This window comes from Cervus canadensis, chromosome 1 (genome assembly GCF_019320065.1).
Source record: "Cervus canadensis isolate Bull #8, Minnesota chromosome 1, ASM1932006v1, whole genome shotgun sequence".
NCBI lineage: Eukaryota > Metazoa > Chordata > Mammalia > Artiodactyla > Cervidae > Cervus > Cervus canadensis.
Window position 1 is genome coordinate 32140346 of NC_057386.1, and position 142532 is coordinate 32282877.

General features: G+C 48.6%; 2 protein-coding genes and 1 non-coding gene across 8 annotated transcripts in view; all 3 read left to right on the forward strand.

Annotated features, from left to right (window-relative positions):
- Positions 1–6069: 6069 nt before the first annotated feature.
- Positions 6070–6177, forward strand: LOC122425116. Its single transcript, XR_006264704.1, has one exon. It is a non-coding gene; the product is annotated as a U6 spliceosomal RNA (small nuclear RNA).
- Positions 6178–11373: 5196 nt separating this feature from the next.
- On the forward strand, positions 11374–86277 carry PIK3R5 (phosphoinositide-3-kinase regulatory subunit 5). Of its 4 annotated transcripts, none has more exons than XM_043474376.1 (19): positions 11374–11519; positions 58600–58715; positions 60836–60936; positions 64025–64093; positions 64879–65017; positions 75382–75451; positions 78027–78201; positions 78941–79094; positions 79728–79811; positions 80075–80816; positions 80943–81105; positions 81429–81554; positions 82026–82154; positions 82291–82384; positions 82556–82632; positions 83153–83246; positions 83578–83660; positions 84199–84311; positions 84423–86277. In XM_043474376.1, the coding sequence occupies exons 2-19, from the start codon at positions 58613–58615 to the stop codon at positions 84574–84576; spliced, it is 2670 nt and encodes an 889-aa protein (XP_043330311.1). In that variant the 5' UTR covers positions 11374–11519; positions 58600–58612; the 3' UTR covers positions 84577–86277. The 4 variants fall into 4 exon arrangements, with proteins under 4 accessions (XP_043330311.1, XP_043330305.1, XP_043330327.1 ...); XM_043474370.1 differs by lacking the exon at positions 11374–11519 and adding an exon at positions 12151–12285; XM_043474392.1 differs by lacking the exon at positions 11374–11519 and adding an exon at positions 12151–12285 and having other exon boundaries at positions 82029–82154.
- An 11389-nt stretch (positions 86278–97666) lies between these two features.
- PIK3R6 (phosphoinositide-3-kinase regulatory subunit 6) overlaps positions 97667–142532 on the forward strand; it is a 47285-nt gene continuing 2419 nt past the window's right edge. Inside the window, exons 1-18 of one of the 3 annotated variants that reach the window (XM_043474404.1) lie at positions 97667–97797; positions 107557–107660; positions 116776–116859; positions 117433–117524; positions 118223–118291; positions 118966–119098; positions 119241–119310; positions 120359–120542; positions 127781–127946; positions 129897–129983; positions 131640–132063; positions 132397–132475; positions 133177–133299; positions 135125–135235; positions 136851–136941; positions 137233–137303; positions 137791–137881; positions 138251–138366. In XM_043474404.1, the coding sequence (XP_043330339.1) occupies positions 107648–107660; positions 116776–116859; positions 117433–117524; positions 118223–118291; positions 118966–119098; positions 119241–119310; positions 120359–120542; positions 127781–127946; positions 129897–129983; positions 131640–132063; positions 132397–132475; positions 133177–133299; positions 135125–135235; positions 136851–136941; positions 137233–137303; positions 137791–137881; positions 138251–138366 (2004 nt within the window). In that variant the 5' untranslated portion in view covers positions 97667–97797; positions 107557–107647. The other 2 variants (XM_043474414.1, XM_043474424.1) reach the window with 2 other exon arrangements.

Here is a 142532-nt window from a genome sequence, read left to right on the forward strand (position 1 = left end):
TTAGCACATTAATAAAGAAGCACATTAATAAAGAAGCACATATGTTAGCAGATTTCCAATTTGTTTTTATTTGTATTAAAGCTGTAATACAATGTAATTATTTCCTTTTGAGTCTTATGTTTTTTATTTTATTTTTTTTTATTTTTTATTTTTTAAAAATATTTATTATTTGGCTGCTTGTGGAGGTGGACACACAGAATCTTTGTTCTTCGTTGTGGCATGTGGGAAATTTTAGTTGTGGCACACGGGATCTAGTTCCCTGAACAGGGATCGAACCCTGGCCCCTGCACTGGGAGTGCAGGGTCCTAGCCACTGGACCACCAGGGAAGTCCCTGTTTTTTATTTTAGGCATTGAAAGCACTATCTTGAAATGGGGTCCATAGGCTTCACTGGGCGGCAAAAAGGGTCCACTTTTTTGCAGATTATATTCCATTATAGGTTATTACAAGATATTGGTTACAATTCCCTGTGCTGTACATTATATCCTTGTAGCTCATCTATACCTGATCCTTTTTGTGAATCCAGATGTTTTTATTCCAAATTTATTGCTCTTGGTAACGTCCCACAACTCATTAACTACTCTTTCAAAAGCAGCATTATTAAGATAAAGTTCACATGCTAGACAACTCACCTATGTAAAGTATACAATTAAATGGTTTTCTGTATATTCAGAGTGGGGCAACCGTGACTAAAATAGACATTTTCACCACTCCCATCAGCAATCACTCCCCATTTTCCCTTCCCCTTTTCCTTCTCAGCATCCAATCAAATAAATTACACATCTCACCCTTAAGTAACCCACCAATTTACTATTTTCTGTCTCTGTGAATTTGCCTGTTCTGACCCTTTTTCATATAAATAGGATTACACAATACAGGGTCCTCTGTAAATGGTTTCTTTCACTTAGAACAAAGTTTTCAAGGTTCATCTATGTTGTCGCTTGTGCCTGATTTCAAAGAGGATGCCAGGGACTTCCCTGTTGGTCCAGTGGCTAAGAAAGACGTGGCACTCTCAATGCAAGGGGTCCAGGTTCGATCCCTGGTCAGGGAACTATATCCAATGTGCTGCAACCAACAGCTGGCACAGCCAAATAAATAAATAAAATGATAAAGAGGATACCTTCAATAATTCCTTATTAAAACTATTTGTGCACTCCAGTATTTTTGCCTGGAAAATTCCATGGACAGAGGAGCCTGGTGGGCTACAGTCCATGGGGTTGCAGAGTCAGACACGACTGAACACACACACACCATGCCCCCACCCCCGTCTACTTTTATTCCTGATCAGACTCTTAGCCTCTGCAGGGACTACTTTTGGAACCTCATCCTCAGGTTCCTCAGGTCTGCCTTGGAGGTGTTGCTGGTGCCCGCTTGGGAACCCGGATGCCGCTGCTTCGCTGCGCTCTCCTGGCAGGGCACAGGGAAGCAGCAGGTGGCCACGCACTTGGTTTCCTCCTTGACTGGCTCCCATCTGATTACTACGTCCTCTCCATGTCACCTTCAGTGTGGAAGCCTCCTCAGCCCTTCCTCTAAGCTGAGGTTCACCTCTCTGAAAGAGGAGCTTGGGCATTGCTGAGCTATGTTGATCTCTGCAAAAGCAAGATGCATTTTCTCCTGAGGTCTGTGGCAGTCAGCTCCCAAATGAAGCTTATTTAATAAAGGAATTAGTTCCAATTGAATTCTCAAAAAAAAAAAAAAAAACTATTTGTGTATTATAGGTATTTGATAGAGATCCTATTTCAGGTTAAGGAAGTTTCTATTCCTAGTTTTCTGAGAGGTTTTTTAATCTGTTCAAAAATTTGAGAATTTAACCAAATGTCTTCTCAGCATCCAATCAGATAATTGTACAATGTTTCTCCTTTTACACTGCTTATATGATGAAGGACACCACAGAATTTCTAGTGTCAAATTACCCTTACATTCCTGGGATAAACCCAAGTGGTCGTAATACTTATTTTCACCCTCTTAATACTTCTGCGTCTAGAGTCACAAACAAGTTTGACCTGTAGTTTTCCTTTTTTCTACTATCTTTATTAAGTTTGGATATCAGGGTCATGGTGGCCTCATAAAATGACTTGGGGACTCTTTTTTTCTTCTTTTTCAGTCATCTGAAACAGTTAGTACATGATTGGAATGAACTGTTCCTTGGAAGTTTGCTAGAATTCATCTGTAAAATGGCCTGCATTTGGGATTGCCTTTGTGAAAAGATTTTAAATTACTGCTTCAATGTTTTAATAAGTTTTGGAATCATAGGCATTCTATTTCTTCTTGAGTTAGTTTTATTGTTATTTTTTCTGGGAAAAAAATTCCTATTTCATCTAAGTTTTAAAATGCATTCACATGAAGGTACAGAACAATTGTATTATAATATCATAACCTTCACTGTATCTACAGCTACATCTCCTTTTACATTCCTATTATTATTTATTTGTGCTTTCTATTTCTCTTCTATCTTGCCAGATATGTGTTTGCCTTTCCAAAGAACCATCTTTCGGTTTATTTGGTTCTCTCTGATTTGTATTTGAATTTGGCTTTTATTTATAAAAGCCCTTTTGCGGGGCAGGGTGGGAACTTACTCTATTATCCTTTGTCTAACTTCTTAGAAACTCAGCTAATTAATTTCAGCCTTTCTTGTTTTCAGATTAGCATTTAAGAGGCCATATATTTCCTTCTATTTGCCACTTTTATTGTATCTCACAAGTTTTGAAATGTAATATTATTATAATTCAGTTCTAAATATTAAAAAAAACTTCCCATTGTGATTTTTTTTTTTCTGACCAAGAGTCTATTCAGAAACATCAAGGTTTATGGTAATTTTAAACTATTTGTTGACATCTAATTTAATGGCAGTGCGGTCTGGGAAAGTGGTCTGCATGACATCAGTTCTTTGAAATTTGTGAAGACTTGCTTTGTGGTCTTGCAAGTGATGACTCCGGTCATGGCTGCATGTGTGCTTGAGAAGAATGTGAATTTTAAATTATTGAGTGCAAGGTTCCGTGTTCATCAAATCCAGCTTGGTTTTGATCAAATCTTCTACAGTTATTACATTTTATCTTTTGAAGTAGTACTAACTCTGGGAGGCTTGTTGGAATTTCTCACAATGATGGTGCCTTTCTCAATTTCTCCATGTCCTCCAATTCATTACTGCTTTATACATATTTTAGATTTTTAAGATTAGTTTTATACAGGCTTATATGTATATTTTTTATCAATGTATCCCTCTAATAATGCCTATTTTAATCTGAATTTAAGACAACTAACCACCTTTATTTTAGTTACGATTTGCTTTTTTTTTTCATCCTTTTACTTTCAACTTTGGTGTCTTAATACCTCAGATATTATTATAGGCTACAAGTAACTGGATTTCATTTTCTCTAATCCAACAGTCTCTATTAATAATCACATTATTTCACTTACCTTCATTATGATTATTGGTATCTTTTGGCTTGTTTCTACCACTTTATCTTGGTTTCTATTTGTCTCACTTTTTCCATGTTGTTCCCCCTTTCTTGCTGTTTCTTGTTTGTTTTTTTTGTAGTGTGTGTTTTATATTTTATATGCTTGTTCATTTGGGAGATTTCACTTCATTGGTCTTTAGTCTGGCTTTGTATTTAAATTGTTTGCTGTTAGATTTTATCCAGTATTTCTGCACTATTAAAAAAGGGAGGGACAACTTCCTTTATCAGTACTGTCTGCCATTTGTATGTATGCACACACACACACTTTCTCTTTCTCTCATAAACAAAAATTTTTGTGAAGCCAATTCCCAGAAATGTAATCTCTAGCTCAAAAGGTTATGCACTATTTTGAAACTATTCAACTTTTAATAGTATTATATAAAGATATTCCATGACGTGAAAGTGTCCTTGAAATATTATTTAATTGTTCACAATATTTCACTATTGTAAAATTAACCATATTTGAAAATGAATTCTCTATTTTTAAACACTAGTTTTGCTTATAATTTATCACTGCTTATACTTATAAGCAAACTGATGACTGATATTCTTGGGCATATTTAATTACTGAATTAATTCAGAATTACTGCATACTCTTTAGAGTACATGTACTTTTGCAACCCCATAACTGTAGCCCACCAGGCTCCTCTGTTTATGGAATTTTCCAAGCAAGAATACTGGAGTAGGTAGCCATTCCCTTCTCCAGGGGATCTTCCCGACCCAGGGAATGAACCTGGATCTGCATTGCAGGCAGATACTTTACCATCTGAAACACCAGGAAGCCCATATGTTTCCATACACAATACCAAACATATACTTACAGTCAGAGTTTATGAGAATTTGGGGTCTCCAAATGTTTGAAAATTCTGGGTAATATAATTTCTCTTATCTTTGCCTGGCTGTCAGATGGACGTTTATATCTCACTGTTTAAATTTACATTTTTTCCTTATAAAGTTAAACATTTCTCACGTGCTTATGGCTACTTGTATATCTTTGGTGAACTGTCTAATCTGCTAAGACCACTTTTATTTGGGATATGTACTTTCTTATGTAAAAAATGTATTTTACATTAAGGATGGCATGCTTAATACTCACTGCAAACATTTTGCCTTATATACCATTTCCCTTCTCATTTAATGTTTATGTGATTTTTCATGGACAGAAGTTATTTTACTTTTCTATACACAAATCAGTCTTTTCCTTCATAATTTCTGATTTTGGCCTCACACTTTAAAAGGCCAGCTACAATTCCAATGTTATATACACATTTCCTTTTTTGCTTCTGCACTTCCCTTATTTTAACTTGTATGTATGAATCTATAATTAGTCAGGATTAGGGGTGGGATATAAGATTTGAGGTAGAAACCACACTTGGTTTCTTTCTCCTAGTGGCTGTCCTAGCCTATGTGTTGGATGATCGATCCTATCTTCTTCATCATATATTAAATTCCTTCAGATACTTGTGTTTCTTTCTGACTAATCAACTTAACCCCATTGATCTTTTTATAAGCTGCAAGCAACTGGATTTCATTTTTTCCAATCCAACAGTCTCTATTAATAGTCACATTGTTTTCACTTACATTCATTATGATTGTTGATATCTTTTGGCTTGTTTCTACCATTTTAGCTTGGTTTCTAGTTGTCTCATTTTTTCTGTTTCTTTTCTCCTCTTTCTTGCTGTTTTTGTTTTTTGTAGTGTGTGTTTTATTTATTTTCTTTGCATGTTTATCAGTCTGGGAGATTTCATTTTATTGGTTTTTAGTTTGGCTTTGTATTTAAATTGTTTGCTGTTATATTTTATCCAATATTTCCACATTATTAAAAAGAAAGGGACTATTTCCTTTATCAGTACCATCTGCCATTTTTATCTGGAAGGCTATGTATGTATGTATACTCTCTCTCTCACACATACTGTACAAGAATTTTTGTGAAAACCCTAACCAATATTTTGTGACAACCTATGTGAGAAAAGAATCTGAAAAAGAATGAATATATGAGTATGTATAACTGAATCACTTTGCTGCACACCTGAAACTAACATTATAAATCAACTCTATCCAATAAAATTGAAATTAAAAAAATAATTTTTATGAGACAAAGTCCCAGAAATGTAATGTTTTCACTCTGTGGTACATGGAACATTTTCATATGTCAGATGGAAACTTCTACCTCATCACTAAACTTTTTTTTTTTTTAATGGCTAAACTTTTGAGGGAGTTTCTTGGCTATTCTCACATAATTATTTTTCATGATGAAATGTGAAGTCATTTTGTCAATCTCCTTCTCCTCTTCCTACCAGAAGCCTTCTTTGGCTTTTGATTGAAACTATATCACATTTACATACTCCACTGCTAAGAATGGATATTTTTTATAATATCACTTTTCAATCCCAGAACATAAAGTGTTTTTCTATTAATCAAGGCTTCCTTTGTATCCCATAATAAAGTTTATCATTTAAAAAAATAACAGCTTTTGTTCACTTGAAACTATCACAACATTGTTAATTGGCTATACCTCAATACAAAATAAAAAGTTAAAAAAAAATAGAGATGACCAAAAAAATAAAAAATGACCACTTTATTGAGACATGGTTCACATTCACCATTTTAAACTGCTCACTTCGGCAGCACATATACTAAAATTGGAACGATAACAGAGAAGATTAGCATGGCCCCTGCGCAAGGATGACACGCAAATTCGTGAAGCGTTCCATATTTAAAAAAAAAAAATAAAGTGAATGGCGGGACTTCCCTGGTGGTCCAATGGTTAAGAATCCACCTCGCAATGCAAAGAAGGTGGGTCCGATTCCTGGTCAGGAAACTAAGATCCCACATGCCATGGAGCAACTACGCTCGAGTGCCACAACAAAAATCCAGTATCCTCAATTAAGACCTGACAGAGCCAAAAAAAAAAAAAAAAATAGTTAAAATAAATAAATAAATAAAGTGAATGGCTTTTAGTATATGCAGAATTGTGCAATCATCATTACAGTCAATTTTTTTAGAATTTAAAAAATATTTATTTACTTATTTATTTAGGCTGTGCCAGGTCGTAGTTGCAGCATGTGGGCTCTAGTTCCCTGACCAGGGATTGAACCTCGGGCCCCCTGCATTCAGACTGGAGTCTTAGCCACTGGACCACCAGGGGACTCCCTGCAGTCAATTTTTAAACATTTTTTTCCCCACCACAACAAAGAAATCCCATGCCCATTAGCATTCACTCCCCATTTTCCTCCAATATCCCAGTGCTGGGCAACCACCAATTTGCTTTGTCTGTATGGATTTGCTTATTCCGAACATTTCACATAAAAGGAATTATACAGTATGAAGACTTTGTAACTGGTTTCTTCCACCTAGCATCATGTTTTCAAGGTTCATTCATCCTGTAACATGTCAGTCCCTCATTTCTCTTTATGGTCAAATAATATTACATGGTGTGAATATACAATATGTTATTTATCCATTCATCAGTTGATAAGACATTTGTGTTGTTTCTACCTTTTGGCTAATAAATAATGCTGCTATAGATATTTGTATATAAGTTTTTGTGTGCACATGTTTTAACTCCTCTTTGGTATACACCCAGGAGTAGAATTGTTGGATCATATGGTAACTTGGACAGAGGAGCCTAGCAGGCTACAGTCCATAGAGTTGCAAAAGGTTGGACACAACTGAAGCAACTTAGCACACACAACACACATGGTAACTCTATGTTTACCTTTTGAGGAACTGACAAACTGTTTTCCAAAGCATCAGCACCATTTTACATTCCCATCAGCAGTGTATGTATGTATGTTGCTCAGTCCCTCAGTCGTGTCCAGCTCTTTGTGACCCCATGGACTGCAGCACGCCAGGCTTCCCTGTCCTTCACCATCTCCCAGAGTTTGCTCAAACTCCTGTCTATTGAGTCGGTGATGCCATCCAACCATCTCATCCTGGGTCGTCAGGTTCTCCTCTTACCTTCAATCTTTCCCACTGAGTCAGCTCTTCACATCAGGTGGCCAAAGTACTGGAGCTTCAGCTTCAGCATCAGTCCTTCCAATAAATATTCAGGATTGATTTCCTTTAGGATTGACTGCTTTGATCTCCTTGCTGTCCAAGGGACTCTCAAATGTTTTCTCTAACACCACAGTTTGAAAGCATCAATTCTTTGGCGCTCAGCCTTCTTTACAGTCCAACTCTCAGATCCATTCATGTATGTACGAGGTCTCCAAATTCTCCACATTCCTGTCGACACTTGTTATAATCTTTTTATTCAGTGGATGTGGTGTTTCCACTGTGGTTTTGAGTTGCCTTTCTCTGATAACTAATGATGTTGAGCATTTTTTTCATATGCTTGTTGGTCATTTATAGATCTTTTTGAAGAAATACCTGTTCATATCCTTTGCTTATTTTTCAATTGGCTTTTATTATTCATTTATAGTAATTCTTTATATATTCTAGATTAAAGTCTGTATCATATATATATGATTTGCAAAAATTTTCTCCCATTCTGTGGGTTGTCTTTTATTTCTTGATGGGGTCCTTGAAGCACAAAAGTTTAAAATTTTGACGATGTTCGCCTTATCTGTTTTTTCCTTTGGTCATTTGTCCTTTTGATGTTATATCTTAAAAACCATTGCCAGGTCCAAGGTCATGAAAAATTACACCTATATTTTCTCCTAGTGGTTTTATAGCTTTAACACTTATATTTAGGGTTTTTATTCCTTTTTGAGTTAATTTCCATGTGTAACGAGAAGTAGGGATTCAGTTTCTTTCTTTTTTTTTTGGATATGGTTATCCAACTGTCTTAGGATCATTTTTGAAAATAGTTCTTTCCCCCTTTGAATTGTTTTGGCAGCCTCATCAAAAACAGTGCATGCATGTATTCTCAGTCGCTAAGGCACATCTGTGACCCCATGGACTGTAGCCAGCCAGGTTCCTCTGCCCGTGGGATCTCCCAGGCAAGAATACTGGATTAGGTTGCCATTTCCTTCTCCAAGGGATCTTCCTTGGAGGATCGAAACCATGTCTCCTGCATCGGTAGGTGGGTTCTTTACCACTGAGGGCCCAAGGAGGGTGTTGCCTCCCCCCTGGGGAATTGAATCCTAGTCTCCCATGTGACAGGCAGGGATACTCACCACTATATTAACAAGAATCAATTGATTGTAAATGTGAGAGTTTATTTCTGGATTCTCAACTTTATTCCATTGATCTATAAATCTATCTATAGCTCTGTGGCAAGTTTTGAAATCAGGGAGCTTGAATCCGCCAACTTTATTCTTCTTTTTCACAGTAGTTTTAGCTATTCTGGGGCCCTTGAATTTCCTTTTCTTAGGCTTTTTTGTTGCTAGGATGAATGAGCTCTCTTTTCTATTTCGTCACTGCTCTGTATAGAAAACTATTGAAAGTCATATATTTATTTTTGTGTCCAGTTACTTTACTTTGCTTGCACATAAGTTCTAAATATTCCCCAATCCATTAGACAGGCATTCTTAGCTAGACAATCTTATCTCTTGCAAATCATAAGCTTGTCTCTTCCTTCCCAAATTCACATCTATTTTTTCTTCTCATTGTTTTTCCTTGAATTTCACACTCTTCACAGTGTGACATCCTTGTTTTGCTCCTTGTTTTCATAGGATTGTCTTTGTTATCAAGGACTATATTATCCATACCGGGTCATCACTGAGGTGTCACATTGTCTGTTGCATTGAAATAAATACATTTATCATCTTGACAAAGTCTTTTTTATTCCCAGTCACTAAGAGTTTTCATCAGGGTTCATCTTATTAGGATAATTATGTGGTTTTTCTCCTGTGTCCTATTCATGTGATGAACAATATTAATAAACTCTTAACATTCACACCCCTCCCCCAGCCCCGTGCATAAACTGTCTCTCCTGAGTCAGTGGGAACAAATTAGCTCACATTAACAGGAATACCTGAGGTCTCATGGTGCAGCTCCCACCTGTATAATATAGAACAGATGTCACAAACTGAAAATTGGCAGGTCACGTCTGGTTTGGCTTGCAAGGTGGGGTGGGGGGGTGGGTAAAATACTGTGTTGAATTAGTTTCCAGCATTTAAAAATCAGGAGATTTCAGACTAAGAGCTCCAATTTTTTGTTTCTCTTTACAAATGATAAAATCTGACCACGTGAGTCCTGCATTTTCACAGGGTGACAGAGAGCTAAAGTTGCCCCCTGGGTGAGGGGGACTACTGTAAAAGACTCCTCATTTACATCTTTTTCACGTCCTATTGTCTCCATACCATATTGTTCCCAGACATCAAGGTCAAGGGCCAGCTGTCAGACTTTATAATTGTGTAGTTATTTTTCTTATAATGGAATTAGGTGAAAGTGTGTAATCACGTCCCTAGCAAATTCGGAAAAACAAAAGAGACCAAGAGAGATATGAGCTTCGGGGGAAATGGAAGCACACATAATTCTCAGGGGAAGTGAAGAATATTCCTATAATGCTTAATACACAAAGTGTGCCTGTTGAAAAGATACAATGTGAGATGCCACCGGCTAAAAAACTAGTAAGAAGAATATGAAAAAGATATGTAGGGGAAAGAAAACCTTATTGAACTGGAAAAAAAAGGGGGGAACCTCTGACACGTTCATTGGGCTTGTTTCAGGAGGCACAGAGTATCCACAATGCTATCGTGAAATGCCATACTCTAGCAAACCAACACCATCTCGCCAGTTCTGTCCTTGAATCTGAGCTGTTTAGCTCTTGAACCTGCTCCGGTCCTGGGTGGCTGTAGTTGGAAGTCCTGGCCAATAGGTGTCAAGTGCTGATCAGATCTCCTGGCTGTTCTGCCCTCTTGGTATGGGGAGACACAGACAGAGCTGAGGGGGAGAGTGGGGATGGTTAACAGGCAAGCTGGATCCACTGCTGCTTTTTTCAGTTTATTTGGCTGCACCCAGTCTTAGCTGTGGCATGGGAATTCTTAGTTGTGGTATGCAGGATATAGTTCCCCAACCTAGGCACCCTGTATTGGGAGTGAGAAGTCTTAACCACTGGACCACTACAGAAGTCCCCCTGATGTGGGATGGGGCCAAGTGGGCTTCATGAGATGCTCAGCTCCCTGACAGTGAACCCTAGTGGACAATTCTGTTTCAGCTTTCCTCCACCTCCGGTTCCAGGGACATCAAGGACATGGAAAAAGTCAAGGACGCCATAACTTCTCCTGTAGCTTTCAAAGCGTTCTCAGGATCCACCATGTCAATCCCGCTCATGCTGTATCATTCTTGCTACTCACTTCCCACTTCCAGAGCCCTTCCACCCCTTCCTCCCGACCTGGCCACCTCTGGGCTGCCTCCCTCTTCCCCCTTCTTTTTTTTTTTTTTTTTGTGGTGGAAAAAGTAAGGACTGGGGAGACCAGAGTCCTTGTTTACCCTTCTCAAGATGAAAGACCTCCAGGATGTCTTCTCGAAGACTTCATGGCTCTGGTTCCTTGTTTGTAAAACGGTGGGGGTCCATGCAAGAGTAGAAGTGCTGGACGGTTCTGAGCGCCTTCCCATCTCTAATAGAGGCTGGGACCAGTTCTCTGTGCCCATCCACGAGTACTTTCTGTTTCTGTGTTTTTGGGGAAGTTGCTTTTTCTTGGTATTGAGTGAGTCAGGAGAAGAAAAACCATTGGCAGTCCCATCTCTCAAAGCCTCAGGTAGGGCTGTGGCTTCTGACAACACTAACGGCTGATCTTGTGGCCGATTTCGAATGCCTCTAACAGATATTGTGACACAAGTCCCATTCAAGAGTGAAAATGGAAATTCCAGCCTCGTCCTTTGTGACCTCTGAAATAAATTGCTATCCTTTCGTCGCCAGAGCTGCTCGCACAACACAGCAGCCAACTTTCTCATTCCTAATTTGTAACGAGGAAACGGAGGCATGGGGAAGAGTAGTGATTTCCGGGATCCCTAAGAGTTCTTCCAGCTCCGGGTAAAAAAACACATCTGCCCGCGTGGCCTGTGGGGAGAACGGGCGGGGGAGGGAGCCAGAAGAGGGCCTGGACCCTGGAGACGACCCCTCCCCGCTTTCAGGAGAAACGGCTGCAGTCACAGCCACTGGTGATGGAAGGTGAGGAAGTCAGACCAGAGGCTGGGGCAACCGGGCCGAAAGTCTGGATGGGCTGGTATTTCTGGAAAGATTTCTGCCCAAGGACGAAGGGCGAGGGTCGCGGGGCCCGTGTGCACAGCAGGGGTGCGGGCATTTTAAAGGTTAAGAGCACCCGTAGAAAATAGAAGTAGGAGGAGGAAGTGGAGCGCTGGGGCGCAGTGCGAGAAGGAAGCAGCTCGTCGGAGCTTCCCCTTTTTCCTCCTTCCCCGAAGCCCCCACCCCAGGCCCCTCGCCCGCTCCGCCCACCCATCCCGCCCTGCCAAGCCGCGCTTCCGCTCCCCCGGGTCCAGCCTCACCTTACTCCTGGGAACGGCCCGGGGCGGGGGAGGGTCGCCGGTACTAGGCACTGGCGTCCCTCCGGCCTTGGCCAGCCTCCGGCCAGGACCTATTCCTCCCGAGGGCAGACGAGCTCGGAGATGGGCGGCTCCTTAAACACGCGGCGGGCTCGGGCCGGACTCCGAGGATGCTTGGGGTCAGGCTGGCGCCCGGCCGACGCCGCCCGGCCACCAGGTGGCGCGAGAGTCCGGCTGGGCGGCCTGCCCCGCCCGGCCCCGAGCAGGCCCCGCCCCGGCATGGCCCCGCCCCCAGTCCGCCGTCGGAGCAGAGCCCTGATAGATGCTGGGACTCGCCGCGCGGGTCCCCAGCTCCCGCGCGGTGGTCGCGACGGTACCCAGAGTCGCAGGGAGTCGCCTCTGGAGGGGGACTCGGCGCCCAGCGGGGACTGCAGGTGTGTGGCCGGGGCTCGGGGGCGCGGAGTGCACGCGTAGGGGCTTGAGGCCGAGCCAGAGCTGCCCGCGGACATTGGAGAGCGGTGCGCTGGACAGATCCTGCTGTCTTCTGTCTCTAAGAATAGGGCCCCACTGCCGGGGACACGACCCGCACACACGCGTACCCAGTAATCTCACAGACAGAAAGGTATGCCGGCGACTGTCCATCCTTACCTAAGTAGCCACTGATGGAGGCGTCTGTGCGGTCCGAGTGTGACCGCAGCCTCCTGCTGCCTCTTTCGAGGCTGCCTTGTGTCTTCGGGTCAAGGAGTCTGCTCTCCCGTCTGGGAGCGCTCTCTCTCTCTTTGGGAGCCTTGGCATCAGGGGTCCTTAGCCACCAGGACCTCCAGCGAGCGTGGGCCCCCAGACAGTGGCTGCTTTTCTTCAGAAGCGCCCTCTTGGCACTGTCTGCTTATCCGTGTTTACACCCCTCGGTGTCCCTGCGTGACTCTTGTGTGCGCGTGTGCATGGGTGTGCGCGTGCGCGCTGGCCCATCCCAGGCCTTGGGTAAATAAAGTTCTTTAGGTCAGTAGGAGGAAGGAGATTGTTCAGAGGGAAAAGGAAGGCGAGATGAAAGCAGCAGGATGTGGTATCAAGTGAGTTACAAGCCTCTTGCAGAGAGGAGTGGGTTTGGGCGAAATGAGGGCCGGAACTGGGCCAGGTCTAGTGCGTCCAGGGTTCTGTCTGGGTCCCCCGTCCTTCCCTCCCTGCAGCGGTCACTCTGCCTTCCCTCCTCCTGGCCTGGGACCACCCAGAAAGGCACTGGTTCCCAGAACTTGTTAAAACACACCTTCTCCAGGCACCCTCTACAGCACAGCTTTCCAAGGGTGGGGACTGGAATCTGTATTTTTCTAAAATTTGAATAAGATCCGTTAAGTGATGAGGCTGGCGCCATTGCTTGGGAACCCTGGATGCTGTGGAAAGGAGGCCAAGGCTCCAGCTGTGCCCAGCAGTGTGACCTTGAGCCTCATGAACATCACACTGCCCCCTCCCAGCCTGCTTCCCCATCTGCAAAATGGGCCCTAACATGCAACCTCAGGGAGCAAATCAAATGAGAAAAGTGTGAGCAGGGCGCCTGCACAGGGAGCTGCCCTGGGTATTTGCAGAACAAGGGAGTGGGCGTCTCGGGCTTACCTGCTTCCTCAGCGGGGACACTGCGGTGTGGCTCCAGGAAGACAGTTTTGAATGATCTACTCTCTCTTCCTGCTCAGAAGACCCTCCCCTGCTTCTTGGAGAATAACTAGCCAGGATGGTAATTCTGGGGACAGCGCAGAGGCTTTGTGTGCCCGGGCCTCATTGTTTTTTTGTTTGTTGTTTTTAAATTTTGGTTTCGAGGGCTCTTTGTGGCTGCAGCTCCGTTGCCATTGCCGGGGACCTGTGGGATCTTAGTTCCCTGACCGGGGATTGAATGTGCATCCCCTGCATTAAGAGGGGGATTCTTAACCTCTGGACCACCAGGGGAGGCCCCTCATCAGGGTTTTAAGACCGTTGCCAGTCTCTTAGGTGAGGGATAACTAACTGTCTTCTCTTTACAAGCTGTAGTGGACAGAGAGACCTCTGTCTTCTTTGCCTGCCTCTCCCCAGCATGCGCCCCCCCCCCCTTTTTTTTTTTCTTTCAAGAAGAATCAAGTGGAAGCTAACCTGGTAACCAGTGTGTTTGTGGTTACTGCAGGGGTCATAATGTGGAGGAGGAGGCTGGCTGTTGGAGGCTGCTCCATGGCCCCAGGTTAGTCATTGATCACCGGCCTTCTGGCAGAGAAGTGGAAAAAGGAGAGGCAATCACCTTTGCCTGGGCAGCCCAGTGTCAGAGGCTCCAGCTTGGGTTCAGAGGAACCCTCAAAGAGAGCTGACTTGGTCTTTGTTCAGAGAGCCTCACCCCCAAAGGACTGAGCTGGCCAGACTACTGTGGGACCTCTGGGAACTAGAAGACTTGTTTGCCTCAGCTGTGGGTGGACTGAAAGCCTGGATCAGCTTCTTAAGCAAGGAAGTATCTAGAGGGGCAAGATGGAGTGATTGTCATCAGCTCAAGGAAGAGGTTTGAGGTTCTAGCATAGATGGGGTGGGGGGTGGACAAAGAAAGACTATGTCTGACTTCTGCCCGGAGGCAAGCTGAGACACTTGCACAGCAAACATATATTACTTATTAGGGTATTCCGTTGATGTGAAGATGTATGCATTTTCACATTTTAACAACTCTGAAATCATCTTACCATCCATGGTATCTTACCATTATAATAGGCGGCAATATTTCTTTCTTTCTTACTGGCACACAAAATAATGATGTGGTGGTGGTGGTGGTGGTGTAGTCGTGAGGTCATTTGCCACCTCTTGTAGCCCGCCAGGCTCCTCTGTCCATAGGGTTTTCCCAGGCAAGAATATTGGAGCGGGTTGTCATTTCCTTGTCCAGAGGATCTTTCTGACCCAGGGATCAAACCCGTATCTCCTACATTGCAGGAGGATTCTTTACCACTGAGTGACTAAGGAAGCCCAAAATAATGGCGCATCTTACAATTGATGGCATCTTTTTCAATTCTGTGAAATATGATGTGTATTTTACAAATATGGGGGGTGTTTTCGATGTACAGGGGTACACACAGAACTACATCATTCTCGTAAGTGAAATTGCACGTATCACTTTTTCTACCAGCTCTACCTTGTAAACACCAAAACTTTTCTTGGTATCCAGTTTTTAAAAGAAATCCTTATAAAATATGTTGCTTGCCTTTATAAATCTAGCACATGGTGTGTGATTTAATAATTTCTTGAAAATGTTAAACGGTTCTACCTGCCATTTTGTGCATACCTTGGGTCTGCTCAGGACAAAATTTTTGTCATCTTTCTTTTTGTCCTTTTCCCCTTTAGCTATCATTTCATGGTCCTCGGCAGTGGGCTAAGTATTTCTCCACTTCCTTTTCATCTTCACTGCCATACAAGGGTTGCTACCACTATTATCCACATTTCATGCAGGAAGAAACTAAGGACCAGGACGATACTGCTAGGAAGCGCCAGGGCTGGGTGGATGACCAGAGATGACCCAGCCCAAGAGGCATTCTGCCTGTGCCTGTGGGCTTGGAGAGTATGGCTTGTGGAACTGACTTTGGGAGCCTGAATGTGGCCGTATATAGGTCTTTTCTGTTTGCTTCCAGGCTAGTGGCTGGAAGGTTCTGGATAGTTGGGTTATCAGCCAAGTGGCTTCCGGATAAGTGAGGTATAACTGTAGCCAAGTGCACAAGATTGGAGGGGAGGGCTAATGAATGGGAAGAAGTGGGTGACCAGTGGCACCAAGCAGATATTGGGTCCTTCTTGAGTCTACCGCACCTAGCACTCGGGGTGCGTGGCTTTGAGCTTTAGGGTTTGTCCTTAGTGGGAGACACCTGCCTCCAGCTTTCCCCAACTCCCAGTCCAGCTTCTCTCATGTTGCCATGGGGATATAAGACAACAAAGCTGAACAGGTCACTTTCCAGCTGTAAATCCTCCCGAGCTGCCCTGGCCCTCTGGGGAAGGTCCATACCCTTTAGCATGCCTAGCAAGGCCTCTGCCACCCAGGTCAGGTCACCCTGCCTTCTTCATCTCCTGAAACTGGGGCACACCTCTGCCTTTGCACGTGCTGCTCCTTCCCGCCACATTGCCCTTCGCGTCCACTGCCTGCCCGGCAGACCATGAATTCATCCTTGGATGCACAGCTCCAACCTCATCATCTTTGAAGTCTTCCCCAACCCCCTCCTCACTCCACAGCACTGGCCACGCCATCCTTCCGTCCTCGTGCCTTTCGTATCCTACCGGAGCACTGGCCCCTCTGACCTGCAGAGTCTGACCAGTGACATGGTGGCTGGGTCATCAGGGCCTTCTGATGCTCAGCACAGCCGTTCAGCTGTCACCATCAAACTCCCCAGGATTTCTTAGAAAGCCACGAACAGCAATAGTGGGGGCTGCCAAGGGGGCTGCCAAGTGCAGGGTGTTGTGGGGGGCAGAAGGGTGGGGTCCAGAGGGAGCGGTATGCTTTTCATTTTCATGTCCTCAAGAGTCTTGCTGCTGTTGTTGTTGACCTAGGCAAATGAGTCTGTGGTTTCCTTGTGGGGGGCAGGGCTGGGGTGTGACAGCTGAAGGCAGCTTCTGCCTCCTGTGGAGTCAGGGGGGCTGTGTTTCTGCCTGACTCCCCTACTCCCAGCCCTGTGACCCTGGGTGAGTCCACATACATCAGAAGTGTCAGTTTCCCCATCTCCCTGGAAGAGTGCATGGATGCTTTCTACGGCCCCTTCCTCATCTCCAACAGTCCATTCCTTGGCTCAGCACCTCTGCACAGAGCACCTTCCATGTGCTAGGTATGTGCTGGGGCTCTGAGGCCCCTGTGGGAGACATAACATTCCTGGAAATTTTTCATTTTGGCTGCATTGGGTCTTCATTGCGGGCTTTTCTCTGGTTGCAGTACTTGGGCTTAGTTACCCTGTGGAATATGGGATCTTAGCTCCCCGACCAGGGATAAAACCTACATCCCCTACATGGGAAGGCACATTCTTAACCACTGGACCACCAGGGAAGCCCCCCTCTCCTGGTGGAAATTAGTCTAGTGGGCAGGACACTAGACACCTATCGTGTAATTTCCATCGTGAGAACGATGAGGTCCCGGGGGACTATGGAAAGGGAGCCCCATATAGTTTGAGGATTAAGGAGAGGCTTCCCTGAAGAAGTCACGTTTGAGTTGAGAATTGAGAGATACAAAATAGAAGAAAATACCAGTGGTAATAAAAATGATCCCAACACTGAGCAGACATGTGCTAAGCCCTCTCTGGGTGCACCCTCTCAGGAATTCCTTTCAGTATCTCTGTGGGGTGGGGGCCTCCTCTCCTGCAAAAACCAAGTGAGATAACTCTGGCATAAACCAGAGACCCATCCCCTGTGCCCCGTCTCCCCCCCGTCCTTGCCTCTCCCCCTCCTCCGAGGTCGCATGAAGGTCATAAACACTATTAGGGGGCGCCTCCCTTTTCTTCTGTTCTGATCATCACCAGAGAGTAGTTCCTTTGCTGCTGAGGGGCTCCTTGCAGGAGTCCCTTGCATTTGCTCTCACATTGGCCATCCACAGTGAAAGGAGCCTCCATCCACAGAAAACCACCGTGTCGCCCGTTGGCCTTTCGTTCCATCCCTCTCGGAGTTGCTGTCCTTACAGCCCAGATTTTGTGTATTTCTTAGAAGTCATCCTCTCAGCACCCACATCCTTCTTCTTCCTTCCAAGTTTTCTTCCCAGGACCCCAAGGTCTCTGTGGATGTACCTCTGGCTTTTGGGTCTGAGCGTTTGTTCCTGAGTGACTTGGTGGTTTTGACTCTCATCAGGCAAATCTCCCCACAGCCACTTACATGCAGCCTGGCTGAGGCTACCCTCCTCCTCAGTGCATTTTCTGGGTGAGATTACATCTACACCTGCTGCTCTTACAGGAGACTTTCGAACTCAGTCTCAATAATGGGCCTCTTTGAGAAGCTGATAAAGCCATAGATCATCCCCTCCACCTCCCCACAAAAGGCACACGTGTGCATGCACACACATGCTCTTTCAAAGTTTTGCAGAAAACCTCTGGGTCTTCTCAGACCTCTGCTGTCCACCAGGGAACCCACGTGAGTAACCTCTGATCTGGAAAACAGACTTTCTATACACCGATTTCTTTGGCTCCATGCAGGAGTCAGCTGTTGTCAGAGAGATGGATCTCTCCCTGGGGAGATCTCAGGGCTCGGCGTAGGGACCACTCCCAAGCCGTGCGCACACTTCCTGGGTTTATTATCAAGTCTTGAATTCAATCCATTTCCAAGATGATTGAAGAACATTACTTTAGCTAGTTGTTGTTGTTGTTTAGTCACTAAGTCGTGTCCAACTCTCCGACCCCACGGACTGCAGCCCATCCCCATGGACTGTAGCCTGACCCCACGGACTGTAGCCCATCGGGCTCCTCTTTCCATGGGATTTCCTAGGCAAGAATACTAGACTAGATCTTCCCAACCCAGGGATCGAACCCATGTCTCCTGCATTGACAGGTGGGTTCTTTACCGCTGATCCACCAGGGAAACCCTTACTTTGGCTAGTGGTATCCTTAAAAGAAGCCCTCTGCTCTGGTTCCCCTACCCCCAGCCAGGGAGCAAGACTTAAGGCTAGAAATGAGACCAGAGAAGGTGCGTGTTGGTGGCTATTCTCATGAATAGAGACGATCCAGGAAGCAGAGAGGCAGCCACTGCTGGTGTTTTTGCTGCAAATATTCTCACGGCCCCCCTTGTTCTCAGGGACTGGCGTGAGTGTGGGGCTTTATTTCTCTGATGTGGTTGTAGTTCTTTAGAGCTGATGCCTTGAAGTCGAGTGCCACGTGTGAAGGAAGTTTTCTTCAATTCCTCATTTCTAAGGATTTGTTAAAGCATGGATGGAAGTTAGGTTTGTCGGTTACAACTGGAAGCATCCACTAGGAAAGCCTTGTATTCTTTCACCTTGAGGTAGGTTTGTGTGATGTGTTATATCATTAACTTCCTTCTCTTCAGCCCTGCTTGCCCTTCTGGAGTAAACTCTGCTTAGTCAAGGAGTTTTGTCCTTTCAGAACAGTGCTAGGTTTGATTTGTTGCGATGCCTTTGAGAATTCTTGCAGCCGTGCTCACAGATGAGGTCGGCCCATATTTTCTCCTCTTTTGTACTGCTGTTGTCATGTTTTGATGTGCTGCTTATGCAAAGTGATTTTGGAGGCATTTCATCTCCTCCTGGGGCTTCCCTGGTGGCTTGGTGGTAAAGAACCCGCTTGCCAAGGCAGATGAGGGTTCGATCCCTGGGTCGGGAAGATCCCCTGGAGGAGGAAATGGCAACCCACTCCAATATTCTTGCCTGGAGAATCCCATGGACAGAGGAGCCTGGCAGGCTATAGTCCAGAGGGTCTCAGAGTTGGACACAACTGAGTGAGTGAGCATGAGCATCTGCTCCTGCACCCTGGGGACAGCTGGCAGAGCAGGACATGATCTGTGTCTCCAAAGTTGGAAGAACAGCTTGATCTTAGGTTTCCCACTACTGGATTCTTGCTTTCCCATTTCCCAAGCCTTCCTCTCCTCTTCTCTCTTCCTTAGTCCTCCCAGGTATACACCTAACACCTCAGTGCTCCCAAGCTGGAACCTCAGAGTCATCTTTGATTCTTGAGCCTTCAACAGTTCTCCACTGATTCCCATGAGTATTTCCTTTCCCTGCCCTTCAGCTAAGGGAAGGCTCATTTCCACTCTTGGATGCTTCCATCCATCTGGAGAGTGGTGCAAGGCCAGGTGCCGTGTTTAGTGGGGATGCAGATAAACCATCTTATACCCAGAGAAAGGTAACCACGGTAGTGATGGCACAATATTGCATGTTTACAGAAGGGGAGGTGTTTTTCTATATGAAGAGGACATAAAGGAGAAGTCATATCCACTTTTAGATATTTGAAGGGCAGCAGCCTTTCCCAATGGCTCAGTGGGTAAAGAATCCACCTGCAATGCAGGAGACATGGGATTAATCCCTGGGTCAGGAAGAACCGCTGGAGAAGGAAATGGCAACCCAGTATTCTTATCTGAAAAATCCCATGGACAGAAGAGCCTGGCAGGCTGCAGTCTGTGGGGTCACAAAGAGTTGGACACGACTAAGCGACTAACACTCTACTTCGGGACTAAGCACAATTCTTTGGAAAAGGTGAAGACCTGCCCTGTAGAGGTCGTTCTCCTAGGAGGAGAGGGACCCATGAAGGGAATTGTGAGGAAATAGATCTCAGCTCACCACAGGGAAGATCTTAGAGAAGTTCAGAGCAGAATAACAATGGAATGGTCAGACTTGTGGTAGTGAGTTCCCCATTGGGAAAAACATTCAAGGAAAACACATGTCAGATGTAGAAACGAAAGCTGTGAGAATGGAGACAGATCACTTCATTTCTAAGCATCTCTAATTCTCCAAATCTTGGTGACTGTGTCCTACTGGCTGTAGGAAAGTTGGTTGTTCTGATAACATAATTTGAATTTAAGAAATTCAGTGGCCTTGAATAAACAAATCCCAAAGCTGGGCAGTTCCCTCACAAATCCTGCAGCCCGTCTTCAGAGCCCATCCTCCCAGAGCAGGAGCTCGGTGGTAGTTAGAAAACCAGAGCCATGCATGGTAAGACCCTGGAGCCACAGTTGGACATGGGGATGCTTGCCCATCTCCTGTGCTGGAGATGGACTTTTTTTGTGTGGGGGGCAGGGGGGAGTCTCTTGTTCTTGGCTCCTTCTGAAGCAATCTGATAAAATGGACTACTTCAGAAACACCTTCCTCTGTGGCTGTCCCAGAGAAACTCTCAGTACCAACCTGATCCACCTCCAGGTCACGTGAGGGAATTAATGGCCTCTTGTTCTTGGGGTTTTTGAGCCAACGTTTAATGGGCCTTTGCTTTTCGCATTCACTTCTGTACTGACATCTTGAGAGTTTCATTTTGAGAAAACCCACAACTCAGAGCTCTCCTTCGCCTGTTATTGTGCTTAAGTGAACACAGGGGGGTTGTGGTGTGATGTTCAGACTACTGAATGGGAGTAGGAGCTGAGATCTCTAGTCCTAGCTGTTCCCCACTCAGCTGCTCATCTCCCTAAGCCTGTTCCCTCTTGGCTCAAGGGGCTCTTTAGTCTGACATCCTATGAGTTTTACAAAAAGTCTTCTTTCCAAGAGTAGACTGATAAGAGCTGCTCTGATGGGCTGAGCAGAGAGGGGACCCACTCCTTCCCTCATGGTACCCATGTCACGGCAGGACTCCCAGAGGCTAAAGTCCTTCTGACCACAGTGGTGCCCTGCCTCCCTCCACCCAGGCTTCTCTACTGGAAGTCTTCCTTTGAAGTCATTGGTGGCCTTATAATGGCAGATTCCAATGGCTTTCTGCTAGTTTGCATCTCTTTGCAGTTTCTGTAGCATTTGATGCCCAGCACCCCTTGCTAGAGAGCTTCCCAGGTGGCTCAGTGGTAAAGAATCCATCTGCCAATGCAGGAGATGCAGGAGACGCAGTTTCGATCTTTGGATCAGGAAGATCCCCTGGAGAAGGAAATGGCAACCCACTCCAGTGTTCCTGCCTGGGAAATCCCATGGGCAGAGGAGACTGGAGGGCTACAGTCCATGGGGTCGCAGAGTCAGACACAACTGAGCGACTGAGCACACACACACACCCTGACCTAGAGCCTCTTCCTCACCATATGCACCTCCTGGCATTCCTCTTCACGGTCCTCTTCTTGCTGTCCCAGATCATGCTTAGCTCCTTCACCCAGACCCTCATCTCCAAGTCCATGCTGGTCGATTTTACCATTTCGATGTCAACACAAGTCTGGAGCCCAGCTCTTCATCCACTTCGCAGGCTTCCTCTCCAGACTTCCCCATTTGGGGATCTCTAGTGAAACCAGACTCCTGGTCTGGAGTGGAGACATTGCAGTCACCTCTGAGTGCTCCCTCCCTCTTCCTGTCCCCCACTCTCCAGCCAGCTTTGATGGCGCTTCCTTTGGTTCTTGCTTCTTTTCACTTCCCCATAGTCCTCCCTGTCACCCAACTCAGCTTTCGTCACCAGCATCCTAGGCTTGCTCATGGGCCTTCTGGACCCTGCTCTCTTCCTCGCTTCCCCCAGGAGATTCTTCTAATGAAACTTTTTGTCACCACGCTCAGAAGCCTTTGGTGCCACCTGCCTCCTAGAGAAAGTCCAAAGTCCAAGGTCTTGTGTTTGGAGTTTCAAAGCCGAGTCTTGTTCTTCGAATCTTTTCCGTGAATCCACACTCTCTCCTCCAGCCAGATGGCCTGACTCAGTTTCCTCTCCAAGACCTGATGGGTATTCTTATTTCTCCCTTCTCCTCCCGGTGAGGAAAACTTTCCAACCATCTTGTACAGCGCCAACTCCCTGCTGAGGGGCCAGAGTCTGGCGGTGCTCAGTTCATGTTCGGTGAACGAATGTTTGCCTGGTGGAGCACCCAGCACACAGGAAGTCTGGGTCAGCCCCGGTGGCTGATGATCAGGCATCTGAGTGCCTTGTGGGATTCAGTCAACCTCTGAGAATGCATTCTCAGGCATCTCCCTGGATTCTATGGGTCCCACCTGAGGTAAGGGTACCCTTTTGGTTTTCCTTGGTGGCTCACATGATAAAGAATCTGCCTGCAATCCAGGAGACCTGGGTTGGAAAAATCCCCTGGAGAAGAGAATGGCAACTCACTCTGGTATTCTTGCCTGGAGAATTCCATGGACGGAGGAGCCTGGTGGCCTGCAGTACATGGATTCACAAAGAGTCAGACATGACTGAGTAACTAACACTTTTCGCTTTCAAAGGGGCAAAGTCCTGGGCCTCTGCACTCCAGTATGGGCAAGACAGGCTGGTGGAGGGGACGGGTGGGCAGGTGGGGTTCAGACGGGTTAAGCCCCTGGTAAACTCCAGCTGCTAAGCCCCTCATCCTTGGGAAACTGTTCCACCCTCCAAGTTATGCAGATTCAAGACAGCAGCTGGGCACCCCTGGTAAGCCCAAACAAGCCACTCCCAGCTGGTGACCCCACCTTAGAGGAGCCTGGGGAAGTGTCTGTTTGCAACACTGGTGTTTACAAGGCAGAGGGGCTTCCTGTCCCGCCTACCAGGCTGACTGTGGGGCAATCAGGAGCTGTGTCTTCAGGGGCACTGGGGCAAAGAAATGCTTGGAGGATTTCTTGGGATTCTTCAGACATACCAAGGTGGGGTGTCTGGCTATGCTGACCCTCGAGGAAGCCAAGGGCAAAACATGGAACGAGCTCAGGTTTTTGAACCGGGAGAAAATTAAATGTGACTGATAATTAATTTGCACATCGCCCTTTACAACTTCTAAGGCATTGTTCGTAAGTGCAGCCCAGCTAGTCTAAGGTAGAACCTTTTAGAGGGAAAAGAAATTCCCTTGGTCACTCCCAAGCAGGGTAAACAAGGACAAGGTTCTCTTTTTCTTTACTGCTTTGGTGAGGAAAGAAGGCTTTCTGGGACTTCTCTGGTGATCCAGTGGTTAAGAATCTGCCTGTCAATGCAGGGGACACAGGTTGGATCCCTGGTCCAGGAAGATTCCACATGCCGTGGAGCAACTCAGCCCGTGTGCCACAACTACTGAGCCTGTGCGCCTAGAGCCTGTGTGTGCTCTGCGAGAAGCCACTGCAATGAAGAGTAGCCCCTGTTCTCCCCAGCTAGAGAAAGACCCTGCCCAGAAACGAAGACCCAGCACAGCCAAAAAAAGTAAATATTTTTTAAAAAGAAGAAGGCGGCGGCTTTCTGGGGTAAGGAGAGAGTAGTGGAAAGGCCTCCCCAGGAGAGAGAAGCTTCCAGTTGTGCTTCCGAGTTCATTCAACATGGCAAGTGACGCCCCTCTCCTCACCCACCAGAGAAATGGGCCGAGGGGGCCGAAGCTGCTCCCTCCCCCCACCGCCATGGCACCCACAAGAACAGGGGCTTGTGTCCAGGGCCCCCGTCTCTGGGTTCCGACATAGGCGCCTGGAAAGGTCTGGGAACGTGCCTTGCGCTCTTTTGGGCCTGGGGACAGGGGGACCCTGTGTCCTCTCTCTAGTGAGCAGGCGATCCAAAGATGGTGTTCACCCCACCACGTGACTTCTGATGCCCTGAGGCTGTCCTCTCTGGTGACTGCTTTGTCCGAACCCAGTAGAGAGAAGATGCGAAACAGAAGCTGCACCCCAGCAGGGCAGAGGTGCTAGGGCCGCCCGCGCCGTCAACACGTGGGCCTGCGCATCACGGTGCGATAATTCTGGTCTGTGTAGGGAGGTTTACGTAAAGCGCGAAGCAAGAAAAACAAGCGCACACAGCCCTCGAAGAATCTGATACTCAAACCTCCTACTTGAAAGTGGCAGAGGTCGGCCTGAGGGGTGGGGCTGAGAAGGGAGGTGAGAGGTTGTGTTGAGCGAGGACGAGGTTTATGTGGCATCAAGAAAAACAACGTATTTCTGAACGAGTGAGGCTGCCGACCTCAGGTCCAAGGCATGGGAGGTAACGTTTGGGGGTTGGGAGAGGAGGTCGTTCTAGGAGGCACCCTAGTGGGCCAGAAAAACAAGATGGTGGAGCTCTGCGGAAACTGCCAGAAGGAAGCCCTCAATACTGGGCCGAGTACTGGGTGCAATGGAGACAGAAGGAGATGCCACCAATTTCCCATTCCCTTTAGGTGCTCTCATGGTCTTGCGTCCCCCCTGAGATGGATGTAGTGGCTGAGAATGCCCCTTCTTGCACCAAGCCTCAACTCTACTAGTTTCCCTTCAAGGCTCCTGTGGAGGGACTGTGGAAGGATTGGGCTGGCACCATGGCTGAGTCCAGGACGCAGTCCTCTCAGAGACTCCGGTTTTCCTCCTCCCCCTACCCACCCATCATTTTCCGAGATGAGATTACTTCTCATTGACTGCTTGCTCCTAAGACCTATTCAGTAGTTGGAGGTGGGAACGTTATTATTATTGTTAATTAAAGGCTTAATTTTTTAGATCGTTTAAGGTTACAACAAAACTGAGAGGAAGGTACAGAGATTTGTCATATTACCCCCACCCCCTGCCCCGCACATCATCAACATCACTCATCAGATGGGCACATGTTGGTTTACACCAAGGATGAATGTACATTTAAAAAAATTTATTTATTTATTTGGTTGGCCAGAAGATTCATTTGGGTTTTTTCATAACACATTATGAAATATTGGAACATTATGGAATATACTCAAGACATTATGGAATATACTCAATATTCTATATTGGAGTATAGTTTTTTTCTTTTTCTTTTTTTTCCATCCTATCATTTTGGAGTATAGTTGATTAACAATGATGTGTTAGTTACAAGTATACAGCAAGGTGATTTAGTAACACCCATGCAATTATCCATTCTTTTTCAAATTGTTTTCCCATTCCAGTTATTACAGAATATAGAGCCAAGCTCCCCATGCTATACAATAGATCTTGGTTGGCTATCTGTTTTAAATATAGTAGTGTGTACATGTCGATCTCAAGCTCCTATCCCCACTCCCACCCTTGCCCCCATCCCAGCCATAATGGATACACCTACATTGACACATCATAATCACCCAAAGTCCATAGTTTACCTTTGGTTTCACTCGATGTTTTTACACTCTATGAATTTTATGAATGTAATGACATATATCTATTATTATAATATTATACAGAGTATTGCATGCGTGCATGTGTGCTCAGTCATGTGTGACTGTGACCTCAAGGACTGTAGCCCACCAGGCTCCTCTGTCCATGGGATTTCCCAGGCAAGAATACTGGAACAGGTTGCCATTTTCTTCTCCAGGGGATCTTCCCGACCCTGGGATCGAACCCGCATCGCTTGCATCTCCTACATGCTAGCAAGTTGGTTCTTTACCAGCTGAGCAACCAGGGACACCCCATACAGAGTATTGTCAATGCCCTAAAATTTCTCTGTGCCTTGTCTAGTCTTCTCCCCCTACTCCCGGGAAATCAATGATCTTTGTGTTATCTCCATAGTTTTGTTTGGAGGACATAATTTTTCACTAAACTGTTTGATCTTGTCTAGGGAGGAAGAGTTTTGTGACACCTATACTTTATTCTCGGGATACCTTCTTATCACCAGGAAGAGATTATCTCTAATCATTTACCAAAACAATACCCTCTCAACTTGAGTTGCTTTAGTACTAGCTAGTTAAGCCAATTTGCTCTGAAGAATGTCTGACCTTTAAATAACTCAATTACTGCTGCTCCCCCTAGAGTGGGATACACAGAGGTGGGCACACTGTATGGGAAATCAGTGCTATTTCTCAGGAGGATGACTTCAGCTTTTATGATATGTCCTTTTATAAGGGAATTTTGGGTACATCGTGTGGTCTCTATTTAAGGTCAGACCTTAAAACATGGCCTACAAATTTGGGGAAAATCCCACCAGCTGTATCTAAATGACACAGTAATGGACAAACAAATACAATTGTGCTTCTTAGATAACTGTGTGGTGACTGAACTATTAGTTAGTATATTGGTTTCTTTGTTATTTCAGAGAGACGTAAGATGATAGTGGCTTAAACATGATAGAGCTTTGTTTCTCCTTCATGTAAAAGTCTGAGCGTAAGTGGTCCAGTCTTTACACAACAACTTCATAGATCACCTACATTCCTTCTATCTTGTTGCTTTTTGTCTTCCTCAACATGTAGCTTTCATCTCATGGCGCATGATGGCTGCTCTAGCAATTGCCATTGGGTTTGCATTCCAGCTAGCAAGAGGAAGAAAGAGGAAGAAGGAGACACGCCTGTCCCTTTTAAAAGCATGATTTGGAAATTGTACTTATCAACATCTATTTATATTCCGTTGGCCAGAATGTAAGCAAATGGCCACAATTAGCTACAAGAGAATCTGGGAAATATAATCTAAATTTTCTAAAAGTTACATTACTATAGAAGAAGGGAGAATGGATATGGAAAGACAGTTATGAGTCTCAATCCACATCTGAACTTTACTAGTTTGAGATCTTTCTGACTCTTCAATGTTATATAAAAGTTCTTTATCCCTTCCATTGTACAAAAGCCTACCTTCAAAGCCTTGTTGAAAACCATTAATAATAAAATGGCATACTATTCTAAAAGATGGAGTAAACAAAATGACATCTCTACGTACAATGGAATAGTACTTAGCCTCAAAAAGGAATGAAATTCTGATGTATGTTATAATATGGATGAACCTTGAGGACTTTATGCTAAGTGAAAGAAACCCATCAGAAAAAGACAATATTGTCTGATTCGACCTTTGTGATGTTCGTAGTGCAGTCAAACTCATAGAGACAGAAAGTAGAATGGTGATTATCAGGGGCTAGGAAAGAGTGGAGTGGGGAACTAGTGTTCAGTGGGAAAGAATTTAAGTTTGTGAAGATGGAAAAGTTCTGGAGGTGATGGTGTTGATGGTCTCACAGTAATGTGAATGTACCAAATGCCATTCAGCTGTATAGTTTAAAATGGTTAAAATGGTAACTTTTATGTTGTTTATATTTACCACAGTTTTTACCATGACATGCTATAAAGCAGGGGTCTCCAACCTCCGGGATCTAATGCCTGATAATCTGAGGTGGAGCTGATGTAATAATAATAGAAATAAAGCACACAATAAATGTAACGCACTTGAATCATCCTGAAACCATCCCCACCTCACACACTCCTGGTCCATGGAAAAATTGTCCCTGGAGCCGAAAAGGCTGGGGACCACTGCTATAAAGGACCAAAAGCAGAGTTCTCTGGCATTTTAGGAGAGGTGACCCCACAAATGAAGACCCTTGGCTCTCTTGGGTGAGGTTCTTAAGCCAGAGGTGAGTCCATTTATCTTGTGATTATTGTACTTGCTTTTTTTTTACACAGTCATGAGCCTATAGCAGAACTTGCTGAAATTCAGATAGGCTGTTTTTGTGCATCTTCTTGCGTCACCCCCTTTTAGTGAATCCATTTCCTGGTGGTCCCTGGATCCTTCCCTGAATGTTGTTCACAAACTACCTCTTAACAACACATAACACCTCTTAACACATAGAGAATGATGTCATGGGGGCTGGCAGACTCTGAGACTGTAGTTTCCAAGATTCTACTTCTGTTAAGTTCTCCAAAACTGTGACAGCCTTTTCTTGTGTCTGTCCTGTCTTTCTCTATCTCATCCTGTCCTTCTCTCGTACATCTTTCATTTTCTCTGATCCTTCAAAGAGTATCAGTAGCAGTTCCCTTTCACAACCTCAAGTTTCTTTATGACTCTGAGAGGTATTTATACTCATCTGCCATCCTCAACTCATTTTAAGCAGTGGCTTTTGACTTTAGAGCCCTTTGTGTCAGCGGACCCGTCTCCCCACAGGCTCCCCTTTATCCCCTTGCTGGTGTGATCATTTAAATTCCAAGGTCAGTGAGACATTCACCCATTGAAAATTTGGCCATAGTTCCACGTGGCACTGGACTAAACCCTTAAGCACTTTCCCTGACATTTAAGGCCATTCACAGGCTGCCACCCAGCCTGGGCATCTTTATCTCCCCATACCTGTGTCACCCTTTACTCTCCAGTAGTTCTGAATGCCTGGGCATTCCCTGCAGAAACCAAGCTGTCTATACTTCTTGATTCTGTCCATTTCCTCACCCTGTGCCTGAATCCCAAGGCAGCTTCTTCCGTAGACTTATCTCGGAAGTTACCTTCTCTTTTAAAATTTTTATTTTTTGGCCATGCTGTGCGGCATGCAGGATCTTAGTTCCCCAACCGGGGATTGAACCTGAGCCCCCCTGCAGTGGAAACTTGGAGTCTTAGCCACTGGGAGTTACCTTCTTGGAGAAGCTTTGCTAATTGACCTTGTCCCTCCTCCACCGTACCTGTGTCTTATAAACCTACACGGAGATGCCCTACCTCCAAGGGTCTACTTGGAGGTTCTTTTGAATGGTGCCTCTCTGAACTTTCTGGTGTGTATCTTCTGAGCATGTACCCGAAGGGTGGAATTGCCATGTTATACGGCAGGTGCAGGTCATATGTGGCAGGTGCAGGTCGTGCCGTGGTAGGTAGTGCTTTCCATTTGGAAAGTGGCTGGACCAGTTCACACCCCACCTGCAGTTGTGAGGGGTCAGGTGCTTCACCTCCTGAAGCGCTCGCCCATCTTATTTGTTTCAGCCATTCAGGTGGGTCTGGTGGCATCACATCATGGTCTGAATTTGCATTTCTCTGGTGACTGATGAAATTGAGCACCTTGGCATATTTACTAACTACTTGGTGATCCTCTTTGGGGGAAGGGTCTATTCAAGTCTTTTGCCCATTTTTCTATCAAGTTATCCTGTCTTTTTAATAATTTTTTTTTCTTGGTGGTGGTCCTACCACGTTGCCTGGTGACCTTTGGACCTCATCTTCTCCTCTGATCGTGAACGCCTTGAGATTTCTGGAACCCCTCCCCTCCTCAGTGCCTAGTAAGACCCTCAAATAGTAGACAATACATACTTGCTGTTGACTGAACAAGCCATCTTTGATCCATCCTTTCTGGTAGGATACTATTCTCCTTGAGAAAAAAAATGGAGGAACTAGCCATGGAGCAGTTCTGTTTTCTCTCCAGCATCTGTAACTATGCCCCAATCTGTCCTGAATGGCCAGGCTAATCTCTTTGGATTTAGGTTCTAAACACAACTCTCCAGGCCATTCTTGATGTCTTCTGTGTTTTTCTCCAGCCTCCCTTTTGTGACATGCTCACTCTCGATCTTCAGTGTTCCATCTTACTTGGGGTCCTCACTTCCCCGTTTTATGTATGCCCCAAGAGGTCACACTGGCCCCTGACATCCCCCTCTTTGTTTTCGTGAGACTCTGTGACTTGCCTCCAATTTAATTTTCAGAATTTTCTTCCTGCTAAGCCATTCTCTTGGGTTCCTGACCTCTTAGGAGCCTGCTTCCTTAAAGTCTAAGATGTGGGTCTGACTCTCCAGCATTTTCTGCTAGGATTAGTCCACACTTTGAGATGATGTGGTCATTTCCCCCCGTGTTCCCTGCTGTCTTCTATTTTACAAACCTCCCGTTATTCTTGGTCAGAATTAAAGACACAAGACACACTATTATTTTTCCTCATTGCTTCCTTGCCCTTCTAAGAGATGAGATGATCAGAGGAGCAAGGCTTTCTCAGATGGCCTGGTTTTAACCCAAGGAAGTTTGGGTTAAAGTTGATGTTAAAGTTGGGTTAAAGTTGGGTTAAAGTCCAGTTGATGCCCTTGGCTGTCCTTGGCCTTGTGATGACCCAGTTCTGTTATTCATACAAGGAAAGCAGCATCCTTGTCTCAGTCAGGCTAGATGTGTGTGATCCCACATGCTTCTCTCTTCTGTTACCTTTCTTGAAACCTCTTGGTCATTCACTTATTCATTTGTTATTTGTTCATTGACTCAGCAAATATGTGCCGGGCACTCTTCCTAGTCCTCATGGAGTGACATTCTAATGGGGCTGGAGGAGAGACACAAACAATAAGCCCATTATGGTTTATTATTTATATACTAAGTAACATGAATAGTGTGTCAGGTGGTGATAAGAGAGGTGGAGAAATGAAGCACCAGGTGCCAGAGGTGGGGTTTACCAGAAGTCCAAATTAAGACCGTACCATAAAGACCAGGAGGAGTGAGAATTAGCCAAGTAGACATCTGGGAGCAGAGCACTCCAGGCAGAGGGAATAGCAGGTGTCAAGGTCCTGAAGCTGCTGTGTGCCTGGCAAGTTGCCCTGGTCATTCTGGTTCACAGAATGTGGCCACCTCCATGCTGGCCTCAACAAGAGTCCGTATCTAAAAGGGCAATGTATCAGTGATGTTTGTATCTACCATAGCATCCAGCAAAGCATTGGGTTGACAAAAAAGTTTGTTTGGGTTTTCTGTAAGATATGATGGAAAAACCTGAACGAACTTTTTGGTCAGCCCAACATCCTGTGGTCATCTGCACTCCATAAGAGGAGTTTATTTGAGTAAGTGAATTTAGGTTGAACACCACTATGGGCCTTGCACCTCTGAATTGCTGTGATTGTCTGAGCTGCCTGGCAGATGGCACCCATGTCTGAGTAATGTTCTTTCCAGTTGTTCCAGCTGGACTCTTCTGAACACATAGTCCAGTGCCTTCTGGTCATGTGGCATGGTCTCTACCAGGGTGTGGGGCCTATGCCAGATATATATGTTCCAGATACTATTGCTTGTAATGTGCAAACATGCTCAGTCACTAAGTCATGTCCAAGTCTTTTGTGACCCCATGCCCACATGCCACCAGGCTCCTCTGTCCATGGGATTTCCCAGGCAAGAATACTGGAGTGGGTTGCCATTTCCTCCTACAGGGGATCTTCCTGACCCAGGGATTGAACCACATCTTTTATGTCTCCTGCATTGGCAGGTGGGTTCTTTACCACTAGCACCACCTGGGAAGCCCTCTTCCTTGGTGGTCCAGTGGCTAATACTCTGTCCTCCCAATGCAGGTGGCTTAGGTTTGATCCCTGGTCAGGAAACTATAGATCCCACATGCTGCAACTAAGAGTTCACATGCTGCAACTAAAGATCCTGAAACTTTAGTGTGCTAAAACTAAGATCCAGCATAGCCAAATAAATACATATTAAAAAATAAAAAACCAACACCTGGATGGGCTTGTGGCCACTTCAACTGATAGATGACAGTGGAGGTGAAGGGAAGCAATGAAGCTGATGCAGCTACTGCCTCATTTCCTAGAAGACTTGCATCTAGAGCTCTGAGTCGTGGAGTAAGAAATCTGACTACCCATTTGGAAGTCGCCATTTTGTGAGGAAGCCCAAGCCACATGGGGAGGCCACTTGCAGGCACTTCTGACTTGTAATTCTAGTCCCCAGCTGTTCAGGTCTTACCAGCTGAAGCCTCAGACATCACTGAACACAGACAAGCCATCCCCAGTAGCCCAGCCCAAACTCCTGGTCCACAGAATCCATGAGCATATTAAAATGGTTAGCCTCAGGCTTCCCTGGTGGTCCAGTGGCTAAGAATCTGCCTTGCATGCAGGGGACACCAGTTCGATTGCTGGTCTGGTAAGATCCCACATGCCACAGGCTAAGCCTGTATACCACAATTACTTAAGCCATGCACCTAGAGCCTGTGCTCCACAACAAGAAAAGCCACCGCAATGAGAAGCCCACACACGGCAACTAGAGAAAGTCCATGTGCAGTAACAAAGACCCAGGGCAGACATAAATAAATGTTTCTTTTAAAAAATGGTTAACATCTTCCACCACTACTTTTGGGGTAGTTTGTTACCCAAAAGCAATAGGGTGAGCCCCAGTGGCTCAGCAGTAAAGAATCTGCCTGCAATGCAGGAGACTTGCAGGAGACATGGGTTCTCTCTTGCCTGGAGAATCCAATGGACAGAGGAACCTGGCAGGCTACGGTCCATGGGGTCACAAAGAGTCAGACACGACTGAAGTGACTCAGCACGCACGCACACAGCAGGGAAGTCCCCCACCCAGGTTTAAGGAGAGGGAATTAGACTCCATCTCTTGTTTGGGGAAGTGTCAGGGCTACGTTGTAGAAGAAGCCATGGGATGGGAGGTGCCGTGACAGTCTTTGGGAAATAAGCCTCATGACTTGTCTTCTGTTTCCCTGGGGAGGAATTCTCATTTTATGTTGTCACCGGGCTGTGGTGGATTTTCAGATGTCTGCTTTGTACCCTGTCCAGCATCAGCTCCCAGGGTAAGACGGTTGCTAGGACCAGCAGCACACTCTCCTCCCAATGCTTGGCCTCTGAATGGAGGTGGTTCCCCAAGATGCAGGGCAGGTGGGCAGTCAGGCACAGAGCTGGTGCTCTGCAAGTATATTCACACCCCTGGGGCATAGCAGATGGCATTATGTAACGTCATTCTTTTGCTCAGTGTGATAATGGTCTCAGGTCAGAGAATGTCCTTGTCCTTAAGGGATGCATGGTAAAATATTAGATTGAACCATATACATGTTTCAATGTTATTCTCTCAAATCTTCCCACCCTCGCCTTCTCCCACAGAGTCCAAAAGTCTGTTCTTTATATCTGTGTCTCTTTTGCTGTCTTGCCTATAGGGTCATTATTACCATCTTTCTAAATTCCATATATGTGCCTTAATATACCGTATTGGTGTTTTTCTTTCTGACTTACTTCACTCTGTATAACAGGCTCCAGTTTCATCCACCTTATTAGAACTGATTCAAATGCGTTCTTTTTAATAGCTGAGTAATATTCCATTGTGTATATGTACCACAACTTTCTCATCCATTCGTCTGCCGATGGATAGTAGATTGAGCCATATGATCATGTTGATATCTGTTCCTATTTAATATGGTTCAATATGATGTTAAGGAGTGACTTGTCATGATGTTACAACCTGCAACTGAGTTTTTTTTTTCCTAAGATTTATTTATTTTTGATTATGCTAAGTCTTAGTTGCTGCACGTCGGTGTTCTCTAAATGCAGAGACCCGGGGCTGCTCATGCGGAACATGAACTTCTCAACAGCGGCTTCTCTTTTTGCAGATCACAGGCTTTAGGGCATGTGGGCTTCAGTAGTTGTGGCACATGGGCTTAGTTGCTCCACAGCCCAGGGATCGAACCTGGGTAGCAGCCAAGTAGGAATAAAGCCTGAGGGCAGATGCAGGCTGGCGCACTTCTGTCTCCCTCCCTGCATCCACAGCTCCTACCCAGCCCTGCCTGTAGGGGAGTGAGGGAGTGGAGGTTTGCTGGCGGGGCTCAGTGGGGTCTCTGCAGGGTTGGGGAGAGATGGTGGCCTGGGGTTCTTGGGTTGTCTGCTCCCTGGAGCCCCCACACGCTCCTGACCAGACTCAGGAATTCAGACGAGCATGGCACAGCCCATCTACGTGCATCCTCCGAAAGGGTCCTCTCAGCCCCTCAGACCTTCTGCTTCCCTGTCTCCCAGGCAGCGTCCCGCCTCTGAGCATCCTCGAGCTGCAGATCTCTGGGGCGGCTCTGCCACATCCTGTGCCCGGGACCGCTCTCGAAGCACAGGCCAGATGTGCAAATTCTGCGGCTGTGCCCAGGGCCGAGTGTAGCACAGCTCGCTTTTCTTGGAAGTCACTGGTGATTTGTTAGAAAAACAGGAAACATTGGGGCTGCCGGTGTACATTTTGACTTTTTTGTTTTTGTTTTCGAGCCGCCTTCATCCGTCTCAGTCTCAGGACGTTTTAAGGGTATTTCTGCTCCACCCAGCCTTTCAAGCCTTCCCCTTGACCTTCCTCCCCCCTGTCCCAGTCCAGTGCATCCTCTTTCTCCCTCCCTCTTGCCTTCTGCCACCTCCCCCCACCCCCAATCACTGTTGCAGGGAGGAAGCGGGTCCAGGGAACCACGGACACAGGTGCCGCATCTTAGTGATGTTGTAACTTCAGGCACGTGCTTCTGGGCAGTCTGGCTCCCCTGCACCTGCCATTCTGCTCCTACCCTGTCCCCCAGCTTTATCGTGGTGGTTAGACAGAAAGCAGAGTGGGCTCTGCCCACGGGGACCTGCTGGGGCAGCTGTCCTCCTGCTGACACTGGGGGGCGATGTGGCTGGGACAGGAAGTCCTTCATTCCCCATGGATCAGACTAGGGCTGGAGGGGTCCTCAGAAGTCATTTTATCTATGGAGATACAGAGGCTGGGAGGGACCTCTCCAGGGCCCCCAGGTTGGATGCCTTGATTAAACAGGAAGAACGGGGAGGGGATGAGGAGGCCTGGGTCCCGCTCTTCCCCAGGTCATCCCCTCCCTGACTGTGTCTCAGAAATGCAGGGGCAGGGGCTGTGGTCATTCTGTAAATTGTGTTTGCATGCTAAGTTGCTTCAGTTGTGTCCGACTCTTTCTGACCCCATGGACTATAGCTGGCCAGGCTCCTCTGTTCATGGGATTCTCCAGTCAAGAATACTGGAGTAGGTTGCCATGACCTTCTCCAAAGGATCTTCCCGACCCAGGGATTGAACTGGGTGTCTCTTATGTCTCCTGCATTGGCAGGTGGGTTCTTTATCACTAGTGCCACCTGGGAAGCCCAGTTTGTACATTGAGAGATGGTTAAAGCACCAGAAAGCGCTTCTGCTTCCCAGTGTCCCTTGGTGAGTTTTTTTTCCAGGCCTCATCTTGGCAGAGGTGAGCTTCTGAGCATGCCTGGTTCTTGGTTTAGAGGTATACTTGAACGTTCTTGCTCTCCGTTCCTCATCCCTTAAGGTACCATGATGGAGAGGCCTGTCTCCTATTTTATGGTTGAAGAAACTGAGGTCCAGAAAGGTTATGTAACTTGACCACTGTCCTCCACTCTGCAGGCAGCCCCTCGAGGCGAGACCTTTCTGCCCTGGGAGGCGCCCCCCTCCCCCACCATTGCTGGACTTTGCCCTGGGTTCTCACCTTTGCACCACGCCTGCAGTGGGGCCTCCCCTTCTCCGGGGGCTGCCCTTCTGAAGTCATATGAGAAGTGTGATATGAGAGATGAGAAACTCCCCAAACCTCTCAGGGGTGTTGTTTGAAAAGGCATTAAACTGTCCAGAGAGAGATAAGAATGGTAAAACAGAGACTAAGATGGGAACCAGTCTGAGAAACTGAAAGACTATTTAGGGAGCTTCCCAGAAGAGAAGCGGTTTTGAGGAATTCTGGAGCTCAGGAAGGACAGTGGACAGGAACGTGGCCCCTCCTCACACGGGGACTCCTGATCATCCTGGGGCTACAGCTGACTCCGTGGGGAAGGGGGGCCCTTCCCTTCCCCTCCCTCCTCAGTTGCCCACATTCCCATTCCCCCTGGTCCCATAGCTGCTGGGGAGCAGAGACTCTTATCCAGGGGTCTGTGAATTGGGATGAGAAAAATGAGACATCCTTATTGTCACCCGCCTCTAACTGAAGTTGAGTGTTTCCTGCCGTGATGAATGTAGGCAGCAAACTAGAGTCATATTAGTAGCTCCCGTGACTTGGTCACCAGTAGAAATCCAGATGTTTTCATATCGCTTTGCAGTTCTTATAGGTACCGCAAACATCGTTTACACCTTTTACTACTTCAAAGTGATACTAATGATTTGACCCACTGTTGGATCTTGTTATTTAATGTGCAATGAGAAGAACAAATATAATCCTGTCTGATTACTAAAAGTCTGATTACTGAAAACAATTGACAATTATATTTCCATGCAGTTCATTTCCTTTGCAGTCCCATGTATTTTATTTTGTGTGTTTAAAACATTATTGTGAAGGGGGATGTCTGTGGACCTCTGCAAATTGCCAAATGGCTCTAGGGTGTAACACAGTTAAGGAGTCCCACTATCAGAGCATTTAGGTAAAAAATTCTAGGTGTTGGGGACTCCCTGGGTATCCAGTGGTTAAGACCTCACCTTCCAATGCAGGAGCTAAGATCCTGTATGCCTGGTGGAAAAAAAAAACACACACAAAAAATATAAAGCAGAAGCAATATTGTAATAAATTCAATAAAAGACTTCAAAAATGGTCCACATCAAAAAATCATAAAAAAAAAAATTCTAGGTGTTACCTGACAGCTAAGGAGGGCTTTGGTGTTCTGCAGACATGATTTGGCATCCTTGCTGTAGACCCTGAGAATGTCACTTTATCTCTCAGAGTCATAGTTTCCTTATTGTAAATGGAGGTAGAAGAAAGTCTACCTTGAAGGATTGTTTTACGTGCAAATGCCAGGCAGGCAGTGGGAAGCATGATGGGTAGTAGCTGGGGACAGTGGCAGTGGTTGATTCAAGCCCATAAGACGCAAGCAGGATTCTCTTTTATTACAGAGGAAATTCCAAGCTAAGTTCACTTCTTCTTATCTCTCATACAGAAGGGAAAACTTTACACCTGGCTAATGCCTTTCATCTTTTTCTTTTGCTCTGGACTGGGAGCAGGTAGTCCTCAGGTATCCAATATGAATCCTGGTCCCTAAATTGAAGTATTCAAGAAATAACCGTGATACATCCCTGCAATGGAATATTTTTCAGTCATGAAAAGAAATAAGTACTCTTACATGCTGCAACATAGATGCACTTAGAAAACATGCTAAGTAAGTGGAAAAAAGTCAGATGCCAAAGAGCACATACTGGGAACTTCCCTGGTGGTCCAGTGGTTAAAGATTCTGTGCTTCCAATGCAGGGGACACAGGTTCGATCCTTGGTTGGGGAACTGGGATCCCACATGCTACATGGCACGGTCAAAAATAAAAAGGACTGCATACTGTATGATTACGTTTCTATGAAAAGTCTAGAATTCCAGAATAAGGAAGCTCATAGATACAGAGAGTGGATGAGTGATTGTCAGATGATAGGGGAGCAGAGAATGGGGAGTGATTGCTAATAGACATGCGGTTTCTTTTTGCAACGTTGAAAATTTTCTAGATTTAGATCGTGTTGATGGGTGTACGACATGGTGAATATACTGAAAACCACTGAAGTGTGCCCTTTAAAATGATGAATTTTATGTTATGTAAATTATATACTGTGACTCAGTGGAATTTATTCCTTGTATGCAGGCTGGTTCAATGTGTGAAAATCAGTTAATGTAATCCATTACATCAATAGGCTAAAGAAGAAAAATCATATGATTATCAATAGATACAGAAAAAGTACTCAACAAAATCTAACATCCATTCACGATCAGTTCTCTCAGCAAACTAGGAATAGAGGGGAATTGTTCTCAACTAGGTAAAGAATATTTACAAAAACTCTACATCTAACTTCATACTTAAAGGTAAAAAGCTAGTTCTCTCCCTAATATTAGAAATGAGGTAAGGCTCTCCCTTCTTATTCTTTTTATTCACTAAAAGTCATAGCTAATGCAGTAAGACATAAAAGGAAATAAAAGCTACACAGAATGGGAAGAAAGAAATAAAACTGTCTTTGTTTACATGTGACATGATTGTCTATGCAGATAATCCCAAAGAATTAACAAACTCTTGGAACTAATAAGCTACTGTGGGAAAGTTACAGGATACAAGATTTATCCAAAGAAATCTATTGTTTTCCTGTGTGCCAGCAATGAGCTACTAGAATTTGAAACTAAAAATAGAATGCTGTTTACATTTAGCACCAAAAAATTTGCACAAGATCTACATGAGGGAAACTACAAAAGTCTGATGAATGAAGTAAAGGAAGATCTAAATAAATGGAAAGATAATCCATGTTCATGGATAGGCAGACTCAATATGCCAGTTCTTCCCAACTTAATCTATAGATTTAATGCCATCCCCATCAAAATTCGAAAAATTTACTGATTCTAAAGTTTATATGGAAAGGTAGTGTAAAACAAACTAACAAATCAGCATATACAGGTGAAAGAACAGGCAGACAGATCAATGAAACAGAATAGAGAGCCTAAAATATAACAACTGATTTCTGACAAAGAAACAAAGGCAATTCAATGGAGAAAGGATAGTTTTAAAACAAATGGTGCTGGAACAATTGGACATGCACATACAAAAAAAGAAAAATAATCTGTATATGTACCTTGTTGTTGCATAGTCCCTCAGTCATGTCTGACTCCTGCAACCCCATGGACTGTAACCCACCAGGCTCCTCTGTCCATGGGATTTTCCAGGCAAGAATACTGGAGTAGGTTGCCATTTCCTTCTCCAGGGGATCTTCCTGACCCAGGGATTGAACTGCTGTCTCCTGCTTTGGCAGGCCGATTCTTTACCACGGAGTCCCTGGTGAAGCCGATATACATACCTTAAACCTTTCAAAAAAATTAACTCAAAATGGATCATAAACCTCAAGGCAAAATGAAAAACTATAAAACTCCTAAATGATAACAAGAGAAAACCTAGATTACCTTGGCAATGAGTTTTTAGATATAATACAAAAAGCATGATACATAAAAAAAAAATTTGATGAGCTGGACCTCTTGAAAATTAAAAACTTCTGCTGTGTGAAAGACAGTGTTAAGAGAAGGAAGAGACTAGCCACAGACCGGGAGAAAGTATTTGCAAAACATTTATCTGATAAAGGACTTATATCTAAAATATACAAAGAATTCTTAAAACTCAACAATAAGAAAATAAACAGCTCAATTGAAAAGTAGGCAAAAGATCGCAACTGCTCACAAGAAGATAGACAGATGCCAAATACGCATATAAAAAAATGCTCAACATCGTATATCATTGGGGCTTCCCAGGTGACTCAGACAGTAAAGAAACTGCCTGCAATGCAGGACACCTGGGTTCCATCCCCTGGAGAAGGGAATGACTACCCACTCCAGCATTCTTGCCTGGCTAATTCCATGGACAGACGAGCCTGGTGGGCTACAGTCCATGGGATCGCAAAGAGTCAGAGACAACTGAGCGACTAACACTTTCACTTTTTCTTTTCGTATATCATTAGGGGATTGGAAGTTAAAACAACGAGGAGATACAAGTACATACCTATTAGAATGGCTAAAAAAAACCCAAAAAACTGATCCCACTATACGCTAGTAAGGATTTAGAACAATAGGAACTCTGAATCATTTCTGGTAGGAATGCAGAATGGCACAGCTACTTTGAAAGACAGTTTGGCGGTTTCTTAGAAAGCAAGCTAAGCCTTGCCGTCGTGCTTCTAGATATTTACTCGAGTTGAAAACTTACGTCCACACACAAACTTGCACGTAAATGTTTATAACAGTTTTATTCTGATTGCCAAAAATTGGCAAGGTGTCCTTTGGCGAGTGAATAGATAGACAAACCAGGAAACATTCATAGAATGGAATATCTTTTTAGTAATAGAAAGAAATGAAAGAAAATGAAAAGAAATAGAAAGAAATGAGCTATGAAGCCATGAAAAGACGTGGAGAAAACTCAGATGCATGTTGCTATGTAAAAGAAGCCAGTCTGAAAAGTCTACGTAAGATAAAAGGCCAACAGCATGACCTTCTGGAAAAGGCAAAACTCTAGAGACAGTAAAAAGATCAGTGGTTGCCAGGGGGTGGGGGCGGGGGGGGAGGATGAGAGCTGGGGATTTCTAGGGCAATGAAACTATTCTGTGTGATACTGTAATGGTGGATACATGACCTTTTGTGTTTGGCAAAATCGTAGAATGTACAACACCAAGAGTGAACCCTAATGTAACTAACCTGTGGACTTTAGTTATTATAATACTGTTGGATTAATACAGGTTCATCAGTTGTAACAAATATACTGCACTAATGGGAGATATTAATAATAGGGGAAGCCCTGGGGAGAGGTGGGGCAGACAGGGGGATATATGTGAAGTCTCTACTTTCTGTTCAATTTTCCTGTAAACCTCAAACTCCTCTAAGAAAGTTAAAGTTTATAGAAAGAAAAAAAAATTAAAAAATTTTATTGGAATACAGTTGCTTTACAATGTTGGGTTACTTTCGCTATACAGCACAGTGAATCAGCTATAGGTGTACGTATCAGTTCAGTTCATTCACTCAGTCGTGTCCAACTCTTTGCGACCCCATGGACTGCAGCACACCAGTCTTCCCTGTCCATCACCAGCTCCTGGAGCTTGCTCAGACTCTTGTCCATCAAGTCGGTGATGCCATCCAACCAGCTCATCCTCTGTCATCCCCTTTTCCTGCCTTCAGTCTTTCCCAGCATCAGGGTCTTTTTCAATGAATCAGTTCTTCGCATCAGGTGGTCAAAGTATTGGAGCTTCAGCCTCTGCATCAGTCCTTCCAATGAATATTCAGGACTGATTTCCTTTAGGATTGTCTGGTTGGATCTCCAGGTGTACATATATCCCCTCTATTTTTTTGCCATTTCTTGATCTTCAACTGAAACCCAGCTGTGAGCCCCACTCCTCCTGCCAGGAACTGTCCAGTAGCTCAGAGTTTTTACGCTTTCCTGCTGCAAACCTTCCCCAAGGGGGTTACCTTATTAGCATGGGGACAGAGCCCGGGGAGGGAACCGTGTCCAGAAGGAAAGATATCAATAGTGGTGTAATATCAAACACAGCCCTGTGTTAGTAATTTGTGGCCTTAGGAACAGCTCCTGGAAAGCCTGGGTTCTGACCCGAATCTCTCCCTTTAGCCTCTGTTAGAGGAAATACTGGAGGAAGCAGGTTTCCTAGGCAACCTGCCCCGCATCGTGGGTGGCCAGTATGACTCAATCCACACCACCCTCCCAGTACTGACTCATTGAGAAGTTACAAGAGGTGTGATTTCCCCTCCAGGCCTGAGGAATATCCCGGGTGTCTCTGGTGTCTCGTAGGGTCACAGCTTCAGGATTACATATTTGGGGTGGGGCCTTAGGTGTCTTGCACACTCACCCAACTGTCCTGGGAGACTCCGCCCCGGTCTTGCACCAGGAGCTGGGGTTAGAACCGTGTGCATGAAGGACGGGCCACTGTCGGAGGAAGCGCAGACGATGGGGAAGCAGAGGGGGAGGGGATGGGCACCCAAACCAGCCTGAAGTCTAGAGGCAAAGCGACCTTGTAAGAGGAAGACAGAAGAATGTCTGTTAAGAGCCACATTGTAATGGAAAGGAGTCTGAACAAGAATAGACGCATATGTATGTATCACTGAGTCACTTAGCGTGCACCTGCAGCTAACATAACATTGTAAATCGACTAGACTTCAGTTAAAAAAAGAAAGGAATCTCAGGGTTTGGGGGAAGGTACAGTAAAAAAAAAAAAGCCACATCAAAAGCAGGGAAGATGGTGGAAATGTTTTGAGTGGAGGGAACACAGGCAGGAAGAAGTCTCTAAGGGAGAAGAAAGGTGGGGGTGTGAGACTGGCCCAGGAGGAAGGGCCCAGACCCCTCAGAGGCTTGTAAGCAGGGTTGGGGGTTAAACTTTGCTTTAAGGCAGCGGAAAACCATTCAAAAGCTTAGGCAGCAGGGAGGGAATGATAGTTAGATATGCAATTCTGCTCTGATTCTGTGAGTTTAAGAAGAAAATGTGGAGGGTGGGAAAGGGTGTGTTATATAGGTGTGTAAATGCATCAACCAGACTGGAAGGATAACAGGCCACCCTGAGCAGAGAGTGTGTATCTTTGAAAAGGAAAAGTGGGGTGCAGATGTTGTAGCCACGTGTTCTGGGAAACAAACTCACTCAGAAGGACAATGCAGATAGTGGAGTGCAGATTATTACACCGGCGGGCCCAAGGCAGAGTCTCTTCTTAGCCAAGGACCCCGACCAGTTTTTGTGAAAACCTTATATACCCTAAGTATATAAGGTTCCCTGAAACTAGTCTGAACAAAGGAAAAAGAAAGATACAATCAAAGTTAACCCATGATCATATGCCGTAAGCCTAGGTAGTTAACATTGGACAACAGTTATCAATAGGTCTGTGGTCATACCCCAATAAGCATAATAGAATGTATGCTTCTATTCGGTTACATAGATAATTAGGGTATTCTTTTAGCAAAGGAGAGCCCTGGGGCTCTTCCTTCCCGGGGCCTGGTTTTCCAGTTGGTATGTCCTTTCCATAGGTACTGGGCATAAAGCTCAAAGTCCATAGTCCAGCCCAAAATGGGAGTCCTGCTTTCAAGATAGAGCCTGTTCTGTTTCCTCCTTCACAGGTAGCTGGTCAGGCTAAGAAAGCTTTCTAGATTTATTCTAGACACTTATATATAGTGTGAGTTTTAAACTATTTTTATTGAGGTACTTTTAAAAAAAATGTCATTTATTTATTTGGTTGTGCCAGCACACGGGATCTTTGATCTCTCTTTAGGCATGTGAGATCTTTAGTTGTGGCATACGAACTCTTCTTTGCAGCATGTGGAATCTAGTTCCCTGACCAGGGCTGGAACCCAGGGCCCCTGCATTGGGAGCTCGGAGTCTTAAGCCACTGGACCACCAGAGAAGTCCCTGGGGTTTGGTTTATCATATAGTGAAATGCACAAGTTTTATTGTACAGTTTGATGGGTTACAGAAAATATGTACACCTATGTAACCTGTACTCCTGTCAAAATACAGAACATTTTCATCATCCCAGGAAGTTCTCTCATGCCCATTCCTGGTCATCTCTCCTTACGCCTTCCAGGGACAACTACTATTTTGATTTATTTCACTACAGATTAGTTTTGCCTGTTCTAAAACTTAAATGGAACCATAGAACATCTATTTTGTGTGTGTGTCCAGATTATTTGCACATTTTTATTATTCATCCATGTTGTTACACACATTCGTAATTTGCTCTTTTTAATTCCTTCCCTCACCAAGTAGTAATGGATCATATAAATGTATCAAATGATTGGTTTATCCATTCTCTTCTTGGTGGATCTGGTTGTTTTTAGTTTGAGACTATCATGATTTATCTATATTTTTTAAATAAAGAGTTTTTATTTAATTACTTAGTACCCATTCATTCGTTCATTTGGCTGTGGTGAGTCTTAGTTGCGTCATGCGGAATCTTTGGTTGCAAGACGCAGATTCTCTTATATGTGGTGCCCAAGCTCAATAGCTGTGGTGCACTGGCTTAGTTGCTCCGTGGCATGTGGGCTCTTCCTGGACCAGGGATCGAACCCATGTCTCGTGCATTGGCAGGCGGATTCTTTGCCACTGAGCCACCAGGGAAGCCCAGAAATCCACTGTCTTTTGAATTATTTTTCTTTTCAGAGAAGGTGGTGTTCCTCTCTTGCTGCTTTTAAGACTTTTCTTTTCTCTTCAGTTTTTCAGAGTTTGATTGTGTTGGGTCTTGGTGTGTATTTCTTGGCTCTGTTTGTTTGGGATTCACACAGTTTTTTGAATCTGTTGTTTTATGTATTTTGCCAAATTTGCCAAGTTTTCAGCCATTATTTCTTGGCGTACTTTTTTAGCTCTGTCCTCTACCACTGGGACTCAGATGATAAGAATGTTAGATCTGTTTGTATAGCCACATTTCCTTGAGGCTCTGTCCATTTTTCATTTGATTTCCTGTCTGTCGGTCAGATCGGATAACGTTATTGTTCTGTATTCAAGTTCATCGGTTCTTTCCTTTATCCCCTCCATTCTGATGTTGAACTCATCCACTGAGCTTTTTTATTTCAGTTATTATATATTTTCAGTTCCATTTGGTACTTAATTTACCTCTTGTATTTCTTTGCTGAGACTTCTAGTTTTCATGTGTTTATAATCATTCATGGAAGCATTTTAAATGATGATTGCTTTAAAATCTTTTTCAGATATTTTTAATGTCTGTCGTTTTGGGGTTGGCATCTACTGATTGCCTTTTCTTATTCATTTTAAGATCTTCCTTATTCTTTATGTGACTAGTTACTTTGTATCGCAATCTGGACATTTGGGGTATTTTGTTATAAGAGTTATAAGGTGCTGGATCTTATTTAAACATCTGCTTTGTTGACTTTCTCTCCAACATGTTCCTGAAAGGGAAAGAGGGGCAGGGCTGGGGGGTGGGGTGAAGGAACCACCTTTTTACTGCCAGGTGAGAGTATAAATCCAGGTTCCATGCTTAGCTTCCATTAACATTGAGGAGGTGCGCCCTTATTACCACTGGCTGCTGCTGCTGCTGCTAAGTCACTTCAGTCGTGTCCAACTCTGTGCGACCCCATAGACGGCAGCCCACCAGGCACCTCTGTCCCTGGGATTCTCCAGGCAAGAATACTGGAGTGGGTTGCCATTTCCTTCTCCAGTGCATGCATGCATGCTAAGTCGCTTCAGTCGTGTCCAACTCTGTGCGACCCTACAGACAGCAGCCCACCAGGCGCCCCTGTCCACAGGATTCTCTAGGCGAGAATACTGGAGTGGGTTGCCATTTCCTTCTCTACTGGGTGGAGTGGGAATTCTGGCTTCACAATTAGGCCTCCACTGATACCTCCCTTGCTGGGCGGGGCAAGGGTGCATCATTACTACTCCACTGATACCAAATGGGCTTCCCAGGTGGCGCTAGTGGTAAAGAACCTGCCCACCAATGCAGGAGACCTAAGAGACACGGCTTCGATCCCTGGATCAAGAAGATCCCCTGGAGAAGGGCATGACAAATCCACTCCAGTATTCTTGCCTGGAGAAATGAAGGTGGAGGGGGCTTATTACTACCAGTGTGGATACAAGACCTGGCTCCCTACTTGGCTTTCTCAGATACCACCTGTGGTTGGGGAGGGGTTGGGGTACCTCATGACAGTCTGGCCAGAACTAACAAATCATATTCTGGTAGCTCACTCAGTAAAGAATCCGCCTGCTAATGCAGGATACCTGGATTCGATCCCTAGGTTGGGAAGATCCCCTGGAAAAGGAAATGGCAACCCACTCCAGTCTTCTTGCCTGGAAAGTCCTTTGTACAGAGAAGCCTGGCGGGCTCAGTTCCATGGGGTCACAAGAGTCAGACACAACTTAGCAATTAAACCACTACCACCATTTATGAATGGGATAGAGAGAGAAGGACAGAGCTTTTTCATATATAATTGGGCAAAAGTTGAAAGAGCATAAAAAGAAGGCAGAAGAAGATGAGCATGCTGGTGACTGAGAACAATCACCTGCTGGTGATTAATGGAGAGAAGATTGGTAGTAAGTGGTCTTGGTTCTGAGAGGGAAGAAAAGATGTTCAAGGGATGATATAATGAATTAGACAATCTGTCTCAAATTTATTCCAATAGCAGAGCATCTGGAGGTCTCAGTGTTCCGTAAAATCTTCTCTGCCCAAAACTATGAAATATTTGTGTCTGTTTTACAAAGTGGAAATGGTTTTGCAGAAAGTGAGCAGCTGTAATGAATGCGATTTGTCACAACCACAATCTTTTTCCACATCCAAAAAAAATCAGAAATCTGCCAGTATATGTGTAATTGGCCTTTCTGGAGTCTCTACATTTGCATTCATTTGCTGTTTTATTACTCCTTGAGTATTTGCTGGCAAACAAGACAGGCTCTGAATTTGAAAGGCGGCAGGATTAAACAGGGGCTTCCCACATGGTGCTAGTGGTAAAGAACCCTCCTGCATTAGCAGGAGATGTAATGAGATGCAGGTTTGATCCCTGGGTTGGGAAGAGGGCATGGCAGGAGGGCATGGCAACCCACTTCAGTGTTTTTGTGTGAAGAATCCAATGGACAAAGAAGCTTGGCAGGCTACAGTCCATAGGGTCACAAAGAGTCGGACACAAACTGAAGCAACTTAGCATGCACGCAGGATTAAACAGTCTCCAAGGCCAGGTGCCCATGGTTTAGCCCAGGAATCCATAGAATTTGGTTGCTGCCTGGAGTCTATGCCTTGGTACATTCTTATAGTCTGTTTCTGGTTCCCCATCTTGGCAGTAATTTCTGTTTGCCCGTCTCCAGCTCCTTTATGTATACAGAGAAGGTAAATTGCCTAGATCATGCCAAGAAAAGACAAGCCTCACTTACCAGGGAGAGAAAGCTCTGTGCCTCAGTCTCCTCATCTGTAAAATGGGAAAATGGGGGAAAGAGTATATCTACCTCAAACAGATTCAGTGAATTAATTTACTGAAAGCACCTAGACAGTGCTGGCACATAGTAAGCCCTCAGTTAGCATTAGCTGCTGTTATAATTATTACATACAAAGGCAATATAATGCATCTTACTGTCTTTCAGTATTCTTCCAGATGATTACTTGGGTAGAAGGGAGTCAGATAGACCTGGTTTCAAATTCTGCCTGAACTGCTTGCAGTTGTATGATCATGGGAAGGTCATTTAGCCACCAGGGACTGCATTTGCCTCCTCCTTGTATGTTCAGAGTTTTATGAGGTTATTCAGAGTAAATGAACTCAAGGCTTCAAGCCCTAAGCACAGTATCTGTCATGGAGTCACTGCTGCAACCTGTGAGCATCTTTCTTCTTCCCTCCTCCATTCCTCATTCCATCTCTTCTTGGTCTGAACCACAACTCGGTCTTCCTGGAAATCCTTGTGCCCTTTCCTTGGTAAAGAAGAGTGTGAGCGAAGCTGGGAAGTAGCAAAGGCTTATCTCTGCCCTCTTGGCCATTCTCCCCTTTTTGCACACTTCCCCTTCATCCGGCCCCTGCCCTCCCACGGCACCACCGCCTACCTTTTCACACGTCCTCCCTCTCCCGGCCCTAGAGCCATTCTGCTGCCCACTGTCCACCGTCACTGCCGTCACAGGCCCATTTGTTGGCTAAATGTCCCTTCAGGAATCTTACATTCTTGAAAAATAAGTGAGGACAGAGGAAGTGAGCCACCGCCCTAACCAAGGGAGAATGAATCACTGACAGGATTTAGGCAATTTTTGTGCAAGATGGCTTCCAGGGAAGCCTCAGATGATAACACCGAGGTGAAACCATGTACCCAGCCCATTGGGCGTCTAGAGCACAGTAGAGATAACTTCCTGCGAACACGGTGTAGGCGCTGGCGTGGGCTCTGGAGTACGGCCAAGGTGGGCTGTGCTTACAGCTCAGGCTATAAGAACGATGACCACGGGAATGTGTCCACGTAAACAGCTCACCCTCCCTGAACTGCAGGAATTGTACCTAACTGTGAGTATGCCGTGGGGTCACTGTGATCATTAAACTAGATAGTCACGGGGAAGTACCAAGCCTGGGACCTGACATGGAACAGCCGCTCCGTGGTAGGCAGTCTGTTCTCTTTCCTTCTCTCCTGTTCTCTAGGCTGAAACTGATCGACAATTGACGTTCCTATGTGATATCACAAAAATGTCGATTAATTCTTCTTTTTTCCTCACTCTTTTTAAAAATTGCAGTAAAATGCTATGACATAAACTTTACTACTGTAACTGTTTTTAAGTGTATGGTTTCATAGTGTTTTTTCACATTGCTGTGCAACTGACCTACAGAACTCTCTTCATCTCGTAAAACTAAAACTCTGTACCCATTAAATAACCACCACCCCGTGCCCTCTCCCCGAACACCTGGAAACCACCATTGAACTTTCTGTCTCTACAAATTTGACTACTCTAGAGCCTCACAGAAGTGGAACCATACAGTGTTTGTTTTTTTGTGACTGGCTTATTTCACTTGGCGTGATGTCCTCAAGACTCATCCGTGATGGAGCACATGACAGAGCTTCCTTCCTTTTTAAGCCTGAATACTACCCCATTGTATGTGTGGACCACACATAACGTCTGATATCCATTTGTCTGTCCATGGATGTATGGGTGGCTTCTACATTTGGCTATTGTAAATACTGCTTCAGTGAACATGGGTGTACAATAATATGTTCCGGTCTCTGCTTTCAGTTCTTTTGGGTATATGCCAAGAAGTAGAATTGCTGGATCATGTGATAATTCTATTTTCAATTTTTTGAGCAATCAGCATGCCATTTTCTATAGTGGCTGCCCCATTTTACTTTCCCACCAACAGTGCACAAGGGTTCCAATTGCTCCACATCCTCACTAACACTTATTTTTGTTTTTCATAATGACATGCTAATGGATGTGCAGTGGTACTCACTGTGGCTTTGATGTGGATTTCCCTAATGGTTAGTAATGTTGAGCATCTTTTCATGTGCTCATTGGCCAATTGTGTATTTTTGGAGAAATGTTTATTCAAGACCTTTGACCATTTTTAATTGAGTTTTTTGTTTGTGTTGAGTTGCAGGAGTTCTTTGTATATTTTGGATATCACCTCCTTGTTAGACATACAATTTGCAAATATCCTCTCCCTCTCTGTAGGCTGCCTTTTTTACGCTCTTGATTTTTTCCTTTGATGCAAGAGTTTTAAATTTTAATGTAGTCAAGTTTATCTATTTTTCCCTTTTATTGCCTGTGCTGTGGTGTCTTTTCCAAGAACTCATTGACAAAGCTAATGTGATGCAGTGTTCCTCCTGTTTTCTTCCGAGTTTTGCAGTTTAAACTCTTTATATTTAATTCTCTGATTCATTTTGAATTAATTCTTTATGATACTGAATTTTCCTATCTACCGAAAGATTATGCATTTCTGTTTATTTGCCTTCCTTTATGTTCCTCAAAAGTTTTACTTCACTGAATTCCTGCAGATTTTAAAAGCTTATTTTCTCTTATTTTATTCTTTTTGTTGCTGTGTATGTGGGTCTCTTTCCAACACCATTTCTGTTTCTTATGTGTCTGAATGATATTAACTTCAACTTTAATTTGTATCCAGCCACCTTATCTGATTCTCTTATTTGTGGTAGCCATTTTTCATTTCATTATTTTGGCTTTCTATAAACATTTTGAGGGTGAAAAACTATAAATTATGCCAGTTCTATAGTCGGCAAAGCTGTAATTCGTAGTAAGCCTCCATGAATGACACAAAACACATACAGCCTCAGAAAGTTCCTCGCCCACACACTCTTCCTGGAGTTACTCAAAATACCCTGGCTGAGCAACAAATGAATTAAAATAAAGAACTCGTAGATAGGGATAGCATGGTACAAAACAAAACAGCAAGCAATGAAATAAACCGAACTTAAAGTCACTGTTCAGGAAAAAAAAAAACCATGATTATTGTAATTATTATGTTTACTATAAATTTCAAAAATAATTCTTTCAGGAATTGTTATGTTGTGTGAAAATTTTTAACACAAATCTGGATCCCTGTTTTAAGAGAAAACAATATTACAACATTCAGATTAAGAGAGGAGCTAAAATCGCAAGATTCAAAAATAATTTTTAAAAGTATATAGGAATTCTAGATCTAGATCCTTGCTAAGAAAGTTAAAAATCTGACTAAGATGAATGATACCATCAGAAAATCTAAATTTGCAAAATTGACCCATGAAGTAGTTGAATATCTACACAGCCCAAAAACTCTGGAATAAATTTGAAAAAGAATTCTAAAATTAACCTTGAGGAGAGGAGCAGAGGTCACTCACTGCCAGACAATAGTGTCTGATTCTCACTCAATCCGGAGGATTCCATGACTGTCCTAGGGTTCTGGACTCAAATTCTAGTTATAGATTCACCGCTTTCTTCTTTAAAAAATTTATTGATGAATAGTTGATTTACAGTGTTGTATTGATTTCTGCTGAAGAGCAGAATGATTCTGTTATATACATACACATATATGTATACAAATTCTTTTTCATATTCCTTTCCATTATGGCTTATCACAGAATATTGAATATAGTTCCCTGCGCTCTACAGTAGGACCTCCTTGTTTATCTATTCTCTGTATAATAGTTTGCATCTACTGATCCCAAACTCCCAATCCATCCCTCCCTGACTCCTCTTTCCTTTGGCAACCACAAATCTATTTTCTGTATCCGTGAGTCTGTTTCTGTTTCATTGATAAGTTCATTTGTGTCATAGTTTAGAGTCCACATATAAGTGAGATACCATATGGCATTTATTTGTCTTTCTCTTTCTGACTTTCTTCACTTAGTAGGGTAATCTATAGTTCCATCCATGTTACTGAAAAGGGCATGATTTCATTCTTTGTTATGACTGAGCGGTATCCCGTTGTGTATATGTGCTACATCTTCTTTATCCATTCATCCGCAGATGGACATCTGGGTTGTTTCCATGTCTTGGCTATTGTGAACAGCTCTGCTATGAACATAGGGGTGCGTGCATCCTTTCAAATTATAGTTTTGTCTGGATATATGCCCATGAGAGGGATTGCTGGATCATATGAGATTGGCCACTCTCTAATCTGAGCAAGTCCTTCATTGCTCAGAGCCCCCATTTTCTTGTGATGTTGTGTGAAAATTTTTAACACAAATCTGGATCCCTATTTTAAGAGAAAACAATATTACGACATTCAGATTAAGAGAGGAGCTAAAATCGCAAGATTTTGTAGAATGGGAGAGTCGCACTAGGTGGTCTCTAAGGTGGCTTTCTAGTATGATGCATTGTGTGGTGGGGATGTGGGTTTGAGTGTATTTGTAAAATAGAAAATGTTACTGTACATCAGAGTCATCCAGGGAGTGTTTTCTTAGCCTGATCTCAAAGCCACCTGGAGTTGAAATGTGTATACTGAGAAAGCACCCTGATAGCTAATTGATCACATTTATTGAATATTTATTATGTACCAGGCACTGTTCTAAATATTTTTCATTTGTTAACCTGTTATGCACAACCTTGAGCTCTCCCAGACACTAACAACACTGTCCTTTTAGGGGACACCAAATTGATGATAGAAACAAATGCATCAACCTTTTATGGTAATATTTGGTCATAGTGTTATCAAGATATTCTAGAATATATTAATGTTGTTATTGTTCAGTCACTAAGTAGTGTCTGACTCTATAACCCCACAGACTACAGCACGCCAGGCTCCTTTGTTCTCCACTATCTCCCAGAGTTTGCTCAAATTCACACCCACTGAGTCGGTGATGCTATCTATCTCATCCTCTGCTGCCCCCCTTTCCTCCTGCCCTCAATCTTTCCCAACATCAGGGTCTGTCCCATGAATCTTTCCCATCAGGGTCTTTCCCTTCGCATCAGATGGCCAAAGTATTGGAGCTTCAGCTTCAGCATTGTATTAACTATTAAATACTAATTTTTCCTAATTGCCATCAAAATGAAAATACGGTTTAAGCATTCTTCCAGAAAGGCCTCAGAGACCCTCTAAACCCCCAGAGATTCTCAACTCCAGTTTAGGAACGTGAGATTAGGGGATTTTGAGGCAGCCAGTTCTGCATTGGCCCACCCACAAGTAATTAGGACCTGTGACTGTTCATTAAATCTAATCAAGTTCATGAAGGGCAGTGAAGCTTTGGATAACCACTTGGAAAGATATATAAAGGGTATGTTAAACCTATGTAACTATGAAAGGGTTGTATAGACCCAGGTATACCCTTCACCAGGGCTTCCCAGATGGCTCAGTGGTAAAGAATCCTCCTGCCAAGGAGACGTGGGTTTGATCCCTGGGTCAGGAAGGTCCCCTGGAGAATGGCAACCCTCTCCAGTATTCTTGCCTGGGAAATCTCATGGACAAAGGAGCCTGGCGGGCTACAGTCCATGGGGTCATAAAGAGTCGGACACGATTTAGCGAATAAACAACAACAGCAACAACATACTCTTCACCAAGCTTCCCTTAATGTTAGCAGTTTATATGACGTGGTGCAATTATCCAAACCAGGAAATGATAATGATCCAAATCCTTACTTGAATTCTAGCCAGTGTCCCCTAACATCCCCTTTCAGTTCCAGAATCTAGTCCAGGATCCCACATCACATTTAGCTTTTGCGTCTCCTTAGTCTCCTCCAGTCTGCAACAGTTACTAAGTCTTGCCTTATATTTTATGACCTTGACTCTTTGGTGAATTATTTTATAGAATTTGTCTGCATTCAGTTCTTTTGTTTTGTTTGTTTTGGCCACACTGTGAGGCATGTGAGATCTTAACTACCCCAGTCAGGGCTCGAACCTGTGCCCCATGCCTTAGAAGTGTCTTAGACCCTTAACCACTGGACCGCCAGGGAAGTCCCTACATTTGGTTTTGAATGGTTACTCATGATTTGGTTTGTGTGGTTGGGAATTTTTGGCAAGAATCCCACAGAAGTGATGTTGTGTCTCTCTTAGTGACTCGAATCAGGATATGGGAGGATACCTGATGTTGACGTGTGTTATTATTGGTGATATTAAATTTAGTCATGAAGTTAAAGCAGGGCTGGATTTCTCTACTGTGATGTTATTTTTTCTTGTAATTGATCAGTTTATTGGGGAAAATACTCAAAAGACTATGCACATATCTTGTTTTCTCTCAGATTTTCACTCACAGATTTTAGCATCTATTAGTGGTTCTTGCCTGTAATAATTAGAACTGTGGTGTTGGTCTAATGGTCATTTTGTATTTCTCTCATTCCTGTCACATTTATTAACTGGAATTCTTTTGTGAAGAAGACCTGTCCTTTCTCTTCCATTTATTGATTGTTTTACTTTATAATTTATGACATTAGTGTAGACTCATGGGTATTTATTTCATCCTGTGAATTATTATCCAACACTTTCATTATTTAGTTGTTCAGACTATCCTGGCTTTGACCATTGGCAGCCCCTTTAAGTTGGCTCCTATGCCTTTTAACATTCCCCATCAGTGGCTCAGTGGTAAAGAATCTGCCTGCCAATGCAGGAGCCGCAGGAGCTGCAAGTTCGATCCCTGGGTCAAGAAGATCCCCTGAAGGGGGAATTGGCAACCCACTCCAGTATTCTTGCCTAGAGAATCCATGGAGAGAGGAACCTGGTGGGCTGTAGTCCATGGGGTCACAAAGAGTCAGACACAACTGAGCATGCACACATCTTTTTCTAAATATTGATTTATTTTCTGGTTCTACAAGATGTACCAAGCCTCCAGCTTTATCCTGCCCCAATCCTAAAATCAGCTGTTTGTCTAGGAAGCCTTGGTTCCTTTGATGGGAAAATGATATTTAGAAACCAAAGTCTGGTTCCTGGGGGTGCTTATCATTACTGGGAAGTCATTGTTTCTAGGCTCTCTCAACAGACAGAGCTAGAAAATACAGATACGCATATTAATTCATAGTCCACACAAATGGTTTTTTCACTTCTATATGTATCCATCTGTTGTTGTTGCTCCAATACTTTGGCCACCTGATGTGAAGAGCTGACTCACTGGAAAAGACCCTGGTGCTGGGAAAGATTGAGGTCTGGAAGAGAAGGGGATGACAGAGATGGATGGCATCACTGACTCAATGGACATGAGTTTGAGCAAGCTCTGGGAGATGGTGAAGGACAGAGAAGCTCGGCATGCTGCAGTCCATGGGGTCGCAAAGAGTCAGACACGACTGAGCAACTGAACAGATATGCATCTATCTGAGTAGACATTAAAAACCATGAGTTGATACTGATTTCTCCAATTCCAGTCCAACACCAGGAGATGGCTCATTCTAGACTTGTCCCTTTCCTTATCTGTAACTTCTTTTTCTAACAGTAAGAAACTGGCTCTCATTATCTGTGATCTGTTTGCTAATTTGTTCAGTCCTAGCATACAGGCGCTAGTGGTAAAGAATCCACCTGTAATGCAGGAATGCAGGAGACACAGGTTTGATCCCTGGGTCGGGCATATCCCCTGGAGAAGGAAACAGCAACCCACTCCAATATTGTTGTTTGGGAGATTCCATGGACAAAGCAGTGGGCTACAGTAGTAGGAGGTGGGTTCAGTCAGTCAAACATGACTGAGCACACACACAACCAACATACACATGAAGGAGTTTCAGGATTTATAACCCACATCTCTTTTTTTTTAATACAAATTTATTTATTTTAATTGGAGGCTAATCACTTTACAATATTATAGTGGTTTTTCCATACATTGACATGAATCCACCACGGATGTACATATGTTCCCCATCCTGAACCCCTCTCCCACCTCCCTCCCCATCCCATCCCTCTGGGTCATCCCAGTGCACCCGCTCCGAGCACCCTATCTCATGCATCGAACCTGGACTGGCGATTCATTTCACATATGATAATATACATGTTTCAATGCCATTCTCCCAAATCATCCCACCCTTGCCCTCTCCCACAGAGTCCAAAAGACTGTTCTGTACATCTGTGTCTCTTTTGCTGTCTCACATATAGGGTTGTCGTTACCATCTTTCTAAATTCCATATATATGCGTTAGTATACTGTATTGGTGTTTTTCTTTCTGGCTTACTTCACTCTGTATAACAGGCTTCAGTTTCATCCACCTCATTAGAACTGATTCAGATCTTTTCTTTTTAATGGCTCAGTAATATTCCATTGTGTATATGTACCACAGCTTTCTTATCCATTTGTCTGCTGATGGACATCTAGGTTGCTTCCATGTCCTGGCTATTATAAACAGTGCTGCAATGAACATTGGGGTACACGTGTCTCTTTCAATTCTGGTATAACCCACATCTCTATAAGAAGCAAGTTTATTAACTAGAACGCAGTATTCATATGTGGTTCTTTTTGTCTTTAGCCTTACAGTATGCAGTGGAAGTACTATTTTCCAGTTACTCAGGTTAGTTTCTATATTCCCCGTTCCTTACAGTGTAGTTCTGCTAATCATTTAATAGTACAATGAAGGTAATTTGTTGTTTGGTTCCTACTTTTTCCCCCCGTGCCTCCCCGGATCCTGGTTGATTTATTTCATTTTTTAAATTTTTAAAATTTATGTATGTATTTGGCTGCACCAAGTCTTAGTTGCAGCATATGGGATCTAGTTCCCTGACCAGGGGTCAGACCTGGGCCCCCCGCACTGGGAGCGCAGAGTCTTAGCCACTGGACCAGCAGGGAAGTCCTCTATTTATTTCATTTGAGATATGTAAAATATTGCTATGGTTCCACAAGTTGAAGCCAGAGAAGAGCTACACTTTCTCACCCCACCCCACTGCCTGCCCCGTCTCATTCCCTTATCCCTTCCATCTCACCCCAGTCTCTTCGGTTTCTGGCATATCCTTTCTGCATTGCAAATGAAATTTTTACAAATTAGTTCGAAGAAGAGATTGTACCCTACGAAGAGACATGAGGAGGAAACTGGTGACACAGTAGGGAGATGAAGCCTCAGAGGACCGTAGGAAGGGGGAGAGGAAGGGGTGACCCAGGACCGAAGCAGTGGGGTCAGCCCAGCACCAGAGGCCTTGTTGTTTCTCATATGACCACCTATGGGACTAAGTCTTCAAAACGTGGGCCTGGAATATTTCAGAATACAAAGGAAGCAGTGTGGGGTGTTGCCAGAGCCTGGAGGCCCATACTTCCCTCTCTGGGAGATGTAGACTCCACAATTCTGCTGTTTTCCACTAAATTCCTCAAGAAAAGAACCTCTCTTCCTAGCCGCATGCGGGGCTGCATCAGGAAACCAGGCCGACCCTGCCCATGAGGGGAAGTGCCTCCTGTCTTGCATCACGGGGTCATGTCATCATGAGAAGAGGCAGTCTCCCTCTGCCCTCCAGCACCCGCTCCCCACACTCCCGAGCCACCAGGCCTCCCTGGCCTCATTGTCTTGTTCATGTCTCCAATGAGGACTCATCCTTACTGGCTCAGAAGAAGAACTCGGAGGTGGAGGCAGTCCCTGCTGTTGAGTGTTTCAACACTACCCCATTGAGGGCAAAAGAGGCGGGCAATTCCCATTCCTGGCAGTAGCTGGAATTTCACAACTTGACCTCCTGGTAGTAAAGCGGCAGGGCTGGGGGCTGGGGGGCTGGGAGGGGGATGCCAAGGGAAGCCAGGCCTTGCCCACGAAGCCTTTGAGAAAAGTCATCCTCAGGAGGGAGAGGTACCCCCTCTTCCCCTTTCATCTCCGCCCCAAAGCCACTGGAGTTCTGCTGACAAGTCACCAAAGGCGGCTGATGACTGACTCATCAGACGGAAGTGAGCATGCCAGAGGGCTGGGCTGCGAACCGCAGTGTGCTGGGCTAACCCCCCGGGGCAGCCAGGATCTCCGACCCGGCTCCCATCCCTCGGCTCCCAGGACCCAGCACCTCAGGGAGGTCCTGCCTCTGTGAAGAGCCGGGTCAAGCTCGAGATGGCCTCAGGGTACCAGGGAGACTGCCCAGTGCCCTGAGGATAAGGTCTTGGTTGTCTTCGAATGAGCAGCGGAGGACACAGGCCAGGAGATGAGAAAGTCGCTCGGGGCCCAGAGACGGGGAGAAGCCTGGCCCCGCGGCACTGGATGGGGTGCTGGGGAGCAGCTTTTAGCGTCCGTGCTGTCCACTGTCAGCAGCCCGAGGACACTGCTCTGAGGACAGGGTGGCGGCAGACGTGATGTCGGCTGAGGATGTGCATTTGCATCCTGCCTTTGCATCAGATATGCTGGGACACTGGAGGGCACCCATTCCTGCCTTCTGAAGCAGCCAGCTTGTCTGTTGCAGCAGGGATTGGACGGAGGGACCTTTAAACTTAGTTCACTGGGATGGCTCAGTGATAAAGAATCCACCTGCCAATGCAGGAGACACAAGTTTGATCCTGGATCAGGAAGATCCCCGGGAGGAGGAAATGGCAACCCAGTATTCTTACCTGGAGAATCCCATAGACAGAGAAGTCTGGCAGGCTACAGTCTGTGGGGTCACAAAGAGTCAGACATGACTGAACGAAGGGAATGGGAACACACCAGGTTCTGCCTTCGCTCTGAGCCAGAGAACACCTGGGCCCCTAGAGCCATCGTGGTCATTGCTCAGTCCAGCCGAGGTTGTTGCTTCTGGGGGCCCTGGTCCTCTTCCTGGAGCAGGCAGGGCTGCGGTAGGCAGCCATGTGGTGGGAATGGAGGTCTCCTAAAGCAAGATCATGTTAGTTAACTTAGTCTACACTCGCTGCGGTAGATACACGTGTTAATTTTATTTTTCTCCCAGTAACTGTATCTGACTGGGCCAAAGAGCCAGACTGTCTGGATTGCCACCCCCTAGCTGTGTGACCTTAGGCAAGTTGTTTAACCTCTCTGTGCTACAGAGTGCCCACGCTCCCTCTGGCTTCCCCCCAAAGTGTCCAGTCTTCAGCTTCTTACTGCTGTTTCCCTTACCAGGCTGGAGGCCCTCCAGGTGAAGAACCAACAAAATAGCTCCAGTCCATCCTAGTATCCTAGATTGAACCCGTGTCTCTTGTGTCTCCCGCATTGGCAGGTGAATTCTTTACCCCTAGCGCAGGGCCATCCTTAGTGCCTGGGGTTAGTAAATCCCTGGAGGAAAGACCGTTCAAGCATTGCGGGCCCCACGCCATCCCAGGGACATCGCTAAAGTGAGGTGATGCTGAGCCGCTCACAAAGGGCTTCTGTTTCCCTCAATGTCTCATTCCTCCCCAGCTGGGGAAGTGGGAGGGTTTGCCTGCTGGGCTTCTGTGAGCTGACCACTGGGTCCAGGCCAGGATGTCCTGCGTCTTTGCATGTCATTTGCATGGCTCAGCTCCGAGCTTTGTGCTTCTGCTTGTGGTTTCCGGGTCCTTCCCCTGTTCCGCAGAGCTGGACAATGCTTCCTCGGCTTCCCTCTGTGACCTGGCCTGACTGGCCAGCTGTGGGGTCAGCCTGGATGGGGTGAATGCAGGGAAATTCCCTAGGAAAGAGGGATTGCAGAAAAGACTGTAGCAGGAAAGTTTTCCTGTCTTGAAAGCTTGCTCAGTGCATGCACCCTGGCATTCAATTTCCCCAACAGCCCTGGAGGCTTAGTACCCTCATCATACCTATTTTACAGCTAGGTAAACTGAGGTACAGAGAAGTGAAAGACATTGCCTAGTGCGTGGCTAAAAATACTAGACTGGAGATTTGAGTCCAAGTCTGTTGATGCCAAACACCAAGCTTATTCCCTGCACTAGGTGACCTGTCACAGTTTCCCTGGGGACCCAGGAGCCCACGCTTCAGTGTGAAGCTGGCCCTGCTGCAGGCTTTCAGAATGTGGCCCTTGGCACTGTTCCCCATCTGGTGCTAAAACCCCTTCTTAGATCTCCTCCTCAGCAGCCCTCCAGCCTGAGCTCAGTACCCCTGTCCCTCCTCAGCAGGAGAGAAGAGGTGATTCGCTGAAAGACTAAGCCAAGGAAGGTCTTTGAGTAACTGGTAACTTTGCTAAGCCTCAGAGAAAGCAAAGAAAAACAGCCAAAGTGGAGGTGAGGGCAGGAAAGGACCGGGTGCCTGGGGCCTGGGCACCTGAGCAGGGGGTGTGGTTGGGGGAGGGGGCGGCGCCTGTGAAGGCGGGAGGCCCCTGACACACCGAGGGGGATCTCTGCAATGTGGTCATCAGGAACAGACTCCCTGCCTGCCCGTCCCTGGGGGTTGGGGGACTCAAGCCTGGAAATTCAGAAGAAAGTCCCCCAAGTGATGCTGGTTTTTCCTTTGAGGTCCTCCTGCCCAGCAATGGGGCTGGCCATGTCCCAGGCATTCCCCAGGCTCTTGGAGACACTCACCCCTACCTGTGGGGCCCGCACCTCTCCACTCCCCTCCTCCCCCGACCCCTCACTTCCCTAGGCTGTGCTGTCGGGTGGCCCGAAAGCGACCTGTCTTGCCTCTCTGAGCAGCACAGCCGGGGGCCAGCCCAGCCCTGGAGGCAGCCAACTGACGGCTGTGAGTGCCCGCTGTCTCCACTGGCTGCCCTGCTCGGCCTTGTACTCCTCAAGCCTGGGGGTCTCCAGACTGACCAGCGTCTGTCTCCCACGCAGGCGATGACTCAGGATGCAGCAAGGGGCCACAACATGCACAGAGGACCGCATCCAGCACGCCCTGGAGCGCTGCTTGCATGGGCTCAGCCTCAGCCGCCGCTCCACCTCCTGGTCAGGTAGGTTCCCAGGGACCCGGGGAGGAGGCGCATTGAGGGGCTGCAGGGAACACTGGGCCAGGCTCGGGGCCAGCAGATTTTGGTTCCAACCCTGTCTGCGTGACTCGGACCTCACATAGGCAGGTGCTTGGCACCTGATGGAGAGTTGCCCTGGGTCAGGGGGTGGCCGTTTCTCCCCTCCCCCATGCTGTCTTCTTCATCCTCCTCGGGTGCTGGAAGTCTGCCTCCCTAAGGTCTGCTTAGAAACTCAGCTGCTGATTTCAGAAGGGCAGTTGAGACTCCATGAACAGCCCTCCCCAGAATTCTCCCATTTTACCTGATTTCTAGTTCTCTCCATAGCCTCATCCTCCTCTTCCCCATAAGACAATGGAGAATCTCGGCAGACCTTCAGAAAGTAGGAGTTCTCCATGTCATGTGACCCCCAGGACTGAGAAGCGGGGGTATCTGTAGACTGGGGCAGTTGTGTCTCCAAGGCTGGTGCCTAACTGTAATAACTCCTTATGCTCTTAAAGATTTTCCCTATCTCACTTGCCTCCCTAACTACCCTATGAGATAGATATGCATGTGCCTTGAACATACCTGGTTCCTTCTTACCTCAGGACCTTTGCACTTGCTGCCTGGGATTTTTCTCTCTCAGGCTCCCTCTCATTCGAGTCTCAGCTCACACGTCACCTTCTCAGAGAGGCTTTCCTTGGCCTTTGGAATTAAGCAGATCTGACTTACAGATGACTCTCATGGGCTACAGGAACTTACGCAAGTCCCTTAGCCTCTCAGGGCCTGTAAAACGGGAATAATAATAGCAGGAACCACCTTCCCAAGGAGAGGATGGGAGACTCAATGGAGGTGATGTATGAAAATCCTGGCGACTTATAGGTACAGTTTTTGTTGTCCAGTTGCTCCGTTGTGTCCTACTCTTCACAGCCCCATGGACTGCAGCAGACCAGGCTTTCCTGTCCTTCACTATCTCCTGGAACTTGCTGAAACTCATGTCTATTGAGTCAGTGATGCTATCTAACCACCTCATCCTCTGCTGACCCCCTTCTCCTCTTGCCTTCAGTCTTTTCCAGCATCAGGATCTTTTCCAGTGAGTTGGCTCTTTGCATCAGGTGGCCAAAGTATTGGAGCATCAACATCAATCCTTCCAATGAATATTCAGGATTGATTCCCTTTAGGATTGACTGGTTTGATCTTATTGTCTTAGGGACTCTCAAGAGTCTTCTCCAGCACCATCAATTCTTTGGTGCTCAGCCTTCTTTATGGTCCAACTCTCCCATCTGTACATGACTAAAGGTACACAGTAGGTGCTCAATAAATGGCAGTTTTCTTCCTTCTGGCCTCCCACCCAGATTTTAAGGAGACTAAGTTTACAGAATTGAGGGGCCATTGTGAAGTTAAAGAATGTAAAGATATCCGACTTTGGCAAATGTTACCAAAACCTGTGACCCTAGGAATGCAGTGTTCAGGGCCTTCAGGACTTTGGAAGGAGCTCAGACACAAGAGGGGGCCACTTACACCCCCACTGCTCTCACCCCCCTATCTCACACACACATACAGACCTCCATGACCACCTCTTTAACTTGGGGGTTTACCCTTACTGATTGCAGGGAAGCAGATTGACAACTAATAAAGTCTGGGGGAGTTACAGGGTGACAGAATGCTAATTGTCACTTTTAAAACAGAAATGAATGGTGCTTCCCCTTCCCAGGCTCCACCGCCCGGCAGTCCCGGGAGGTCCCGTGGCCGTCACAGACTCAGCCTCATGTCCTGGGATGGAGCTTGTGGGGCACCTGTCTTTGTTCCTCCACCCATCTCTGCTCCTGTCCCCCTTCCCTGAATCTCAGAGGTTGTGGGCAGGCTGGTCCTCTCTGGAGGGACAGGGAGCAGAGTTGTGGCCTGTTCCTTGGCCTGTAAGGGGGATCCCAGCCCCTCTGTGTTACTTGAACCTCCTGTCTCAGTGGGAAGAAGCTTACTGTTATCTGGATGGTGCCTGACAGGGTCCAGTGTGTTGGTCTAGAATTTTCTGAGACTCTTCCATCAGAAGGTAATGCCCCAGTGCAGCCCCGGGAATGCCCAATTCTCTCCAACCCTGAGCTGACCCCTGGCCTTTCCTCTCTTTCCAGCTGGGTTGTGTCTGAACTGCTGGAGCTTGCAGGAGCTGGTGAGCAGGGACCCGGGCCACTTCCTTATCCTCCTGGAGCAGATCCTGCAGAAGACCCGAGAGGTGAGGGCTCAGCCTGGCTTTGAAGGGTGGCACTGGGTTCAGCCTTGTAGAGTCGAGAAATAGGTCCCCATAAGGCTTCCCTGGTAGCTCAGTGGTAAAAAAAAAAAACCCGCCTGCCAATGCAGGAGACGTAAGAGATGCGGGTTCAGTTGCTGGGTCAGGAAGATCCCCTGGAGGAGTGAATGGCAACCCACTCCAGTATTCTGGCCTGGAGAATCCAATGGACAGAGAAGTCTGGCAGGCTATAGTCCATAGGGTCGCACAGAGTCGGACATGACTGAAGTGACTTAGAACGCACGTTCTGAAGGTCTGTTCGAGAGTGCCTGGACTGCCAGGGGGCTTGGCGGAGGCACTGGAAGCCTGAGTTCTCTGCTTCAGCGGTGCTTGTGGATCTAAGTCCTCAGGGGAGGGACATGGTACTTTCACTAAGAACGCGTGCTATATGAGCCAGGGGCCCAAGTTTACGCTGCTCCTTAAGACAGTGCTTTTATGCCACAGGTGGCCCTAGTGATAAAGAACTCGCCTGCCAGTGTAGGAGACATAAGAGACGCCAGTCCAATCCCTGGGTCGGGAAGATCTCCTGGAGAAGGAAATGGCAACCCACTCCAGTATTCTTGCCTGGAGAGTTCTATGGACAGAGGAGCCTGGCAGGCTACAGTCCATGGGGTCACAAAGAGTTAGACATGACTGAAGTGACTTGGCCCACCCGCTCCTTATAAGTCAAAGGATTGACTACGAAGGAGAGAGGAATCTCTGCCGAATTCCTTTCCTCGAAAAGTCCCATGAGAACAAAAACACAAAAGTGAAAACTGATCTGATCGGAGAAGTAACCTGAGACCTCCTCTAACTGTTCCTTGTGCGTGCATGCTCAGTTGCTTGTCAGTCATATCCGATTCTTTGCAACCCCACGGACTGCAGCCAGCCAGGCTCCTCTGTCCATGGGGATTCTTCAGGTGAGAACACTGGAGGGGGTTGCATTTCCTCCTCCAGGGGATCTTCCCAATCCAGGGACTGAACCCACGTCTCCTGCATTGCAGGCGGATTCTTTACCACTTGAGCCGCCAGAGAAGCCCAACAGTTCAATAAATAGGCTTTTATGACTTAAAGAAGAGTAGGTTTAAAGCTGGTTTGGGCTAGGCTTCCAGAACAGCCACAAGTCCCTACAGAGACTGACTTTTTTATAAGAGTTTTCTTTTAAGTTTTCCTTTCATTCTTTCTTCTTTCTGTTTTAATACATGACTACGTTAGAAAACACGTGTCTTTCTCAGCTGATTTTTTACCTGTAAGAAGAGAGTCTTGGTTCATTAAGACAGCCAAGGCCAGTTCTGACATCACCATTTACCTGATGCTTTTCCTGGTCACAAGCAGACCAGCTTCGAAGGGCTAAACCACCTCGAGGCTGCTTATCTTATGAACCCAATATAAAGGAACAACTACTGTGTAGCAATAAGGGACAGTTTTATATTGGATTGACCAAAAAGTTCATGTGGGTTTTTACAGAAAATCCCAAGTGAACTTTTTAACTAACCCAACAGAAGGGGCCAGCTGAGCAGCAGATGTGCTGGACACATAGTCTCTTCGGGGTAAAAGAGAAGGAGAATTCTAAATTTCATCCTGCTGACTTCACCGGCCACAGCAGAGGTGGCGTGCCTTTCTCTGCCTCTTCAACCCCCATGAATTCCACAGTGAGTGGGGAGACCACAAACATTTTAACCAAAGAATTCCAAATCATGTGTATATATGTGTGTTTATGATGGAGTGGGTGAGCTCTATCAAATAGACCACTCACAAAAGAAGAAACAGAACTTGTAAATAATATGGAAAATGTTGCCTCAGTTATAATAAAATAAATGCAAATGAAAACCATAACAACACAGCTTTTGCCTAGCAAATTTGCAAAAACTTTGAAATAACCCTTGCAGGGAAAGGCGTGGTGAAACTGGTACTTTCATACATACAAGGTATTATAAATGGCAAAATTCTTTGGGAAAGCAGTTTGGCAATATATTTCCAAGATCATAAATATGGTTATAGTCTTTGAACCATTGATTCTACTTCTTGAACTCTGTCATAGGTAGATAATCCAAATTATAGAAGTGTGCACAAAAGTTTTCATTGCATGAGTACTTATAATAGCAAGAAATAATTTCAAGTGTATAAAACAAAGCTAATAAATTATGGAGATCTACCAGAAGGAGTATTAGACAGCTAATAAAAATGAGAATAGTACCCAAGAGTAGAAACAAAATTTAATACATTATAAAATTTTAGGGATTTCCCTGATGGTCCAGTCGTTAGAACTCAATGCTTTCACTGTTGTTGCCTGGGTTCAATCCCTGGCTGGGGAACTAAGATTCTGCAAGTTGCAGGATGTGGCCAAAGAACATGGAAAAAAAAATTTTTTTTTAACTTTTTTTAATCCAGAAAGGAAAAAGTTAACATTTGTAATTTATATACATCAAAAAAAAAAAAAATCCATTAAAATGGGACTTCCCTGGTAGTCCAGTGGTTAGGACTTTGCCTTCCAATGCGGGGGATGCGGGTTTGATCCCTGATCGGTGAGCTTAGATCCCACATGCCTCGTGACCCAAAAAACAAAACATAAAAAATAAATCAGAAATAGTAATATTATAACAAATTCAATAAAGACTTTTTAAAAACTCCACAAAATTAAAAGTTCAACAACAAACTGGAAAACATATATACAACGCAAATAATAGATAACCGTATAACCAGGAGGGGGAAAAAGGTGGTCTTAGAGATGATGTAGCAAGACAGAAATCCATTTATGATACTGTATGTAAAAGACATGAAGTGTAAAAATACACACCCAATGATTACAGCTTTGCAAAGGAAAATACATAGAGAAACGTGTAGGGAGCAGTAAGTTGAAATATTAGCAGTGGCTAAGTTTGGAAGGAGGATATTGAGGGGCTTTTCTAACTTTTATTTTCCACAAGTTTGTCCTGTGATTACTTTTCACTTAACAAAAAAAAGAAAAGAAAGAAATAAAAGAAATAAGAGAAGAGAGCAGTGTTGGGTTGTGCACCCCATGAGCGAGCCCCTCCCCCTCCTGTCCCCTACACAGGTCCAAGAGAAGGGCACCTATGACCTCCTGGCCCCCCTGGCCCTGCTGTTCTACTCCACTGTCCTCTGTGTAAGTTCCCAGATGGGCCAGCCCGGGGGCGGCGGGGGAGGGAAGGGAAGAACAGCCTCCATGGGGGATGGGGGCAGAGCCGTCACAGCTCAGAGGATAAAGGCACAGTGAGAGGAACTGTCCACCAATGACACTGCAGATGGGTGTCAGCCCTCTGATGGCTTCAGATGACCATTTGAGAGACCTCCAGTGACTCCCCATGGACACCATCCTGCTGGGACTATCTGGGGACCCATGGAAGGGATGCAGTCACAGCCTGGTCACAGTCACAGAGAGATTCTGCTAAGAGATGTGGTGTCCACCTCCTTTTGTACCCCCAGTGGTCAGCTCCCCCAATGTGGTCACCCCCTGTTCACCAGACCAGTGGCACCAGATGACTCCATGTAGATTGAGTCAATCCACTTCAAAAAGAATAAACATTTGCCTCTCATGAGGATATTTAAATAAAGACGATTTAGCCCTGAAGACCATTCCGTGGCAGCAGTGGCCCCATTTAGGATGACCTCCGAGGGGACAGCTTTTCAGAATTTGGTAAATTGTTATGTTTAGTGAAAGCCAGGCCCCTGTCATAGAGACGTACTTGGGCACCATCTCACCCAGCCATCTGTAACTCACTTCTTGTGGGTAACTTTCAATTCTGCCCACCTTCTCCGTGGGACACACTGCTGCCAGGAAAGGTGTGCCCTTTGTGGAACATTCCCGAAAGAAGCCAGGCCTGCCCTGGAATATCAGTGAACTTTTTCTCACCTGGACTTCTCCTGCCTGCTACTCCCTCTCCACCCCAGACGCCACACTTCCCGCCAGACTCAGACCTCCTTCTGAAGGCATCTAGAACCTACCACCGATTCCTGACCTGGCCCGTTCCTTACTGCAGCATCTGCCAGGAACTGCTCACCTTCATCGATGCTGAACTGAAGGCCCCAGGTGAGTGTGGAGGGGGCCAGCACGTGAGGCAGGGACCCTGCAGGTCAGGAGATTTCCCGCCCTTCTGAAACTGGGCTTTGGCTAGGACCCTCCTCACCTCGCATCCCTCAGCTCTTCTCTGTCCGTGGCCCGCCTCACAACCTTGGAGTCCCTCTTCATACCGCGCTCATGCTCCATGTCTGCATCAACACCAGAAGAATGAGAGCAGGGAACACCAGCAGTAACTCCAGGAGGAATTCTCAGGGGAAGCTGAGCGGAGGCTCAGGTTAAGGAGACCCCATCTCATGGCTTGTGCCTCTGCTCTGGTTTGCCAAGGAATTGGTCTCTGAGGCTGTCCAGGTCAGACAGAGAAGCCCCCACAGTGTTGACAAGAGGCCCTTGTTTGTTCTCTTTTACCCCAGAGCAGATAGGGGGATGCATGTGTGGATGGACTTGGTTGTGGCCGGGGAAGGTGGCTGGTGCCAGGAATGAACAGGTAGATGGACACCATGACAGGTGTGGGCGAGTGGTATTCAGGGTTCTTGAGAAACTGCAGGCGCCATAACACAGGGGTCCCCAGCCTCCAGGATCTAATGCCTGATGATCTGAGGTGGAGCTGATGTAATAATAATAGAAATAGAGCACACAGTAAACGTAATATGCTTGAATCATCCTGGAACTATCCCCCCCAATCTGTGAAAAAATTGTCTTCCATGAGACCAGACCCTGGTGCCAAAAAAGGTTGAAAAGGGAAAGTGTTAGTCACTCAGTCATGTCCGACTCTATGCGACCCCATGGACTATAGCCCACCAGGCTCCTCTGTCCATGGCATTCTCCAGGCAAGAATGCTGGAGTGGGTTGCCATTCCTTCTCCAGGGGATCATCCCAACCCAGGGATTGAACCCAGGTCTCCTGCATTTCAGGCAGATTCTTTACCATCTGAGCTACCAGGGAAGTTCAAAAAGAGTTGGGACTACTGCTTTAACCAACATGGAAACAAGGTCTAACAAAGCTATTGTAAGAGCAAGGAAAACATAATCAAGTACAATTTACTGACAGGTGGCCCCTCATTTGAGTAATTCCTCATATCAGTGGCTCAAAGGAATAAAATCACTTAAGCATCCTAGTAGATGCCTCTGAAACATTTGATAAAATTCAGTATCTATTCTGAATAAAAATATCTCGGTTAAAAAAAAAATTCAACATCCAATCCTGATATTCAAAGCCCCTCCAATATGTGGAAACTATTAATATATGGAAGGGTCCTTAATAAGGTAACAACCCATAGTGAAATACTAGAATACATTTCCATTATTAACAACCTTCCTCTTTGTGCTTATACAATTTTGCTTATGCAAAAAGACAAAAGTAAAGAACATTTCCTCTTCCAGAGAAGATAAAATTTTAATTTCACAGAGTTCAAACAATTGCTTATCTATCAAGACTATGAGAATCACCCAAAGCAGTGTCAAACTAATAATCAGGGAGCTAAGAGCTTTTTCATATGATAGCATCAACTCATAAGAAAACATAATTGGGAAAAATAATTTACAATAGCAACTAAAAATATAAAATAAATAAAGAAATGTGAATAACCTACACAGAGACAACAAACTTTACTGAAGGATGAATTTAAGAGACTTTGTTGGATTGAATCAATATTGTAATAACATCCAGTATTATGGAAATAAATGTAACTGTGATCAAAAATCGGAGAAGGCAATGGCACCCCACTCCAGTACTCTTGCCTGGAAAACCCCATAGACGGAGGAGCCTGGTAGGCTGCAGCCCATAGGGTCGCGAAGAGTCGGACATGGCTGAGCGACTTCACTTTCACTTTTCACTTTTATGCATTGGAGAAGGAAATGGCAACCCACTCCAGTGTTCTTGCCTGGAGAATCCCAGGGATGGGGTCACAGAGAGTCAGACATGACTGAAGTGATTTAGCAGTAGCAGCAGTGATCAAAAATACCAATATCTTTTAAATTTTGACAAAATAAAGTCTATTGAACAGAATAAATGCTCTACAGTGGCATTTATTTATGTATTTATTTATGTATTCTAGGGAAAAGTAAGAAAGGAATATTTCCCTACTAGGTCTTTAAAAGTACTGTAAGGCTATGGTTATTAAAATAGTACAGTATTGTTATAGAATAGATAAATAAATGGAATGAAATAGAATGTCTCAGAATAGATTAACTGTATAAAAATGTATTATATGACAAAGAAGCATCCACAAGTCAGTAATGAAAAAATTGGTCGTTTAATAAATGGTATTAGGATAATTGACAGACTGAAAATTGACAGGTTAAAATTCTATCTCAAAAAGCATTGAGTGCTAATGCAAGCATAAAAATATCTTTCAGATGGATTCAATGTTTAAGTGTGGAAATCAAGACCATGAAAGTAATGGAAGAAAAATAGGTTACATGAGCCTGGAGTGGAGAACAGATGGCAAAAGTGTCCTCCCACCCAAGGCACAGATAATAAAAGGCTGACAGATTTGAGAGCATGAAATTAAAGCTTCTCTATAGCAGAACCCACCATTTACTTTCCACCATAAGTGGAAAGTAAATAACCAACTAAGAAAAATATTTGCAACGAACAATATATCAAGCCCATGAAGAGTTCTTTTGTCAATTGAAAAAATAAGCAAACACACCAATGGAAGTATCAATACAAGGATATGATTCAAGCACATCCAGAAAGAACCGTTAACAGCTGAGCAACACCCCTCCAAAATATTCACCCTCACTAGTAGTAAAGAAAATGCAGAACTAAATGATGAGACACCTTTTCCCCCATCAAATTGGTAAACCTAAAAATAGAACAAAAATACCAGTGTTACTCAGGAAGTGGGGCGGGAGGGTGTTCGCTAAAGCATTAAAAATAATTATCTTTTCTCCCAGAAATTCCATTCCTGGAAGTTTATAACCTATGAATAATTATGGATGTGCAAATGTTTAGCTACAAGGGTGTTCATTGATGTATTCTTTTTAATAATCTGCCAATTCCAAAAAGCTTAAATATTGTACATAGTAATAGTTGAATATATTGTACCAGAGTCATTTGGTGGAATCCTACTCAGTCATTAAAAATGAGATCATAGGGCTTCCCTGATGGTTCAGTGGTTAAGAATCTGCCTACCAATGCAGGAAATGGGTTTGACCCCTGATCTGGAAAGATCCCGTGCTGTGGAACAACTAAACCTGTGCGGCACAACCACTGAGCCTGTGCTCTAGAGCCGGGGAACTGCAACTACTGAAGCCCATGCTCTGCAACAAGAGAGGCTACTGCAAGGAGAAGCCAGCACAGCGCAACTTGAGAGTAGCTTCTGCTTGCTGCAACTAGAGAAAGCCAGAGTAGCAACAAAGACCCGGCGGAGCCAAAAATAAGCAACTGAGTAAAATGACATCATAGAAATGAGGTTACTGAGATGAAAAGACGTTTAGTAACTTGTTGAGTAAAAAACGCAGGCCCCCAAATACTATGTGTGTTGTAATCCCACTTTTGTTTTATTCTTTTAAATGTGTATATGCCCCAGGCTCTGTTTAGTACCCTGAGTATCTAAGTGTCTGATCACGGGCATTAAATGCACACAGAACAGATGTGCCGAATCTTATTCCCTAGTAATTAACGGACCCTAGAAAGCTCCAGACTGAAGTGCTTTGGAGAAATTTATGACTTTCCTTCCCAGTTGATCATCTGATTTGTCTCCCCCCAGCCAATCAGGTTGGGCTTGATTCCACCACAGGGCTTCCCTGGTGGCTCAGACGGTAAAGCATCTGCCTGCAATGCAGACAGACCTGGATTCGATCCCTGGGTGGGGAAGATCCCCTGGAGAGGAAATGGCAACCCACTCCAGTATTCTTGCCTGGAAAATCCCATGGACGGAGGAGCCTGGCAGGTTACAGCCCATGGGGTCTCAGAGTTGGACAGACTAAGCAACTTCATTCACAACCAGTCAGGGGCTTCCTAGGTGGTGCCGGCGGTAAAGAACCCTCCTGCTAATGCAGGGGATGTAAGAGAAGCGGGGCTCCATCCCTCGTTTGGGATTATCCCCTGGAAGAGGGCATGGCAACCCACTCCAGTATTCATGTCTGAAGAATCCCATGGACAGAAGAGCCTAGAGCCTGGCAGGCTACTCCGTAGGGTCACAAAGAGTAACACCACTGAAGCAAGATAACACATAGCACAATCAGCTTCACTGTCTGCCCAACCAATCAGCTGATCTGTCTTCCTCCAACCTATCTGCTGATCTGTCTGCCCAACCAATCAGCTGTCGCTACAATCACTAAGGGCCTGGATAGGTACAGGCTAGGTGTCCTTCAGTCAAAGGCTCCCCACTACATGAGCCTCACTTCCTGGCAGAGGCTTGGGTGGAAGAATCAAAAAATCAGGGAGGCTCTCAGGAGAAGGGTTGGATGAAGATAGGTGCTGAGGCACATGATAAATAGACAAGTAGGTCAACCTCGCTTTCCAAGGCACCCTGAATGAACAAACCAATTTAATCTCTTTCATTCCCTTCCTCCTCACTATCCCCCCAAACAAACAGATCTAGATTGCTTCTGGGCTTCTTGGTGGTGACCAGAATCCCTTTAACGAGAAGGCAAAGCTTTTCTTCCTTTCTGTAACAGGACAGAAAGGATTTAAAATGCAAATGTCTTGGCAGGACCTTCAGTCTCTGCTTAAGATCAAAATGACATTCCTTTTGAAATGGGTCTGGGGGAGGGCTGTCACCTGCATGCAGGGAGACCGCTTCCCAATTTCAAGTAGAACCAGCTGGCTGCCCTCTGCCACACGCACGCTATGCTTTGAGATGTTTTTGTGGGCAACTGAGCAGGAACTCAGCTCCCAGCAGCCCCCAGGGAACAGATGTGGAGCTGAGTGAGGGGCGGGCTGTGGGGAGGCCCAGACACTGGGACTCAGGGTTCTATTGGGGAGACGAGAGCCAAGCAGAGCAGCAGCTGGAGATGGAAATGGAGTGAGGGTCCTTGAACTCAGAGCAGTGAGGGCTCATGGAACACTAGTCACTCACTGCTGAGGATCTTCCCCTGGATCTTGCCCCTGGGACCATGTGAGGGCTCAGGTATGCTGGGGACCAAGCAAGTGCTGGAGGGGGATGTTCAGGCCAGGCTGCCCATGCCAGCAACGCCTCGTCTTCCAGGGAAAGCAGAACCGAAATAGGAAACTGCTTGCTCGTGCCAGACAATCTTTTTCAAACAGTTAAAAAGCCTCAAACTCAAACAGATATAGTGAGCCTGTGTCAAAGACGCATTCCAACTCGTTACTGAGGGAACCAGCCAGGAAGGTGGGAGAGGCGGTTTAAAGAAGGGTATCAGAAACTGAAATAAATTTCTCATCTAAGCCACGAAAAGATGGCAGAATTAGATACAAAATTAGTCAACATCACATAGGGGAATGAAACATCATACAGTGGGGGAAAAAACCTTTGCCATTACTTTTTTTAAAAAATGTTTTATTGGAAGATAATTGCTTGACAATATTGTGCTGGTTTCTGCCTTACGTCATCATGAATCAGCCACAGGGATACATCTGTCCCCTCCCTCGTGATCCTCCCTCCCACCTCCCACCTCCCACTCCATCCCGCCCCTCTAGGTTGTTTGTCACAGATTGAGTGCCCTGTGCCACACAGCAAATTCCCACTGGCTATCCATTTTACATATAGTATGTATTTACATGTAATGTATATACTTCCATGCTACTCTCTCCATTCGTCCCTCCCTTTTCTTCCTACAAGACTGTTTCCACAAGTCTGCTCTCTATGTCTGCATCTCCACTGATGCTCTGCAAATAAGTTCATCAGTACCATCTTTCTAGATTCCACACACACACGTTAATATACAACATTTGTCTTCCTCTTTCTGACTTACTTCACTCTGTACAGCAAGCTCTAGGTTCCTCCACCTCATTAGGACTGACAACTGTGTTCTTTTATATAGCTGAGTAATATTCCATTGTATTTATGTACCACAATTCCTGTATCAATTCATCTGTTGATGGACATCTAGGTTGCTTCCATGACAGTATCTTTTATAGTGAACAAAAAGCACTCATCTCACATCCACAAGTAAGCCTCTAATTTCATAGAACCTGACCCCTCATTAATATTAACAGCAAGTAGTAAATTCAACCACAGTAGCTCCTTCTCAACCCTTAGGTGGGCTAGTTAGAAAGTGCTGTGCTGTACTATGCTGACTCACTTCAGTGGTGTCTGACTCTGCCACCCCGTGGACTGTAACCCACCAGGCGCCTCTGTCCACAGGACTCTCCAGGCAAGAACACTGGAGTGAGTTGCCCTACCCTCCTCCAGGGGATCTTCCTGACCCAGGGAGTGAACCAACGTCTCCTGCAGCTCTCACACTGTAGGCAGATTCTTTACCACTGAGCCACCGGGGAAGTCCAGTTAGGAAGTACTTTGGTGTAGTTTGGTAAAGGCAGGCGGGTAATAGTTTTGCCTCATTGCTGAGTGGCTCCACCCCCAGTAACCCAGCTGAGGGAGACAGTAGGGGGAAGGGGAGACCAGGCACTGAGCTCTGTGGGGGAGGCTGAGGCTGCATCACTCCGTGGTTACCAGTACTTAGTACTAGACCGTTGTGGGGTCCCCACAACCCTGGGGCTGTGGGGCCTTTGGGAAGACATTTCATGCCATAGGAGCCTCAGTTTCCTCATCTGTAAAATGGGAGTATAGTTGTGTCTCCCTCTCAGCATTCTGCAAGGATAATGCTGGCCTACTTTGATTTCCTATTGCTGGGGGTAGGAGGGTTCAGGGTGGCCTTATCTTAGTAGGTGGATCCTGGCAAGGTCACAGGGAGAAGATGACAGGGACTTGGGGAGCTGGGCCCTCCACCCATGCAGCCTTGTGGAGTCAGTTGCCATGGAGATGAGTAAAACAGTTTATCCCACTTTGATGTGGCTGGGTGGCAGAGGAAGTGGGCAGGTTATCAAGCCTGCGGACCTCCCCCTTCTTCCTGACTCCACCCCCGCCATAGGGTCACCCACTGCCTCCATCTGGGTGGCAGGAAGCCTCACGTCAGTGCTTCTGGGTCCTGCCCACCACAGCCCCCTTAGGTTCAGCCCGCATGTTTGTTGAGTATTTACTCTGTGCCTGCCTGGCTGTGCAGATCACAGCACTTGCCTGCTGAGAGTTGGTCTGTCATCCCGACGGGCGACAGTGGGCATCATATATGTGAGTCACGCCTCAGTTTTCAAAGCACCCAGACCTCCACGATTGCATCACCCAGAGCACAGCCCTGCAGAGTATGAGGGAAAAGCAGCATTGCTCCCATTTTGTACATGAGACAACTAGGACTCAGAAAAGTTTGGTGATTATTGCTTTAGCTATGAAGTCAAATGTGAGAGTAGGAACACGGGCTTTTGGATAACAAAGAACTCTGCTCTGTCACTTATTAGCTGATGACGTTGGACAGGTTACAGAAGCTCTCTGAGCCTCCTGATCAAAAGTAGGACTGTGTTCATAGCAGCTCTGTTTAGAGTAGCCAAGACACGGAAGCAGCCTAAGTGTCCATCAACAGATGAACAGATAAAGGAGATGTGTGTGTGTGTGTGTGTGTGTGTGTGTGAGAGAGAGAGAGAGTTCCATGGCTGCTGTCCAGGGGACCCCAGAAGGAAGGAAAGCATAAGAGGAAGCCAGCAGCCAGGAGTGTTCGTGTCGGGGTACGATGTGGGTCAGGAGGAGGAAGCCAGGATCGTCTCCTGGGATGGCCGTGCAGCTAAGGCTGATCCTTCCCTGCCTCGTGTCAGCCCTGGGGATTCTGCCTCACGATGACCAGGCACCGCGTCGTGTCCTCAGCATGGACGTTCCATAAGAATGTCATTAACGTGGAGCCAGTTCCTGCTTGGTGACACCAGCAGTGATTGTCACTCATCCTCTGTCTTCTTTGTCAGCTGTCCTGTGCAGAGTGGCCATTTCCAGTTAGCACTTTAGAAAGGGAAGGGGGTGGTGGAGGGATAATTCAGGAGTTTGGGATTAACAGTTAACACACCACTTTATATAAAACAGATAAACAGCAAAGACCTAATGTAGCACAGGGGACCATATTCAATATCTTGTAATAACCTATAATGGAAAAGAACCTGAAAAAAAATATATATATATATAAAAAACTGAATCACTTTGCTGTACACTTAAAACTAACTTAGTGTTGTAAATCAACTACTTCAATCAAAAATAAGATAAATAAGTTTTTAAAAAATTAAAAGAGGGAAAGCTCAGTTGGGTAAACAAAGCTCAGTTATGAGGGCACTCCCGTGCCTGGACAAGGCATTTGCACTTCACCATGGCCGCCCACCATGAGCTCCCACTCACCAGGACACATCCCTTGCCCATATAGGGGGGGCCCTTTGGATTTTCTACATGTTAAGACTAGACACAGAACCACCTAGGTGGGTTTTTTTGTTCAGCCCTTGAGCCAGTCTTGGTCTAAGTAAGCCGGTTTCAGAAAGTTGTTCATGTCTGCTGAGGTGCCCAGGGAAGATGGGTACAGGTCAAAGAGGAGAAGCACTCATTGCCATGAGGCTCCCCGATAAGGGGAGGTTCGTTATCAAGAGAAGCCAAGGAAGGGGGATTTGATGGGTGTCTTTGGGGGACGGGTAGAGAGTTTCAGCTGATGCTGTTGGAATCTGGGCTCTTCAGCACCTACCAATCACTCTGGAAACAGCACCCACTAATAGAACATCATCAGCCAACAGCAGCTCCCAGCTAATGATGCTGCAATTCCCAAACGTGATTGTTGTTTATTCACTAAGTCATATCTGACTCTTTGCAACCCCATAGACTGTAGCCCGCCAGGCTTCTCTGTCCATGGGGTTTGCCAGGCAAGAATACTGGAGTGGGTTACCATTTCTTTCTCCAGGGGATCTTCCCAACTCAGGGATTGAACCCAAGTCTCCTTCTTTGGCAGGCATTGGCAGGCGGATTCTTTACCGCTGAGCCACCAGGAAAGCCCCTAAGATGAGCAGATGGAGAAACAGGATGTTAGAGAATGCTCCTTGTCCTGTAGACTAAAGAGAACAGCAGGCTTCAGGGATAAAGTGGCCCACAGTACCTCCTGGACTGTGGCCCCAGCCTGGCCTGAGTCTACAGGGGCAGAACAGGGTGGTGGGGGTGTGGCATGACAGATCAGTGGGGTGCAGGTTGCCTGTTAAGAACACTATATGGTATTTTAAAAAGAAGTGTGGACAGAGAAGATCCAGAGAAGACTTTGATGTCTGTGTGTTTTGGAGTCTGGTAGACTGGGGGGCAGGGAAACCTGGGATGGCCAGGGACATTGTTGGGTTGGAAGGGGCAAAGAGGGGACTTTTCTCTGTCATGTCTGTAGGCGGCCACTAGGTGGCGTCCTGAGTCCTGATCGTCATCACCTCTGTTTCAGGGACTTGCCTGTCCAAGTAGACATAGCATTAACATCTAAACATGTGACAATTACATAAAAGACACAGCAAACAAAAGGCACCGAAATCAAAGAAATCAGGTCTCAAGTTGGAATAGCACAAATTGGAAATGTTTGACCACTTACAAAAGTCACAACCCTCTGCTTACAGCCGTCTCTAACCCCAGTCGTGGCTTTGACTCCCCCAAGAGTCTGCCTTCTGCTCCAAATTCTCACCCAGTCCACACCCAGCAGCGTCCCTGTGAGGATGCTCAAGCTCTAGTGAGGGGGACTGCCTGCCCCCGCCCACTGCTGCCGATTCCCAGCCCCCTCAGTGAGAAGAACCAGGTGTTGCGGAGTCTCTTCGCCGTGGTTGACACGGCAGCGAGTACCTACTTTCCAGCTACAGAACTAAGTTTCAGGGGAAAGGGGGTAACCTTGGCTCGTTTCTTCTCAGCATCTTTGAATCAGAGGAGATGGAGAATGGATGATGCCATAAAGGAAGGCTGGGATGGGATCCGTGGTGCAGAGACTCAGCCGTATAGGAGGGCAACGCCAGGCAGGACCGCGGAATACTGAGGGTCCCCCGAGGCAGGGCCAGGATGCTGAGGGGAAGGCTAGGGGGCTGGTTGGGGCTAAGGCTGAGCTGCCGGAGGACACCTGGATCTGGAGAGGTGACAGAATCAGTACCAGGTGGACAGCAGGAGTCTGTCCAGCCACTTCGGGGTCCCCAGTCTCCTCCCTGGGTGCCCTGCCCCTCAGTCTCTAAAAAGTGAAGCTTTGTGGGGTGGGTGGGGCCACGGAGGGGGCTGGGAGTCAGACTGTTAAAGACCCTGGAGGCCAGGGGTCTAATCTTCCCCATGATCTGACCTTCATCCGGAAACTCCCAGTGCGGGCAACTCCAAGGAGCAGGGCTAAGCCTCCTGAAGGAACAGGTAAATTCATGAACTGCTGTTTTGGGTTTTTTGGCCACAGGAATCTCCTACCAGCGACTGGTGAGGGCCGAGCAGGGCCTGTCCACTAGGAGTCACCGCAGCTCCACTGTGTGAGTGCTCTTGGGGAGGAAGGAATGGCGGGGTGGGGGTGGGGGTGATGTTTTGTGCACTGGCTCATTTTTCTGGGCTAAGGGTCTTTCAGATTCCTAAATGGGTCTGAGACTTTAAAACAAAAAACAAAAATTACCTGCTTTGATTATGCTGAACAAGCACACATTACCTTTCTTTACCCCTACTTTTCAGATGAGGAAGCCACAGGTCAGAGAGGGCAAGTAACTTCCCCAAGGTCACACAGCTAGTAAATGTCTGAGCCAGGATTTGAGCCTCAGTCTTACTCAAAAGCCCAGGCTCCTTGCATAATGTCTTTCTGCCTGTCAGTAAAATGGCATTTTCCAAACTTTCCTGACCAGGACCTATAGTTTAAAAATGTGTTTTGTATGAAAACCTGATACACACACATATAGAGCTGAGACAAGTTTTAGGAAAGAAAAGTCACCTTCTCCCAAGCATGAGCTCTGATCTGTTCTAGTTCAATTTCATTTCAAAGGCAGTTCTGGTTAGGACTCCCTGAGCTGATTTCATTACCCATAGCCTGCAGCTGGAAAAGCATTTGAGAGGAAGCCTCTATTCTGAGGGCCCTCCAGCAAGCCTCCAAGCACATGGATGCCTGGAAACCCCAGCCTCCACTGGCTCAGAAATTCCAGTCACCCCAGCCCCTTCCCACCCTCAGTCCCAGGGGTTCACAGCACATTCACTGAGCAGATATCATTTGAGGTCCTTCTTGGTAAAAACAAACAGAAAAGCAAGTAGTAGATTTTGAGAGAGATAGAAAGGGCAGAAAAAAATGTCTTGTAAAGGTTGGTTGGTTAATAAGCAAGCAAAATTCTGCCAGGGGGACTGAGGCAGGTGGATGATGGATAATCACCAACAGCTTCAAGGCGCTTCCTGAACCCCAGGTAGTGCTGCAGGCGTCCCTCCATCATCCAGTCCTCCTGTTAAGTAACCCTGTGAGGAGAGGTGTGCTTTAGATCCAGGAACTGAGGCACAGAGAGAGGTTTGTAGAAAGAGCTTACAGCCGAGTCAGTCTCACTTTGGTTAACAAGCGTGCAGAGGAGGTGCAAGTGGTGAGACCTTAGGGTGGCTGGCCTGGTCCTGTATACAGTGATGCTTAATGCATGTCCACAAGGGGATGATCCAGCAGTCAGTAAAGGAGGACGACTCAGTGAGGGACTACTTACTTGAGCCTGACCCCTTTTTTTTACACGGAGAGAAATCAAAATGAGTTTCTCCCTAAACCCTGGGGAATCTGACACAGCCCCATCCCGTCCCTGAGTTCTGACCCCTGGGCCGGCTCTGGGACAGTCGTCCATAGACACTGGCAGGAAGGCCACCTGCCTGGTGCTTCTTTGTGCTGTGTTTAAACACTGCAGGACTTGTGAGGGAACAAGCGTGAGCAGTTCACACTCACAGCCTTCACAGGAGTAACACTGCTATGGCTGGTGTGTGCTCAGTCCTTCAGTTGTGTCTGACTCTTTGTGCCACTGTGGACTGTAGCCTGCCAGGCTCCTCTACCCGTGGGATTTTCCAGGCAAGAATACTGGAGTGGAGTACCTTAGGGAAAACGCAGTGATTGGGGGTTGTCGTGGGTGAAGCTCAAACAGTCATGTGTTAACTGAGTGATTGATCCTTGAGGTTCATGATTCTCTTAATATTTGGGTATGTTCAAAATGTCCATAATGCAGACATTTAAACACTGGCATCAGGAGGGAACCCAGGGGCCAATCTCACCTCCTGAGATGGGCCACATTCTGCCGGTGGGATGTGTATATTTCTCAATATACCTGCTTTCTGGGTGCTTTCACTCAAAAAAAAAAACAAAAAGAGAGAGAGAGAGACAGGGTCCAGGGGAAGGGAGGTGAGGGGGTTGGTGACTGGATGCACGCTACCTCTCCCAGCCCAATGCTGGCCTTCATGATGGCTTTGGTGGTCCAGTGGCTGAGACCCTTGAGCTCTCAATGCAGGGGCCCAGGTTCAATCCCTGGTCAGGGAACTAGATCCCACATGGAACCAAATAAATATTTTTGAAAAGAAAGAAAGGGCACCCTCTGCCAGAAGAGGAGTCAGATGCAGCCCTGACTTGCTCCCCTTCCTCCTGGCAGAAGCCACCTCACACCCGACCCTTGACTTAAGTGCACGGGCTGAAATTTCAGGCCACATCGCACAGCATGTGGTTGCCTTGCTGCCCCCTCCCCAAAATGATCACCTGGCCTCCAGTCACCTCCCCTAAAATACAATCCTTTATTGTGTCATTTTGCATCTGTTCACATGTCTTGTAGGAAAAATTTTTTTATTAAAGAAAAACGAAGGTAGAATTTATTTGTGGAAACGAAGTTCAGTTTTTAAAAGGTCTTTGTAAAGCCCAGCTGAGAACTGGTCATAAGTAGGCAGTGAGCTTTCCCCTTGGAACTGGGACCCCCCAAGCCACCGGCTCTCCCCTGGCCTCAGGCCCCACCTGGGCTGTGAGAAGGCCTGGGTGTCAGAGGGGCTGGCCCCCAGCCCGAGTGGGCTCTGTGGCGGCCCCACCCCTGTCCCCCAGTGCCCATGGCCGGTCCTCTGTGTCCCCAGCACTGTGCTCTTGCTGAACCCAGTGGAGGTGCAGGCCGAGTTCCTCGCCGTGGCCAACCAGCTGAGCACGCCCGGGCATTCGCCACACAGCACCTACACCACCCTGCTCCTGCACGCCTTCCAGGCCACCTTTGGGCCCCACTGCGACCTGCCGGGTTTGCACTGCAGGCTGCAGGTATGTCCCCGGGGCCCTGAGCTCAGCACCGCCCCCTCCCGCGGGTTCAACACCGCTCCCTCCCTGCAGAGGGTCTCTCTGCAAAGGCAGGGTCCGCCCTGGGCTCAGCAGCGCCCCCTCCCTGCAGAGGTTCTCTCTACAAAGGCAGGGTCCGCCCTGGGCTCAGCAGCGCCCCCTCCCTGCAGAGGTTCTCGCTACAAAGGCAGGGTCCGCCCTGGGCTCAGCAGCGCCCCCTCCCGGCAGAGGTTCTCACTGCTCCCTTTTGGAGCCCGCCCGGATACACTGGTCCCCCTCACCTTGAGTGAGGTCACTGGAGCACTGACCTCATTGAGAGGTCTCTGTTCTGCTGGTTCCTAACCCGGATGGGTGGAACCGGGACCGAGGGACTGAACGCAGCCTCTGAGGGTGGCATGAGCTGGGTGGCACAGGCATGAGCTTTACACTGAAGCTGGCACCCTGGAGTCTAGGCCGAGCTCTGGGACCTGCTGGCTGTGTGGCTCCCCGTCTCTGAGCACTGAGATCCACCCCCCCCCCCAGCTCTGCAAGGCTCTGGGCTTTTCTTTCTGACCATTTGTGGAGAAGAGGGGCTGAGGGGGACCTTGGCTCGGTGGTCAGTTGTGGGTGGAGGTGGTGGCAAGGCCAGGGAGAGACAGGTCACTGGGAGTTTGAAAAGTTGGGTGGCCAGGCCGAGGTTCACGGGCAAGCCTGCCTACCCCCCTCCCCCCGCCCCGGCTTTCAGTCCAAGACCCTGGCTGAGCTTGAAGACATCTTTGCGGAGACAGCGGAGGCTCAGGAGCTGGCATCAGGCATCGGGGATGCTGCCGAGGCCCGCCAGTGGCTCAGGACCAAACTGCAGGCAGTGGGAGAGAAAGCCGGCTTCCCCGGTGTCCTAGGTGAGGCACTGGGGGTGAGGCCCCGTCCCTCTGTGGCTCCACAGCTCCCCAGGCGAGCAGCCCGGCTGGGCCTGCTCCGTATAATCATTCAGGGACCCAGGTTCTCCGACACCTCCTGCTCTGCCATCCTGAGGGCATGGTTCCCCTCTGCAGGGTTCGGGTTCGGCTACAGATTGGCACGGGGGTGGTGGCGGGAGGAGGAAAAGGGAGGACTGATCGAGGGCACCGGGCTGCATTTGAAGACAACACAGAAGCTGCACATACCCCTCTGGGCCCCCTTTGTCACATGGCTCGCCTTGCCCCAGCGGCTCTGGGGAAGGTTTGTTACAGAAGAAGGGACTCCTGGTGAGCTGGTGCCCTCCTTCTCCTGTTTGAACCGGAGGCTCAGAGCCTGAGACTTGGCCACATTCCCACGGCTCACAGAAGGGTGTGGCTTCTACCCCGTGGGCTTGAGAAAAGTCCCCTGACTGCGGGTCAGGCGTTTCAGCTTCCAGCTCAGCCCCAGCCCACCTGGCTGTTGGTCCCTCTCCCCACTCTGGTCTCTGCTCCAAGACAAAGAGGGGTCTGGGCTGGCCAGTCTCAAGGCGCCAGCCCAGCCCTCACCTCCTGCCCCTCCCTCCCTGGCTCCTCCAGACACCGCCAAACCCGGCAAGCTGCGCACCATCCCCATGCCCGTGGCCAGGTGCTATACCTACAGCTGGAACCAGGACAGCTTCGGTGAGCGACCCGCTGGGGTCCCCCTGGTGTCCACCCCCCCCAAACATCCGGGGCTCTCTTCCTCTGCAGTGGGCCTCCCCTACACCCACCCCCGCCCGCCCTCCCACCTGAGCAGAGCAGAGGGCAGGGCTCTGAGTCCGGGGCTGGCCCTTACCCTCTCCCCCCCAGTGTCGTTCTGTCTGAGTCTGTCGACCCTCCCAGGGTTGTGCAGGAGGGGTTCCAGGGCCTGACGCCCAGATGGTGTCCCTCATTGCTCCCGGCAGACATCCTGCAGGAAATCCTGCTGAAGGAACAGGAGCTGCTCCAACCGGGCATCCTGGGGGACGACGAGGATGAGGACGGGGAGGAGGAGGACGAGGACGAGGAAGAGGAGGAGGAGGACTTGGACAGCGACAGGCACTGTGCTGAGAGGGACTCTCTGCTCTCCACCAGCTCCGCGGCCTCCCGCGACTCCACCCTGTCCCTTGCCTCGTCCCAGGCCTCAGGACCCACCCTCCACCGCCAGCTGCTGACCTCCTTCGTGTCGGGCCTGTCGGACGGCATCGACAGTGGCTATGTGGAGGACAGTGAGGAGAGCTCCTTCGAGAGGCCCAAAAGGCCTGGCAGCCAGGAACGCCGGGGCCACCGCAGGTCCGGACAGAAGTTCAACAGGATCTATAAACTCTTCAAGAGCACCAGCCAGCTCGTGCTGCGAAGGGACTCCCGGGCCCTAGAGGGCAGCCCGGACGGTGCCGTGCCCCTGCGGCGTGCCGGCAGCCTCTGCAGCCCTGTGAGCCCCGTGGACGGCCCGCGGCCCGCCTCCCGGGCCCAGCGCTCTCGCTCCCTGCCTCAGGCCAAGCTCAGCCCCCCGCTGCCCGGCTGGCTCCTAGCCCCTGCCTCCCGCCATCAGCGCCGCCGCCCCTTCCTGAGTGGGGATGAGGACCCCAAGGCCTCCACGCTGCGAGTCGTGGTCTTCGGCTCTGATCGGATCTCGGGGAAGGTGGCCCGGGCGTACAGCAAACTGCGGTGAGAGCTGGCGCTGGGCCTCCGTCTGCCCCTCTTCAGAGGGGTGGTGCTGGCGGCATCTGGGCTCGAGGACTGGGGTCCCCCAGGAGCCCAGGGACTCCCTTCTCACCATCTTCTTCTCTGCAGGCGTCTGGAGAGCAACCGTCCACTCCTCACACGGTTCTTTAAGCTCCAGTTCTTCTACGTGCCCGTGAAGCGGAGCCAAGGAACTGGGGGCTGCACCAGCCCAGCTTCTCCATGCCAGACGTCCCCCCTCCCCACAGACTCCCCGAGGCACCCCGGCCCTGCGGTAGGTCCCCAGCCCTGGGCCCAGCAGGGTGGCAAAGCAAGGAGACATGAGCGGGTCCCAGATCCCTGGAAGGGGGCTGGTCGGAAGTCAGGAGCAGCAGCTACCCCTGTTTATGACGCACGTCCTCCTGGGTGGGCCTGGCTCCCGGGCGTGCTCCCTGCCCTGCGTGTGGTGGTGGGGTGGAGGGGGGCATGGACTGAGGGTCGTTAGACCTCTCCAAGGGCAAGGGAGAAGCTCAGAATGGGGCAGCAGGTGCCATGCAGGGCCCGCAGCGAGGGTGGCAGGGCCAGGGTGCTGGGCATGACTGTCGCCCCCCTCTCTAGGAGCTGGGCGCGGCCCCCTGGGGGGAGAGCACCAACGACATCTCCCACTACCTCGGCATGCTTGACCCCTGGTATGAGCGCAACGTGCTGGGCCTCATGCACCTGCCCCCCGAAGTTCTGTGCCAGGTGAACCGCCCCTTTCTGGGGTGCAGGGGCTAGGGGGGGGCGCCTGGCTGCAGGCATCCAGTCTTGCTTTGAAGGCCCTGGCTTAGGGGGCCCAGCTGGAGGCCCCCCATGGAGGGCCAGAGCTCACTCAGGATCGAGCAGGGAGGCTGGCTGGAAGCAGGACTGAGCTGAACCTGGGGCTCTGAGGCCCAGGGAGGGGTCTCTGTGCTGGGAGGGAGGGAGGGGCCCCAGAAGGATCCAGGCGTCTTAGGCCTCAGCCCCCTCTCCTCAACTCCCAGCTTCGACCAGCTCGGAGGCTGGAGAGGAGGGATGGAGGCTGGGCCGTGGGTCCTTCCCCGACCCTTCTGTTTCCTGCCCCCATCTCACCGCCCCCCTCCCTGGCCCTGCCTGCCTCTGGATCTGTCTCCTTTGTGTGTCGTCCTCTCATCCTCCCCATTCTCTCTCCATCTCGGGGCTTCCCCCCACCCCCAGCAGTCTCTGAAGGCGGAGTCCCGGCCCCTGGAGGGCTCCCCTGCCCGGCTGCCCATCCTGGCTGACATGCTGCTCTATTACTGCCGCTTCGCTGCCCGCCCGGTGCTGCTGCAGGTCTATCAGACCGAGGTAAGGCTTGTCCTGCCGCTGCAGACTGGCTGCAGGGTCCCCCTCCGCCCGTCCCCGGCGGCCTTGTGCTGTGGGGGGGTACCTGGGAGTCCCTCTGGGAAGTCCACGCTGATGCCCGCGCTCCTGCCCACTGCAGCTGACCTTCGTCACCGGGGAGAAGACGACAGAGATCTTCATCCACTCCCTGGAGCTGGGTCACTGCGCTGCCACACGTGCCATCAAGGCTTCAGGTGGGTCCTGCCTGAGCCCCTGTGGAGGTGGGCCGGGACCCAGGGGCCCCTTGGGGAGGAGGGGTCGCAGGGTACTGGGGCAGGAGGGACAAGAAAGGGGCAGGGAGGCAGGGCCCCTGGTCTGTGAGGGCCTGGAAGGGAGAGGAGCAGAGGGTCTGTTTGTGTGCACAGGTCCTGGCAGCAAGCGGCTGGGCATCGACGGTGACCGGGAGGCTGTCCCGCTAACACTACAGATTATCTACAGCAAGGTAAGCCTGCTGCGGGCCTGCCCTTCACCTCAGTCGGCCAGCTTCTTCACCGCCTCCCCGGAGCCGGCCTCCTGTGTACTGGACCCCAGTCTGTAAGCTGGAAGGCCGCGGCAGGCTGCCAAGGTGCTCCAGGATGCTGAGAGAACGGGGAAGGAGAGGCAGTGGACCTTCCCCTTCCCCTCTGCCTCCAAAGCTGCCCTCCCCCTGGGCAGTCCCCCTCCTCAGGGTGCTCGGGGGCCCGGATTCCAGGCTGGGTGTGAAGATGGAGCTGAGTTCTCGACCCGGTCATCAGGCTGGCCTGTGGACCAAACCAGTGACCTGATAGCTCCTTCTGGGGTTCACCAGGTCTTTATAGAGATCAAGGGGGCTCTTAGTGAAGAAGCTGGCCGACTGGGGTGGAGAGAGAGCTGCCTGGGTGTGCTGGTGGCAGGTGGCACCCTGTTGCTGGCGGGTCTGGAGCTGAAGGCACCAGGCACCAGGGGCCTGGGGCTCAGATAGTGTGGCTCTGCTCCCTTCCCAGGGGGCCATCAGTGGGCGCAGTCGCTGGAGTAACATGGAGAAGGTCTGCACCTCCGTCAACCTCAGCAAGGCCTGCCGGCAGCAGGAGGAGTTAGGTGAGGGGGTGAGAGTGGGGGCACGTGTAGCCGGGAGGTGGGGTGGGGCAGCGGTACGGTAGGGATGAGGACAGGGAAGTGGAGGGAAGTGGAGGTGGGGGGCAGGGGGTGAGGGTGGGGGTGGAGACAGGGGTAGGGGAGACAGAGGTAGGAGGGGACCAGGTAGGGTAGGGGTGAGGACAGGAAGGTCGGGGGACAGGGGGTGGGGGGACAGGGAGGTGGAGAGAAGTGAAGTTGAGGGACGGGGAGGTGGAGATGGGGGCAGGGGGTGAGGGAGGGGGTAGGGACAGAGGTGGTCCTGAGCCTGGCCTGAGCCACCCCTGCCCTTCAGACTCAAGCACAGAGGCCCTGACGCTAAACCTAACAGAAGTGGTGAAAAGGCAGAACCCTAAATCTAAGAAGGGCTTCAACCAGGTAAGGATGCCCCCTCCTCCCTGCCGCCCCCTCAGGAGACATACTGGGCACGTGTATGTATGCGTGTGTGTGTCTGTGCATGTCTGTGTATGTGTGTGTATCTGTGCGTATGGGGGTGGCGTGTCCAAGGGTTGTGCTGGGCCGTGTGGGTGAGAGGAGAGGCAGGTAAGGGGTGTGCACACGTGTGGGGGCCCTGGGAGGAGGAGGTACCCTTGCGCCTGCAGAAAGGCTCCGTGGTGGCTGCCAGGGGAACCCCGAGTGGGCTGCGTGTCAGAGTGGACTCTGCGTCAGGGAACCCAGGCTCTCGTGGCGCAGGCAGTGGGGTTTTCCTCCCAGAACAATGCTCCTTCTAGACTCGGGAAAGGGCAGAGGCTGGGAGGGAGTCAGGGCCTGATGGAGGCCGTGGGACCACCCCCTGTGTGCCCCCACCCCTTGGACCCAGGTGGATGGTTCCAAGGGGAGAGGTTGCTGAGGGCTGGCAGCTCCGGAGGAGGGGAGGGGCAGGCAGGGCTCCAGGTGACCCGGGCGCTCTTTCCAGATTACCACGTCGCAGGTCAAAGTGGACAAGGTGCAGATCATCGGCTCTAACAGCTGTCCCTTTGCCGTGTGCCTGGACCAGGACGAGCGGAAGATCCTGCAGAGTGTGGTCAGGTAGGAAAGTGGGGGCCCCCAGCCCTGCTTCAGCGCCCCTGCCCCCAACCCTGAGGCCTGGAAGGAGCTGGAAGGGTGGGAGCCTGCCCTGACACCCACCCTGCCCCACAGGTGTGAGGTTTCACCCTGCTACAAGCCCGAGAAGAGCAGCCTCTGCCCCCAGCCCCAGAGGCCGTCCTACCCGCCGGCACAGGGGCAGACCACGCCCGACCTCTGCTCCCTGCTCTGCCTGCCCATCATGACCTTCAGCGGAGCTCTGCCCTAGCCGTGCGGCCCCAGCCTGGACAGGAAGCCCGGGGGCAGCCTTTTCGGGGCCCCCTTCTCCTGGGAGGGCCTGGCTCCTGGTGGACAGCTGAATGGCCCTGTGCTGGGTCAGGGTCCCCGCTGTGGGCTCTGCCACAGACAGGGGATTAATGGTGCCTCTGAAACTCTGTTTGGGAAAAAAAAAACAACAACCAGGCATTAGGGGGAGGAACCTGGCCTACAGCCCCTCAGATTCCTCAGGTAGAGAGGAGAGGGATGGGTGAGCTGATCTGTGGAGGCCCTGCCTTCTAGATGGCCTAGGATCCTCTCTAGAAGGAAGATCCGAGGCTCTGGTGCTCTGGGGGGTGGAGGGGTTAGGCCTCTCCCTTGGCCAGTCCCTCCCCTTACTGTGTCAGAGACTTGCGGGGTCGGGGGGGGTGCCTTTGAGTCTGGAGTTCAGCCCCCCTACCTGGGGTTCAGGTAGGAGAAACATGGGTGTTATTTTTCTGACCTCAGTGCTGCCCTCCTACCCCCTTCTCCATCTATCTTTCTATCACATACACACACACTTTCTCTCTCTCAAATTCCCTGGATCTTCTGAGAAACAGCGCCAGCACTTGACCTGTTTGCTGTCAGGACTCAGAGCACACTCTTTCTGGAGCCCTTTCCTGGAGATTCTTGGAGGAGACAGGACAAGCCTAGATTCAGTGGCAGCTCAGGGACCTTCTGGCTAAATGGCCAGAAGGAAATGAATTCGCATCTTCAGGCCTCTCTTTGCTGAGCGCTAAAGGGGGCAATAAGGCCTCCTTAGGGGGTTGAGACAAGACTGCAAGGCACCTGGCCCAGCGCCTCTGACAGGTGCTCAGGAAAGGTCAGCAGCCTCGCCCCCTAAGCGCTGAGTCCCTGGTCTGGTAGGGGAGGGGAGGGAATGTTCTTCATTGCCTCTTTGCCAATTCGCTGCTGAGGCAGGACCCAGATGAGAGGGGAAGGGACGCTCAGCTCTACCCTCTGAAGGAGGAATTGCCTTGGTCCGGGTAAGAAGACAGTCCACAGCTGCACCAGCCTTCACCTCTGCCTCTCCCAGGCTGGCCCGCATCACCCCGCCTCCCAACACAGTCCATCACGTGTGGAATCTTCCAGCCCCAAAGTTCACGGGCACCATTGTGCCTGGGCAAGTTCCCAGAGGAGCAGAGGGTGGAGAGCTGACCTTGAGCAGCTTAGAGCCTGCCTGGGGGCAAATGGCTGATAGAACACAAGAGCCAAAAATTGGTAACTGCCAGGTGGCACCGGTTTGAGAATCTGAACACTGATGTGTGGGCTGGGGTGGTCGGATGCAGGGCCGGGCTGGGGCCCGGGGTTTGGACTGGGAGAGGTGGAGAATTAACCATGGATGCAGACAGTTATATCCTCACAGAACCCCTCCCACTCCTGATTCATCTGTGCCAAAGGCTGTGGGCTCATGGGAGCCCGTGAAGCCCCAGCCCAGGGTACTCAGGACCTGAGAGAAGTGGGCAGAGCGGCCCCATCTCCCCGCACCTCGGTATTACCATCCCTCCCCTGTCCAGGCCATCTGTCCTTGCTCCAGGCCCCAGACAGTGGCTGGCAATACACCTTTAATATTTTTTGTCATGTGAGTTATTTGTCCTCTGACATGATTGACATGTTCAAGAATAAATGAGTGGAATTTAATATTATTGTCAAATAAAATTTGGTTTCTCTTGGATTTGATGATCTACAGTTATTTTCCTGCCAGGTTTAGTTCATGTAAGTCATTTCACATAGAATGGAAATAAGATTCTTAAGGGATTGCTTTGTTTATCTTTTTGTAATTTTCCTCTCTATAAAAAATAACGTTTTATACCCAAGTCTTCCTTCCCTATATCCCTCACTGTGTTGCTGAGCAGAAGGGAAGTGAGCTTTGTGCTGGACCTCACGAATTCATTTGGCAATTTCGATAAAACGGAGAAATTTCTCAAAATTACAGTTTGCCAGTCTGACAAAGGAAATGGATATCCCAAATAGGATAATATCGTTTTTTAAATGGGAAACATTACTTAATTAGACTGGCAACCAGTCATCTTTTTACTGTCTCCCTAGTTACAAATTTTCCAGAATACCATAAGTTGGCACCATACAGTATCACAGACTCAATGGGCATGAGTTTGAGCAAACTCCAGGAGATACTGAAGGACAGGGAAGCCTGGCATGCTGCAGTCCCTAGGGTCGAAAAGTCAGACACAACTTAGCAACTGAACAACCTGTAGTATAGAGCTTTTTCATGTTGGTTCCTTTCGCTTAGCAACATGCACTGAGGATTCCTCCATGTCTTCATAGCTCATTTGTTTTTGTTGCTGAATGGTATTTCAATTTATTGAGGTACCAGGGTTTATTTATACATTCATCTACTAAAGGACATCTTGGTTGATGCAAATTTGGGGCAATTATGAATAAAGCTGCCATAAACATACAGTGCTGGTTTTTGTTCAGACATACACACGTTTTCCACTCATCTGGATAAATATTAAAGAACATAGTTGCTTGATCATATAGTACAAATACAGTATAGTTAGGCTCTTCTATTTTTTCATTCTCACCAGCAATGCATGCGTTCCTGTACCTGCACACCCTTATTAGCATTTCGTGTTGTCGGTGCTTTGAGTTTTATCCATTCTAATGGGTGTGTAGTGATACCTTCTTGTTGTTTTCTTTTGCAGTTCCCTAAAGACTGATGTTGAGCATCTTTTCATGTGTTTATTTGCCATATGTCTATTTTCTTTTTTTTTAATGCTTAACATAGACTTTATTTTTAGAGCAGTTTAAAGTTCAAAGCAGAATTAAGCAGAGGATATGGAAATTTCCCACGTACTCCACCTCCTTCCACTATTAACGAGTACATTTGTTACAACTGATGAACCTACATGGATCCATTATTGCTCAAAGTCTGTTGTTTGCCTTAGGGCTCACTGTTGGCATTGTATAATACATTCTATGGATTTGGAAATATATATCCACCATTATATCACACAAAGTAGTCTCACTGCCCTGAAAACCTCTGTGCTCCCCTGTTCACCCATTCCTCCCCTACCCCCTTCCAACCACTGATCTTTTCACCATTTCTGTAGTTTTTCCTTTTCCAGAATGTTATGTAGTTGTAATTGTATGTGGCCTTTTTTTTGCATTGGCTTTGTCTCTTTTCTTTGCTAAGGTATCTGTTCAGATCTTTTGCCCTTGTTTTAATTGGGTTGTTTGTTTTCTTATTGTTGAATGTTAAAAAGACTATTTGGAGCACAAAATTTGGATACCAGTCCTTTATCAGATACATGTTTTGCAAATATTTTCTTCCAATCTGTGACTTATGTTTTCATTCTCTTAACACTGCCTTTTGCAGAGCAGATGATCTTAATTTTAATGAAGTCCAATTTATCCATTTGTTCTGCTCTGGAGGCTTGTAACTTCCTCTGGGGCCCAGAACACAGTGGTCTGAGACCTCTTCCTGTGGTCCCTGACATCCAAGTCATCCCTCTTCCAGAGGGATGGCTCTCCCACAACCCCTGGGGCAGGGAACGCTTAGCCCCTCTCAGTCTGCTCAAAGGAAAGGCATCAGAGAGATTTCCAGATCCTACAGCTTCTCCCACGCAGGAGATGCACGTGGACATGGACCGCTTGGCACCTGCCCTGGGACTTCAGACTTCCCTTCCCCCAACTGCCACACCCATCACACCCTCTAGCACTGGGATGTCAGTCGCTGCCCTGGAAGTGGGGCTGCTGGGTTTTCTTGGGGAAGAAACTACTCTTCTCTTTTTGCCCAATCTCTAAATCCTTCTATTTGCTCCCCCAGCCCTACCAGTACAATCAGGGTAAAGGAAGCCAGCTCTCCGGGGAAAGAGTGCCCTCCCTGGGGCAAAGACAGGCAGGTGGCAAGTCGTCCCCATCTGCAGCAGGCACACCTGTGTCCTGGTCAGATCCCAGGCCCAGGATCTCAGTCTGCTTGGGCTCCTATAACAAAATACCAGAGAGTGAGTGATTTAAACAGCAGACATTTACTTCTCAAGAGATGTGTGTTCGATCCCTGGGTCAGCAAGATGCCTTGGAGAAGGGAATGGCAACCCATTCCAGCATTCTTGCTGGACAATTCCGTGGACAGAGGAGGCTGGTGGACTATAGTCCATGGGGTCGCCAAGAGTCGGACACGACTGAGCACACAACCTTTCTTTTGTGCTGTGCTGTGCTAAGTCACTTAAGTCTTGTCTGACTCTTTGCAACCCCCTGGACTGTAGCCCACCAGACTCCTCTGTCCATGGGATTCTTCAGGCAAGAATACTGGAGTGGATTGCCATGCCCTCCTCCAGGGGATCTTCCTGACCCAGGGATCGAACCTGCGTCTCATGTCTGCTGCATTTGCAGGTGGATTCTTTACCATTAGCGCCACCTGGGAAACCCTACCTTTCTTTTACTTCTCATAATTCTGGAGGTTGGGAGGTCCAAGGTCAGGGTGCTGACAGATTTATGTTTGGTGAAAGCTCTCTTCTTGGGTTGCAGATGGCTGTCTCTCACTACATCTTCACAAGGTAGAGGAAGCACTGGTATCTCTTCTTAGGACACTAATCCCATCATGGCAGCTCCACCCTCACGACCTCATCTAAACCTACTCGCCTCCCAAAGGTCCCATCTCCTCACACCATTGCATTGGGGTTCAACATATGAATCTGGGGTCAACAAGACATTCAGTCCACACTACTCGGCCATTCTGAATGTGTAGTCCCTGGAGGGGGCAGCTGTGGTCACAGCAGCCACACATGTGTGCCCCTTTCTGCACAGGGCAAGGGAAAAGAAAAAGGGCCCATTCGGGGAATCTCAGACATTTAGAGCTGGAACGTGGAGCCTTGGAGTCACTGAAACCTGACCAGAGCATCTCCCCTGAACATCAAGGTTGTAAACCTAGATATTAGCAAATGCTGTGCATGGGCCCAGCATGGTCCACACACTTGATGTGTTTACATCATCTCACACCTGCCCTCCAATGACACCACTGTTAACACCCAGGGTGCCTGAACTCCTTACTCAGTAGAACTTGATGAGAGGCCAGATGAGGAATTTAGGTAGGTCTTTATTGGGACTCTGCTGCAGCACAAGGGATTGAAAACAAGCAGCAGCTATCCTGGCTCGCTCCCTGAGGTGGGGTGAGCTGGCCCCTCAAAGAGGGTGAGGGTGGGTTGGGGCGGAGGGGCAGCTTAAGTGGTCTGCCCGCCCCTGGGTGGTGCTGTGTGCAGTGGTCTTGCTCATGCACTGGACCTTGCTTTTGCTCCTGGAAGCTCAGAAGTGGCCGTTGGATTTTGAACTTTTTGTATCTCATTCATAATTGGCCCCAACTGCTGCAGTTAATATGCCTGCAGTTAATTTTAGTCCCTTATAGTTTCTCTGTATTCTGTTGCTCCAAGATATTTGTCCAGGTGCAAGCACTGCAGCAAAGGGTCCCAAGTCCCAGCCTGTCTCACCGTGAGGTAGGTACTATTGTGCCCCATTTTACAGATGAGGAAACTGAGGCAGAGAACTAAGGAACTTGTCCAAGGTCACAGAGACTGTGAAAAGGGGAAGCCAGGGCTCAGCGCCGCCCCAGAGTCCCTGCCCTTACTGCTACTCTCCCTCAACCCACTCGGGTGAGCTGTAGGGAAACTGAAGCCCAGAAAAGTAAAGTTCCCATGAATCTGAGAGGGATGGCTTCATCATAAGGGCATTCCAGAGGAGTCCAGCCAGTTTCACAGCTACCCTCTTCACTCTCCCTGGGGACCGGCTAGGAGTGGGCTGCGGGGGAGAAGTGGAAGTAGGGGCGCAGGTAGACAGGAAACGGTTGGCAAGGCTCCAGGCAAGTCCAGAGCGGCCACTACTGGGGCGGGAGCAGGGAGAGGGGGCAGAATCAGGAAGGAAGCCCTCGGTGAATGAATGTCGCTCCATCCCCCAAAGCTGGTACTGGCCCAAGGGGATCCCCTGGGACCTCTGGAGAGAGGAAAGTGGGCACAGCAAAGCAGCCTTACCCCCCACCCCAAGGAAGAGGCCTCTCATCTGAGGGGCCAGAGGCCCGCTCTGAGCAAAACTAACCGCAGGGCTCTAAGGCCAGAACCAGGACTGTCCAGAGAAGAAGCTGGAGAGAGCTGACGAGGGCTGTGCAAACACACTCTCCAATCGCTGGGTCACAGGTGAAAACTGAGACCCGGAGAGGAGGGGTCGACAAGCAGAAGCAGCTAGGACCAGAGTGTGGGGGCCAGGACGCGCTGTGTGCGTGCGTGTGCCTGCACGTGTGTGCAGCACGGGCCAGGCACCTTGCACAGGTAACAGAGGACTGGGCTCAGCTTTCTCCCTGATGTCCTCGTCCATTCTCTGCCTTCTCAGTGCAAATTTCACACAGACAAGCGCCTCCTCCGCACCCTGGGAAGCTTGCAGACCTGTCCCAGAGGACCTGCCTAATAGGAAGGTAAAGAGGGTTGGGCGTGCCATGAAGGACAGGCGACCTGAGAACAGGCAGAGGAAGGGCATCCCAGGCTCTGCCCTCCAGGGAAACCCCAAGTTCTCTCTGCCCTTGACCCAGTCTCAGAGGAACCTAAGGGTCCCCAGGAGTTTGGAAGGGGAACAGGTGTGAAGGGAGGCCTGGGCAAAGTTTTCCTCACCAACTTGAAAGATGGCTTGTACAAGAGAGAATGAACTGGGTTTCTATCTTTCCCATCTCTCTCTCTCTCTTTTTTTTTAAATAGCCAAACCTAGATTTTTAAAAAATTATTTATTTATTTTTGGCTGTGCTGGGTCTTTCTTGCTACACTGGCTTTTCCCCAGTTGTGGAGAACAGGGATTAATCTCTAGTTGCGGTGAGCAGGCTGCACATTGCGGTGGTGTCTCTTGTTGCGGAGCATGGGCTCTGGGGCTCATGGCCTCAGTAGTTGTGGTTCCCAGGCTCCAGAGCACAGGCTCGATAGCTGCTCCAAGGCACGTGGGATCCTCCCAGACCAGGGACCGAACCCGTGTCTCCTGCATTGGCGTGTGTGCATGCTGTTGCTTCAGTCAGGTCCGGCTCTGCAATCCCATGGATTGTAACCTGCCAGGCCCCTCTGTCCATGGGATTCTCCAGGCAAGAATACTGGAGTGGGTTGCCATGCCCTCCTCCAGGGGATCTTTCCCACCCAGGGATGGAACCTGCATCTCCTCTTATGTGTCTTCAGCATTTGCAGGCAGATTTTTTACCACGAGCCAACAGGGAAGCCCTGTATCTTTCTGGTCTTGATCCATTTAAATGTGTTACTAGTGCAGAAAATATGGACATTTAAGAAAAGAATGTGGTTGGTCCTTAGATACTAATAATGATTTCTAAAAAACAAAGCAAGCCAAAAAACAACTTGTATAAATTACTCCAAGCAATGGAAAATGGTGATCACTGAATGGAGAGGGAAAAGAAGCTGGGAAGGAGGAAGAGAAGGCTCACTTTTTAATTCTATAATATATATGTATATATATATAATGTATAGTTTATATATTAAATATAAACAATAAATTTATATTATTTATATATTTATACTTATATATTTAAGATAAAATTATATATATTTAATTTAATCTAATTAAATATAATATAAACATATATGTGTACTGTAGTATAATGTTTGTTTTTACAATGAAAACATATTTGTGAATTGTTAGAAAAATTTTTTAAACACTAAAATTTTTTTAAAAGGTAATGATGTTTAAAATAAAAATTCTGGATTTCTCCTGAAGTCCAATGTTTAAGACTCTGTACTTCCAATGCCAGGGGTGTGGGCTTAATCTCTGATGAGAGAACTAAGATCCCACATGATGCATGGCCAAAAATAAATAAAATAAAAATTCTTTCTCCTCCCACATAAGAATGCCTGAAAGGGTAAGTGAATAGACTAAAAAAAAAAAGATAAAAGCATAAATCTGCTTCTTACAATTGTCACCCCATTAGCCCTAAGTCTAGGTTCTCACACACCCCACAAAACAACACTGCAGGAAGTGAAGTCTGGAAAATTCCCGATACATGTACTGTTCCTCCTTTTACACACCCACACCAGACAGTTCAAGTTACTAACAAGTTACTAACAGATGCCTCTGATGCTGCTGATCCATCCAGGAATCGCGTCTGTGAAACCCTGGTTTAGAGCCTGACTGCTGCCCCTGCTTCCCTGGGCCACCAGTGTGAGCGCCGGAGGGAATTCACTAGAAGCAGAGATGTCCACCAGGAGAGCAGCCTTGCCACTGCCTCAGTCTCCCTTGAGCAGAGTCGAGAGCAAGGAGCACAGGCCAGGCTTCAGGCTGGCTCAGCCTGCGGGTCCTCTCTGTGGGCCCGCAGTGAACTCCCTGGACTAGATGTTTCCTGGTTCAAGTCCCACCACTTGCCAGTTACGTGAGCCTGTTTTTTGTTTTTTTTTTTAATTGTTTTCCATGATAACATCTCTTTACTTTATTTATTTACCTTGGCCACACTGTGCAGCATGCAGGATCTTAGCTCCCTGTTGCCTGAGCAGGGATTGAACCGGTGTCCCCTGCATTGGGAGCATGGAGTCTTAGCCACTGGACCACCAGGGAGATCCCTGCATGAGACTTTAAAGTGAAGTTTGCTGTAATTGTCCTAACTCATAAAGTGATTGCATATTTCTATAACAGCTATCTTCTGGTTTATTCTCTCAGCTTTCTAAGAATAGGTCCTTAAAAAAAAAAAAAAGAATAGGTCCTACCAACCAGAGAACCATTTGATTTTTGGGTTGTTGTTAATGAGTTCGGGATATAAAAACTGGGAGACAAGGATTAGAATGGAGTTGAGGTGCTCTGAATGCACTTCAAAAGGACTTTGAGATGTTTGTGAAAAACTCTGGGTAAGAGGAGCCAAGAGTTAGTGAGCTGGGATCACTTGGGGAGAAAAGAGAGGGAAAAAAGCTCCATAGCATGGCCTGGAAGTGGACAAAAGAAATATCCACCAAAGATTTTTTTTTTAAGTTTAGGTGTTTTTTTTGTTTGTTTGTTTTTAATTTGGCTGTGCCAAATCTTAGTTGTGGCATATGGGATCTAGTTCCCTGACCAGAGACCAAACCTGGGCCCCCTGCGCTGGGAGCATGGAGTCTTAGCCCACTGGACCACCAGGGAAGTCTCTCATGGAAGATTTTTAGATAGCTTGTTAAGACATGATTAATATCGACTTCTTTTCCATCCTCCCTATGTAATCTTCAGGGAAATCTACATTGCCTTTTAGGATTTTCTGTGAGTGAATTCCTTAGAAAACTCAATGAGATGATGGATTCTGTATCGGCTACTGAATGATCCCAGAGACAGTTCCCACAGAAGGTGGGGCTGTAGGAACACACAGATGGCCCTGGGTTTCCTGTCCCCAAAGCAAATGTTAACAGTTCTTACTGGACTCCCATACCATGGTGCTCCAGAGTGTCCTGATCCCAGAACTCATCTACCTGCTGCCACAGTTACAAGAGGATTTTAATTTGTTTAGAAATTAAGTTTCATTTGCTTTGTAATAGACAGGAAAATAGGTCAATATTTTTCTGAATAGAGGGGCTTGGAAAGAGGAATAAGGAGGGAACAGAAGTGGTGGATTCTCTGCCGGAAAGCTAAATAACTTGGCAGCCCCAAGTGAGTTAGTGAGCAGACTTCCACACACCCAGGAAGGTGGAGGGATACAGGAGCCTGAGGAGAAGTCACCTTGGCTGTGGCTGGAGGAGCCACAGTGAGTCTCAGCTTCTGTGTCTTGGGTACCCGCCGTCCAGAGCGGCTTTGCTGCCCTTGGCTCACTGATGATCGGGAAGCCAGGGCGGTAAGTGCAGGCAAGCCTAGCTCTCTGGATTCTGGTGCTGATGGATCATGTGGTCTGTGCATGGTTTGGAAAAGAATTTCCAGACATGAGGCAGAAGGAGAGGAGAACAGAGTTTATTAGAACGGGAGATGCTGTCAAAACAGCAGGATGGCTCCTTTCGCAGGCCAGTAGCCAATTTTACAGCCTTAATAGGAAGAAAATTCCTACTGAAAGGAGTGCATTAGGTGAGGATGCTATGCGCGTACCTGAGTGCCGACTCTTTGTGACCTGTGAACTGTAGCCCGCCAGGCTCCCCTGTCCATGGGATTGTCCAGGCAAGAATACTAGAGTGGGTTTCTATTTCCATCTGCAGGGGATCTTCCTAACCCAGGGACAGAACACGTGTCTCCACGTCTTGTCTCCTGCATTGCAGGTGGATTTTTTACCACTAAGCCACCAGACTGGTCAGGATGCTATAGAGTAGATATTTTACCTGTGAAGTCAGGGAATTGGCCAGTTTAGATCAGGAGGCTCGTGGCAACTGTTGCTATGAGGCTTGGTTAATTGCGGAGATTTTTGTCCTGTGACGTTGGTATAAGGCTCCACAGTCTTGTTGGGGGCTGTTCCTGGAAGACTGGTGCAGACGGGGAAGTTGGCAACAGATGGCCTGAGAAGCCCAGGTTAAACAAACCCTAGAGCGACAGGGAGCCACTAGGATCAATCAGAGAGGCAGTGCCACCTGCCTTGCTGATGGTACATATGGTGAGCTGGGGGCAACCAGGAGTCTCAGTCCTTCATCCTTGTACCTCCTTTTCACCCTCTCTTTGTCCCTGGCTGGCCCTCGGCTGCTTGCCCTTACAACAAGGTTGCAAGGGACTTCCCTCTCGGTCCAGTGGTTAAGAATCGACTTCCACTGCAGGGGGCACAAGTTCAATCATCGGTCGGGCAGTTAAGATTTCCACATGCCACACGGTGTGGCCAAAATAAATAAATGACAATAAATTCAAAATGAGGGCGCCTCAGCTCATCCTTGCCGGGGACAGCTCTGGGGCTGTCCACGGTCACCAAGCAGCCCCTTTGGTGGCCACCACACCCAGGGTAGTTGCAGAGACAGCAGCCCATGATAAGAGGAGTGGAGCAGCCACAGGAGGCTGACATTAACTTGTGATTTCCGATCAGTTAGGCCAGAACTGATAAGAAGACTCTGCCCACGATGGCCACACTGCCGGCTGCTGCTGAGTGCTGAACCTGCAAGGGCTCCATTCTTGGCCCTTTATCTTGTCCTGAACTTTTTCACTTCACTCGTTCATTCCCTCCTTCATTCCTTCATCCATTCATCCATTTGTTTTATTTACTGAGCTCAACTGTCTTTCCACATTCTCTTGTCTTGTGATGGATAGAATAATGAATAAGACCTAGCTGCTTCTTTCTCAGAACTTATTGGGGGAGGGCAGAGGGATGAGGCAGACATGTGATCTAAGAATACAAAGATGCTTGATAAAATTGAGTCCACTCACACGAGTGGGACAGAAAAGAGGTGGCTATAAGGGACTTGCCTGGTGGTCAAATGGCTAAGCCTCTTTGCTCTCAATGCAGGGAGCCTAGGTTTGATCCCTGGTCAGTGAACTAGATTCTGCAGCCAAATAAAAAAAAATTTTTTTTTAAAGAAATAACTATAAAAGGGAAGCTGAGCTATAAAGCAGATGGTTTAAATTTCTGGTCTTTTTTTTTTTTTTCAAATGGCCTCTTCTCCAAAATGAAGAGATGGAACCAACCCACTCAGTCTTTTCAGAGAAAGGTCAGTGACTTCTCCTTTGGTTGCAAAGGAGAAACCCAAGTACCAGAAACCGAATGCAAACAGTCTTAACAGAAAAGGAAGGGGCCATTTATCAGATCACATAGTTGAACAATTAAGAGAAGATCTAGGCCTCAGGGTTTCAGGCACAGCTGAATCCAGGCATTCATTTGGTCAGCAATCTGCCTCTCTCCAGAGCCATTTAGCCATTAGGCCAAATCTGATGACAACACAGAGTCTCTGAGTTTTTTTCAAAGGTCTAGAAATGTGTTGGAGAGGCCCCTAAATATTTCTTGGCTTCCAAATGTGAGAAGAAGAAAGAATATGAAAACTAGCGAGTGCATCGCCTTGGAGGTGATCTGCTCCCCAGCACTGCTCTCTCCTAATCACCAAGGTCAGCAGATGATTCTTCCTGCTCTGCATCCATGTCCTCTCTGCAGGCGTGGACAGCGTTGACTGTCATGTCCTTGACACTGTCCTCACTCCCACTTCCACAGCACTCCACTTCTCCTCCTGCCTCTCTGACCTGTTTTTCCCTCTTCCGTTCTGAAGGAATGATGGTTAGGAGTGAGCCAGGAGAAGGGTTGGGAAGATAATCCCACTGCCCACATGAAGGCCTGGAGGTGGGAGATGGCCTGGATCTTTAAGGAACTACAGTCGTTCAGGACTTCTGGGAGGTGTCAGAGCGAGAGGATAAAGCCCGAGGTTGGGGATCAAGGAAGGACCAAATTACTCCTTGCAAATCACGTGAAGGAATTTGGCTGTTCTCTTGAAAGTAATAGGGTGCTATTGGGGGTTGTAACAAAGGTGTAACAGGATCAGATTCATGTTTCAGTCTAAGAAAGAGACCTTCGTCTGTGAGGTGGAGGCAGGTAGACAGCGGTCTAATCTATTACAGGTGGTCGTAATAATTTAGGAGAAAGACGATAGTGACCTCATGACTGCCATGGAGATGGGAAAAAAAGGGGACAATTCATGAGACAGCGATAAGACTTGGTGCCATTGAGGTGTAACAGGTGAGGGAGAGGGAGGTGTAAAAGGTGAAACCCAGGTTTCTGGTTCTGAGATGAGCAGCAGAGAAGTGGGTTTTGAGGGTGAAATGATGAACTGGGTTTGTACCAACTGAGCTGGAAGGGCTTGGGGGCATTTAGCCAGTAGTGTCTGGGGTGGGAGGTGCTTGATGTGTCTGGAGCTCCAAAAAGAATCCTCGGCTCCCTGCATCCAGCCAGCACCAGAGGGGGCCCCCGGGAGGTGCCACCTCCCACCTGATCAGAATAAAGAATGTCAGCAGAACTTCCCTGGGAGTCCAGTGGTTAAGACTCCACACTTCTGCTGCAGGAGGTGCTGGTTCGACCCGTGGTCGGGGAACTAAGATACAGCATGCCTTGCGGCACAGCCAAAAAAAAAGATCCAGTGGCTGTGGCTGACCACAGACACTTCTCTAGAAAGAGACCTCGCAGCAGGATGTGCTCTGGGAGGAGCTTTGAGAGCCATGGGTAAGGGGAAGGAAGAGGAGGGGACAGAGCCAGGCCTTTGTGACCCTGGGCTTTTCTCTGCAGGGCTAGAGGCTGCAGAGACACCCATCGTCCGGGACTGGTGGCCTCCCTGGGCAAGACTGTGGACCTCTGAGTTGCTGCTGAGTCAAGGTAGGTGATGGCTGGGGACAGGGTTTCCAGGGAGGGAGCTGGGAGGAGCAGATGGAGGGTCCCGGAGGAGGGATGTTGGAAGGGGGAGCCCATGAGGGGCCAAGACATCCCCAGCCCTTATGAACACACACCCAGCATTTCTGAGACAGGTCACCCAGGTATGGTGGCTACTAGGACCGCTCTGCCAGGTTAAGATTACTCAACCCATTTTCACAAGAAGAAAGGATGCAGAACCCTGTGAGAAGACCTCTCCTTTCTTCTCCAGACCCTGTAAATGCCCATAATGAAGGACTAATCATTCCTCCCTGGTGCTGCAGAGTACATTCATTAGCCTGTTGGATTCCTACAGGCAATTGGAGGAAGGCTGGATATGTGTTAATACTGCCCGTCTATAGATCAGGAGACAGAGGCTTAGAGGGATGAAGCAACTTGCCAAAGATTGTAGAGTGGGGAAGCAAGACACAGGACTCCGAGAGAATCTTCTGGGCCCCCATCTGCGCCCCTCATGGGACATCATCTGTCCCTGTCTGTCCCGGCTCTTAGCTATTCTCTGTACACACACACACGCATACACACACACACACACACGAAGAGGCCCAGCTGGCGTGGGGTTGAGACACGACTGTGCATGACCAACACAGACAGTAACAGGTGCCGGGGCCCCTGGCAGAGTGAGGTGTGGGCCCCAGTGGAGATAGCCCGCCAGGGGTGGGGTCAGGGAAGGCTCTGCTCAAAGTGTCAACTGGGCCTTGAGGCAGACAGACGGCTGGTGTGCAGAGATGGGGCTGCGGGCATCTCGGTGAGGGGGACAAATGGCAAACACAGAGGAGAAAGGTGGTGTGATGGCAGAAAGAATAGCTAGAGGTTCGGTTTGGCTGCTAATGCATGCTTTTGTGGAGGACCGACCAGCAGGGGCCTGTCCTGTTTATTTATCTGTAAATAAGTGGCTTTTGAATATCATCATTTTGAGTCCTCACAGAAACCCTATAGGTCAGGTGCTATTATTAGGTCTCATTTAAAGATAGAGAAACTGAGGCACAAAGGCTCTAAGCAACATGTTGCCATAGCAACAGAGAGATTTGGTACCCAGCAGTCTAGCACCCAGTGCTACCTGTCCCAACACTCTGTGGCTCCCCTGTTACCTCCTTGGCTCCCAGGGTGGGCGTGAATGCCAGGCTGGCTGGTGGCCGCCTGGTCCTCGGGCCTTCCTGGTCTGCATCCAGGCCCCGTCACCTTCCTCCTAGGCTCCCTGCCCCCAGGAACAATGCTCTCCTGCCTCTAGACTGGCTCTCTCACATCCAGATGTTTCCTTCGCAGCCAGGAGCAGACACAACAGAGGAAGCAGGCCTGCCCAGTCCTCGGGGACAGCTAGGAAATAAAGCCCTTGGGAATCTGGAAAACCCAGTGGGGTTTGCGGGATGAGGGTTGATGGGGTCCACTCAGAACCCCAAGTTCTGCCTTTCCACCCCCGCTAATCACATGCTCTGAATCAAAGAACTGGGTGTGTCACCTGGCAAGTCCATGTCTTTGGAGAGTAAAAATCCAAGCCCTGGAAATGGCATCTGCCAGATACCCTGGGGGCGGGAGGGAGCGTGGGTGGGAGGAGAAGGAAGTGGCTCCGCGGTGGGATGGTCCCCCCTCTGTGCCAAAGCAGCAGCCAGAGGACAGGAGGGGGCAGAAGTTTGGTCCTGGGAAGTTCCACGCCTTTCTTCCCAGCGGGTGGCATAGGTGGGCTGGGTGGTGGCTTCTTCTGGCTGAATAGTCTGGCCAAGGAGCCAGCAGTGGGGGTGGGAGACCAGGGTAAGCAGGGCGTCAGCTGGAAACTTCATGGTGAAACAGTGACCCAGAGCCTGGCCGCCTCAGACCCTCTCAGTCCTGCTGTCTGCAGCCCTTCCTCTGGCCAAGAAGTCTTTCCCACAATCTCCTGCACAGAAAGAATGGGCCGAGGCTGCTGCCAACGCGGTCCCACCCGCTTCTTGCTGCTGTGTGTCATGGAGCCACCTCTGGTTCTGTGGCTAGTCCTGTGTCCTGTGTTACCCCCCGAGGCAGTGAACAGCTATGCGTTCAGTTCGCACCCTCCCTGAGGACTGTTCATTGTTAATGTTCTGTGTTTAAGGAGGAATGTCCTCTGAATCCCGATTCATTCAGCCACCTGTTCATCCTTTGTCTCTGGTCCCATCCCTCTGACAAGAGCTGTAAGGGTCTAAAATTTTACCCTACTGGTAACTAAGAAGTTGAGGCTTCCCAGATGGTTCAATGGTAAAGAATCCACCTGCCAATGCAGGAGAAACAGGTTCAATCCCTGGTCAGGAAGATCCCCTGGAGACGGAAATGGCAACCCACTCCAATATTCTTGCCGGGGAAATCCCTGGACAGAGAAGCCTGGTGGTCTACAGTCCACGGGGCTGTAAAGAGTTGGACACGACTTAGTGACTAAGCAACAACAACCACTAACAAGTTAGTCTGCCCAGTTTTATGGTCGCTGGCAGAAAACATGAGACTCTAGAGTCACAGATCTTTATCACTCGCAGTGAAACAAGCAGCATGAGCGTCCTGCCCTCAAATCCCCTGGGGAGAGCGAAGAGGTGGCCCCAAGAGGTTGCTGTGCATCATTGCTGAGGAGCCCAGAGCTTAGGAAACCCCCCAGTGCTCACGGGGTGGGGTGGGGGCTGCCAGCAAACCTGCCACCTCTGCCCTGGAAGGAAACATTGTCTCTATTCCACTGGTGGGCAAAGAAATCTGTTCTTGACGCTGGGGAGGGCAGACTCTCTGTTCCAAGGTTGTTTGTGATACAGAACTTGAAGAAGTGATCTGGAATGAAAGCTCACGAGGCATGCACAAACCCATGGAGGATTGTCTGCCAGAGTTCTCCTACTGACTGCACCCCGGCTGCACTGTTCCCTGAGATGCCTCCAGCACCCCCTCCTCAGTGCTTGGCTGGCCATTCCCTTCGTTTGGAACGTGTTTTCTGCAGACTTTGCCTGGATCGCTCCCTTCCTCCTGCAAGTTTCTACTCAGAGGTCACCCCCTCGGAGAGACCTTCTCATACTGCACCCCAATCGCTGGAACCTCACTATCCCCTTCTCAGCCGTATTTCTCTAGCACCTCTCAGATGTATAATTAATATACAATTTAATTATGGCATTTTTGTTTGCATCAACCGCCCCCCCCCCACACACACACATAGGGCTTCCCTTGTAGTTCAGTTGGTAAAGAATCCACCTGCAATGCAGGAAACCCGGATTCGATTCCTCGGTCAGGCAGATCCCTTGGAGAAGGAAATGGCAGCCCACTCTGGTATTCTTGCCTGGAGAATTCCATAGACAGAGGAGCCTGGTAGGTTCCCAGTCCATGGGGTCGCAAGAATCGGACATGACTTAGCGACTAAGTCACCGCCCCCTCCCAAAACAAAATACTTGTGTGAATGAATGAATCCATCCACTTATCTGATCTTCAGCGGAAAACCTGGTTCTCCTCACTTGAGTCTGTGGGACATGTCACTATTGAGCAAGTGAGACGAGGAATGGGTAGCTCAGGCTGGGAGTTGGGGTGGGGGTGAGAGGCCACAGCGGGGTGAGAGGCCTTGGTGCTGTGACCTTGGGGATGCTCCCAGGTTGTTGGAATTTGCCCCTCGACCACTTCCCATGCTCTTGGTACCCGCTGCTGGGAATCTTCCGGATTGGTGGCCAAGGCTGGTGTGTTTCTGTCCTATGGTGTCGTATTCTTGCTGTGATTTAGAGAACTGGGAGAGGGCAGGGGCTTGCAAGCTGAGCTCAGATGTGCTGTTTGCTAGGTCAGCGATGCATAAAAAGAGCCACAGTCCAAGATGGAGCCCGAGACCAGTCCCTCCCACAGAGGGTGAGCACAGTGTCCTTACCACTGCATCCGGGTCCCCCTTCCCACGGGAAGGCTCTTTACCGGGATTCTGAGCATCAGTCTCATCTCTGTGACCTGTGCCATCTGTCGTGCCAACCGTGCCAAACAGACTGGCTTCCGCTCCCTAACTTGAGAACGGTTTAGAGACAGGGACCCTGTGTTGTCTTCACTTGAGTGCCTGACAGTCACGATACAATGAATCTGCAGCTATGAGGAGTAGAGAGGTGTACCATAAACGTTTATCGAGTGACTCACATGGCACCTCGGGGCAACTCCAATGCCCAGCTCACGTCAGGCATGTTTGTAACGAACTCTTTTCTCTTAGAACTGGGGCCTGGGTGGAAGTGGACAGTCCCCGGCTTACGATAGTTGGACTTAAGATTTTTCGACCTTACAGTGGTGGAAAAGCAAGATGCATTGAGTCGAAACCATGCTTGAATTTGTTATCTTTTCCTGAGCTAGCATATGGGGTATGATGCTCTCTCGTGTTGCTGGCAGGGCAGGTCCTAGCCAGCTGCACGATCACAAGGGTCAACAACTAGTACACTCATAACCATTCTGCATCCAGACAAGCATTCTGTTTCTCACTTTCATTACAGCATTCAGTCCATTACATGAGATTGTCAATACATAGGCTTTGTGTTAGATGGTTTTGCCCAACTGTAGGCTCATGGAAGAGTTCTGCGCATGTTTAAGGTGGGCAGGGCCAAGCTGTGATGTCCTGTAAGGGTAGATGTGTTCAAGGCATTTCAACATGAGATATTTTCAACCTACGATGGGTTTGTGTGTGTTAGTTGCTCAGTTGTTTCTGACCCTTTGTGACCCCAGGCTGAATCCTGAGGCTGGACCCTGAAGCCCCCCAGTCTCCTCTGTCCATGGGATTTTTCAGGCGAGAATACTGCAGTGGGGTGCCTTTCCCTTCTCTAGGGGATCGTCCTGGCCTAGGAGTTGAACCTGGGTCTCCTGCATGGTAAGCAGAGTCTTTAACATCTGTGCCACCAGGGAAGCTCCAACGATGAGTTTGTCGGGATATAACCCCATTGCACAGCACCTAGAGGGCAGGCCCTGCTCATTGCAACTAGAGAAAAGCCCGTGAGCAGCAACAAAGACCCAGCACAGCCAAAAAATAAACAGATATATAGATGCATAATTTTTAAAAAGATGAGGCATGGAGAAAGGTGATGGGGATGAGAAAAAGGTGAGGCAATCATTCTTCACTAGTACAGCTGAGCTACAGGCTCCTTCATGGGATGCATGCTCAGAAAATGATGAAATTAGCACAGACCACTTATTATTTATTAGTGACTCACGGATAACTGCCCTCGGTCTCTGTGAAATAGGTGTGTTCTCATGTCTGTTGTGCGGTCATTGTGCCAATTGTGGGCTGAGAATGTGACGAGTAGGGTCGCACCGCAGTCAGTAAGAAGTCATGCACTGGTAGACCCCCAGCTCCTAAGGGTAAGGAACTGTGTCTCATTTATTTATCTCTAAACACTAGGGCCTGGCACAATTTCCGCCATGTGGACAGTGTCCCATAGGTGCACTTTGGTTTACTCAGCAATCTCAGCCCCTAGAATCACTGCCAGGAGCTAGGAAGGAGCACCCTTGGGCCTCGGAACAGCCCAAATAGATGTTCTAAGCCCACTGCTGAAACAGCATTCACACCAGAGAAAAGACGCCTTTCAGTGTGGGATGGAGGCTTCCTTTAGCTACCAACAGCCCCTGAAATCTTCACCATGTTACGGCCTAGTGCATGCAATCAGCTCCCATGACATTCATCCAGAATACCTCAGAAGTGTGTTCAGGTGCCTAAAAGGGCAAGCTTTATTTCCTGAGAAGTTCACATCACCCTGAACTGAAGCAAATGCAATGTTGATGTGTTCCAAGAAATGACCTGGGTTTTGCATATTTCCTGTCTGATGCAGACTTGACCCCGAGGGCTCTGCCCCACACGGGTGTGGTCAGCAGCCCAAAGGACAGGAAACAGATTACACAGGTCCCCTCAGAGGAATAAGGGGTGGCACAGAGAATCCCCAGGTCCCACACAAATATATATGGACACTGGATAAATGTTTGATGAGTGAACGAGTGAATGAAGAATGAATAAGCAGGCTTTCTGACAGTGACTGTTGAAGCTTCTTAGAATTTTACTTGCAAGATAAAAATCAGCCCAGGGCTTCTCTGGTGGTTCAGTGGATAAGAATCCACCTGCTAGTGCAGGGGACACAGGTTCGATCCCTGGTCTGGGAAGATTCCATCTGCCACAGGGCAGCTAAGCCTGTGAACCACAACTACTGAACCTATGTGCTACAACTACTGAAGCCCGCAAGCCCTAGAGCTCATGCTCCACAAGAAAGGCCACCTCGGGGAGAAGCCCGAGCACCACAACGAAGAGTAGTCACTGCTTGCCGCAACTAGAGAAAGCCTGAGCGTCAGTGACGACCCAGCAATAAATACATAAACGTTAAAAATCAACCCACATCACCCACAGCTTTCTAAGTAGAGTTGATTTACAATATCATTTAAGTTTCAGGTATACAGCATAGCAATTCAGTTTATGTGTATATATATATATATATATATATATATATATATAGGGCTTCCCTGGTGGCTCAGATGGTCAAGAATCTGCCTGCCATGCAGGATACCCGGGTTCAATCCCTGGGTCCCGAAAAGATCCCCTGGGGAAGGGAATGGCTACCCACTGTAGTATTCATGCCTAGAGAATCCAATGGACAGAGGAGTCTGGTGGGCTACAGTCCTTGGGGTCGCAGAGAGTCAGACATGACTAAGCGACTAACACTTTCACTTTCAAGAATAAATATATGCATATATTTATTTATTCTTTTTCAGATTCTTTTCCCTTATATGTTATTATATAGTTATAATAATATATATTATAATACATATACATTATAATGTATATATATAGTATAATAATAAAATATAATATTGAATTTAGTTCCCTGTGCTATACAGCAGGTCCTTGTTGGTTATCTTTTTTCAAATTTTTATTTATTTATTTATTTTTGGCTGTGCTGGGTCTTCATTGCTGTGTGAGGGCTTTCTCTAGTTGTGGTGAGCGGGGGCTACTCTTCACTGTAATGGATGGACTTCTCATTGCAGTGGCTTCTCTTGTTGTGGCACATGGGTTTAGTTGCCCCGTGGCATGTGGATTCCTCCCAGACCAGGAATCAAACCCATGTCCCCTGCATTGGCAGGCAGATTCCTAACCACTAGACCACCGGGGAAGTCCCCCAATTTCCATTCTTGCCAGCTGAATATGACAGAACAAATTTCTCATGTCCTCCCCAATAGTTGATGTTACTCTTTTTTCTAATCTCTGCCAATGGTTTGTCACATTTTTGCATTCATTTTGATGATTATCATTCAATTCAGTCGCTAAGTCGTGTCTGACTCTTTGCGACCCCATGGACTGTAGCACACTAGGCTTCCCTGTCCATCACCAACTCCCAGAGCCTACTCAAACTCAAGTCCATAGAATCGGTGATGCCATCAAACCATCTCATCCTCTGTTATCCCCTTCTCCTCCTGCTTTCAATCTTTCCCAGCATCAGGGTTTTTTCTAAGGAGTCAGTTCTTCCCATCAGGTGGCCAAAGTATTGGAGTTTCAGCTTCAGCGTCAGTCCTTCCAATGAATATTCAGGACTGATTTCCTTTAGGATGGACTGGTTGGATCTCCTTGCAGTCCAAGGGACTCAAGAGTCTTCTCCAACACCACAGTTCAAAAGCATCAATTCTTCAGTGCTCAGCTTTCTTTATAGTCCAACTGTCACATCCATGATTATTATTAGACTAAAATTATTCAGACAGAGTACATTATAATTTTAGTACTTTGAATTCAACTGTTTGATATTTATTTTATAATTTTACATCTGTATTTATAAGTGAGCCAGATCTATTTTTCTGTTGTGGTGAAATATACATATCATGAAATACCTTAAAGTGTACAGTTCTGTGGCATTAAGTATCTTTACAATGTTGTACAATCATGACTACTATCCATTTTCAGAAGCTTTTCATCATCCCAAATAGAAACTCTGTGCCCATTAAACAGTAACTTCCCATTCCTACCTCCCCCTAGCCCCTGGTCACCACCATTATATTTCGTCTTTGTGAATTTGCCTATTTAGGTGCATCATGTAAGTGGAATCATATAATATTTGTCCTTGTGTGTCTGACTCATTTCATTTAGCATGATGTTTCCAAGGTTTATCTTCATTGTAGCATGTATCAGAATTTCATTCTTTTTTAAGGCTGCATAATTTTCTGCATACACCACATTTTGTGTGAACACTTGGGGTCTTTCCACCTTTTGGCAATTTTTAAATAATTGTGCTATGAACATTTGTGTACAAATATCTGTTAGTCCCTATCTGCAATTCTTTTGGGTGTTTACCTAGGAGTGGAATTGCTGGTAAACCATACGGTGAATCTCTGTTTAACTTTCTGAGGAATCACCTTACTGTTTCCCATGGCAGGTGCTCAGTTTTACATTCCAGCCAGCCATGAACCCAAGTTCTCATTTCTCCACACCCTTGCCAACACTTGTTGTTTTCTGTTGTATTTATTTTTTTAAATAGCTATCCCAGTGGATGCAAAGTGTTTCCTCTATTTTTGTAAACTATCCTCATTAGATTTTCATATCAAGGGTAGGCTGCCTTCTTCAGAGAATCTTTTCTTCTTTCTGTATGCTTTGGAACACTTTTTGCTTTACTCTGCATATTTGAGATGACTTATCAGAGGAGCCATCTGAGCCAGATACCACTTTTTAAGAGCTTGTTCTTTGAGGGCTTTCTCTGTTTCCTCACTGGTTATCAATATAAGCAGTTTCTCTGAGTCTTCTAGAACCTTCTGAGCTATTTTTATTTTCCTAGAAAACTGTGTGATATCGAGGATTCAGGGCTTTCTTTGTATAGATCAATGTCCTATGGATGTTTATCATTCCTAATATTGTCTCTTTTTTCTCTCTTGATTAGTTGCCCCGTGTGTGTAGTTTTTTTTTTTTTTTTTTCCTTCTTCTAAGAACAAGCGCTTGGATCCTTTCAGAGTTCCTCTGCTTCTCACTTTGGGAGTGTATTGCTCTGGGAAGCCAACTCTGAGAGTCCTTCCCTCTGGGGTCCCAGTGGGGCAGCTTGTGGTCATGATGGAGGGCTTGAGCTCTGGAGCCAGATGGTCTGAGTTCAAGTGCTCATTCTTCTACTTACTAACTATCTGACCTTGAATCGATATTTAACCTCTGTGCTTCAATTCCCCCATCTGTAGAATGGGGAGAAAAGAGTACCTACCTGACTCATTGGAAAAGACCCTGACTCTGGGAAAGATTGAGGGCAGAAGGAGAAGGAGGCGACAGAAGATGAGATGGTTGGATGACATCACCGACTCAATGGACATGAGTTTGAGCAAACTGTGGGAGATAGTGAAGGACAGAGAAGACTTGCGTGCCATGGTCCGTGGGGTCACAAAGAGTTGGACCCGACTTGGCAACTGAACAGCAACAACATAAGGCTAATATTAAAGACTGGAAGTTTGAAATTCCCTGAAGGTTTAATGGTTAAGACCCTGCATTTCCACTGCCGGGGTGGGTGGGAGGGGCATGGATGTGATCCCTGGTCAGGGAACTAAGGTCTCACAGGCCAAAGAGTGTGACCAAAAACAAACAAAACACCGAGAGTGAAGAGTTGACAGTTTTTAAATTTTTGGAAGAGTACCTGGCATGTAGCAAGCATCACAGAAGCACTTCTTAAATAAATCTAAACTCCCCTTCCATATGGGAGAAGCCTCGGTCCCCTGGTCCCCTCTCCATTCCACACACAGACTTTCTGCACTTTCTCACCACTTACACTGTCTCTTATTTTGCAGAACTGCCTCTTTGCAGAAAAACAACCAATTTACTTTCCATTCTGCTGCCTGAGACAACCATATCCTCCTCTTACGCACACCCCAGCCTCCCATGGAGAGCTCAGGTCAGTATGGTTGTGGGGAGAGGGGTCTGCAGGGTGGGGGAGGCCCCTTTTGAAGGTGAGAATGCCCCCAAGGCTGGCAGGGCCACCTCCACCCAGCCCGGCTGGGAGATCCCCACTCAGCTGCCCAAATGTGACAACATTGTTGAGAGATGGACATCCATGCACTTGTACAAGTCCCAGCTGCTGGCAGATCACTGAGCTGGACATTGGGAGTAATGATAGTAAAAGCCAGTATGTATTGCCAAATACTTGCATTTATTTAACAAAAATCTCCATGGCATTTACAATAAATCAAGTAGTAGAAAAAGCACCTGACAAATATTAACTTGTTGAGTCTTCACGAAGACCCCACAAGACAGATAGCATTATTGCCTTCATTTTACAGAATAGGAAAGTGACAGAGAACATGTAGATAGTATGTGGTCCAAACAGGATTTGAGATGGTGGCATCACTGACTCAATGAACATGAGTTTGAGCAAACTCTGGGAGATAGTAAAGGACAGGGAAGTCTTGTGTGCTGCAGTCCATGGAGCTGCAAGGAGTCGGACATGACTTAGCCACTAAACAACAATAGCAACCAGGATTTGAACCCAGCAATCTAGCTCCAGCATCCAGGCTGTGAATGACTTCACTGTGGGCTGCCTCATGCAAACATCAGAAGGATTCTGCGAAGTAGGGATATCAGTACAATTGTCCTCATCTTACTGAAAGAGAAATAGGCTCAGAGAGGTTAGGTAATTTGCTGGAAGCTACACAGCTGGTTGGTGGCAGAGCCAGGATTGGAACCTAGGCCTGGCTTATTCCAAGACCCAGATTCTTCTCCCTGCACCATCCTGGGATAACAAGCAGAGATGACCCTACCTCCAAGATGTATATCAACTAATGTTCGTCCAGCAAGTAAGAAACCACTCCTCCCCCGACCAAGCATAGACTCTACTGTCATTGAAGACCCCTGTCTCGGAGAATGGTAGGGGACACCCCGAGGCAGGCACAGCTACCAGTTTGTTATCACTCCTAAGACAAGCATCCTTTCCACACCCGGCTTACCCTCAAAGAGCTTCATCCAATCAGAAGACGCTTCAAACAATGACTCCTCCAATGAGAAGACGCTTCAACCAGTGAATCACCCAATGAGATGAAACTTCAACCAGTGAATCCCCCAATGAGATGAAACTTCAACCAGTGAATCCCCCAATGAGATGAAACTTCAACCAGTGAATCCCCCAATGAGAAGAAACTTCAACCAGTGAATCCCCCAATAAGAAGAAACTTCAACCAGTGAATCGCCCAATGAGAAGAAGCCTCACCAGTGAATCTTGGTGTCTCAGTATTCCTGGTTGTCTTTAACCAGCTGGGATTTGGGCTGGGAGGATAGGGGTAGGGGAGCACTGTGAAAGTCTCCTAAATATTTCAGAATCAACTTACTTTGCACTCACTTGAATTACAGTTAAGACCCACTGTGCTGTGTTTTAGGAAGAGAGGTGTACCGATAAACTTCCTTTGGATGTGAGCAATAGAAACCCATATGGTTCATTTAATTTTCAAAAATATAGCGGAGCATGGAAGGAACGACTGAAGCACCAGACAGCAGAAAAGACAAGGAACAGAGTGGATCTGCCACCAGGATAGGAAAAGGGAGGTTTTCTCCACTCCAGTCCATCATCCACACCAGGGTCACCCAGAGGGCGAGAGCCTGTTGGCCAACTTGGTTCTGTGCCACCTCAAGGCCAGTCTCACTGCGATTACAGTGAGTAAAGAAGTCTGCTGGGCAGGCAGGACCACCAGCATCCACTCTCAAAGATGTGACAGATGGTCCCCACCCTCCCAAAGTTCGGTGGGTGAGAGAAACATCCCCAAATTAGGATGCTTGTTTGGGAGCGTGGAAAGGGAGTTTTCTCATCATGACCAGGACTACAGTTGTCCTGGCTGGCTTCCCAAATTACAGTTGTTTTTTATATTGCCCCACCTTCCTACAGTCCTCAGAGTTCTCTCATCCTAGGGTCAAGACGAGGGGCTCCGGAAAAGGAAGATGTCTATTTTGAGGGCAAAAGAGCAGTGTTTCAAGGGCACCAAAGATATTGCTGTTTTGTCATTCCTGCAAACAGGAGCAAGATTGCAAACCTTTTTAGAGCCTTTATTCCACATGCAGGGAAGGTGGAGGTCAGGCACAGGATGGAAGAGGCGCATGAACTGTATTACTCCAGTCAATGGAGTGTCTGGGTGCTGAGTACATAAGTGTCAGTGAACAACTGAGGGGCTTCCTTGTGGTCCAGTGGTTAAGACTCCCGGCTTCCACTGCAGGGGACGCAGCTTTGATCCCTGACCTTCCTGACCCTGGGAGCTTCGTTCTGTGTTGCATCATGTGGGATCTTTTCTTGAGGCCCGCAAGCTCTGGATCTTGTGTGCTCAGTCGTCCCACAACATGTGGGTTCTTAGTTCCTCGACCAGGGATCAAACCCAGCTCCCTTGCATTGCAAGGTGGATTCTTAATCACTGGACCACCAGGGAAGTTGCAACCTTCATTCTTAATTCAGGGATGATTGTCCTCTGTGAACTCTGAGCACCTTGTCATTTCACTCCTTCCCTTACAGATCAGTTATCAGATCTCCAGACTAAGACAGTAATTCTCATTAGAATTGGGTGAATTCTGTAATCCTACACATCAGAGTCTCCTGGGGAGCTATTTTTTAAAAATTGATTATTAGTCTCCACCCTCAGTATCTGATTGTTTTTGGTTTGGGGTCGGCTGTGCATTGGTAGTTTTGAAAGCTCTCCAGGTACTTCTGATGTGCAGCCAAGGCTGGGAACTAGGGGAAAAGACAACACCCAAGAGTACGTTGGGGAGAGATTTGATTGTCTAGGATCGCGGGGCAACAGAGAGCTGGCACTGCTGTCCTAGGTCAGCTCTGAATGGCCGGAAATTGAGGAGCAGACCCCAGACTAGGGGGTCCCGCCATGGTCAGCACCCTGTCAGCTTTTCTTCTCCTTTCCTTCCTCCCTATTGTCTCTTTAGCTGTGATAACATCTTCGCTGGTGGGCGAGCTGGGAACCTTTGTGTATGCGTGTGTGTGGTTTGTCTCTCCACTTTCTTTTCTATTTATTTAACTTTTTAATTTTTTGGCCATGCTGCATGGTACTCGGGATCTTAGTTCCCCAACCAAGGTTCGAACCCAAGGGTCGACCAAGGGTCAAGCCCCCTGCAGTGGAAGCTTGGATTCTTAACCACTGGACCACCAGGGAGATTCCATGGGAAATTTTTTTCAGGCAACTTCATCAGGGGCATTTATTTGTGCATTCAAACCCCAGGCACACAAAAGTAGACACATGCCCAAAGTCTCACCTGGGTACATCCTCTTCTCTTTCCCCAGTGAAGAGGTGAATGGTCACACATAAGATGACAGCTTTAAAGGAAGATTGGCAAAACAGAAAGCTCTGCTTCAGCTGCTCTGTGACCTTGCAAAAATTGCCTCTCCCCTCTGAGCCTCATTTCCTCATCTGTGAAATGGGAAGAGAGTTAGCTCCAGGGTCCCTCTGGGTCTGGCCTTCTGCAGTTGGGGAGGTGACGGGGGCAAGAGTCAGGTCTGTCCCTCTAGATTGCTCAAAACAGGGAGGTTAGTATTTGTTCTGTCAAACTCACAGGTCTCTGCCCAGAACCCAATGAGATAACACACCAGAGAACACTTTGTATGTTCCTGAGTCAGAGAACAGTAGCTGCTATAACAAATGACCCCAGTGTCTGTGGATCAACACAACAAATGCTTATTTCTCACTTGTGTGGCTACTCAATACGGGTTACAGTCTTTCAGGGACTGAGATTTCTTTCCTCTTAGGGACCATCATCATTTCTTCCAAGCTCATGGAGGACAGGGCAGAGGGTTTTATGGCCACACCTGAAAATGCCGCATACCACGCCCACCACATGCCATTGGCCAGAAATGGCATGGCCAGTCACATAGCCCCCATCGAGCCACCACAAGAGAGTCTGGGAAATGTAGTCTTCTCATCTAGCCGTGACAAAAATAAAATTGGTTTAACATGTACCATTGTCTTGCTACACCTACACAAGACTTTCTACGTGTCTACCTTTCAAGTGCTATTTAAATGTTAGGTATGAATAGTAATCTGGATACCTGATAGTTATATCCTACTCCTGAGTGGAGGGGAGGATAAGGAATGTTGTTTATTTAGTGGCTGTCCTGGATCAAGAATGATGTCAGAGGGAGTCCTGTGGTGGTCCAGTGGTTAAGACTCTGTGCTTCCAACACAGAAATGCAGGGGGCATGTGTTCAATCCCCGATTGGGGGACTAAGATCCCTTATACTGTGTGGTAAGGCCAAAAAAAGAGAAAGAAGAATGATGACCCTGAGATATTTGAGACATGAGAAATACTTTCGTGGGCTTAATCAAATCCAGTCCAGCTTCCAGCTCTAGTTTTCCGAGGTCAGGACAGATTCCTGTGTCATTCACTTGGGGCACCACCCCCAGCTCTTTGGGATCCTGTGAGAAGCCCAGAGGTCACACAGTCTGGATGATGGAAACATCTGTGGGTCTTCAGTCCATGGTGGCTGCAGCCCCCAGAACAGTCAGGTCAGGCTTGCGTGGCCCAAGAGGAGACAAGGGGCTCCTCTGGGGACTTCCCTGCGCCCTGGCCAAGGTGGCCCAGGAGACCACACCAGTGGCTCTCAGATGCACAGAGTTTAGTGCGTAGCTCCACCCATCTGAGATCTCTGCCACCACCCATTAGCCTTGTCCCAGCCAGCCCTGGTCTTCCTCCTTCCTGGGGTCCCCACAATCCTCGTGCCCTCACAGTCTTGGAGAATCTGACCTCCTACCCTCAAATTACCACCTTCTCTCTCTCTCTTTTTTTTTTAATTGGAGAATAATTGCTTTACAGTGGTGTGTTAGCTTCTTCTGTACAGCATGAATCAGATGCAAGTATACATAACATCCCCCTTGCTCTTAAGTCTCCCTCCCACCGCTCCCCCCCATCCCACCCCTCTAGGTCATCACAGAGTACCAAGTTGAGCTCCCTGTATTATATAGTAGATTCTCACTAGCTATCTGTTTTTAAACATGGTAGTGTACAATTCAAAACGACACATGTACCCCAGTGTTCACGGCAGCATTATTTACGATAGCCAGGACAGGGAAGCAACCTAGACATCCATCAACAGATTAATGGATACAACAATTGTGGTACATATATACAGTAGAATATTACTCAGCCATTAAAAGGAATGAAATTGGGTTATTTGCAATGATGTGGATGAACCTAGTAAACTCTGTTATATGGAGTGAAGTAAGTCAGAAAGAGAAAAACAAGTATCATATATTAACACATATATATGGAAGCTAGAAGAATGGTACTGATGAGCCTATTGGCAGGGCGGGAATAGAGACATAAAGGTAGAGAATGGACTTGTGGACCCAGTGGGCGGAAGGAGAGGATGGGTCGAATTGAGAGAGTAGCATTAACGTCTACATGCCAGTCTTCTCTTTAAGAAAAAGCAGCAGCCTTCAACCCATCCCTCTGAGACAATCCAGCTTGATTGTCTCAATCAGACAGCCAGAGATCTCAAGGTCAAGGGGCTGAGGAAAGGATGTAAGTAAAGGAAACAAGGAGAGTCACCACTCTGAAGCCCTGGAGGAGCCATGCCCTGTCTCAGGAGGGCAGCTGCTCCCCAGCCCCTGTCATTGGCACCTGGGAAAAGAATGCATGCCCAGTGTTGACAGCCTTTCCAGAGATGCCAGGAATTCAAGCTTTTATGCAAAATCTCCTCATTTGTGAATGTTGGCAGCTAGTTCCATTTTTTTCCCCCAAAGACACTCTGCAAGCCTAAACAAGACATGTCTGCAAACCAGATGTGGACCAAAGCCTGAGTTTGTTCTGGCTGCCCAGACTTTCGAAAACAGGGTTTATTTAGGGGTTTTCTCCCCAGGCTACTGGCAGAGTTTGTTTTTTTTTTAAACTTCTCTATTTTTCTCTGAAACATAAAAACATAACTCCCTGTGCAAAACAGCAGGGGAACCTAGGGCTCCAAAGACAAAGGTTTGGCTACCCTTTTAATGAGTGAGGAAAACACAGTTATTAATATCACAGTTTTAAGTCTCTTGTGTGGTCCAAGTTGGGGTGGCGGGGAGAAGGAAGAAAGAAGAAATAGAACGTAGCATATTTTTAAAATAATACACCCTGTGCTCAGTCGCTTCAGTCATGTCTGACTCTTTGGGACCCCCACGCCTCCTCCATGGACCTCCCTCCACCAGGCTCCATGGAATTTCCCAGGCAAGACTACTGGAGTGGATTGCCATTGCCTTCTCCAAGGGATCTTCCCGACCCGGGGTTCAAACCATGGTCTCTTGCATTGCGGGCAGATTCTTTACCACTGAGCCACCGTGGGAAGCTTAACTCACCCTGCATGAACTCATTCATCTTCATGCCAGGTGGAACTAGGTAGATGCAAGGACGGCTTGGGACGAGCCTTCTTGCCAGGCGAAATAATTTCCTTGCCAGTTTGGGGAGAGGCTGCACTGCCCAGCAGGGTGGCCAGGTGGGCTAATGTGGACTGGAACACCTGCCCACTTCCTGCTCAGAGCCCAAAGGAGACTCAGACCTGGACCTGCCCTGGGCAGGGGGGCGAATGAGAGGCCAGAGGAAAGTGAGAGTATCAGAGATGCTTGGCAGCCCCAGACTTGCAAGGGTCCATGCCAGAGTCATGGAAGAGTGGGTCCATGACCATGAGAGCATCGGGTGCCTTGACCTAAACAAACTCTGACTCCTGGGCAGCAACCTGCTGGTTTTTTAGATTTGTCCTCTCTATCTACCCTGGTGGCTCAGATGGCAAAGAGTCCGCCATCAGTGTGGGAGACCTGGGTTTGATCCCTCGGTCAGGAAGATGCCCTGAAGCAGGGCATGGCTACCCACTCCAGTATGCTTGCCTGGAGAATTCCACAGACAGAGGAGCTTGGTGGGCTTCATACAGTCCATGAGGTCTCCAAGAATCGGACACAACTGAGCCCCTAACACTTTCACTTTCACACCTTCGTCCTACCTACTTCCAAAGGAAACTGAGGAGATTAAAATAAATGTTTGTAAAGCAGGAGCACCCCAAAAGGAGCAAAGGAAAGAAATCTCCATCTCTTGAGATGAGCAGGTTTTTGAGGCAGGGCCTCCACGTGGCTGTTAGTTTCCTGACAGCTCAGGCAAAAGCGGAACCTGTGGGGCGTGTGGTTTGTACTGACAACCAGAGACTGCACCCCTGTCTGTAGAGACAGCCCCTCGGTTGGAGCTGATTACGAAGGGGAATTGATGGCACAGGGGGTGTCTGCCATACTTGCTGTGTTGGTCCCGGTCCTCTAAGAAGCAGACAGGGGAGACAAGATTGGACACGCCAGGCTTCATGTGGGGAAACGCCTGTGGGACAGAAAACGGACAGGGAGCCGGTGAGGGCTGGAGGAGCAAGTGCTCAGACTGTGCGGCAAGCCCAACTCTGAAAGAAGGAGAAAGGGAGGAAGGGCTAGGTGGAAATGTACTAGTCTGACCACAGGCTGGGGAACCCCTGACTCAGAGTCAACCGTCCACAAAGCTTCCTGAGGACGAGCTGGCTTTAGAAGCCCTGCTGCTCTCCGTATTGGCTGGAAAGTGACGGATTTCACAGCCCAACAGCCCCAAGCTCCTGGATCCCTTAAACTCCTTGTAGTGGGAGATGAGTTAGGTGCATTTTCGCAGCTACCACGCTTTCCAAAGCTCAGTTACCATCTCCAGAGTTTTGCCATGTCAGCACACTGCTGTTAAAGGAAAAAACAATTATCTTGACACTTGTTAAAATTCTAACGGGGGCTTCCCTGGTGGCTCAGTGGTAAAGAATCCACCTGCCAGTGCAGGAGACTGGGGTTCGATTTCTGCTCTGGGAAGATCCCACGTGCCAAGGAGCAACCATGCTCAAGCGTCACAGCTACTGAGCCTGCGCTCTGGAGCCCTTGAGTCCGCAGCTTCTGAGTCTGCACGCCGCAAGTACTGAAGCCGCATACCCTAGAGCCCATGCTCTGCAATCAGAGAGTAGTCCCCTGGTCGCCACAACTGGAGAAAAGCCCACAGCAACAACGAAGGCCCAGCACAGCCAAAATTAAATAAATAAATAAAATTATATATGTATTTTTAAAAAAACCCTAAGGAAGACTTTATTCAAGATGGTTGCAGTAGAGGAGGGGGATGAGGTTCAGCTCTGAATAAGGCAAAGACAGAAGGGGATTTGCAGTCAACACAGAGGGAGGGATCGGTGGGTGGCAAACTACTAAGAAAGGATCTGAGGGCTGGAGGATTCTCAATAAAAGGTCCTAACAGGACTCTTGCTGGAGGCAGGTTGAGGAGTTACCCATCAAAGGTGGGGAATAGAGAACTTGATCATTGAGCCGGGGATTCTTGAATGACTGGCAGCAGGATGCTAAAACTGGGCTGGGAGACCAGGGACAGGACAGGGGCTGTGCTTAGAGCCTAGTGGAGAACAAGGCTTCGAGGATCCCGAGTTTGGTCAGGGAGAGAGTCTTTGTCATATCCTGCCATTTATCTCATGTGTTTCTTTAAGTTGACTTTAAATTTTAGCTTCTTCATACTAGTTGAGGAACTAGTTACATAATTTTTCTATATATTAAAATCAGTGTAGAATTACTCAGATTTGGGGATCACCTGAAAAGTGTCTTATGGGACTTCCCTGGCAGTCCAGTGGTTAGCGCTCTGCACTTCCACTGCAGGGGACATAGATTTGATCCCTGGTAAGGGAACTAAGATCCCTCATGCCTTGTGGTACAACCAAAAAGAAACAAATGGGATTGTCCCACATATCTCTGGCAGTAAATATACCTCACCCTGAGATACTCTGGTTGTACAAAGAACACAGACATGCCAATCAAAAGGCTGTTTTCCAGCCCTGGCCAGGATGCAGGCTGCCAGCTCTAAGTTGATTGCTTCTGGGCTCCTTTTGAGGCTCGAAGAAGAGGCTAAAGACATTCTCAGGGAAAGAGGAGGTGGGGAGGGGAGGGTAAGGCTGGGGCAGCTGAGCCTCAGAGCTCCCAGCCTGAAAGCCTCCCCGCCCCCGCCCCCTCCACCCCCCACCCCAGATGTGGAGCTGGATCTCCAGCGGAGCGTGCAGGCTGTGCTCCGAGAGCTCAGCGCCCAGGCCCCCGCCCTGCAGAGCAACCGAGGTAAGAACCAGCAGGCATCCTCCGTGCGCTCTGTTGGCTCCCCTCCTACCCCGTCATCACCTCAGCCAGCTCTGCCCATGCGTTCTCGGGAAAGGGCCCCGACCCGGAGCTCAAAGGATGAGGGGGGCTTCCAGCCCTTGGCCCCCACCCTGCTGGAAGTCCCTAGGGCCTGAATGACCCAGATGCCTTTTCTGCCCGCTGGCTCACCCTCTCAGAGACCATGGCAGAGCCCATCGGGGGTCTGTCGTCCTCTTTCTTAACCACCTTCTCCAACTCCCCTTGCAAATAAGATTCCCCTGGCACTCCAGGCCTGCAGGACTCCCCGGCACGTGGCTGAGCTCCAGAAGCCACATGCACACACCTGTCCCCACTAGCACCCCACCTCTGTCCTTTCTGCCCTGGGAATTCACCGCCCACTGGGGTGAAGATCAGAGTTCCCCCACATGTGAGAAGCCCACCCACGGGCTCAGAGCCTGGCACCCAAGGCGGTGGGGGGCAGGGTCAGACCTCGGGCTCTGGGGCTCCAGGTCTCAGGGTCCTGCCCAGCACCGCGCCCACTCTCTCCTGGCCCAGGCATGTGGAGGTGGTCCCTGCACAAGAAGGTTGAGCGGGATCCTGGGAAGAGCCCGGCGCTGGTCCGCATCCTGCTCAGAGAGTTGGAGAAGGTGGGTTCTCACTCAGAGTTGGGGAAGGTGGGTTCTTACTCAGAGAGAGGGTGGGTTCTCGCTCAGAGAGCTGGAGAAGGTAGGTTTTCGGGCTTCCGGGAGGGGATGAGAGGAAGAAGGGCCATGTCTGCCCATCAGCCCCTTGTTCCCCGCACTCCGGTCTTTTGGTTTCTACCATATTTCTCCCTCTCCTGTACTTTCCCGTGAGCAATAGTAGCTGCACATTGATTCCCTCTGTTTGACCTGAGTTAACATCTTTCAGAAAGAATCTCCAGAACACCACCATAAATGGAAAACCCATGTCACTCGACAGAAACAAAAAGCTCCTGTAAACATAAATGCATAACTGCTAAGAATTGTCAAAGTTATAATTATCCTTCTCACCACCCAGTGCTCTACCTCCGGGAAACGCTGTGTTCAAGGGGGCCTCCAGGTTGGGACTCGCCTGTCCTTTGCTGCCAGCTGCTGCCCCTCCCCCATGGAGGGCCCTCTTCCCCTCCCCCCACACCTGGGCTCCTGCCCCTGTGCACCCTCCCCGCCCCCACTGCTCTTCTTCTGCCAGGGCAGGCTCCGGCCCCTTTCCCACACCCCTTGGCCTGGTGGGACACTGCCTTCCACCCCCTCTCCCACTGGGACGAGGAGAGTCCCCCATAACCTCCGGCCCCCCTCCACGCCCTGCTCTCTCTCCTGTCTTCCAGGCAGAAAGTGAGGATGCCCGCCACATCATCATTCCCTTGCTGCACACTCTAATGTACGTGCTCACTAAGGTGAGCTGGGGCTGAGGGTCTGACCCGCAAGTGACTGGGCTAGACACCCAGGAGACACCGGGTCTCTGCCTGGCAAGCCTGGAAGAACTCTAGTTCCTCCCTTAGCCCTGTCCTTGCCCTGAGACACAAAGAGATGAAACTGGGGAGGTGGGGGGCAGGGGGTAAAGGTGCATCCGCAACAGAGCAGAAGGGTTGGGAGGAGAGTTGATTTAAATGCTGGAGGAACAGGATGGGGATGAATTTCCATCTTGATAATGACGAGAATGGAGTGTCTTGCACGCGTGCATACTAAGTTGCTTCAGTCGTGTCCGACTCTTTGCAACCCCATGGACTGTAGCCCACCAGGCTCCTCTGGTCCATGGGATTCTCCAGGCAAGAACACCTGCGTGGATTGTCATGCCCTCCTCCAGGGGATCTTCCCAACCCAAGGACTGAACCCATGTCTTTTATAGCTCCTGCATTGGCAGGTGGATTCTTTATCACTAGTGCCACCTGGGAAAGCTGAATGGGGAGGGGAGGAGTCTTAGAGATGATGGGAGAAGAAGCTAAAGGTGTAGACTTGGGAGGGAAGTGTGAGCCCAGGACTGGGTCTTCTCCCATCCCATCAGCCCACCCCAGCCAGGGCCCTTTGTGACCCAGAGCTCTGGCCACCCTGACGCCTCCCTCTCACCCAGGCCACGGGCATCACAGAGGAGCTCCACCGGAGAACCTACACCTTTTGCACAAGGTTGCTGACCCTGCCCGCCCCCTACTGCACGATCGCCCTGGACTGCGCCATCAGGCTGAAAACGGAGACAGCCGTCCCAGGTGAGAGCACTCCCAGCTCCGCCTGAGGTCTCGCCTTCCTCTCAGGATTCCAGGCAGCTCGAAAGCTCCAGCAGCTTCTGGGAAAGTGGGGAACAGGGGCCAGAGACTCGGGGACTGGTTGGCTGAAGCAGTTGCTCTGCAGGGACGCTGTACCAGAGGCTGGTCATTGCCGAGCAGAACCTGACGAGCGAGCTGTACCCCTACCGGGAGAGGTGAGTGGCCCCAGCCAGCGTGCTGCTGCCGGGAGGACGAGCCAGGAGGCTGGACGGAGAGGAGCCCCAGCAGAGCTTCTCATTTGTCCAGCCATGGGGGACGTCCTCTGGGGGGAAGGGGCGTCCTTCAGGGGGGATGGGGTGTGTCCTTCCCTGGAGGTCCCGGAGAGCAGTCAGGTCTTTCTTCTTGGGCTGGATTCAGAGCTCCCCCGCTCACATGCAGAACGTGGATGGAGCCCTGGGCCACGCTCCGGCTCCGTGGCTCCGCCTCCAGCCTGCCGGTGGCTGTGATGTAGCATCAGACAGCCGGAGGTGGCTCCAGAATTTCAGTAGTTTGGGCCACAATCACACCATGAGGTCTGGGCTGTGTGTGTAGCCCCTTTTAATAAGATTGAGGACACATCTGTTGCTCGTGCTGGAGAGAGGAGCGGATGGGGTTGGGGGTGGGGCAGGGGGTGCAGAGCCTCCTCCCCGCGGGTACCTCTGCTGACCTGGTACTGTAAAGGGCAGCCTGAGGCTCAGTGTTGATGGAGATGTGGGGAGTGGAAGGCACCCAGAGGACCTGGCATCAGAGAGCCTGGGTGACAGCTGGGTACGGAGGAGAGAGCGGGAGGATTGAGTACGGAGGAAAGGGTGGGTGAGGCTGGTTTTCTGGTGTGATGAAGGTGGTGAGCGATGGGGCTCACTTAGGGTTCAGAGCTCCAGTTTCGGTGAGAAGGATGTAGGGTCCCTCCTGGAGGATATCGGGGTCACTGGGGCATGACGCTGAGACGGAGAGCAACATTTCTGTTGGAATTTCCCTAGACAGGAGACTAGAGGTCCCCAGAGGGACCAGGTGCCCCCACAAAGGACTGCGCCTGCTCTTCTTTGCCACAGTCCCCACCACTCCCTGTTATCCCCCCGCAGACCTTTGAACTCGAAGCTCCTGTTATTGGAGGAAGTAAATAACTTGGGGGGGGTTCTGCAAGGCTCTGAGGGTGCCCCTCCAGTGGCCCTCCTCCCCATGGTCATCCTCATCAGCCCCCGGTCCCCCCACCTCTGCCCTCAGAGTGTTCCTCTTCGTGGATCCTGAGCTGGTGTCTCCCTCCGTGTGCAGTGCCCTGCTGCTGGAGATCGAGGCGGCCCAGGGGCAGCAGACACCAGAGGCCTGCATGCGCCACGTGGTCTCCCACGCCCTGCAGGCGGCTCTGGGGGAGGCCTGCCACGCAGGCGCACTGCAGAGGAAGCTGCTGGTAAGATCACTGCCCTGCTCACCCACATCCGTTCTCCTCTGTCCTGACCACCTTTTCCCCCTTAAGCCAAAAATAAATACACATTCACTAAAGAAAATTTGGGGGGAAAATGCAGATGAGCCAAGAAAGAAAATAAAAATCACTCATACCCCTCTACTCAGTCATGTTAGCAATTAACATTTGGTATATTTCATGAATAATAACGATGGTGGCCATCATAAAAAACATGGTTTTTGTTCTCAAAAAATATTTATGTATTCATTTGGCTGCATCGGGTCTCAGTTGCAGCACACAGGATCTTTTAGTCGGGGCATGTGGGATCTAGTTCCCTGACCAGGGATGGAACCCAGGCCCCCTGCTTTGGGAGCAAAAGAGTCTTAGCCACTGGCCCACCAAAGGAATCTCAGAACCAGTTTTTTGAACATCTCTTGGGTTCCAGGTACCATGTTAGACATTTTACAAGTATCACCTTAAAATAGCACGATACTGTGAAATGGATGTACTTATCAAAACAAAGGCGCAGAGAAGCCGATCGCCTACCTGCAATGACACAGATAAGAAGTGGCTATGCCTGGATGTGAACCCAGGTCTATCTGACTTCAAGCCTGTGTTTGGCTGCCTTCCAGCTCCACCCCTCCCACATCCTTTTTAACACTGACATATGCTATATGGAAATATTTTCCTTGGAAACCTATGCTCCTAATGAGGAAGAGAATTCTCTCTCGTGAACATGCTGTCATTCCTTTAACTAGTTTAACTAGTCCCTTGTTCCTCTTGTGGGCATTTAGTTTGTTTCCTAGCTTTCCTTTCTGACTCCACCTCTCTGATAGCTCAGTTGGTAAAGAATCCTCCTGCAATGCAGGAGACCCGAGTTCGATTCCTGGGTCGGGAAGATCCCCTGGAGAAGGGCAAAGGCTACCCACTGCAGTATTCTTGGGCTTCCCTTGTGGCTCAGTTGGTAAAGAATCCACCTGTAATGGGGGAGACCTGGGTTCGATCCCTGGGTTGGGAAGATCTGCTGGAGAAGGAAAAGGCTACCCACTCCAGTATTCTGACCTGGAGAATTCCATGGGATCCCAAAGAGTCAGACATGACTGAGCCACTTTCACTTTTCATTAGCTTTTCTCTCTGACTCAGCCTCAGCCCCTATCCACAGCCAAGACCATAGCCTGTAGAGAGGTTCTCTGGCCAGGGTGGCCCCAGGTGCTGGATTTCGTGGGCAGGGGAGGATGCCAGAAGGGCCGGTCGGAGTCTGCGCGGGCTGGGGCAACGTGCCAGCCCTGGGGAAGGTGGGTTGGCAGGTGGCTCTGTGGTGCGGCGCTGCCGCTGCAGGAGAGGCCGGCTCCAGAAGAGGGGTTGCCCTCGAGGGGTCCGCGATCCACTGCTTGTCCTGCCCCAGGAAGTGGGTGTCTGTTCTTTCTTTGCCCATCAAAAGACACTGGAGGCATTACTCTTTCTCCTCTTGTTTTCCATCTGGGATTCTCCGTATCCTGAGCCCTACATCTTGGATCCTTCCTTTGATGGGTGTCTTTTGTGTACTACTGTTCAGTTCAGCCGCTCAGTCATGTCTGACTTTTTGCAAACCCATGGGCTGCAGCACTCCAGGCTTCCCTGTCCATCACCAACTCCCGAAGCTTGCTCAAACTCCTGTCCATCGAGTCGGTGATGCCATCCAATCATCTCATCCTCTGTCGTCCCCTTCTCCTCCTGTCTTCATTCTTTCCCAGTATCAGGGTCTTTTCCAAGAAGTCAGCTCTTCACATCAGGTGGCCAAAGTATTGGAGCTTCAGCTTCAACATCAGTCCTTCCAATGAGTAATCAGTGTCGATTTGCTTCAGGATTGACTGGTTTGATATCCTTGCAGTCCAAGGGACTCCCAAGAGTCTTTTCCAACACCATAGTTCAAAAGTATCCATTCTTCAGCACTCAGCTTTCTTTATGGTTCAACTCTCATGTCCATACATGATTACTGGAAAAACCATAGCTTTGACTCGACAGACCTTTATTGGTAAAGTAATGTCTTTGCTTCTTAGTATGCTGTCTAGGTCAGTCATAGCTTTTCTTCCAAGGAGCAAGCATCTTTTAATTTAGTAGCTGCAGTCACCATCTGCAGTGATTTTGGAGACCCCAAAAATAAAGTCTGACACTGTTTCCATTGTTTTCCCATCTATTTCCCATGAAGTGATGGGATCAGATGCCATGATCTTAGTTTTCTGAATATTGAGTTTTAAGCCAACTTTTTCACTGTCCTCTTTCACTTTCATCAAGAGGCTCTTCAGTTCTTCACTTTCTGCCATAAGGGTGGTGTCATCTGCATATCTGAGGTTATTGATATTTCTCCCGGCAATCTTGATTCCAGCTTGTGCTTCATCCAGCCTGGCATTTCTCATGATGTATTCTGCATATAAGTTAAATAAGCAGGGTGACAATATACAGCCTTGACATACTCCTTTCCCAATTTGGAACTAGTCTGTTGTTCCATGTCCGGTTCTAACTGTTGCTTCTTGACCTGCATACAGATTTCTCAGGAGGCAGGTAAGGTGGTCTGGGATTCCCATCTCTTCAAGAATTCTCCACAGTTTGTCATGATCCATGCAGTCAAAGGCTTTAGCATAATCAATGAAGGAGAAGTAGATATTTTTGTGGGATTCTCTTTCTTTTTCTATGATCCAATGGCTGTTGGCAATTTGATCTCTGGTTCCTCTGCCTTTTCTAAATTCAGCTTGAACATCTGGAAGTTCTTGGTTCATGTACTGTTGAAACCAGGCTTGGAGAATTTTCAGCATTACTTCGCTAGCATGTGAGATGAGTTCAGTTGTGTGGTAGTTTGAGTATTCTTTGGCATTGCCTTTCTTTGGGATTGGAATGAAAACTGACCTTTTCCAGTCCTGTGGCCACTGCTGAGTTTTCCAAATTTGCTGGCATATTGAGTGCAGCACTTTAACAGCATCATCTTTTAGGATTTGAAATAAACCTTAAACTCTGTCGGTTGTTTTCTGTCATACCTTTTCCCTAAAAGCACCATCCACACCATTCCTTTGTGGTTGCCCACCTGCTTGGACCCACTGAGAGTTCTTGACTCACGCCTCCTACCTCACCATCCTGGACATCTCTCTTTCCATAACAGTCCTTTTGGGGGTTCACTGCACACAGCCACATGATGGAGGAATGTCCCCCCAACTTGTACCTAAGCCCCAGGCTGGTTTTCTTTATTTATTTAGCTGTGCTTGATTTTAGCTGTGGCATGTGGGATCTACTTCCCTGACCAGAGATTGAACCCGGACCACCTGCATTGGGAGCGGGGAGCCTTAGCCACTAGACCACCAGGAAAGTCTCCCCAGGCTGGTTTTAGCACAAATACCTAAGGCCCCCAATGTGGGCTGCTGTCCTCTCTCCCTGCACTTGGCCGTGGCTCTTGGGGAGAGGGGAGGGGCACTCTGACCAGCCTTCCTGACCAGAGTTTGTCACCTGACCCGGCAGTCCCCCCGGCCACCTGCGGCTCTGCAGATGGTTTCTGGCCACCAAACAGGCCATGGTCAAGTCGCCATTTTGACACAACAACGTCAGATACGTCAGTGTTGCAGGAAGCGGGATCCCTTCCAGGGTCCAAGAGTGGACTCCTGTCCAACGCTGGGAAATGAGTAGTCCAAGGAGACACACATGCTTACCCAGCAAGAGACTCTTGGGCAGGCACCCAGGTGGAGAGCGGTAGGTCAAGGGAACCCGGGAGGACTGCTCTGCCGCGTGGTGAGGGGGTTAGTTTCGGGATTGTCTCTGGCCAGTCAGCTTGCTTGGCCCATAGTCTGACTCAGGGTCCTTCCTGGTGGCACACCCATCTCTCAGCCAAGATGGACCCCAGTGCAAAGGATTCTGGGAGGTTGGTTGTTTCCACCCTGTTTTGGCCTCTCCTGAATTCTCTCGGATAGTTTTATTGGGACCTCCTGCTGTGAGACCACTTAGGCAAGCAGTTCTCATCCTGCCTGGCCAAGGCAGGTTGTTTCAGCCCATGGTTCCCTAACATAAGAACATTGGTTTTTGTTTCTCAGTGATGGCAGGCAATAGAGCATTTCAGGCCTCACTCCATCCCTGAATCAGATGCACCTGGGGTTCAGGGGTAATCGGCTTAGGAGTGAGGGTGGGCAGAGTTTGAGGGCATCGGGATGTGGAAGGATTGGGAGGTGCCCGGTCAAGAATGGGGTGGGGTTCAGAGCTGGACTTAATGGGTGCCTGCACTATTTTGCTACAGAAAAAGTAAGCTGAAAATGAAAGCTGTATTTTTTTTAAGCACAGTCAGCCTGTTATGCCCTCTTCCTCACTTTATCTGAGTGTCCATTTTAGGAAATAGAGAATGGGGGGAGGGGCCAAAGAAGTGCCAGGAGAGACACAGGGACTGCATCATCTATCTGAAGTGAGAGACCCTAAAAAGCTTGGAGTTAAGGGGTCCTCAAGGGTCCCCTGGCACCCCCTGCCCATTCTGGATGCACCCAGACTGAGGCCTGGCCTGGGGCGGCCCACTCCCTGAGACCCCAGCCTCCTTACCTGGAATTCTGCTCCTGAGGAAGCTGTAGGGATCCCATGTCCAGTCATATCTGCCGGCTGGAGGACAAGTGGGGCCTGGGAGAGGTGGCTCAGCCAGCCACGGTCTGGTGGCTAGGCCATATCTGGCCAGCAGACCACATCCTGTCTGCAGAGGGCCTGGTCCAACCCTCAGGTAGGGAGTGGGGGAAGTAGACTGGTCTCCCCGCATGTCCACAGAATCAGCTGACAAGGCCTCGAGGCTTGAAGATCAGCTTGGGACAACAGTCTGTCTCTCTGCACACTGCACTGTGTTCTGCCTACCGGAGATGGGTGTCCATGTGGGGCTGCCCCGTGGCAGGTATCCACAAGGCTCGATCCTTCACTTCCTTTAAGCCTTTACTCAGAAATCACCGTTCACTGAGGCTCCTCTGGTCACACTATCTAAAACTTTAGCCCCTCCCCCAAATTTCACATCCACTCCCTGTTTTATTCTCTTTTCATTACTGTTACTCATCATACTGTACATTTCACTAATCTTTTTTATTATTTCCCCACCCCCACTCATGCACACATACAAAGAGATGCACTATAATGTAAGCTGGGCTTCCCGGGTGGCTCAGATGGTAAAGAATAAGCCTGCAATGTAGGAGACCCAGGTTCAATCCCTGGGTTGAGAGGATCCCCTAGAGAAGAAAATGGCAGCCCACTCCAGTCTTGCCTGGAGAATTCCATGGACAGAAGAGCCTGGCAGGCTACACAGTCCATGGGGTCACAAAGAGTTGGACACGACCAACAGACTAACACTTTCACTATAAGCTTTCACTTTCAACATAAGCTACATGGAGACAGGAATTTTTTAAATATTTGTTTGGCTGTACCGGGTCTTAGTTGCCACAAATGGGATCTAGTTCTCTGACCAGGGATCGAACCCAGGCCTGCCGTATTGAGAGCTTGGAGTCTTAGCCACTGGACCACCAGGGAAGTCCCCAAGACAGGAATTTTTGTCTGTTTTGTTTACTGCTGTACCCTGGCACTTAGAACAGTGCCTGGCACCTAGTGGGTACTTGGTAAATATTTAATTAATTCACTTATAATCAATTTGTAAGATGAAGCAACAAGATGAGATTGTCCCCAAGGTCCCTTCCAGCTCTGATTCCGTGTCTCTGTCATCACTTGTCTTCATTCAGTTGATCATTCAGTAGGTGTTTATTGGAGCCCTCAATAGTCAGAACGACCCTCTCTCCCTTAGCCCAGGAAGTTAAGACTTTGCTCAGCAGACCCTAGCACAGAAGAGAAAGCAAGTCCTGCAGTGCCCACCTGTGTCACTTCTTTGGGTCCTGCATCCTCAGTGATGAGCTGGGAATAGTTGGGGAGTAGGGAGTAGGGACACAGCCTGAGAATGGTGATCCAGGGTGGTTGTCAGATCAGGGTGGCAAGACTGTGTCCCTGGAGACGAAGCCTGCAGTGCTGAAGAGCGTGGTGCCACTCTTTGAAAGAGGAAGGGACTCTTTCAAAACCTATTTCTATTAAGGGGAAAGGCTCTGGTGCTTTACCCTTAGCCTTTTTTTTTTTAAGAATTTTTTTTGATGTGGGCCACTTTTATAAAGTCTTCATTTAATTTGTTACACTATTGCTTTTATTTTATGTTCTGGTTTTCTGGCCCCAAGGCATGTGGAATCATAGCTCCCCAACCAGAGATGGAACCCCCACCGCCTGCTTTGGAAGGCGAAGCCTTAACCACTGGACTGCCAGGGAAATCCTACCCTTCACCTCTTTAGCACTCACTAATCTACCTTTTTCAAAAGAGAAAGCAAGCTTCCAGCTCTGAAGCCTTGGCAGCCCATAGTACCTGGCTAGAATTTAATAACAGAACTTTGTGATCATTCCCTGGTGGCTCAGATGGTAAAGAGTGCTTGCAATGCAGGAGAGCCGGGTTCGACCCCTGGTTCAGGAAGATCCCCTGGAGAAGGGAATGGCAACCCAATCCGTGGTTTTTGCTTGAAGAATCCAATGGACAGAGGAGCCTGGTGGGCTACAGTCCATGCGACCATAGGGCCACAAACAGTCAGACATAACAGAGCGCCTAAACTTGTGATCACTATATTCAGCTTACTTATTTCCTATTTATGAGAAGTGACTGTAGCATTTTTACTTAAAGCAGCAATATGAAGTTTCCTTTTGAAATAATTTTGAACCAAAAAAAAAAGTACACCGATTTAAAGAAAAGTAATGATTATAGGTGGTATGTCAAGACAGTATAGGAGTGACATGTTTAGGAAATATGCAGCAAATAATGTATTGAGCACCTCCTGTGCCAGCAGATGTCATAGGGATTGGGGATGCAGCTGTAAACGAAACAGACAAAACTGCCACCTTCCTGGAGTTTACATCCTAGTGGTGGCAGAACATGATCCAGATGCTTGGTGACATTCCGAGGAGGGTGGTCGTCAGTGTCATCCCTGCCCCTCTGGGTTCCCGGTAGCCAGCCATCCCCTCACAACAGGAAGTGAGGGGCCGAGGAGACCACCCCAGCTGCAGGAAGCATCAGGCAACAGCGGGTTCCTGGATGTGGGGAGCAGAAGCTTTCCTGGGGAAGCCCCTGCTGGTGTCCAGGGCAGAGGGGAGGTGCCACCGGGCTGTCGGTGCACCTGTGGACTGGGCGGAGCAGGGGTGGGTGAGTGCTGGGCCAAGGCTTAAGCTCCGATGCTCTTTCTCGGCAGGCCAGCTCCCGCCCCGCCTTGGAGCGCTATTTCCACGCCGTGGTGACAGCCGTGGAGCAGATGGCCAGAGAGCCAAGCCCTAGCCGAGAGGGCCACCTGGAGAGGCTGGAGGAGATTTACTGCTCGCTGCTGGGGCCGGCGGCGACCGCCAGGGGGCGCTGCGGCGGTAAGCGGCAGGCGCGGTGGGCTGCTATCCGGGCACCTGCAGGGGGCGCCAGAGAGCAACTCTAAACCAGCCCGGAGTCGGCCAGTGTGGCTGAAGCGGGGGTGGGACACACAGCAACTCCCAGGAGCCTAGGGACTGAGGATGCTCAAGAACTTGAAGGTCTTGGGTTAATATGAAGGTGGGTAATTTGGGCATGATAACAGCTGACACCTACTTGGCACATCCCTACACCCCATTTGCTGTTCTCAGCAATTTACATAGGTTAAATCAATTAATCCTCACAATAAACTACTTATGAAATAGAAGGCATTATCCCCATTTTACAGACGAGAAAACTGTGTTAGAAAGAGGCTATAAATCTTGCCCAAGGTCACCCACCTCCTAAGTAGCAGAGTTGAGATTCAAACACAGGCTGTCTGGTTCTTAGGTATGTGGTGTTAGTTGCTCAGTCGTGTCTGACTCTTTGCAACCCCTTGGACTGTAACCCACCAGGCTCCTCTGTCTATGAAATTCTCCAGGCAGGAATACTGAAGTGGGTAGTCATTCCCTTCTCCAGGGGATCTTCATGACCCGGGGATCAAACCCAGGTCTCCTGCATTACAGGCGAATTTTTTTTACCATCTGAGCCACCAGGGAAACCCATCAGTATTTTATAATAACCAATGTGCTTCCCATGCGGGGGTCACAGGTTCAATTCCTGGTCAGGGTACTAAAACCCCGCATACCTCTCGGTGCAGCAAAAAAAAAAATAAGTATTCTATAGTGCTTCTGATTACCACATGGGCCAAACCCTGGAGCAAACCTGGCTTTGCTTTTCTTGGGTACCACTTGCTAACTCAGCAGTAACTCTGCATGGGCAGGACAAGACCTGTCTGAACTGCGCCCACCACCTCTGCCATATCCAGACGCCTGCTTCCCACCCAGACTTGCCCAGCACATCTTACTGACCAGCGAGCATCCCCGTTGACCCGTTGCTTCTAGGGGGCAGCATGAGACAGTGGTTATGGGCACCACGTCACGGGTAAAAGCATGGACTCTGAAGCCAGATTGCCTGGATTTAAATTCTGGCTCTGCCCCTTCCTGTGTGACCTCAGGCCACTTACTTAACCTCTCTGTGCCCCTGCCTCCTCCTCTGTAGTGAAGATACTATTCCCTGTGACCCTGGGTCGCTGGTAGGACCTGGTGAGATGATAAGCAAGTTAAGAACAGTAGTAAGTGTTCCGTGACTGGGGGTTGCTCTCCCCTGAGGAAGCCTGCAGCCTCGTTCTGGAGGGAGCCATGCTCTGTGGAAGTTAAACCCTAAGGCTGCCCATTAGGTGTGCCCGGTGTGCAGCCAATAAGGTCTGGGGAGGGAATGACTCCCAGGGCTGGAGTGTCAAGAAGATTCTGGAAGGAGGAGTGGGGATCAGCTGGCCCTGGTCTCATCCCTGGATGCAGGCTTCCCACTGCACTTAGTTCCTGGCCGTGAGTCTGTAACCTCCCCTATAGGAGCAAACGTTAATGGAGCGTCTACTGCGCCCAAGCTCCTAGAGAAGGCCCTGCGAAATCCAGAGGCCTCTCCCCATGGTCTGCTCATGGACAGTGGGAAGGGCAGCGTGGTGGCAGTGGAGCTGGGGGTGGGACCGCAGTGGGAGGGACCAACAGCGGGGGGAAAAGGTTGGGAAGGATAAAGTGGGCTGGCTTGAGAAGGGTCCTACGGTTCCAGCTAGGAGGTTTGCAGGAAGCAGGAGCTGCTAGGCGTGCTTGGGTCATGAGGGGACCAGCAGTGTTAGCTCCAATGAGCTGATGGTGGCAGAGAGGCAGGGGAACTCAGCAAGGCCAGACGTGAGAGGGAGAGGGGCTCTGCCATTTCCTCTGGGCCCCCGGACAGGAGCTGGGGGCGGGGGAGGGGCAGAAAAGACTCCCACAACCCTCTCCTCCATGGTCTCCGCAGCCTGCTCCTTCCTTCAGGTGACCCCCTCCAGGACCGGCCGCTGAGTGTCCCTCTGCCCAGCCCCCGCATCACCTTCCACCTGTGGACTGACGAGGAGCAGCTCTGTAAGTGCCTTGGACCTCCCTGGGGAGCGGGCTGGAAACAATGCGGGATATGCGCGTATGTGCGTGTGTGTGCATCTGTGTGTTTATGTGTACGTCTCTCGGTGTGCGTGCAGGTGTCTTTGTGTGTCTGTGTGTCCATTGTGTGTGTGTCTGTCTCTGTGTACACCTGTCATGTATGTGTCTATATGTATGTTTATGCGCATGTGTGCCTGTGGGTATCTTTGTCTGTGTGCCTCTGTGCATGTGTCTGTGTGATCGCTGAGTATCTGCTTGTGCATCTGTTGTGTGTGCCTGTGTGCACCTTTGTATGTCTGTTTGCGTGTGTGTGTGTGTGTATCTGTTGTGTCTGTCTGTGAGTGTGCTCCTTGTCCCTTGAGTTGTCTGCAGCATCCGAAAAGCATTTTCTCTGTGTCAGGGCAGCCCTGTGCGTTAGCCTCTGGTCACGTGTGTCCAGAAAGCGCCACATACCATGTTGATGCCCACAGACGGTGCGTGCCCCTAAGAAGGAGGCAGGCACCAGAGCTGTGGTTCCCTGCGCAGGAGGGGGCCCGCACTTCCCCTCCGTGCTGGGGTCGGTCCCCCATCCCCCACCCCAGCCCCTGCTCTTCTCAAGGCAGGGGGAAGTCAGAGGGCCAGGTTGTGGTGGGAGGTGCCAGACTGGTGAAGCGAGTTCCAGGTCCACACAACCTTTCATGTGCTGGGTCCCCCTAGACGGGCTTGGTGTGCTCGGGCCCTCAGTTCCTCATGAGCAACAAAATGAAAGGCAACTGGAAAAGCCTGGAGGTCTCTCCAGGAGCTGATGCTCTGTTGTCTGTGTCCCAGGGGAAGCTGCAGGGGAGTGGGAGCACGGGAGGGTGCTCGTGAGCCCATGGGGAAGAGGGCTCCAGAGTCCAGAGGCAGTGAGTGAGGCTGATGTCTTTGTGGTAGGACTTCTCAGCGCCTTTTAAGCTGATGTCTTTGCAGCAGGACTTCTCAGCACCATTTAAGCTGATGTCTTTGCAGCAAGACTTCTCAGCGCCTTTTAAGCTGATGTCTTTGCAGCAGGACTTCTCAGCACGATTTAAGCTGATGTCTTTGCAGCAGGACTTCTCAGCACCATTTAAGCAGATGTCTTTGCAGCAGGACTTCTCAGCGCCTTTTAAGCTGATGTCTTTGCAGCAGGACTTCTCAGCGCCTTTTAAGCTGATGTCTTTGCAGCAGGACTTCTCAGCGCCTTTTAAGCTGATGTCTTTGCAGCAGGACTTCTCAGCACCTTTTAAGCTGATGTCTTTGCAGCAGGACTTCTCAGCTCCTTTTAAGCTGATGTCTTTGCAGCAGGACTTCTCAGCGCCTTTTAAGCTGATGTCTTTGCAGCAGGACTTCTCAGTGCCTTTTAAGCTGATGTCTTTGCAGCAGGACTTCTCAGCGCCTTTTAAGCTGATGTCTTTGCAGCAGGACTTCTCAGCGCCTCTAGGATGTTTACTTGTGGTCTGAGTATGTGCGGTTCTCAGTCTCTCTTTGCCACATAACCTCTGTTCCTCCTCAAAGCATCTCATGGGGCTTCTGTTCAGCTAACAAGTGTGTGGGAAACATGGAACCACCAGCCTCGCTGGGTGAGGCCCAGCCAGCCTGGTGTCCCCTCTCCACCCTGACGGTCCCCTTGGTCTCACATCCCAGGGAAGGAACTGGTGCTCTTCCTGCGCCCGCAAACCCAGCTGCGCCTCAGTGCAGACCTGGAGGCCTTGGATCTTCAGGGCCTCCTGCCAGACTGGGAGTTGGCCTGGGCGTCCATGCTGTCCACTGACAGCGGCATCGAGCGGGACCTTCCTCCGGGGGCCGACGAGCTGCTGGCCCCTGGCAGCCCCGAGGCAGAGCGAGCCGGGCTGCAGCGCAAAGGGGGCATCAAGAAGCGGGTGTGGCCCGCAGACATCGTGATGCCCAGCAGCTGGGATGGGCCCCCAGGGCTGCACCGCAGGACGGGCAGACCCAGCGGGGACGGGGAGCTGCTGCCCGGCGTCTCCCGGCTGCACACAGCGCGGGTGCTGGTGCTGGGGGATGACAGGATGCTGGGGCGCCTGGCCCGGGCCTACCGCAACCTCAGGTAGGGCCTCAAGGGGCGGCTGGGGACAGTTGGGACACAGGTGGGCCTGGCCTGGGCTGCTGAAGGATGGAGAAGTGGGCTGGGGGAGGCCAAGACCAGGATGGAATGGGGGGCGGTGGTACCCTGTGTTCCCCCCAAACCCCACACCCGGCCACCGTGGAGCACCATGCTCCCTGCTTTACTGCACCCATTCTACAGATGAGAAAGCAGAGGCTCAGAGTGAGCAGGCCAATTGCCCAGAGTCGAAAAGATAGGTAACAGAGCCAGGGGGTGGAACCAAGTCTGTGGGAAGCCCAAACCCTGCTCACGCCTGCGCTCTGCTCCCCCTGCCAGGAAGCGAGAAACCCAGAGGTTCTGCCTCACCCCCCGACTCAGCCTGCAGCTCTACTACATCCCCCTGGTGGCTCCCCAGGTGCTGGGCTGGGGGGAGTGGGGAGAGGGGGGACCCAGGGGAAGGGGTGGAGGGCAGGGCTGGGGGTGAGCCCTGGGGAAGGGGTCGAGGGTGTCAGGAGCAGGAACTGGGGTCAGTCTTCCTTAGGATGTGGAGCTGGGGGAGACCTGGAGGTTTCTGTCCCAGAAGCCACAGGCATGGGTCCTGGGGGTGGCAGAGATGCCTTTTCACTGTGGCAGCCTGCTCATGACCCCACAACCCCATGGCTGATTTCCTTTTGCTTGTCTGATGGAATCAGTGGCAAGCTGATGCTTAAACAGGAGGGCCTCGCTCTCTTAAACACACACACATACACTCCTACCCCTTCCAAGGGGAGACGAAGCTGCACTGGCAATATTTCCTTTCTGTTTCCCCCTCTGCTTCTGATTGGGGAGCCTTAAATTCAAGACGCTGCTTGTCTGTCCCCTTTAAGGCTAATGACCACTCTTCAGCGTCCCTGGCAGGCGTCCTCGGGAAAGGGGGTTCCAGCTTCACCTCAGGTGTGAGACCTGTCTTCACGTGGTGCAGAAATCCAGGCCCCAAGAGCTTGAATAATTTGACCCATTCCCAAAGCTAGTTTGTCTCAGACTGGTACCTGGGGGCCCGCTCCCCCCACCCCCCACCGAGCAGGAAGAAAGTGCCAGAATGGGCCTGACCCGTCCACCCCGACCCCTTGTTCACAGACATCTGCAGCATCCAGGCATTCGGAGCTGGGAGAGTTGGCCGCGTTCCTGGGCCGCATGGACCCGTGGTATGAGAGCATCGTCAACACCCTGTGCCCCACCATCCACAAGCTGGCAGAGATGGTAGGGGGGTGAGGGTGGGAGGTAGCGGGGGGCGTTTTCTTGAATTTTGACCCCAAGAGTCAGCCCCAAGGGGCCCCACAAGGGATAAGGCAGAAGAGGGGCCCTAAGGAGCTAGTGGCTAGAATTTATTACGTACCAGGTACCTTCCTGTTTGGACAGGACCACTGTGTGGAGAGGACAAGGGAAACATTCTTTATTCTTTATTAATGTGTGTGGGCCAATGATATGCTTCTCATTGGAAACTTGTGAGTTTGCTGGGCTGCTTTGCAATGGTTGCAACAGTTCCTGAGCACAGCTCCATGCCAGGCACTGTTCTAAGCACTCCCGCCCGCAGCCCTACCAGCTGGGCACGCATGCTGTTGTCACCATATCCCCATTTTACAGATCAGGCAGCTGAGGCACAAAGAGATTAGGTCTCTTGCCCAGAGTAACAGGATGAGTCCCACTCGGAATAAGGCAGCTTCATTCCAAAGCATGTTCTCTGAGCCAAAAGCCATTGTGCAGTCCCCAGGCCCAGGCAATGGTGAGGACAGGCAGGAAAGTGGCTCATCTTTCACCGATTTGAAAGGCCTTCTGCTGTCATATGTGCTACAGACATTTTTTTCCCAGCTTTTCTCATTTCAGTCTTGTCAGAAGTGGGGTTTGTTTCAACCTACAGAATTTCAAATGCTTTATGGTTTCTGCCTTTGCAGCCATGCTTTGAAAGACCTTCTCCATTCCAAGATTAAATTCACTGATAATATACTCTAACACTTTTAGCATCTCATTTTTTACATTTAGATAACCTGTCCGCAATTAATTTCAGTATGTAATTTTATTTTTTCCAAGTGTTTAGGCTGTTGTCGTAAAGCTATTTATTGGGTATACCATCAGCTTGAAATGCCACTTTTATCATTTATTAAAATTCTTACATATGCTGGAGTGTATTCTTTCTCAGTGATCTATTCATTTATGTATAAATTTGCACTTTTATATTTTAATATCTGGCATGATACATGTACCATTACTCTTCTTTTGCAAAACTTTTCAGACTATGTTTATTTATCTTTCCATATAAATTTTAGAATTCCATTGTTGAGTTTGTCTGTTTGTTTTTGGATTTTTCTTTTCTTTTTTTTGTGCCACACTGCAAGGCATTGGGATCTTAGTTCCCCAACCAGGAATTGAACCCATGCCCCCTGAAGTGGAAGCATACAGTCCTAGTCACTGGACAGCCAGGGAATTCCTGTCAAGTTTTATTTTTAATCCCCTGGAGATTTTGATTGAGTTTTGGAGAATGAACTTCTTTAGCACATTAAGTAACCCTCTGGGGGTGCGGTATAACTCTTCACTTCTTAAAGTCTTTATTTCCCTCAGGATTGGTGTTCAGTTTTCATTTGTATTATTTTTTTAGATTCCACATATAAGTAAAATTATATGATATTTGTCTTTCTCTGTCTGACGTACTTCCCTTAGTATGATAATCTCTAGGTCCATCTATGTTGCTGTACGTGGCATCATTTCATTCTTTTTTATGGCTGAGTAACATTCCATTGTATATATGTGCTACATCTTCTTTATCCATTCATCTGTTGATGGACATTTAGGTTGCTTCCATGTCTTGACTATTGTAAATAGTGCTGTTATGAACACTGGGGTGCTGGATGGGTGTCTTTTGATTAGGGGTAGAAATCAGCTGGCAGGAAAGGCTTGGACAGTGCTGAAGAAATAGCCGGGTTAGTGCAGAGCAGGGGGCACTTTTGGAGTTTCTCTGTTAAGAAAGTGGCAGCTCCCACAACAGTGTGGAGGGAGCTGGCTGAAGACAGTCTCCCTCCCTCCCTCACAGCCTCTCTCCCTGGACACATCCCAGACCGTAGACCCCTTCATCCTGGATGCCATCACCTACTATGTTCGCATGGGCACCCAGCCCATCTATTTCCAGATCTACACGGTCAAGGTAAGCTTCCCACCTGGGGCTCCAAGGAGACCATGGCAGCCTGTTGGACCCCAGGACCCTGCAACCTAAATACCCTGGCTCCAGGGAAATGGGACCAGGATGCAAGTCATAAACTCATCCAGACATTCTTTTTTTCTTTTTTTCCTATATTTATTTATTTTATTTCTTTGGCCATATCGGGTCTTCCTTGCTGCACACGGGATCTTTAGTTGCGGTTCACGGACCCTCTAGTTGTCGCCCATGGGCTTAGTAGCTCCTCGGCATGTGGGATCTTAGTTCCCCAACCAGGGATTGAACCCATGTCCTCTGCATTGCAAGGTGGGTTCTTAACCACTGGACCACCAGAAAAGTCCCCCATCCAGACTTTCTTGGTTGTTCACTTTGTCTTCTTCCTCTCTGGATACGTAAGAGAATCATTAACTTCTAACACCTCAAGCTCAAGCAGAAGCAGACTTCTTCACGTGGAAGGGCTCTCTGTCCTTACATCCTCCCCATCACCCTTGCTAACCTCACCTCTTGCAGCAACTGCCCTCATCTCTGCTCTGCTCACCGCATTACACGACCAAGTGCTTCTCCAGGGTGTTCCTGCGATGCTCCGGGCCTCGCTCTGGCACCTCACTGCCACTTTGTCATGTACCTGCCGAAGCCAGTGCCTTCCCACCAAGACTCTGAGTCCCCTGAGATGAGACTATGCTTTGTTCCTCTTGAGTCTCCTGCTAGTAGCACAATAAAGTATGTGTGTATGTGTATCAGAGGATGGGTCAGTGTGGGACTGGCTGTGTGCAGTGGGTATAGAGTTAGAGGCAGTGTGAGGTAGTGAGAAGTTCATGGCTTTGCCTCCTGGTCCCTCTGCATGCTCGCTGTGTGATCACAGCTACCTTCACCTCCCTGACATTGATTCTCCCCACCTTTTAAAAAAAATAAATTTATTTATTTATAGGCTGTGCTGGGTCTTTGTAGCTGTGCTGGCTTTTCTTGAGTTGCAGTGATCTCTGGTTGCAGTTTGCAGGCCCCTCACCATGGCTTCTCTTTTTGCAGAGCACAGGCTCTAGGGTGTATGGGCTCAATAGCCCTGGCTCATGGGCTCTAGAGCTCAGGCTCAGTAGTTGTGGCTCACAGGCTTAGTTGCTCTGTGGCATGTGGGATCTTCCCAGACCAGGGATCGAACCCATGTCTTCGGCATTGGCAGGTGAATTCTTTACCACTGAGCCACCGGGGAAGCCCCATTTTCCCCGTCTTTAAAATGGGGAGAGCAATCTTCATCACAGGGTTTTTGTGAGAATTTAAATGAGTAGAAAAATGTATTAAACGATTGATGGGGGAAGATGATGGCAAGGCGGTCGGCACATGGAAGATTCCAGGACAGTGGTGCGAGGATCAAAATCCCACATCCCGGGACTTCCCTGCTGGTCCAGTGGCTAAGACTCTACACAGTGGGCCTGAGTTCAACCCCTGGTCAGGGAACTAGATCCCACATGCTGCAACTAAGACCCAGTGCAGCCAAATAAATAAGTAAATATTTTAAAAAACATCCTGGGCTATGGGGTTCCTGGGAGCTGCCCCTGGCAGGGACGACCTCCCCTAGCCTCCCTCCCTCCCCCTGGCCTCCCTCCAGATCTTCTCTGGTGACCTGAGCCAAGACCCTGCCGAGGACATTTTCCTCACCGAGCTGAAGGTCAAGATCCAAGACTCCAAGTTCCCCAAAGGTGAGCATCTGTCTCCCCTTTCCCAAAGCTCAGCCGACTCAGTTTCCTCAAGGCCCACTTCCAGAAAGCCCTCCCACCTCTCACGGCCCCGTCCCACCTGCTCCTCCCCACCTCTGAGGAGCACCAGGGTGCCCTGTCCCTTGCAGGCTTCGCCCAGCCCTAAGGGCAGCCTGGCGCCCCCTGAGATGCAGCCTTTCCGCTCTGGAACAGAGGCGGCTTCACCTGGGCCTCGATGAGGGAGGGACGGAGGGACGGGGCCTCGCACCTTCATTCAGCCTTCTCTTCCCACAGATAGTTTTTCACCGCGGAGGAGGGGCGTGGCCGAGGGCCCAGGGGCTGAGCTGTCCATCTGCTACCAGAAGGTCAGTGGGCGTGACGCCGTCAGGAGGTGGCCGGAGGTACCGCTGGAGGGAGGCAGGTGTCAGGGACATGGGGGGCAGCAGGCAGCAGACAGAGGGACCTTCTGCCCTTCCCTTGACACAGCCCCCAGTTTCCCGACCTCCAGAGCATTTTGCAGGGATGGGGGCGGGTTATGACTGGCTTTACACATGAACGAGGAGGCCATCTGATGTGAGGAACAGGATGCTGTCCCTTTGTTCAAAAATACCCTCCTCCCTAGCTGACCAGATGCATCGGAGTACAGTCCTCAGTCTGGAGGGCGGAACGTGCCCCCGGGACTGAGTGCTCTGGGCCTTCGTCCTCTGGTTCCTCACTGGACGTTAGCCTAACCGGGGCTCAGGGCAGCAGCGGGAAGCGGAGAAGGAGGGGTGGGGGGACAAGCAGACTGTTGCTGTGGCGATGTGTGCCCTGTCCTGAAGACCCCATCTGTCCCTGCGTCCCCCTCCCCAGGCCCTGCTCAGCCACCGGACCCGGGAGGTCACCGTCTCCCTGCGGGCCACTGGGCTGGTCCTGAAGACCCTTCCAGCCAGTGACACTGAAGGTGAGGAGCTGGGCAAGCAGAGAAGCTGGGGCCGGAGGAGGAGAGAGGGTGGAGGACCAGAGACAGAGGGAGCAGGGGAAGGCAGCCTCCCTCCCTGTCCCTGGGAGAGCAGGAAGATGGCCCAGCTCCCACTCGTGCCAGGCCCAGGACTGGGCACCAGGCTGCTTGGCAAGGCCCAGCCTGGCCCTCAGGTGTGTCATCATCGAGCAGCCCAGGGTGACGCTCTCCTGCCTGAGCAGGTATGGGAAGGGGTTAAAACAGAAAGGGGTGGTGGTCACAGTGGGTTCATGTCCTTCTTAGGACATAGCATCCCCAGCTGCCCTCCTACCCTGGAGGCCCATTTACAACCCCGCATCTCACCCTTCCCAGTTTCAGGGCCCACCCACTGCACCCCCACTGCTGCTCCCGACACAGACCACACGTGCCTGAAAGTTAGTGTGACAGAGATTGTGAAGACCTCCAACTTGGCGGGAAGGTCCTTCTCTGTAAGTCCTGGGGAGGACGGGAACTGGGGAGATTCACACAGGGTAGGGTGAATCAGAGAAGAGAGCCTGGGGAGGGTGTGCAGAGAAGAGGGAGTGAACCCCGAGCCTTTGTGAGACCCTGCTGTTGAAACCAGTCTTCCTGTTGGGAAGAACCTGATTTCCAGTCTGTTTGAAATATTGAGCACCCACTGGCATAAGTAGGGCCCTGGAAAAGGTAAGGCCCCACCCCTACCTCCACCTGGACCATCTGAGGACCTGCGATGTACACAGATAAGTACAAAATGCACCCGAGTACTGTATCCGCTGCTCACAGCAGCCAAAACCACAGCGGCCCAGCCTTTGTGTGTGTTTTTGTTTGTTTTTGGCTGCATTGGGTCTTCATTGCTGTGCTTGGGCTTTCTCTAGTTGCAGCGAACAGGGGCTACTCTTTCTTGTGGTGCTTGGTTTCTCACTGTGGGGGCTTCTCTTGTCGCAGGGCACAGGCTCTAGGGCACATGGGCTCAGTAATTGTGACCCACAGGCTCAGTTGCTCCACAGCATGTGGAATCCTCCCAGACCAGTGATCAAACCTGTGTCCCCTGCATTGGCAGACAGATTCTTAGCGACTGTGGCATCTGAGAAGTCCCAGCCTTTGACCAAATAAAACCTGCCCTTTCAACCCCACGGCCCTACCGCTGCCCTTTGCCCTTTGCTCTTATTGATACTCATAGAGATACAGACATAGGTCCTGCCCATTTTCTCCTTATCTGATAGCCACTCTGGATGTCACTGCCCTACTCAGCTGGGCTTGGAGTGTATGATCACACCTGAACCGTGTTGTCAGAAAGCCTGGACTCCCCCTCTCACCTACCAGGCAGATGCTCCCTTTAGGTCAAGCTGCCTACGAGGTCTGATGCCCGAGTGTCTTGAGTGCTTCTGTGACATCCTGCATCCACGCAGGTCAGGGCCGCCACACTCTTATCACCTCCTACCTCATTCCAGCCCTGGGCATCTGCCTGGTAGGTGAGAGGGGGAGAGTGATTCAGGGACTCTTTTTCCTAAAGCAGCTCCTTAAATAGATAGTGTTCTCCACTTTGGTCCATGACCCACTTCTTTTCTTAGTCCCTGGGCTCTCAAAGGCTTTAGTCCAAGTTGTTAAGGGCACCCACATCTTTATCTCCTGCTCTGACATTCACCCCTGAGTGTCTGACCCGTAAGTTAGCATGAGCTGGGTGTCCCATGACACCCCAAACTCAAGATACTCAAAACCAAAGCCAGTGCTTTCCAGTAGTGGAGTTCTCTAGAGCCAGACTGCCTAGACTCAGATCTTGGGGCTCTCATTTACCAGCTATGTGACTTCAGGCAAGAGTCTCCAGTTTTCTGCGCCTCAGTCTCACCGTCTGGAAAATGAGGATAATAATGGTAGCTACCTTATCTGGTTGTTGTGAGGAGTGAAGGATGATGACATGTAAAGGTTCTAGAAGAGCACTTATCCAAGTCAGAGCTGTATATGTATTGTTTAGTCACTCAGTCGTGTCAGACTCACTGCGGTCCCATGGACTCTGGCCCGCCAGGCTCCTCTGACCATGGGATTTCCCAGGCAAGAATACTCGAGTTGGGTTGCCATTTCCTTCTCCAGGGGATCTTCTAGAGCCAGGGATCGAACCAGTGTCTCTTACATCTCCTGTATTGGCAGGTGGATTCTTTACCACTGAGCCACCTGTGAAGTCCCATATACATATTAGCGGCTGTTGTTATTTCATGCCCTCCTCCGCTGTGTCCATCTCCTGTCCATTGAGGCCATCGTTAACCAGTCACCTTTCCCGGAAACCTGGGAGTCAGCTCAGATGCCTCCTCTTCCTTACTTCCTATTGTCTGCTGGTGTTCTCTCTCAAACACTCTCATACCCCTCCCTTCCTCTCCATCCTCCTGGTCCAGTGAGGTTGACCAGCTGTCCCAGTTTGCCTGGGACTGGAGGGTTTCCTAGGACCTGGGGTTCTTGGTGCTAAAACTAGGAAAAGTTCTAGGCAAACCAGAGCAAACTGGTCATTCTTGGGCCAGATTTTTCATCCACCTCCTTCTGGACAAACTCAACAGCCCCCCGTCGTCACACCAGTGCTCCTTCAGTCCACCCTCCACATGTCTGCCCGTGTGATCTTTCTAAAACAGACACATCACTCCGTGCTTAAAACCCCTTGGTCATTTTCCTCTCTCCAGGCAGAAGGGTGGAAGAACTTCAGCGTTGCATAGCTTGGTTCCTCTTCCTCTCTATTTGCAATCCCAGCCAGCCCTGCACGCCCTTGACACTGGGTTATTTGTAATACCAAGCCAAACCTGGGTCCTCTCGTCCAGGTGCAGTAAAGCCAGTCTTCTGACACTGGGTTGTGGTGAAGCAAAGTGTAGCTTTTATTGCAGGTGCCAAACAAGGAGTCCAGGGCAGCTGATGCTCAAAACCACTGAACTCCCCAAGGAGTTTCAGCAAAGCACTTTTAAAAGCCAGATGAGGGAGGGGCTCCCTAGGGTATGCGATCAGCTGGTATACAATTCTATGATTGGTTGGTGGCAAAGGAACGGAGTGATGTCATAGGCGTTAACACCATCAATCCTTAGGTGCCAGTGGGTCTGGGGCCTACCTGCTCATGATTATGTAATTAATAATTATCATTTTTATAATTAATAATTATCATGTAGTTAATTTCTTCCATTGGTGGTGGTTTTAGCATCTGTAATAAAACAACTCGGGAAATATGCTTCAGATACTGTGAATTAAGTACAGGAGGAGAGGAGCTGAAGCAGAGGATATGAGGGAGAGGCCTGTTCCGGGGAAGGCCCCATAGCACCCTGCTCAGTTATGCTTGGAAGTGTGCTGGCCGTCTTTCCTCTGTGCCTCGCTTGGCCTGAAACTCCCTTTCTCTTCCCTGTCCTCCTCTGTTTCTCTTTCAAGATTAAACTCAGGTGTCATCTCCCCCAGGAGGCCCTTCCCTGCACATCCTCCACCCTCTCTCCAGAGAGCTAGGGCCTCATGTCTGTGACTGCCTGCTGCCTGCCCCCCCCCGCCCCGTCCCCAAATCCTGGGGACATGGCCATGGCAGCATTTGCAAAACTATCAGTGATGTGATCTCAACGTCTCTGTAGGGCTCAGGCCCTTCTCCATCCTCCCATCATTCAGCATGGGAACCACTCACAGCAGGAGCTCTCCAGATGTCTCCTGATCTTCTCATCCAGCCTCCACCTCTGCAGGATCTCACCCCTAACCAGAGCTCCCTTTTTCTGGGGCAGCCTCTGCCCTGGAGGAGCCCTCTATGGGCTGAGAGCTCTGTACTGAGCTGAGATTTCCAGACAGGATGCTCTGTGTTTGAGCTTCGAGCTCCAGGGTGGACCTATTTCCTTTTCATGTATTTCCTCTTTCAAAGTCAGTTCCTTACGACAGTTTCTATTTTGAATGACCTCTTTAAATAACCTGGTTGTGGGATTTTTGAAAGTCTAAACACCCCAGTGAGTTCCCTTTTACCTACAAGGTAGTTGCTAATAGTAACATATTTTTGTTCTCAATAGGTCAGAAACAAAAAGCACAGAGAGATTAAGAATCATGTCCAAGGTCACACAACTAATATGTGGCAGAGCCAGGATAGGAACCCAGGTGCTCTGGGTGTGGAGTCTGTGCTTTGACTCTCTTCCTGGAAGATTCTTGTACACCCTGCCCAGAGACTTCTGGCAGCCAGCCCTCCCAGTCCACAAAAGTCCAGCAGAAATGCCCAGATGTGCTTGACCTCCTCAGGTTTAGTCTCTGTTTGCATGCATACATGCTCAGTCATGTCTGACTCTTCGCAATCCTACGGAATGTTGCCCACCAGGCTCCTCTCTCCTTGGGATTTTCCAGGCAAGAATACTGGAGTGGGTTGCCATTTCCTCCTCCAGGGGATCTTCCCGACCCCGGGATCGAACGTGGGTCTCCTTCATCTCCTGCATTGGCAGGCAGATTCTTACCACTAGGCCACCTGGGAAGCCCTTTGGGGCTGTTGTGAAAGTGAAAGTCGCTCGGTCATGTCTGACTGTTTGTGACCCCATGGATTATACAGTCCCTGGAATTCTCCAGGCCAGAATACTGGAGTAGGTAGCCTTTGCCCTTCTTCAGGGGATCTTCCCAACCCAGGGATCAAACCCTGGTCTCCTGCATTGCAGGCGGA

Excerpts from the sequence above, each read along its gene's own strand:
- PIK3R5 (XM_043474376.1), top strand. The coding sequence starts at position 58,613 with ATGCAGCAAGGGGCCACAACATGCACAGAGGACCGCATCCAGCACGCC. Across the intron at positions 65,018-75,381 it reads TGCTGAACTGAAGGCCCCAG|GAATCTCCTACCAGCGACTG; the intron begins GTGAGTGTGGAG and ends TTTTGGCCACAG. Across the intron at positions 75,452-78,026 it reads AGTCACCGCAGCTCCACTGT|CACTGTGCTCTTGCTGAACC; the intron begins GTGAGTGCTCTT and ends CTGTGTCCCCAG.